The 142,955-nt window shown below is 41.0% G+C and overlaps 5 protein-coding genes and 1 long non-coding RNA gene across 15 annotated transcripts; 2 read left to right on the top strand and 4 right to left on the bottom strand.

The window, feature by feature from the left end:
• Positions 1 to 40,882: 40,882 nt before the first annotated feature.
• Positions 40,883 to 46,526, top strand: LSM8 (LSM8 homolog, U6 small nuclear RNA associated). The gene is made up of 4 exons (XM_014893081.2): positions 40,883 to 41,018; positions 41,871 to 41,911; positions 43,294 to 43,421; positions 45,026 to 46,526. Exons 1-4 carry the CDS (start codon positions 40,988 to 40,990, stop codon positions 45,114 to 45,116), a joined length of 291 nt encoding a protein of 96 aa, XP_014748567.1. The 5' UTR covers positions 40,883 to 40,987; the 3' UTR covers positions 45,117 to 46,526.
• A 9,924-nt stretch (positions 46,527 to 56,450) lies between these two features.
• On the bottom strand, positions 56,451 to 107,841 carry ANKRD26 (ankyrin repeat domain 26). 5 transcript variants are annotated; one of them, XM_088165430.1, is made up of 39 exons: positions 107,394 to 107,841; positions 105,562 to 105,676; positions 105,152 to 105,325; positions 104,926 to 105,032; positions 104,267 to 104,404; positions 103,338 to 103,489; positions 100,348 to 100,398; positions 97,506 to 97,539; positions 97,354 to 97,426; positions 96,060 to 96,120; positions 94,726 to 95,714; positions 94,068 to 94,203; positions 92,467 to 92,528; positions 91,241 to 91,352; positions 88,262 to 88,290; positions 88,099 to 88,165; positions 87,970 to 88,014; positions 85,787 to 85,872; positions 83,085 to 84,062; positions 82,048 to 82,256; positions 81,341 to 81,490; positions 80,358 to 80,391; positions 80,070 to 80,208; positions 79,428 to 79,641; positions 76,562 to 76,745; positions 76,032 to 76,178; positions 73,884 to 74,837; positions 72,204 to 72,356; positions 71,073 to 71,248; positions 70,783 to 70,876; positions 69,637 to 69,711; positions 68,364 to 68,498; positions 67,335 to 67,447; positions 66,775 to 66,916; positions 65,317 to 65,598; positions 64,391 to 64,626; positions 63,411 to 63,657; positions 59,052 to 59,097; positions 56,451 to 57,965 (listed from the first exon to the last, which is right to left on the bottom strand). In XM_088165430.1, exons 1-39 carry the CDS (start codon positions 107,594 to 107,596, stop codon positions 57,844 to 57,846), a joined length of 7,464 nt encoding a protein of 2,487 aa, XP_088021556.1. In that variant the 5' UTR covers positions 107,597 to 107,841; the 3' UTR covers positions 56,451 to 57,843. The 5 variants fall into 5 exon arrangements, with proteins under 5 accessions (XP_088021556.1, XP_088021557.1, XP_088021561.1 ...); XM_088165431.1 differs by having other exon boundaries at positions 97,354 to 97,423; XM_088165435.1 differs by lacking the exon at positions 83,085 to 84,062.
• A 134-nt stretch (positions 107,842 to 107,975) lies between these two features.
• On the top strand, positions 107,976 to 112,588 carry LOC148223662 (uncharacterized). The gene is made up of 2 exons (XR_015803904.1): positions 107,976 to 108,492; positions 109,528 to 112,588. It is a non-coding gene; the product is annotated as an uncharacterized LOC148223662 (long non-coding RNA).
• A 1,435-nt stretch (positions 112,589 to 114,023) lies between these two features.
• LOC148223661 (ankyrin repeat domain-containing protein 26-like) lies at positions 114,024 to 121,146 on the bottom strand. The gene is made up of 6 exons (XM_088165445.1): positions 120,897 to 121,146; positions 119,597 to 119,878; positions 118,666 to 118,901; positions 117,686 to 117,932; positions 114,835 to 114,880; positions 114,024 to 114,238 (listed from the first exon to the last, which is right to left on the bottom strand). The coding sequence occupies exons 2-6, from the start codon at positions 119,849 to 119,851 to the stop codon at positions 114,117 to 114,119; spliced, it is 906 nt and encodes a 301-aa protein (XP_088021571.1). The 5' UTR covers positions 119,852 to 119,878; positions 120,897 to 121,146; the 3' UTR covers positions 114,024 to 114,116.
• Positions 121,147 to 121,778: 632 nt separating this feature from the next.
• LOC148223660 (ankyrin repeat domain-containing protein 26-like) lies at positions 121,779 to 127,654 on the bottom strand. Of its 4 annotated transcripts, XM_088165441.1 has the most exons (9): positions 127,523 to 127,654; positions 126,853 to 127,028; positions 126,574 to 126,667; positions 124,893 to 125,068; positions 124,621 to 124,714; positions 122,917 to 123,083; positions 122,617 to 122,710; positions 122,079 to 122,117; positions 121,779 to 121,964 (listed from the first exon to the last, which is right to left on the bottom strand). In XM_088165441.1, exons 1-9 carry the CDS (start codon positions 127,652 to 127,654, stop codon positions 121,779 to 121,781), a joined length of 1,158 nt encoding a protein of 385 aa, XP_088021567.1. The 4 variants fall into 4 exon arrangements, with proteins under 4 accessions (XP_088021567.1, XP_088021565.1, XP_088021568.1 ...); XM_088165439.1 differs by having other exon boundaries at positions 121,779 to 122,117; XM_088165442.1 differs by lacking the exon at positions 122,079 to 122,117.
• A 1,963-nt stretch (positions 127,655 to 129,617) lies between these two features.
• LOC148223659 (ankyrin repeat domain-containing protein 26-like) lies at positions 129,618 to 142,510 on the bottom strand. 3 transcript variants are annotated; one of them, XM_088165437.1, is made up of 12 exons: positions 142,046 to 142,510; positions 141,376 to 141,551; positions 141,097 to 141,190; positions 139,393 to 139,568; positions 139,121 to 139,214; positions 137,410 to 137,576; positions 137,110 to 137,203; positions 136,575 to 136,613; positions 136,384 to 136,460; positions 135,394 to 135,640; positions 132,549 to 132,594; positions 129,618 to 131,946 (listed from the first exon to the last, which is right to left on the bottom strand). In XM_088165437.1, the coding sequence occupies exons 1-12, from the start codon at positions 142,175 to 142,177 to the stop codon at positions 131,825 to 131,827; spliced, it is 1,464 nt and encodes a 487-aa protein (XP_088021563.1). In that variant the 5' UTR covers positions 142,178 to 142,510; the 3' UTR covers positions 129,618 to 131,824. The 3 variants fall into 3 exon arrangements, with proteins under 3 accessions (XP_088021563.1, XP_088021562.1, XP_088021564.1); XM_088165436.1 differs by having other exon boundaries at positions 136,384 to 136,613; XM_088165438.1 differs by lacking the exon at positions 136,575 to 136,613.
• Positions 142,511 to 142,955: the final 445 nt, after the last annotated feature.

Below are 142,955 nucleotides of genomic sequence, written 5' to 3'. Positions count from 1 at the left end.
GAGGGATTGACCCTAGAGTGAAATAGAGAATAATGAATACGAGGTGCAGGAGCTTTTAAATGCTCCAGCAGCATGAACTGGAAGATATTAAAAATCATTAGAAAGGAAATGCCAGAGCCTCACACAAGATCTACACAAAGTTCAGGCTACACAAGCTAAAACCTAGGTAACACCACCAGCAAGTTCAGTGTATATTTTTTGAATTAAATACAAATAGAGTTAGTTAATTTATTAGTGGAGTCTTTCTTCTTGGTTGAGGTTATGTGGAAAGATTTTGTTTTCTTTTGAAATAGATAAATAAATTACAAACCATCCCCTCCCCTGTTTGCAACAATCCTTTCCTCTTCCCAGAAGCAGCCTGTGAATAAAGATACACTACATCAAGCAGCTCTATAGAAGGTGCCTTTAATACAATAAACCTGTTGTATGGTATTAGCATGGGGCAATAGTGGAAGCTCTGCTAACAATAATTTTTACATTGTCATGAAAGATTGAGTAAAAAGTAAGATCTTAGCCTCCACTGTTTCTGCTTATAGAGTTACAACGCCAGAACTATTTATTTTTCATGCTGCTTCTAATTGAAGCAAGTGGAAAACCAAATCTAAGGGGTTTGGGTGAGCATCAAAACTGAAAAAATAAGTCAGAAAAGGATCTGACTAACTCTCTGCCATTGACCCAGAAGCCCAAAATATTATACAGTCCTTAAAAAAATCTGAAGAAGCAAAGAGAATACCTAATACTTTGTTCGGAAGTTTAATAAATATTTTATCTTCTCTTTAAATACTTCTCCTAAATTGTTAGTCTGACACCTATGAACACAGTTACAGCAGGTTTGAAACAGAGCAGCACTCAGAGGAACAAGAGATTTGTCAAAGTCTCACTAAGCCAAGTGACAGTGATTATGTTATTACTTCATGCCATCATTAAATAATAGACATTGTCATCAGATCACAGTAAACCTCCTAAAAATGTCCAGTTTGTCCTCAGAAATCTGCTCCCTGCATCTAACATGGAAGGATGTACAATGATGTATCTTATATGTAGCAGTTTTCGTTTAAAAAAAAATTCTGTGAAAGCCTGTGTTGTGAGTGGTTTATTCTTGCCCCAGTGATACATCTCTTCCAGTACATGTACTTGCAAATGATGCTCAAGTGAGTCATTGGACACTCAGTTATGTTTAACAGTCACATTAGGGCTGTTGTCATTCTTTCTCAGGAAATTCCTATAAGCCTGTTCTGGCTCATCTCAATCTTTGCCCATTGATCAGACATTATTGATCTGAGTAAGGGTCCCTAAACACCACATGAATGGTAAGTGAACAGCTGAAGTATGAAAATGGGATCTTATCTGTAAAGATCAAAGACCTTGAGTGAAAGTTGCTGAACTACTGTGGAAATAAAAATTTAGTCCCTGATCAAAAGCTGACCAAGGTCAAATCTCAAGCTATAGTGTTCAAAAGAGTTCTAGAATTCCCAAAGTGTTTATTGGACTGGGGAAACTGGGCATACATGCTTGAGGAGCAATGAGCTCCTTCTGCTTACTGGAATCTGTTTGCTTTCAGGAATACTATCAAAAAAGATTTTGTTACAACCTGCCAAGTGCTGCTAACCATGGTCATTGTGGCAAAGCCATCCTGCAGAGATACATATCTACCTGCCTGGGTCCTGTTGAGATTCTGGAACTCTGAGTGTGCACCCTTTGCATTCTTCCTGAAGGAGATTTGTAATCAAAAAATTTCAGATTTTTATTTCCTGAAGGAGATATTTATCAAAACTATGAACCACGCTTTCTCAAGACACTGAAATATTGAGAAAATATTACTGCCAGTTCAGTAATGGGCAAATACGTCTCATTCAGAAACCATATTATTATATCTTTTGTACAGCTCAAGAAGCTACCTTGAGAATTTGCAATTTACTTTGGTAAAAATCTCTATAAACTACTGTCAAGTCTAAGCGGGCAAGTAACCAGACTCTTTGTTCTAGATCTTTTGTTCACTGTTACATGCTATATGCATTGCTTCATTCCTGTGCACCTTAACTACTTGCAGTGAAGACTTTCACTGAAAGACCTCGGCAGGAACTGACTTTTGTTAACTGAAGTGGTCAGTGTTATCACTAGTGTCTGATCACTTTTCAAGCCTGGCTAGCTCAAAAGACCACAAATTAATATTAATCAAGCACATGAAATATTTTCAGTTTCAGATAACCCATGAAAATTCATACTAATCTTTGTGGGATTTGCTGATGTTTTGGTTTGTATTAAGTATATCTGGTGGAGCTCTATCTAACCAGAGATAAATTACTTCACTGAAAATGCAGAAGACAAACAAGACAACAATGACTATTGACCTGGTGTTGTTGACAAATTCTTTGGCTACATTTCTTGTACTGGTTTCATCCCACCTATAGTAGTGATGCCTGTGAACAACAGCTGTAATCAATACCATTACAGACTATAATTTTGATAGACATATTTTTTTAGAAAAGGAAGGAAATCATTGAGACCAAAACAGAAATATGCAAGAACTTCCTGAACTCTGAGCCAGTCAGTCTGCATCATTGACATATACTCATGGACCAGACAGTGAGATGTTCTTTTCTGTGAAGCTGTCGTCTGCTGACTTAGCTGTGTTTACCATAGAAACTTTGGGTTACCACACTTTTCATCAGTCATCTGAGGGGACAATCCAAAGCACTGGGGAGAGACTCAGCAATATATTGAGGCCAGTTCCTTGTCTGAGCTCTGAGGCCAGCTTTTCCTGCAGCATTTCAGTGAAAAAATGCTTGTTTATGCTTTTCCTGTTACAAGATGAACTAAGTGTGATCATTTGGGAGACAGAATCTTGAATTATCATCAAGTTATAGGTAATTAAAGATGTAGATCCTTGAGTGTTGAGTAAGCTAACAAGGAAATATGCTGTAAGGCACACTGCATCAAAGTAACGTCAACTCCTAATCTGAAGAAGGGAGAAGACAGGAGAAGCTGAGAAGACCTATGCTGGTACTTGCCCAAGTTACCTGTACACATTATTTCAGTAAAAAGTCATTTCAGAATACTGCAGAAACCCTGAATTAAAAATCAGAACACTGACAATTCAATATTAGAATGAATCGTGTGTCAAGGAATAATTTTTGTCTTTGGTTAAATAAAATAGCCTGGAAAGGTCATGTTGGGCTGAAGTCTCTTCAAGGTTGATGTGCTCCAGATCCTGTGTCTCCACTAGAGAAAAGGAGAAGACATTTCTTTCAACTTGAGGAATGATCTTGCACCAAATAATTTGCTTTTATCCCTGAGCTCTTATACTGTATACAGAACATAGAATTACGTATTTGGCAAAACAGACATGACAATTAGTTTCATAATTCCTTAAGGACAAGATCCAAAAACCACGTTTGGCCATCTAAAGCATTTCTGCTGAAGCAGAAGATATGAAGGTTCAAGACAGTGATTAAAAAACAAAAAATCCTGACCCCTCCTCTGATGCCTGAAAGTCTATCTGTAACTAAGCCTTATCCAAAGAAAACTTACTGGGGTGCCAAATTTTGTGTTTGCACAAATGGCCAGAGATATTATTTTCTTACTTGACCAGAATATATGATATAATCCCATCTTCCACCTAAGACTCCATCTCCATCCTAACATTCACAAAATAGGTATGCCTCTTAGGAGACCCATCTGGAGGCCTGATCTGCACATACTGTACACACACTGAATGTAATGAAATGGCAGCAGCAACTGCTTTTAATGGCAGTGGCAGCAGTGACTGATCACTGTTTATACAATACCTTAGCTATCAGGGCAGTTGCCAAGCAAAGAGGAGACTGAAGATACTTTTAATCACTCAAATGTTCTCAACGAGATGGAAGACAGCCCAGTTTGTCTTTTCACAGGATTTCACTTGGTATATCAGAAAAGGTGGACAAAAGCACAGTCTGAGCTAAGCACAGGCAGGAATCTCCTCAGTCAATGCCTGGCTACTGTGACTTTTGTTTTGAACTGCCTGGTGGTGCCCAGGCTGCCTCTGGGGTCTCTGATCTCCCCCAGAAGCAGACATTCACTTTAGGTGCTGCAGAGATGAGTGACATAGCTTTCAGCTCCAGTCTGGGAGTTGCCTCCAGGACCTCTGTGTAGAGGAGTTTCTCCATTGCATCCTGCCAGTCAGTTATGGGGGAAAGGCACCCTGAGGCAGAGGTGGCTTGGGCATAAATGTCACTGGTGAAAGCTGAAGACTACAGCATTTTTTTGTCTGTTAAAATGAGACCAATGAGCCATTGAAATAATCTCCCAGGGAAGTGGTGGATGACCCAACACCGAACACTTTTAAGATTCAGCTGACACAGTTATGGGCCATCTTGTCTAGACTTTACATTTGACAAGAAAAGTTGTACCGGACGACTCTTGAGTTCCTTTCAAATATGCTCTTCTATGTTTCTGTGATTCTATGATAATCTCTTATTTTTTTCCTTCTTACAAAGTTGTCTTGTTCATACAAGAAGCTCTGGTTTCCCAGTCTTTTGGGCACTGTGCTGAGAATGACCATGCTTGGGTGCTGCAGTGCCTCAAAGGACAACACTGCATTGGAAGTGGGGGTGAAACAGGCCTTGGGGCTTCCCAAGTTAGCTGAACTGTTCTGCCGCAAACAAGGTGCCTGAAAAATCCCTGGTGGAATTAGTGTGTCAGAAACCATGGCATTCTCAATATTTCTGATAAGAAAGCATATACTTGAAGGAAATAATATAGAAATTGAAATATTTAAGGTCAAGCCATGTTTCCATAAGAGTCAGTGGGATATTTGACACAGACTTTTAAAAAACAAGGATTACATTCTAAATAGTCTATTTATGAGGAACAAGTGATATTTTAATGTACCAGTATTTTTCCAAACTGTTTCAGGAAAATTATTAATAACTGAAGAAATCGGAAAAAAAACAAAATGTTGAAAAATGCTTAATTGCCATAGCAACGCCTGTTTTACCATTGAATATCATAACTCCAGAGAGATGCAGAGCTGCCACGATCAGACAGCATCTTTTAAAATTTCCTGATTATTAAAATCAAAGATTTTTACTTTGATTTTTTTTGCATCATTGTCTTTAAACACAATAACAAAAACAGCTTCCCTCAGCATTAGTGACAGTATGCCAAATAGTATTCCACACCTTCCATACACAAACAGATATCACCTTCACTTAAAGACCATTTTTGCTACAAAACAAAATATAGAACCATGTTAAATAACAAATTGTACTGCAAGATCTGAAAGGAACCTTTTCTTTCATGACTCAATCTCATTGAGGTAGGCAAAGAATCTGAGTTATCTCTATATCCTACACACATGCGTTGCAACATTGACTTATATATGCACAGTAGACAAATACTAGGGGCAGCCCAAAAGCACAAAACAAAATAAATTTGTTGTAGTGTTACTACCAATGAACTTGTCTTGTTATAGATCCAGAAGTTGATGATTTGCCTCTGAAATACACTTAGCAAAATATATGATAATTTTAAGTGCCAAAAATATTACTGATGTGCTGAAAGCCATCATTCTGTCCCTCAAAGGAAATGGACTGCCTCTGACCTCAGCAGACTTTCAATCAGACTTTAGAATTTCTGAGCTGGAGAATCTGTGGCCAATGGGAGCCAGACAGACTGAGAGGAATAATGCTGGGCAGCAAGTCACTGCTCCTGAGAAAGTGTCCTGTTCTCCCACTGGCTCAGTGAGAGCACTGCAGCTGTGAAATGGCAAGGACATGTTTGCCCCACACAGTCTTGTTCAAACCCCATTCTTCCCCATTATTTTTAACTGATGAGGAACAGAGACCTTATTATAACAAAACAATCTCCTGATATGCATGAAGTACCATAGAGAAAAATAATACAACTTTGTGGAGGCAGCAAGCTGTTTTACTTTATTTTTGGCTATTTATAGCTCACTTGAATACTTTGACAATTGCAAACAATTATGTAGATTAACTATTTAGACACCCTGCTGAATGCATCCCAACAGAAATTTGAGGGGTTTATTAATTTTCTAGACAGAGAGAATTAAACTTGTGATTCATTGAAGAATGTTACAAATAAAGTCAGACACTGAATTTTTAAACTTTCACATTTTGTATATTATCTTTTAATTAGACTGTTACCCCAATTTACCCTCCAACCCTCAAGTGCAAGTCAGTTCTTTTGTATGCAAATAAACTTCTCAACATTTCAGAGTAAGTAAGTAAGTACTTCATTGAAAATCTTGAGCACTGGGTTAAAAGGAAAAACTTTTTGCAACGCTGCACCATAGCACCAGCTTTACCATACTGTAGGAAAACCTTCATTCAGCCATTACTGTCACCAAGGAAATTGAAGTTAATTCTAGCTTCCACCTTCTCGGATGCAGACTTCTGATAAAAATGTATCACCTATTTTTGAAACCTTTGTAAATATCTCTAATGACTTTTGTTGCTGCCTAGATCGATTTCCTGACTAGCAGACTCCAAATAGACTGAATTAAAATATGTTTGATATTATGGGTCATTAGTAAGTGAGCACTCTTACCTTTTCAGATAGAAGACATCTTTACAACATTTGCATTTGAAAAGGATGAGTAATTCGCAGCTTTGAGAGAACGTAACTCACTCGTTTTCTGCATAATTTTGCATTCCACTTAAAAATTCTCTCTCTCCTGCCATATCTTTCTTATTCCTTTATGCTTAGGTTTCCCGGTATCTCTTGCCCTGCCAGTTTGTCCATACTCTCATGAGTACTGCTTGGGTACTCCCAGAAGAAAGATGAAAGCTCAGTCTTGCTCTGTTTTTCTTCAAATAATTTCATCAACGTCTGCTGGGGATTATCCACGGAAAATAATTTACAAAAAGAATTTATTTGCTACATAAAAGGCAAAACAAAAATAAGGTTTATCTTCTACCAAATTAAAATTTGTGCAAACTCAGCATCAGACATCTTTCTTTTAAGCAAATACTCATTCTCCATCTTTATCGAGTGCCATACAAGTCTGTTTCTACACAGAGCAAACCAAATTAAAAGTGTCCTGGACCTTCTCCTGCACATTTTAGCTTTTGTTAGTGGAGTCATTGCCTGTTTCTTCTTCACCAGTGGAATTCAACATTAAGAAAACATTGAAGTAAGTAATCTCTTCTGTTTGGGTAAGCAAAAACTACTCTTCAAGAAGGATCACAGATCATCTTACAAACCTTTTAACAGTGGTGCCAATGAAAGGATATTCTCTGTACTATGCACAGGAACTAAAGGATACATTTGCTACTGAAAGTTCTGCCTCATCTCCTTTTAGTCCATATGTAATGACCTATGGCAAAACAAGGCAATGCCCATGATACGATGCTGAGCACCACATCCCTTTGTCATGTTTCACAGCCTAATCATTATAATTATTTGCAATAGCAACTTTTTGCTATTTGTGTAAATTATGTATTTGTCCTTTTTCCCCAAAAATTTTCCAGTTGCAATTCTGACTTCTTGATTTCTCAAACCTTCATCTTAATAGCAATAAAGATCAAGCTTTGAGTAGGAATTCTCAGAAAATGGTTGCAGTGTAGCCTACTGTCTGTGTTTTAGCCAGTCTATAATAACACTAAGCATTGCATATCTGATGTTTGCTATTGTTTTATTCTTACAGGTTGAACTACATTTCTTGCTTTATTTGCCTGAGATGAGTTGAATCAAGTATGAAGAACAAACCCCCTGTTCTAAAGAGATCTGACTCCTATTCTTGCAGACCCCACTGGTAGCTAATATTGCTGCAGCAGAAGCCTAGCCTCCCTTTTATGAAGTCGTACTGTGAAAGGTGCCAACTACATAGACCTGTTCAGCTGTATGTCAAGAGAAGCAACACAAATTATTTATGGAAGTCATACAAACATTCCCAAAAAAATTACTACAGCATTTTTTGTGGGCCACAAATTAAAAGAGACACTGTCCCAAATACTAGACTGGGTAGCTCAGAACCCCATCCAACATGGCCGTGACTTTTCATGATTTCTCTCTGCATTATCTGGTGTCATGAGGAGTCATTCGTTTTGGAACAATACTTGTGCATTTTCACTGCATTGCTCAGTTAGTTGCACTAGAAACAAGGACAAGAGGCTTAGCTGCACTTTAGTTTGTGTTGCAGGAATCACTACTTTCAAGGAATGATATTGAAGTAGAACAACCAGCAGAAGCAAGTCTCTAAAGCTGTTTTTAGCACCTCTACTGAAACTATTTTCTGCTACTTCTATTTTGTTAGACTCAGAACAACCCTGTGATATATAAAACCACTACACGATTCCCCTATCTATCGAGTAGTATCTGTAAAGATGTTTTATTCCAACATTAATTTTCCTTGGTCAAGGTTTGATTTAGTCAAGTTGCCAGTGAAACCATACTGACTCACAAAGATCTAAAATTAGCTTTTATTAAGTCTAGGCATATCTAATAATCTCAACAGGTCTTATAAAATCATTGTCTTCTAAATCTTCTAGAAACTATGCTACCTAATTTAAATTTAAATACTTTACACTAGACAGGGTAGTTTCTTAAAAGTCATGAAGTTGAAGCAGGATGTAAATTCAAACCAAATTTTATGATTTTGATTATAAATTTCCATTAATATTGTTGTGTACTTCCTAATAGAAGGGAGGGGAAAAGGCCTAAATAGAAACAAAAATGACCAGAAATAATCAGAATCACAGAAACATATTACTTTAATTCAGAGGCTTATCTGTTGAGATCTCTGCTTCCCCTTCTGTTTTCAGGTGATATCTTCCCAAGGCATTTGCAAGGCTGTTTCAGGCCTGAAGTCTCTTTTAACTTAAGTGTTCCTTTTGTCAAATAATTATGAAGCATTCAAATAAAAGTCAATCTTACTTAACAAAAGAGAGGGAGCAGGGAGGAAGAAGGAGAAAAAAGAGACATTTGCTCTGCAATTTCATTTAAAGAAAGAAAAAGAGGAGAAAAAACTCAATGTAATTTTGCTTTGCCAGCCATAGAATAAACAAGTGTAGAAGCTTTCCTGCCTCAGTGCCTCAGACGGTCTCAGGTTTTGCTTCTCTGGGTCATATTTATAGGTACTTCCCTGACATTGCCTTCGACTCAACATGCACACAGATGTTGTGTATACACACATAGGCTCCTCTGGACAAGCCATTCTAGTTCCATTAAGTTTACCATCAAGTTTAACCCCAGGTTACCATGAGACCACTACTGCAGGTAATAACATTCACAGTTCTTATCCATCCCCACTGTCTATGAACATCTACTTGCTCTTCTCAATGAGACTAAAGCAAGCTTTAGAGTGAGTCTGGGTATTATTTTTGTATTAAAGTCTCCTGTAATTTAAACTCACATCTCCCAGAATAGAAAAAAACCTTCAAATTAATTCATTTTATAATTGCTTCACTTCCTAAGGTTTAGGCTGCATAAACTAATCCGTGGCCAGACTCATCTCTCAGATCCCCTAAGCCTTTATAAACCAAACTGCATTACCAGACCACTTGATAAGCCAGCATTTGGTTCTGTAACCACAGCTCCTTTTGCCCATTCTGACTGGAAACATCAGCACTCAGAAGGAACAAGATGGGCTGCTCCTGGATTACTACTGCTTTTCAAGAGTATTTTGATTTTATAAAAAATGCTACAATGAAGTCTTTATTTCAATGATCATATACTATTTATTTTCACAGGCATTCTGATACATTCAGTGCACGCAGTCTGTGTTGTCCTATATCAAATGAAGGGTATGAACCAGAGGAAAATACTGCCCCCCTCCAACACCTGTCTCTTTCAATCCAAATCTGAGTATTAAAATCCAGAGCTGGGATTGTGTCCCTGCATCTCTCCTCAAGCTCTGCACGGTGCTGAGAAGGTCATCCAAACCACAGTTTTCAAAAAGCGGCCACAAGTTATGCTTTCTTCATTTTCTGGGTATCTAATATGAAACAGCTGTGGATGAATTTACAGGCACAGTGAATAATCACAACTCCAGGTGAGGGTGGTTCCCACTGCATAAAACTTCATGAAAAGGTCTCTTCACTAAAAAGTCCTCTGAAACATGATTTTCTAGGTGGCTTTCTAAAAGCAGCAGACATCTCTGACAATGGTATTTTAGCAAAAATAATTTCTACAGGAATGTAGTGAAGTTCACGAACAGTTGTTAATCACTGCAAGTCTGCAGAGATTCTGGCAGTGGAACAGATAGGCATCATAGTATATAACGGATCTCTGAGCTAGTAGTCTGCAAGAGATCAAAAGGTTTTGTATAAAAAGCCAGTGCCAAAACTGAACCACATCTTCCCCTACATGTATATAGAGTGTTACATGCACAAGCACACAAGCAAGGAGAGTTGAAGGAAGCAAAAGGAATAAACAAACATTACAGGCTAAACTATTTGTAGACCTTTATAAATTAGAACAGCTGTGGCAACACTGCAAGACAGACCTCTTTCAGAGAGCTAGCTGTTTCTCCAGTTTAAAAAGCTTGTGAAGCTCTGCCTTCCATACAGCATGAGGAAAAAATGCATCTCCCAGAGATTCCAGTATGTCAGGTTATTTAATAACAGCATCCAGAGGTTGTGAAAAGTGACCACTTTCACATTTCTCAGTCTGAGTACATATCTATTCTGCTCAGGTAGGGCTGGGGTCTCAGCTCTCTGCACGCTGTTTCCACAGAAAGAAAGCCCAGCTGTGCATCACAGAGGCTGTCATATTTATTTCATAAATGACCAATATTATTTAAGGGATTATATTACACATAGACACAAGCTAAGCCAAGCTAACCAGAAAGATTCAGCAAAGAAAAGCTTGGATCATAATACCCACCTGTCTCAGGAAGGCTATGGGAGGCTTGGGTTAAATTTCTTTTGCTGCCTGAGGGAATCCGACCTGGTATGTCCCACTTGGAGGTGAATATGCTGATCACAAAAGGTCAGCTATTTTAAGGCACAAGGGTGAGGCATCCCATTATTTCTGTTCAAAATGTTCCACTTTGCATGGAATGAATATTCATCGGAATCCTGAGAGAATGAAAGTGCAGAAATGTGTCTATAACTGGGCTGTTAGGGTGCCTAGTGGGGAAGGTGGGTGAAAGAAACATATTCTTTTGAAATATGCAAGCATACTTAGCTAAGCAGCAGCACAGACACGGTGTTAATGATTTTGGGATTGAAATGTTCATACTGGAGATAAGATGGAATTTGAATGTTCAAATCTATTTGTGGCTAAGCAGCCCTCAGATACACTATTGAAAAGGCTACCTGGAAATTAATAGTTATCTATTTAGTGCTGGATAATGTGAGGAAAATACAGTGTGAAACTACTCACAGAATGATGAAAAGGCTTCTTCTAGAGCTGCAGGAATAAAATTTCTCCTTCTAAACTAGTGTTATATAGAGATCTAGGAGTACAAATGATCCTGGCAGAGAAGTAATTAAGTAGAATGACTGCAAAGACCTGATAATAGAATGTCCTATATTCTGGAAAAAGTCATTCATCTAGATATTCTAAAAAGCAGATTAAATAACTGTTCACATGAACTCTTCTATGAAGGTATTTTCCCCTTTAGACTGTTGCTTTAATGACTGTGTAATTATCGGAATTAAGTTGGTTTGAAGGAATACTAGTATTTTTAACATAGGTTTTATCAGGTAGTGACAGTATTCTTCTCTTATAAGTTTGCATTTTCACTCTCAGATGCCTTACTATTTGGATCAAACTGTCCAACTGTGGAGTTGGTGATAAATTAATCTGTGACAAAAAGGGTGTTCATATAAGTCTGTTTATATTGACTTGGCTGGCATTCCTCAGGAATGAATCTGTCCCACAAAGCTTATTATGAAATTATTTAGAGAGATGTTGATGAAGTTGCACAGTATGGGTAAAGAAATCTCTGTACATTGCCCTGAAATGACTTCACTATAGGGAAAGGCACTTAGGGATGGCTTCTTTTAGGGACAAAATCTATAGAATTTAACAAAAGGGAGCAACATTGTTTTAAGATTTCAGCAACAAAAATGCTTTATGGGATCTGCATGCACTATCTATTAGGCCATTTGAAATTATACTTTAAAAAATTAAGAAAACATTATATTCCTAGATTGTTTTAGTTCTAGTGAGGAATGACACAGCATCCACAAGAACGAGTGGCCAATTCACCCTGACTGAGATCAGTGACTGCTCCAGTAAGGAGAAGGATCTTCCTGCTCTGAATGCAGCCCATCCAACTGGAAAGACAGTAAGGTTTTAGTTAAGGAACACCCAGGGGTGCCTGTGTCTTTTCAGTTTAGTCAAAGTTCATTTCAGAACTTCTGGCTGACAAAAAACAGCAGGTTTGCGTCTGTTTACATGTATGCAGCTGGTTTGGTACTGGAATTGCATTTTCTGTGGGAGAGCAGTAGCAGCCATTGCCTTCACAAGAGCTTTGCTGTGTAATTAAGTTTTACTAATAAAGACTGAATGTACTAGATTAAAAACCTTGTCTTTACTCTGCAGACTGGTAAATTAGAGTTGTATTTCTGTCTCTCTAAGAACTGTTTCTAGATTCAGAACACTGCTTTGATACCTTTAATTACCTAGAAAATTTTTATGCCATTCATCTTCCATAAAGTGCACATTCTAGCCAATGGAGAAACACCGATTAACAGCAGGTCTGGGGTCTGTGTAGGAAAAATTTAGGTTATATTTTTTCAGGACACTTGAGAAAAAAGAGCCGGGGCTTTTATTCCTCCTTATAGGGCCTTATCCTATCTATAACTGTGGTAAATATGAACATTTCCTCTCTAAGGTGTGTTCTTTGTCAGAGCCAGAATTTACATTTGCCTGTTAACTAACTTTGAGGCTCATTGTCCTAAAACCACAGAGATGCAGATGTGGGAAGGACAACAGGATGCTGCCCTATCCCCCCTCTGCACTGTCCCCAACAGGTGCTGGTATGAACTGTTCTTAAACACATACAAAAAACCACACTCACACATATTCTTAAATACTTCAGTATTACATACTTCAACAGTCAAAATACTCCTTCTTAAAAGACTGCACTAATAATGCAATTTAGAAATTACAATATTTAGTTGCAATCGTTTCTTTTTGTCCTGCCTTTCTGGTCTTAAATAACAAGTCACCATTATTCTATTTATAATGACCTTTTTTACATACTAGAAGATTTAAACATCGCCTTTTAATGTTCCCTTTTGTGACCTAAAAGAATAGGATTACCTTTCTTTATGGATTATGTTTGCTAAATCCTTTAGCATTCTTTGCACCATACTGTGGATATTTTCCAAGTCATCTTTTTTAAAATGTGATGTCTCAAAGTGGACACCTGGTCTGAGATCCAGTTGGCTCCTAAGCAGAGCAAAACAGTTGCTTCCCAAGGGTTGCATACAATATTCCAAGAAATGTATTTTTGACCAAGACTTTTTCTTGGAAAAAATAGCGTTGTTACTCATAGTCAATTTATGACTATCCACAACCCTCAGATCCTTCTCTGTGTAAAGTCACTTCTATTACATGTCTATTCTCATGTCTTTGTTGAAGTATATCTGCTTTTAATTTCAGAGGATGTCTTATTTTTTAGACTTACTATTTTCCAGTTTTGATGCTGTCATCAAAGTCAGAGCAACGTCTTCGGTCATATCGACTGTGGATTTTCTAAACATATTAATTCAACTTCATCATTCAATCATTAATAAAACTACTTAGAAGAAATGGGACTCCACATGAGGGTTCACATTCTTAATGTGAATGACTGAAGGTTATTCTTGGCAGTCACTCCATAAGCAAGAAGAGGGGGTTCAGCACTCACTTTACTTGATTATGGGTAAACCATGGCTGTGGCTGTGGAAGTGCCTAGCATTATAGTCTATTATGACACCTTTTCCCAACATCTACCTTTCCAGAAAAGTTATGCACTGGGAGAAAGTAACGAAGATGGATTCAGACCTTTCACAGTTATCTCCAGACAGGCTGAGGTAATGATAACAAGCCAAAATGTAGGAAATTACACTCAAACACACAAGAATTTTATTCTTTTTTCCCGTGAGCATGGCCGAACACTTTAACAAATTTCCCAAAAGAAGTTTGTGAAATCTTCAGCTTGATGACATTCAAAACCTGAATGGGCATGGACCTAAGCAACTTGCTGTAGCTGACTCTGCTTGAGCTGGTGCATGCATTATAGATCACCTGAGGTCTCTTCTAGCCTCAAGCATTCCACAATTCTATGAATTTATAAGATAGTGCTATTTGTTTTGCATGTCCTTCCTTGAATTCAGAGAGTGTTTTTCAAGAAGTTTTAACTTTTCATAACAATAATGTTAAATAATCTGAAGTCATGTTCTGATCTGAAGCTGAAGGTCAGTATGGGAACTGGATTAGGCATTTTGCTAGTCTCTGCAATATGATGTGAATGACATGTAACATTTCAAACAGTATTTGGAACTCTGTAGTGGCCTCCTCTGGATACTGAGAGCACATCTTTTTAACTCTGGATCAAAGTCCTTCTCCCAGTTTGAGCACTGGTATTAAACTATTTCCCTGCTACAGTATCCCTCTTCCCACCAGTCCACCTTTAAAAAGCAGCATGTTATTTTGAAGGAAGTTGAAGCCCAGTGCTGACATTATTAGTAAAGATCTGCATCCAAATTCATGACTCATATGACCCAGGGTAGGCCTCTGGAGTCGAATGGGAGTATTGGCAAGCATCACTTGTGACCTGGACTCCATCCCCTGTGTTCCCAGAACCTCACAGTCACTTCATTAGTGCCCACATGGATGAGTAACATGAATTGCATGAGTCACAGTCAGGGACTGGATATGCCTCAACAGTCTTTCCACTGTGCCTAAGGTTTTTGAATTAGTCAAGAAGCCCATGTCCCAGCAGGATGGTCAGACGGGCAGATGGATGTCTCTGGCCCCAAGACAGAGTCTCTAATCACACTCAGCCACTGAGAAGTTTGTCACTGGAGCAGTACAGCAAATAATAGGATTGTACCTTACTGAAGAGCTGAGCCAAAATGTATTTGTCTTGAAGCAGGAAATTTTCAACATTTATGCCTCGTAAAAGAGTTTACCTTTCTTTTCTGCTGCAATGGGGAATCTCGGCATCTGAATTCACTAGGCATGGGAGCTGACTCTTAAAAGAACCTACAGCTTTTACAAATTACTGACTTGGAAACTGATGGGATGGACAAAATACTCTCAGTTAATCTCCTAACCTGATTTTGATGCTTGGCAGGAATTTTAAAAGTATTCATGCTCCTTTTTCTTCTCTTATTTAACAGATTGTTTTTCAGCACTTTTCTACCTTCATGACAGTTTCTGGTTGTGAAATAATGTAAAATATACTTAAATATAATGGAGGGTTTCAAATTATCTGTTCAGACAAGGTACTAAAACATAGTACAAGCACATGTCCTGAACAAGAGTACAATAGAGTGTGAGAAAAAAAAACCCAAACATTTAACCCAACTGTATCTACGCATATTTCTTAACTATACAGTTGAAATCCACACTATGTCAGGTATAATATAATTCTGTAATAGTGACTCTTCTTTTTCTTATTTATGTTATGAATATCAGTGTTTTTTCAATTATTGGTAAACCTGCTGATAATATATTTAAAAGGCTAAAGAGGAGTATTCTGTTAAATCTTCCCTTGGAATTAGGTGTCCATAAAGGTATCTATTCTACTGACAGACCTTCACATTTCCTTGTTCTAAATGGGTGATTCTCCCCAGAAAATAATTACATATAAAGACATGAGCACTTCTGTCCTATAGGTGAGATACAGACAGGAAAGGCCTCATTTGCAAGTCTTGCCAGAGCAGGAGGTATATGAGGTGAACACTAACTAGTGGAGTAGTTTCTGCAGATATGTAAGAATTTGGGGCAACTTACCACTGGAAACTGAGGTGCCAAGGGGTTGTAGATACAAAGTACATCAAGAGGGGTTTGTGAACCTCTTAATAATATGTGATTTAGGCACTCTGAAAGACAGTTAGGTAACAAGCCCTCCAGCAAATCTGGCCTCTTGACCTGCGTATTTTATCATCTTAGCCAGTCTTTAGCTAGATGGGGAAATGGTGAAGTATTACAGCCTGACTGCTGAGGGGAAGTAATAACCACACAGTATTCAATCCTGCCATTGTTAGTGCCTTCTAAGAATTAATTTTTATACTACGATCTCACACTTCTAAAACTCCTGTGTCCCCTACCAAAGGTTGCACAAATTGGCTGCCTAGAGCTCGTTTTACCAGCAGCATGACTCTCTAGTGAAGAGAATTCACACAATTTTTACCTGACTTGAGGACATACAGATTCACATTATTAATTAATACCATCCACATAGCTAGTTTAGGAGCTTGAAAATTCAAACCCACAAGAGAAGCACAAAAGCATGTGCGTTTTTCCCCCTTTACCTGATAAAGCTCACCGTAACCATGAAGACAGAAGGGTGTGTGTGGACTAGCAAAAAAAATTAAATAAAACTCTAATAAGAGTAACTCCTGTGAATATCTTTTGTTAAGATCCTTCTGTGTTACTGCAATAAGCTCTACAGCTAACTCCTTCCCAGTTCCAAAAAAAAGCAAGCCATCATCCACATTTCTAACTGTAAGTCAAGATTTCCATGAGGCATGTCTTTAAATGCTCATACACCATTGGTTTCTTGTAAGTTATATTGGGCCAAGGCAATTGCGCATTTCTAAGATAAATCTACTGCTATAGCATTGAAGGTACAGTCCCACTACCACATAGACTTTACTTATTTCAGGCATCAAGAGTTTTTAAGAGCTCCCCAAGGTTAAATACAGCATCCTGTGTGCAAGCCAAGTTGCTATGGTGACATTGCTTCATATTTGCATTACTTGTTAATATAGGCCTTTGGCCTTCTGTTTTCTAATTGCTGATGGATGAACTATCAAACTGTCTCACATTAACAGTACAAAGGTTATGTGAATCATATTTCAAAACACCAAACTAAACGTGAGGCAATTAAACCTGAGAAAAATGCATCATCTCAAATAAAATTCTGTTAAGAGAGATTTTAGATTTAAGCATCACTTTTGAATTTGAAGCAGTATTGTTTCAATTTGATTTTATTAGAATCAAAATATGTTCCAGGAGGTAAAGATGGAAGGAGTTACAGTCAGAAAAGCAAGACATTAAATTTCAGGAAAATATATTGCTGTCATGCAAAAACAACAGCAGGAGAAACTAAGTATTTCTGGTCTGGTTCTGGTCTCAGTTCTGTGTGCTGTCTTGGTCTGCACCCACTAGGAGTTGAACCTCACTGCCTAATATTTGTAGGCATAAACAAAAATAGCGTGTTCCACTAGATACATAAAATAAAAATAATATTTTATTATTATTTATTATTTATATTATTATTACTTATTATAATAAAATTTTTAAAAATCGTTTGCACATTGTTTCTTTATGTCTTTATTTACAATTTGAACAGTATGCTGCTGTTGCAGAAAGCTTTCCAAGAATGCAATATATTCCTTGCCTATGGCTCTAATAATGATGTTGTGAGAGACAGCAACCTTCTTTTGGCATTAAATAAGTATAAAACTTCTGGACACAGATCTTAACAGAGATCACAGCTCTTTTCACAGAGGTGGTTTGGAGTTATTCCTACTAGAAACAATCTAAGATATGTGAAAAGTTAATATGTTCAAACACCATTAGGCCTTTTGTTTTAGAATTTGTATATAGGCAGATGGAGCAATTAAGTAGTCCTAGTGCATTGTTAAGAAGCAAAATACAACCAGAGTAGATGTTTCTCAAAGATCCTTTTATCCACAGTGAAGAAAGGCTCTTTTCACAAGCTCGAGAACATGCTGCCAGTGAAGATTTCTCTTCTTCCTCTTTTCAACATTTGGGCTTTTCCCTTAAGATTCTGTGCCACTCAGCATCTTTTGCTAGCCAGTGACTTCTGACTAAATGCACACCAAAACAGAAACTGAGATATATATTCCATTCCCTATAATTTGACAAAAATTATCCTGAGACAACACTTTTTCCCCCTTTTTTCTGACATTCAGCAGGTTGCAGTTGGAAAAAAGGTTCACCATCAGCATGCAAAATCATTTTGTGTACAACTATGTTTCACCTGATTAGGTGTATCCAGGCATATTTTTCATTTGTAACAACATGTATAATGTTTTAAATATTTTCAAAAACTTTATAATTACCTTTCTTCTGAGAAAGCCAGAATTTAGGCCCAGAACAGTAAGTGCTAATCCTTGGAAGAGGAACAAAATGAGTTAATTTAAAAAAAAAACCCTTGACTATATTGCCAAGCTCATTGAGGTGAAAAGTGGCCTTAAATTCTGATGAGGTTAATATATTCTTATACTCAGAATGCTGTTCATTACTTTTGCTGGGAATACTAAGCTGAAGGTAAGTTTTTTCTTAATTTCAAAGTTTCTGTAGTTAATGGTTATAAGATAATAACATAATACTGTCCACTCTGTTGTGCTATTGAAGAAGTCTCTAACACATTTGAAATATTTTGGGTGTTTTTGTTCATGCATTATGTAGGGAGTGGATAGACTGAGATAGCTGATTCACAGTAAATCAAGAGGCACATTTTTAGGAAATGAATCTTTCAAATACTGCAGATTTCAGCTTTCACAAGAACATTTAGTTTCATCCTTTAATATATGTTCCTATGGAGATCTGAGGAATTTGGAGTTCAAAGACCAGTAAAACATTTTCTGTGAAATACGTGAGTACAAAGATCCAAAACAGGAGTAAATATTTCTTACTTGAGAAAAGAAGTAATTATGATAGTTACAATTTTCAGCTGCTATCTTGGGTGATGCTTTTATGTCACGTGCTTCAATCTAACAGCCTTACAGACTTCTGAAAGCTTCATAACCTTGGTTGCATGTACCTGGTAGTAGCAAATTGAAAGGGATGCTTAAAAAAGTTGAGGCTAGTTAAGTAAGAAAAATGCCAGGCAGCAAATGGGCTATTTGCTGGGCAATGAGCATGTGTATGCAGATGCAGTAATATCACTGTACCAGTTTAGGATAAGATTTGGAAATCAGCCATCCCAAACTGATCATCAAACCCTCTAAGAGTCATAGTAATGAGACACCACTTGAATCTCATGTTGATACATGTCCACAGTAAGTTTAAGGTGCCCTGAACAGAATGGCTCCAGGACGAATTCTACAGAATGCCAGGGTAGGAAGAGCATTTTACCTCTCACTATAGTAAAGATTTGCTAGCAGATTAGACAAGCCATGATCAACAAGCTGTGTTTGTATTAAGAGAGGAGATGACAAAGGGGGCATTAACATTTCCATAAAAGGAAAAGCAGTCTATGAGGATCAACTTCCATCTTGAAAAAGTCTAGGATCAGTAGTCACAAAGGAGGTAGAAATCTGAGTGGAAAATGCAGTCCCAGTACCTTCCTGCTCCCTTGTAGGCATCATCAAAAAGATTAAAAAGAAATGCACTCAGTCTTCTACAGTCCAACATTAATATATCATCTCCCAGGAATGCAATATTTGCAGATACTGCATGCAAATTCTACTTCATATGGATCATATGAACTAGGTAATTATTAGTATTTATGGCTTATGAACTAGATGACTTCCATACACAAGCTTAGGATCAATTGATGATTTTCTTTAACATTTGTAGCAAGGCTGTTATTAAATATTTACAATAGTAAATAGTATTCATTTGGGCATTTTTAAATTGAGTACTTTTGTTTTCTTGAAATTTAATCTCTCTTGTATTGCAAACTCAGAATATCTAGGTAAAATTAAAATATATCAGTCCTATAGGAATATGTGACTCAGTATCAGTGTCCTGGGCAATACTCAGCGAAATGCAAATGCAATTGCTCCAGAATATTAAAAAAGTACTGAGGCATTTCTCTGTTGAAGTATTTTGGGAACTGGATATGAAAAAGTGCATTCTCAAGACCAACATTATCCATATAACTTTTATCTTGTACAGTGTTTCCTGGGGAGACAAGTGAAACCTTGTGGGTTAGAATCATAGATACATAGAATCACTTACTTGGAAAAGAACTTTCCAATATTTAAGAATCCAACCATTACTGTAACACTTCAAAGTTCCACTAAACCATGTCCCTAATCACCATATCTGTTTTACAGGAAGGACACAGACGTCTCCAGGTGAGTCTGGAGAAAGGCCACCAAGATGATAGAGGGATAGAGCAGCTCTCCTATGAGGTGAGGCAGAGAAACTTGGAATGGTTCAGCCTGGAGAAGGCTCTGGGGAGACCTTATTGTAGCCTTCCAGTACTTGAAGTGGGCTACAACAAAGGTGGGAACAAACTTTTTAGATTTTCAACTGAAAGAGGGTAGATTTCAATTAGATATAAGGAAGACTTTTTCACAATGAGGTGGTAAAACACTGGTTGCCCAGAGAGGTGGTAGATGCCCCACCCCAGCAAACATTCCAAGTCAAATTGGATGGGGCTCTGGGCAACCTGATCTCCTAAAGATGGCCTGCTCATGCAAGGTGAGTGGACTAAATGACCTCTAAAGGTCATCCCTTCCAAATCAATCTATTCAATGGTTTTAAATACCCCCAGGAATGGTGACTCTACCACTTCCCTGGGCAGCCTGTTCCAGCGCGAACCATGAAATCTATTCATTGCTTCTAGTGACATTTTTTTCCCAGTATCTAATCGAAACCTCCTTTAATTTGAGGCCATTTCCTCTCATTCTATCAATTGTTTCTTGGGAAAAAAGACCAACTCCCATCTCAGTACAACCTCCTTCAAGGTTGTTTAGGAGAACGCCTAAAGGTAATCACTTTCAGGGCTTGTAGGGAGACTGGTGGGTTGAGCTGTAAGTCTGTTGTAGGGATACTCAACCTTTTGCAATTTGATGGTGAGTGTGGAATGACATTAGAGATTTGCTGCTCCTAAACTTAGGCTCCAGCTCTGAATTTTACTTTGGCAGAACTGACCTCTGTATTGACTGTACAAAACTTAGGGAGAAAATATCTTATTTCAGTGGGCTTAATTATTTTCAACTGGTACCAGTCAAGACAGACGTAAACAAACATGATGGTGTCTCATTCCAACAGAAGATTTTAGTATTCAGAATCCTTGCAAAACTGTTACTGTTTTTCAATATGAAGTCATGAAGGTGGTCTCTCTCCGTTTTATGGATGGGCCTTCTACATCTGCCCAGAGTAGATGGCAATAGAACAGTGCAGGACAGCTTGAGCAGCCACTGCCAATGTTGTACCCATTCAACAGATAAAAACAGGATGCCAGTCTCCAGAGTTGTCAGCTTGGTAACTTTCAAAAGCATTTCAACACCTGGCAAAAATAAAACAGCCTTTTTCAGATAGATACCAGAAATCTTGTACAGTGGTGAACAGGTAGCACTAAAATAAAACTTCCTGCTGCCTTCTAATGTAAAAATAACTCAGTATGTCTGAGTATGCTACAGAAGACAAAGCACCCTAACAGTTTTTTGGCGTTAACTAGGCAATTACTGGATGTTAGATAAAGATGTGTTTTTAACAGTGTACTTAGAGGAAAAGTCAAGGGATAGATGCATACCTGTTCTATGTTTTATCTCCCAAAACAACTATTTTTAAAAATTACACGGACTTAATTGATATTCATGTAAGTTCATTCTCAGTCTCATTAACTAAATAGATGCATCTTAAAACAAATGAAAATGTCATTTAAAAGCTACAATTAAATAATCACAATCATATTGCATTAAAATTTTATAGTGGAAAATGTATTACCATGGACTTTGAAAGATTTTTCCATGCTTTCAACTTTCTTACTTGCAAGACCTGAAGTAACAGAGGACCCTTCTAACCTGGTTATGTTAGGAAAAACTCCCAAGATCCATTACTGACTCAAAGGCAACATGACACATATTTGAAGAATACTATCAGGACAGCAGCACTTTGAAGTCACTCACATGTACAGTGATAGTCCTTGATCAAAATATTTCTTCTCTAGATAAAACAGACACAGGAAAAGAAAATAAGAGTATTTACACAGATTTTCTTAAGTCACCAAGGAAGACTGGTAAAGACCTTGGAAAAAGATTTCATTAGTCCTTACCCTATCCTTCCTCTCTGATTACGACTTTCTGCTGATAAAGTCCTGCTCTAAATTGAATTATGAGTTGATTAGCTTTCAGAAGTCTGACTGAGAAGACTCAGAAGCTGCAGCCTACCAATTTGAAACAGAGCTCTTAAACATAGCATATTAATGATAAGAAAGAAAGAAAGAAAGAAAGAAAGAAAGAAAGAAAGAAAGAAAGAAAGAAAGAGAAATTAAAAAAAAAACAACAGCTAAGAGTGTTTTAAATTGGTAATTTTTAAAGAAAAATTACCATTTTATGAATGAAGACATGTAATTAGCTTCCAAAGCAACACGAAATTAAGAGAGACCAGTCATAGTTTTTGTTTGCTGTTTGACAACAGGGTTAATAAAGAGAAGTATGAAATACTTTATCCAAACCCACAGCAGGATTGTCATGATTGATAACTATGAAAGGAATATACTATGAAAGGAATTATACTATGAAAGGAATTGCAAGAATATCATTAACATAAAAAAAAGTTTGATGCAAACCACTGCTCAATTCAAGCAAGTGTTACAAAAGAATTATGTATACTTTGCTGCTGATATAAATGGTGAAGTTGAGGATCAATTATAGTTTAATATTGACTGGAGCATCTTGGTCATGAAGTGCAAACAGCTTCTTATTAATTCAGATCAGGCAAAAGGACAGTTAAGAGCTGGAAGCAGATCTCCCAGGTATTGCCTGAGAGTGAGAGCTTTCAGTGGAGTTCAAGGGACTGATATCTTGCATGAAGACAAACTTCTGGAACCTGACTTGTGTCCTTAGGTTGCATGCAAATGTCTAAGAATCCACACTCACTTTTCCAATTCAGAGCAGAGCACTATATCAGCAGGGGAGCTCATGCTTTTAACAGTTTGATGAAAATATTTCTACTGAAGCAGTATTTTTGCTGAAAATTAGGGCTTTGGTTAATTTTCCAAGGTCTGTTTTTCATGCTCCATTGATTTTTCTATGAAATATGAAAACCTGAAAGACAAAGCATTTTTTCTGAACCTCAAAATTTTATGTTTGGAAATAAAACCAGGTGTCTTGTGATCTCATTATCCCCTGTCTTTTCTTGGAATGCTGTCCTGAGAACACCTCCGCTGGTGCATTGTTGTCAAGAACTCCAGTGATCAGCATTATTTAGCAGTAGATAGATCACCAGATACAGGATAAATGGACTGGACAAAAAAATAATTAAACTGGACAAAAAAAGAGAATTAATTATTATCTGCAAAATTAAATAATAAATCACTGAAATACTCTCACAGATTGTGTGCATGTGTCTGTGTATGCTTCTTTTGAAAAAATGAGACTAGCTGTACTTTACCCAACTAGCTATAAAGATCATCATTAGATAACACTATCCTATGTAGCCACCTAATGTACTGGGCACACAGCTATTCATATATGCGTGATTAACAGTGGCGATGCAAAATTTTATAGAGAATATTTAAATCACAGAAAGTAAAGAAACACCAAATTACTTACGAAATTTCATCCACTGCAGAGTCAAGCCAGATAATTGTGCCATGCCCCACTTATTACAGATCTAGCTCCTTAGAAAAATATTAGCTGTGCAACTATCCATCAAAAAAATTACTCAGTCCTACAGAAGTCTTCCAAAATCAATGAGCTCCTCTGGAGTTTGTGCTAGTTTCTAAGAGCTGTCTGGTCCCCAGTGCACTGCGGACCTGGTCCTCAGGCACTGCAATCACTACTTGCAGGATTCCATCAGCAAATAAGGATCTCAGGATTTCATAAAGAAGAGTCCCTTGAATGGGATCCCCTTTCCCCTCTTGGGTCATGAGGATGATGCTTCCATTTGCATCTCTTGCCTGTGCCTCTGATGGCTCCACTGTTACTAACAGTCAGATTAGCTGAGGGACCAACAGCAAGAGAAAAGACAAACAGGACAAATAACATCTGCACAGCCCATTTTGTCCTAAAACAAAGTGTCTGACTTTTCACCTTCACTTCAACAGTCTATCATTTCATTTTCCCAAACTCCAGGGTTGTCACCTCCATAGGTAAGGGACTTCATGCAACCTTCCTAGGAGGTCTTGTTGCTATGTCTGTGCTGTGCAGGACCTGGCTGGCCCTCAAGGCTCCCATTTGGAGCTCCTCCAATACCTGAGTTGTGCAGGAGAAGGGCAGCCCTCTCAGCTGGATTTGTGGCCAACAGGATCTCCCATGAGGACCTATCAGACACAAAAATCTACTTCTTTTGCACCTGACACACCAGGTTTGGGATTTAAAGGATGTTGGTGTAAGGACAGGCCAGAGTTACAGGTCTGCTCTGTCATGCAAGAAGAGCTCAAAGTTTTAGGGTGTTCCACTAGGAGGAAGCCTCCAAAAGTTTTGTTGAAAGTCTTATTTTTTCCAAGGCTTCATGCATAATTCTTGCTGGAGGAAACTTCTTTACTATATCAGCATGCTTTATACATCATGAAATTTGTTTAGGCACTTGTAAAGCAAAGAATATTGTATAAGTGTAACAAAAAAAAGTGTTATCCAGCTATGCGCACTTGTGGGACAAAATTAAAGGGAAAAGGCTCCAGGCTGAGGGCACAGTAACTTGGTAATTCAGATGTTATCCACAGCATCCTCTAAATAATGAGCCAAGTGCTAAAGACTTTTATTACAAACACCGCCTATTATTTCCTTTGAAGCCTTATGCATGTAGTGTTTAGAACAAAATACCAGCTGGCAATGTAGGATTTTTCTGACTGTATACAATTTTCTTTTTGAAATATAAGGAGAAAAGGAAATAAAGGTTTCATGACGAGAACAAACTGAAATACAAGAATTTCTGTGGGAAACTGGAGGAGTAGCAGGATTAAAAGCAAAAGATACATGCATCCCACAGACTCCTTTCTTGCCTCTGAGGCCTCTCATTCAAGCATTGACCAGGGCCATTGTGGTTTTGTTTATGGCATCTAACAAGCTCTAAGCCTCTGGCTATAGGACTGCATTAGCAACTTTTTAAAGCACTTTTTGAAGCTCTAGGGAACAACAAAACACTATTAGGAATAAAATTCAGTTTTTTCATGTTTGTCAGCACTCCATCTATACTGTTAATGTAGAGGTAAATGTATTTGTAGGCATGGATAGATGTGTGTATATATATATATATGTTGTATATATGTGGAAATACCTTATTTAACTATAACAGAATTGCTAAGATCTGCCATTTATTTACATTAGAGAACTCCAGACAATTTCAGAAGGACATGTGATACTTGTATATTCTTGTTTTATAAAACTGATAAACAAGATACATATAATTTTTAAAATTACATTTAACAGTCATTCATAGTATCTTAGCTTAAACGAAATAGCTTCTTTTCCACATTAAAGGACTTTGGGGAAGTTTTTAAGAATTTGAGGAAGCAAATGGATTTTTAAGGTTTACTTTAGCACCACTGGAGCTAATAATTTCCCAACAACCTCAACATCTAGAGGACTGAAGTCCCAAAATTCAGACGGCTTACAGCTGTTCAGCTTGCCCTCTAGTGGTATTTCCTTAAAGCCACCGCTGATGAAGAAAACAGATGGACAACAGTATTTTAAATTTATGAAAAACATAAATTGACTTATGTTGCTGCTGGAGAAGCAAATAGTTATAAAAATGCTTAACTATTCTAATTTCCCTTAGCACAGCAGGCAAAATAAAGCTGCAACACAAACTCTGAAAACTTCACACGAAAATTTGAAATTGTAGGTTGGGCAACTCAGGTAGCTTGATTTATTTCGTTGTTACACAATACCCCCATTTTTTTCAACTTCTTCTCCAGTATTTCAATATCCTTCATCCCTGATAAGAATATACGACCATTTTATTTCCTGGGCAGGGGCTATGGACTTGTTTGATCACTAAGTATCATGTAGTTTTGCAAGGACTAGGAGCAAAAGTTAAACAAACCATAATAACTGCAGGAATTTCTGCCTTTGATTTTCTGCAGGTAACTCTCTGGCCTGCTTACAGTACACATAGTCAGGCTGAGCTGAATCTGATTCACAGCAAAATAAAGGGATGCTGCACAGATCTAATTTATTTCTTACATCACTTCTGCAGTATGTTATAAGCTTACTATCTCTTTGGTATCTACTTGCACTGTTCTGCAGGTAAAAACAAAACAGGCTGGGGGCAAAATCAAGAGAAAGACAAGTTGTTCTTAGGCACAGAAGCCACTAGAAATGGAGGGTGAAAGCCTATAGCCACCTAGGAATTAAATCCCTTTCTTAAGCCTTTTCGCATATATCTACCTGGTTTTACACTGGAGTAGCATAACCAGGCAGAGGTTTGGAGAGCTGATCTAACTGCAACCCCACCCGGCACAAGAGCAGATGACTTCTTTATAACTAAATCAGGTCTTCATTTCATCAAGTAAGTCACATGACTGGTTTAGGAGAGGGAAGAGCTTCCCTGAAAATCTGGACGTTGAACAGCTTCATCTGCAAAGCTGCTGACTGCAAAATATAGCAGGTCTGTGAGAACTAAATTTGCAAGTGTCTACTGGCATAAGCTATTCTCACTTTTATAGACTGAACTTAAGATAATTAAAGAGTCTGATCTCTACAGTGTACTAAGCATGCATGCCTAGCAGTTCTCAAGGCTGGCAACTTAAATCCATTGAACCATTCCTTAAAATACTTTTACAGTTTTGTCTGGACCAATTGAAGTATGTTACTGTTGGAGGCAATGCCAGTGTATGCACTTTATATATATGTGGATGTACATGCATACCTATTTTATGTATAAGGCATACATATGTGTAGATATCATATATGATACAGCTATATATAGAGATTAGATAGATAGATAGATAGATAGATAGATGAACAATTTGTCACGGTGAAAACATTTCAGTTGTTAGAAAGTTCAAGTTCACCTTTTGTTTCTAAGTAGTGGTAGGATAGTTAAAACATTTCCAAAGACCAGTCCAAATACCAGTCCCACAATAAAGATGGGACTACTAGTATCATTGGAGAAAAATAGTCCCCAGCATAAGCATTTGCCACCCGGCACTCTAGCCACTGATTCGATCACAAAGTTTCTTGCTCAAATTCTGATGGAACCTGAGCAGCACCAGTACTACTTATGCTAAGAGACAGGAAGCTATCATGCAGTTATCTACAGGCTCTAACAAATATTCTTGAACAAACAAATGTGGACATAATCATATATTAATAAAGAGAGAAAAGGAAGGAATGAAAGCATTATGCCTAACATGTGAGAAGCAAAAAGGAGATCAACACAAGTCTGTGGTTATGCATAGCTGACCTTAAGAGGCACCCTACTGATGGATGTCCTCTCTGCAATGAGCTGAATTTCACCAAAGGTGTTTAGTATGTTTCCTTTTACCTGAACTGGTACTGTAGGATTACCTCAATTCCAGTAGGACCCTGGCAAAGTCACTCTGGGCAGATGGAGCTCAAAGCTCCATGAGTTCTATAACTCCGAAGGTGAAAGCCTACATAAAATGGAATAATGGTGTTGCTTGGTCTTTGCTGTAGGACAGAAAGGGCAGCAGACTTTATTACTTACCAGCTAGCCTTTGGCTTGGTTTAAAACTGAGAAGACACCACCAGTATCTCATGTCCTGGCCTAAGAGATGTAGACAAATCTAACTTCTGGCAAAGTGACGCCTTTAGGGACCTTTGTTTCAGTTTTGAGGGCTGTGTTTCTATGAGCAGAAGTAGCCATTATATAGTACAGAAACAGAGAACATGTGATTACTGTGTGCCAGACCTGTGGAGAGAGGGTGGGAAGTGTTCATCTGCATATACTGAAAGAGTTCATTAAACACAGTAAACTGCCTGCAAAAATTTGCATAATGAAAAGTTAATATTTCATTTTCTCCTCTCCATTCAAGAGAGACAGAGAACATCAAATATATCTCAGCAGTCATCATCTTCAAGGATTCTGTTCACTAGAGGGGAAGTACCTGGTAGCACTTCAGTGGGACTAGGCTTTTGCCTTGTGCTCATCAGCTGCACTCAGGTTCTAATTCCAGAAATCAAAAAACATGTGTTCCTAAACTAGAAGAAAATTTCCTTCAAGACTTTACACAACAAATCTTCACCACTACCTTTGTTCTATATAACTTATGCACTTGTAGAGTTGTGTAAGTGCAAGGGAAAATATCAGAACAGCAACCTTCAAAATTGCTGTGAAAAAAAAATCCATTTTCAAAAAGCAGGATTTCATTAACTGCATCATACAATAAAGCTTTGCCATCCAGTTTGGATGATCTCAGTTTACCTGTCATTTAACATTTGAACTATATCAGGAAACTGATAGTAATTCATATTTTCACTAAACTTCTTCCTCCAAGACAAGTCTTTAAGTGATTTGCCTTCTCCTGCAGGTATTTGCAGTATATAATTATATTAAACCAGAAAGAATACAATGGCTTTGTGCATCCAGTCATCTTGGATTTTAGTGAAAATTATTCAGATTGAAAGGGATGTGTTATTGGAACTCACTCCTGTTTATATGCCCCAAAATATCACCCACTGTGGGTGGCGGGGGAACCTCCACCATCATGCTGATTTGTTCTGTTACTACATGTTCTTTGAGATTACCAACAGTCTGCAAAAAATTAATTTGCCATATGTCTATATTCAGCCATTCTCCATTTGGTTGAATGGACAATTCCTATTTTATAGATTTGGATTTTACTCTGTTGAATCATGCTGAATGGAGAGACTTAATACCCAAGTAAATTCCAATGATCTAAAGCCAAGCAGGACAATTACGATCTGACATTCTGCACTACATAAAATTCTATGTAGCCAGTGCTCAGTCAATTTGTGTTTGAGTCAGGCTGTCTATTTTAGGAAGCTATTTGCCCTTTTAGTCAGCTGCAGAGAGCCTGAAAGTAAGGGGCAGAGCATTCAACATTTTTCTAAAGGAAATAGAACAAGCAGAAGACATACCTATGCAGTCTTGCCCATAGAAAATTATACTTTCAGGAATGCTGAGATAAGTCAGAGTTTAAGCAAGAGTGCATCAGGTTTAGAATATATCCTTAGCTACTGTACAATGCTGGTGAAGAATTTCAGGTTCTGTGTATCCTCTTCTCTCTCCTCCAGTCACTTGAAGACATAACATTTTCTATAAACTAAAGGAAATGACGAGTACAAAAAAAGTTTGGCCTGTCAGTTGAGGGCAGTCAGATCAGCTGCCTGCAGGAATACTTCTGGTCTAATTTGTTGGGGAGCAGACTCGCTACAGACACTGTGAATACCTCTTCTAGTCTGACATATTACATCAAAATACAAATACAAATGTGGCTTTATTATCAAAATTACAGGATACACCACATTAATTCTTATTTCCTACCAGATAAGAAAAGCTACAGCCAAATAAGATTGACTAGATCTTTAACACCATCACAGTGGGAAGTCCAGGTTCTGGCACTATTTCTCAGGTTTTTGTGCCAATCTTTGATGACATGAGATGGGAAATCTCCTTTTCCATTGTTTTTTCCTCTTTTCTTGTACCACATCCATCAATACATGTAATGCAGAATTAGTTTCTTCTGTCAAATCAGGACATTATCACAGTCTGCCAAAGGTAACTATTGTTTTGCAATCCCTGCTGGGTACTATGGTGCTCAAACCTGCCACACTCCAGTCAATAGTATCACTAGTCTGTTTTCAAGTAGTATTCTTTTTCACTACATAAGGTTCTCTTTGGTTCCACACTCATGAACTTCCTAAGATGTCAATATTACCTGAATGACAGTGCCTGTCCTTGACCCTATCAACTGCTTTTGTGACTCACAATAAGCTACAAAACCTTTCAGGAACCACCATCCAGAAAAACGACATGTGAACTGCAGGCTGCACCGTGGTATGGGCTATGGCCTATGAGAACAGTGTGAGCTATGTAATGGTGCAAGGCTTACCTTCAGTCTTCTCTCTGCTCACCATACAAGAGTGAGCCAGCTAGAAAAGAAAAGCAGCTACACTAGCAGAGCTTCCTCATGGCTGCTGGGGGGAGCCCGGGGCAGGTGCAGAGAGATTGTATTTCACATGGGGATGCTACATGCACTCCAAGCACAGATGCAAGGATTCACCAGAGAGGTGCAATGGCACCTGGAAGACAGGAAGCTTGTGGGAGGAGGACTGTGGGGGCAAGGAGTTGGTTAAGGAGGGATAATGAGTAAGTGAGGAACCAGGTACAGGGTTCTTGAGCTGAAAAGTAGGACATTCCACATGTGGCTTGACTGGAGTGGAAGTCATTTCGGAGAGGAAGAGGATAGGAAGCATTTTGGCAGAGAGGTGGAAGATGGAGACTGAAGATCTGGCACAGGCCAAAATATATGTCCATCTGAACTATCACAGCAAGCAAACTTGGGAAATGCTAGTTTAGTGAAATGACCAAAGAGTAAAAATGACCTCTAATCTTAGTTTAAATATTGATTCAATGTATTGCCTTGGGCAATGAATTGGTTAGATGGAATTAATTACGTCTATCTACCTATTTTTAAGTGCTGCTGCAAGGATTAATTAGTCATTGTTTGGAGATTTCTTTGAAGATGAAAATTTAGAACTGTATAATTAAATGAAATCATTAGTCATAAGGTTATGTGACTTTGATCCAAAAATACATAAATTAATATCATAACATCTACTTCCATTTCATTCTTAGGCCTATTTGTAATCCTGGATAAGAATGAACAATGCCTATAAAACATTACTACACAGCAGTGACATGAATGAATTCCATTTTAGAAATAAGGCTGCATTAAAATTATAAAGTTTAAAGCCATAAAACCTAGGCTTATATATAAAGTTTCCGGTTGATATTCAAAGACCTAGTGAATCTGCTGTTTTAACCTACTGCTTCATCTATAGAAACCAAATTTCTGGTTGCTTTCCAACAGTCAGGAATTGTAACTGATGTTCCTCAACAGCAGTGAAACTCCACTGAAGAGAAAGGAATTACTGATGTGCATGTGATAAAGATTACAGTCTAGCCTTGGAGTTGTGCCTCCTGGGGTGACATGATAGCCCATGTGCACATATTTCACTGTCTTCTCCAAAACAAGCTTGGGCCATAGCACACAGGAAGGGTGACAGGTCTTCCCCATCAGCCACTTCAAATGAGCTGAAAGACAGTGATACTCTGGCACACAGCTTCAGAAAGCATCAACTATGAAAGACCTACTAAGTCACAAGATGATGCGCAATTTTACCTCATCACCTCAGGCCAGATGGGCTAATACCTCTGACAGAACCATATCTTTGAGGTTCAGTGAGAGTCAGTGAGGCTTTTTTGTCCTGCACACCAATTTACACAAGTGTAACAAAAGTTCCTGTGTGTTTTTTTCAAGATGGTATCACAGTGCTATAGGTATGATATTCCACTAGAGTCACTTTATACCTATGGAAGTCACAGTTTCTGATGATATTTGAATTTGTTAACGTAAATTACTCTGAAACCATCATGGAAAGCTGCTGTACTAACAGCTAGGCTTGTTAACAAAGACTTTTTTACCTTTTTTTTTTTTTTTTTATAATGGAACTCTATGAAAGGATACAACAGCTTCTCCACAGTTTACTTCATTGTAGGTGTTGTTTAGCATTCATATAACTACAAATGACACAAATAAAGGTCTGTTTTGGATTGGCTGTTTTCCAAACAGCTTTTGTGCACTGGTTTATTGAAGTTGCTGGGTAGGGAGAAGTGAAAGGGAGTGTTAAGATTCCTTCAGGGTCCAGTCATCCTACCTAACTCCTCACATCTCCTGATATCCACAATTCCCCCCAGAGGACCCATCTGCTGGTAGGAAATTGTGCCTAGGACACTATGCTTCTCATTTACAGTTGCTGAATAGAAACAGAAGTTACCAAAATTGCTGAAGAGAAACAAAAGATGACTGTTTTTACTTACCTATGTTTAGATCGCATGCAGAGAGCTCCCTTTACTCTCTTACGTCAAACCAGTGCCTTGACCATGGAGCTCAGAATTAGGTCCTTATGCAATTCCATCATATCCTATGGAAGCTAACTAAGGAAGATCCCAGTGAGAGAGCAAGTACTTCCTCCTTGCCTTAGCATCTGTTTGGATTAATTCTCACCTCTACAGCCTTTTTTGTCCTTCTCACCTCCACCTTGACTCTTGCTCTCCATCAAGAAACTTATTGATTCTTAATTTATTCAGGAGATAACATCAATACTCATTCGCCTCAAATCTTCATTGCTTTCACCTCATCAAACACATCATCATAACACAATCATGTCATGTTTGTATTTCAAGATTTTCAGAAAGTCTTGAAATGTGTTTTAAAAATCACTGCCAGGCAAATTCTTTAAAAGGAATTTTCTTAAGCAAAGGCAATGTGCTATTTTACCATACCAAATGCATTTTGGGTATTAACAATATGATGAAGTTTTATAAAAAGATCCTCTTTTTTAATGGAAGTTGCTATTCAAGTGACATTGCTCATTTAATCTAAGTAATCACAGCTCCTAGAGTGAAATTGGACAGTAATATTATATAACATCTGAAATAGATCAGACTATATACATATAAGAACTTAGCAATTTAATAGCATACTTGCATTTCTAACATAGTGATAATGCTTCCTACGTATGGAATAGAAATCGGATTCAAATCATCATGGGTTTTTACATGAACATAATGTACACTGAGTATGTTCTTTGAGAAATAAACATAACATCCTCTTGCCAAAAAACAGCAACGCTTTTAAAAATTATTTCCTCTTTAACACAGCCCCTTTTCCATGTGCAGAACAGATCACCTCCTGTTTAAATACCACAATCGTGACTACAAAATACCAGAGTCAGCCAATACTAAAAACACTTACATGCTGTATATGTTCATAATAAAGAACAAAAATATGAAAGCACTTGCAAAAACAGATTGTGCACATTAGCTTCAGGGCAGCAGAGACTTGCACAGTAACAGCTTTATCTTGATACTGTGATTTAATTTGCAGTGGCCTTTTTTACCTAAGAGTCATACCTGCCCCATCACTTATTGGACATAAAAGAACTGCAAACCATTTTTGAAAGATGTATAAACACCCTAATATGTCACATCAGTATCACCAGGAATGGCAAGGACTATTATTTCCATTCTAATTATTTCTTTCAGATGCTTGTAATTATCTTTTTGTTTGTCTATTTGTTTGTTTAATTATTTAAAGTTAGACAAGTAGGTGAGGCAGATTATAATAGTTACTTACATCACATGTAGCATCCATATTCCACTCCAGAACTTCTCTTTCTGGGGCTGAAAGAGAATGAAAGTGATTAGCAAAGTACAGAAAGGACATGAGAAGGGACAAGTTAGGGAATGATTTTACATATTCTGTGTCAAATTAAATGCTGAGGGGGAAGCAGGGGAGTCTTCCTCAAAGACCAGAAGGGTGATGTAAAATAAATGATTAAAAATTGCCTAGAACCTAGTTCAGAATCTGATTTTTTTTTTCCTACTGGTGGAACACAGCAGCCCTAGACAAATTACTTTTCTTTGCATTCTGTCTCTAAAATACTATAGAATAAAACAGAATAGATTTTCAGGTGGAAGGAAGCTTTAATGATCATGTAGTCAGAAGTCAATCACTTCTGGGCTGAACAAAAGTCAAGGCATGTTATTAAGGGCTTCAAAATGGAGACACTAATACCTTCTTCCTTCTGCACTTTTTCTTGACTATTCACTATGCAAAGTACTTGTAGCCAGAACTTTTTCTCTCTCTTCACATGCCTGCGTAGAGGGTTTACCATAATGAGGTCCTAATATTGACTGATGCCTTCAAGAATAATTGTAATACCAATATTTAAAAATTAGCTAATTTCTACGTATAGTTCCACCACTGAATTCAAAAGAAATCTGCTACTTCAATGAACATCTATGTAGTTCAAATTGCAGATTTAGTACATGATTAGAATAATATTTACTAATCATTCTGAGACATGGTAATGCTTAAATAAATTGAAAGAATACTTTAAGTCTCTACAATAAATGAAGCATGGGACTCTCTAGAACATTCATAGCAACACCATACCCAGCAGAAATTGAGCAAAATATTTTAAAAATAGCATTATATTTGGAAATTTTATGCCTTCAGGATAGGTTCAGAATTCAGTGACACATATATTTTTGTCAATAACTAAAAAGGGAGTGCTTATTAATGGTATTTCACTCAGTCCTCTTGCTATTCAATTAGATGTGGCTAATATATTAAGTGTTTTTCAGTAAGACCCTAACACAACAGCATGGATGGCTTTCAACAGCATTAATCAATAATGCAATAACACAGCAGATGAGAATGAAAAGGCAGAAGTTACCAGTGGTTAGCACTGTTCTCTCTGAGACACTGCTCTTCTCTCATGTGAGATACTGTGCAGGGATAGTAACCCTTCTATATCACAGCCAGGTAAGCAGGTAAGACTCCAACAGAAGGACACTTCTCAAGGCTTTTTATCATTGCCCCCCTCATGTATTACAGCACTATAGAGCTGAACTAGTACTTTCAGATCAGGCATTATATGTACCAATTAAAATAGCCCAGAAACTTCCCGGAGTTTATCTGTGCCATCCATCACTCCAGTCACAATTAGGCCTTGGATGCATGATCATGGTAATCTAAGAACAAATATTTTTTCTGCAATTAAAAGGGGGAAAAACCCTAAGCACTGTGCAACTTTCTATGAAGCTCATCTGCCTCAAACAAAAACCCTGGCTTTTTTGTTTGTTTGTTTGTTTATTTACAAACGTGTTCCCCAATTTAGACCAACTGTACAAAAAGAAAGCCAACCAAAAGGCTTTCTCCTGCTGTCACTTGCTCTTACATCTATTAATTTCTATCATCAGAATTCCTCCTTCCCCTCCAGATACCCCTGTGCTGGCTGCAGCACAGATTCAGGATGCAGCACACAGAGTTATCATCTTCACACCAAAGGCCTCAGTGGTGAGACTGCCATTGGCATCAGCAGCCCACCTGAATCAATCATGAGCTACCACAGCTGGGACAAACAAGGTCCTCAGTAAAGCTCAAAATATCTCACTGAAGCTGTTTTTTCTCCCCATACATTAACCAACCTCAGTATCTGAATAACAGCAGCTAAAAAGACTCATCACTGGAAGGTATCTCAAGTGCCACCAGAAACATGAATCAGAGGACATGAAGAGAGTGCCTAAAAGTACAAGCATGTACTCTGGCAGTGAAGAAGGATGCCAGCTGTGACTACCAAGAAGACTCTGGAAATAATAAGGGAAAATACCCAGTTGAAGCAGCAAAATCCTAGGCTGGAAATAATGACAAAACAGACAGCCTGCTTCAAGGCTCTGAAGAGAGAATAGCATCTGCCATCCTCGTGTGCCACCTCTCTTCATTCTGTTGGTGCAATTCTGTTTCTTGTGCTTCTAGACTTGCTTTACACAGCATAGCCTACTGATAAGAAAAATAGCCTCCCGCTGCCTTTTGGTCTTATGCATTTTATCAGAAAAAACACAGTGCCTATTAAAGTAAAGCAGGTAGTCCTATTTATCTTCTTTTCCTGCTGGTCATTTTTCACTGATATTTCCAACAAGGATTCCAACACCATTTCTGGGCAGGACAAAATCTGCAGTATAGTCTTTCTTCACTTCCATAACTGGTTTAAAGGTCCTGGTGCCAAAAGACTGCTCTGTAGTACAATGGATAACCTACTTAAAAAAATAATGATGCTATATAAATTACAAAGCAGAAATACATTGATTTTTAGTGCAATCTACATTATATCTGGCAGCAGGCAACATGTAAGTCACCTCTGAACAGAGTGCTTTGACCATGTGCTGTTCCTTTTACGTGGTGATTATGTGCCACAGAGCATATGAAACAAGAAGTGGAATGAGGTCAAATGGGCATCTCTGCAGAGTATTAAGATAAAGGAGTTTATAATTAAAACTGGAAGATCTAGTCATCTTAGCACAGACTAAAGATTAGGATCAGTGCTTTTACAGGAAGATGAATTATACCTTGAGAAGCAGGGAATCTATCAGAGGGAAAAGCCTGCTTCATGAAAGCAATTTAGAAAACACAATTTCAGTTAAGACTGTAAAAATGATTCTATGACACACTAGTAAATGTCAGTTACTTGAAGACTATTATTTATTCTATGTTCAACAGAATTGTTTTTATGCTCTGCTTAGAGCAACTGAAAACAAGCATCCATTTGTTCTGTTGTTTTGTATATGACCCATTACTGATGGCATTTTTCCTACCAGTAGGTCTTAACATCCCCTAAAATTAATAGTTAAGAGGATAATGGTACTGAACTTCTACAGCTGTTATCAGTTTCTTCAGTAAAAAAAAATGAGGAAAATGGAAAAGTGTTTGCTTTTCTGCCAACAGAAACATGCAAAGTTATTTTTTATGCTAACACATTAAGTAGGGATATTCTCATTAAGATTGCTATGGTATTTTGCATATTTTAGCAAAAATTGCTGGGGAAAATATGCATTTTCTCATATAAAGAAGCACTTCGAGTATATTTTTTTAAATGTTTCCCATAGCAGCAGTTCCTATCATAACAAAATTTAGATCAGGTGTTTGTTAATGAATTTATAAAGATAAATAAAAAGTACTTTGAGACCTCGTGCTACAGATTTGTTTCTATGCGTTGTAACACATTCACAGTCTACTAACCCTTTCCAGACTGGTAACTTTCTATGATATTTTCCAGTCGTTTCATTGCAAACCCCTGTCATTTGATACAATAATATACATGAAATACATCTCAGCTTCCACTGTAGCTAGTCATTCATGAGATGAGTGAGATCTTGCTACTTTTCTCCAGCTACCAGAAAAAAAATCTATGTCCTTTAATCGCTGATAACGGCCCCTAAAGTCTCTACAGATTCAGAGGAATAAAGCAGAGGTGAAGGGATGTTTCTGCTTTTCCTGAACACATCGTCAATCATGTTTTGCCAGCTTGAGTGTGTATAAACTAAAGACAAGCTAAAGGGCTAAGCTCCTTCTATGAAGAGCTCCTCTATGAAGGGGTATTCTGGGCATGTAGGTGAAAATCTAAGAGATTTAAAACTTTGAGTCCCAGAAAGGATTAGAAAGGCTATCAGATTAAGTAAATTAAACGTGTGGGATTTGGGGATGCTTTGTTTTCTTGTGGAGTACATACTGCCTGATTCTTCTTCAGTATGTACCACTCCATTATTCCCTACCTCAGGTGTTATTTTTGCCTTGAGAAGCAACCAAGGGATGCAATTCTTGTTGAGTGGGCTGACAGATGTTACTAATTTGGGGAGTCTTTTTGTTATATTTTGTTATATTAAATTCTTTAAAGCTCCTGTTCCAACAGTCATCAGGTGATTATACTAGATTTCCAGCTTCCAATGAAGCTAGAGGAGTAAGTCTTGCACCTTTCTCAATCTGATCTCACAGGGACACGGCTTGACACACCATGGCTCAGCAGCAGCGGTGCTCATGAGAGCATCACAAAGCTATTTCACTCTTCAGCATGCTGGCGCTATAAAACCTGGCTCCTTCTCAGTAACTAAGGAAAGCACAGCCACCAGAGCTAGCACAGTTTAGGAGATATAAAACTGATAAGCAATATACAGTGACTAGCAACAAAGCATTTACTCAGCCATTCTACCAGCCTTAGGCTAGATAACAATTTTGCACGCAACTGCTTGCACACACACCTTACAACTACCATTGCAAGGTTTCCTTCCTGCCCTGGCACACTTCAAGGAAGCCGGAAAGTGTGCAGACACTACAGGGCATGATTAGCTGGTCACATATTCTGCAGAAAGCATAACACAGAGCAATCACTTGCCATAGCAACCTTCACGTATGGAGAATCAATTGCAGAAACAAACTGATTTTAATTATAGGAGCAAATGTAATTAGCATGTAAGCTCTATCTAAACAATGTAAGAGAAAAGGAAGCTTTTTTAAAAGGGTCTTTTGTTTCCTCAACTAAGAGCTTAATGGGTACTATTATTACTTATCATGTCCCCAAGGGTAGCTCTGCAGCAACTGAAAGGAAGGAACAGGCAAAGGGTTGCTAGCTACAGTTTTCTGATCCGAAATCTTGCCAATGTTATACCGTCACTAGAAATGTGTCTGGTCTAATGCAAGTGTGAACCTGTGAAATGTCCGTGTCTGTTAGTCACAGCAGGCTCGCTTTGTAAGCAGTGGAGAAACACGGGCATCTTTAGTGGGAAACGCATCTCCTCTGGCAGAAAACCGACTTTCAGTGTGAAGGCGGCCAAGGTGCGCGGCTGAGGCCTCAGAGGGCGGGTTCCGAGGCGCAGGGCCGCTCGCCCCGCCCCCTGCCCGTCCCTCTCCCTCCCCTCACACACGGGCTCGCGGGAGCAGCGCGGGCCGCCCCCTGCTGGCCACGCGGCCCAAACACAGCTCCGGGCCTTCCCTCGGGGATCCTCTCCGCACCGGGCACAACTTCCACAAAATTACACAGACTCTGCCCCCGGCTTGTAACTTAGCCTGCCAAACCTTGCTCCTGAGGGGGAGAGGCCGGCAATATATATATATTTTTCCCCCAAAAAGATACGGGTTGAAATTAAAGTCCTCCATTTCCTCTGTGAGTGTGGGTGTTTAGTAAGAAGAGAATGAGAGCAGTGGTGGCTTCAAACAGAAGACTGAACCTCAGTTAGAGCTGTGAGAAGAGGGGCAGAGCTGCCTGCATTCAGGAGGAACCTAAGAGTAGACGAAGCCAAGGATTCTCTTTTCACAGTTTCTTTATACCGAAGGTGCTAAGTGTTTTTAAGCACCTAGTTTTGCCCAGTCCAAGCCTGGACACTGGACTTCAAGAGTCTGGCCTTACTCTTTGGGTTTTAATTCTCCTTTAGAAAATAAAAATAATTTTTTAAAAAGCCCTTTTCTGGTTTTTAAGGACACGCTTAATATAAACAGATAGATCAGAGACCCTTGGCATCAGGTATTGTGGCAATGTCCTGCAAGTATTTTAAGATTTCATCCTACATCCTTGTATCCCAATGATCTCATGTTCTTAGTCTTTGAGAATGTCTCTTTACAGAGAGAAAGAAGAGTATGAAAAGGAAAATGTCACCCCCCCTCCCCACCCCCAAAAAAACCCTTTAGCCTCTTACATGAAATATGGAATAATTATTGCAGTCCGAGTATAACCATTAGTGACAGTTGTTAAGCTTCTTATAATAAAAGCATAAGAGGATGATAATTATGTAATGCCCAATTCCAAAAGTATTTTGCTCTCTGACATCTCTTGTCATGTTTCTGATAAAGGCTGAGCCATTAGACAAATTCTTCAGAGACTACTTTGGTGTAGGTACCTTCAAAGGTGCCAAAGAACGCTTGATTTTTTTTCTGACTAATTTGCCTTTAAAACTTTAATTTTGCTTTCCCTATGGTTGAGATGGCTATAGTGTGCAAGAAAACAAGTGGCAAGCTAAAAGAATAAACAATAGCATTCTCCTTTCCAGAAATTGTATTCCCTGAAGGAATTAAACCATGGGCTGGACACCACATCCTAGTTAGGACCTCTTGCTTATTTGTCTCTTTCATTGAAATAAAAAGGAAGTTGGACTAGTATTGACAGGGACGATCTAAACTGGGAGGTTGGGAGTAGACACAGCCGGACAGGTGACCCAAACTGACCAAAGGTGTATTCTATACCACATGACATCATGCTCTGTACATGAAGAGGGGGAAGAAGAAGGGAGGGATGTTCAGAGTGATGGCATTTGACATCGTAAGTCACCATTACATGTGATGGGGTTCTGCTTTCCTGGAGATGGCAGAAGACCTGCTTGCCCATAGGAAGCAGGGACTTAATTTCTTGGTTTGCTTTGCTTGTGTGCAAAGCTTTTGCTTCCCCTATTAAACTGTCTTTATCTTAACCCAAGAGTTTTCCAGCTTCTATCCCTCTAATTCCTTCCCCCATTTGACTGACTGGCAAAGGAGCAAGCAGCTGTGTGGGACTTGGTGGCTGTGTGGAAGGGCAGCAGTCAGGCCTCCTTCCTGCCCACCTCACACCAGCAGCCTGCAGGAAACCAAGGGAGAATTACATTGCTCCCATACTAGCAAGACTCATATGAATTTACAGGTTGGAAGGGATCTTAAAAGATCATCTAATCCTAACCTCTCCTGCAATGGGCAGGGATACCTTCCACTAGATGCAGTCCAGGGTATGGTTGGCTTTCTGGGCTGCAAGTGCACGCTGCTGGCTGCCATGCTGAGTTTTTTCATCAACCATCATCCCCTAAGTCTTTCTCTGCGGGGCTGCTCTCAATCACCTGTCCACTCAGCCTGTATTTGTGGTTGGGATTGCTCTGAACCAGGTGTAGGACCTTGCACCTGGTCTTGTTGAACTTCCTAAGATTCACATGGGACCATCTCTCAAGCCTATCCATATCCCTCTGGATGGCATCCCTTCCCTCCAGCCTGTGGATGGCACCATACAGCTTGGTGTCATCAGCAATTTTGATGAGCGTGAACTCAATGCACTGTCCATGTCGTCTATAAAGATGAACAGTGTTGGCCCCAGTACCGGACGCCGGAGGGACACCACTACTGGAGAGACCATCCTTGGTCTCCACGTGGACACTGACCCCTGGACTTCAGCTCTTTGCCTGCGGCCTCTGAGAAGATGAACGCTACAACACCAGGCAGCAAGGCCCCGAAGCCTTCCCTGCGGGCGGCGCCGCGGGCCCCCCGCGCTGCTCCCGCCCATCGCTCCTCTCGCACCTCCTCGCCGCTTCCCGCCCCCAGCGCATGCGCGCTCTCCGCTCTCCCAGCGCTGCCCCGCCCCCGGGCTGTGCGCCTGCGCGCCGGCCCGCACGTCAGCGACGCGCGCCGGCCGTGGCGGCCTCGCGCTGAGACTCGGCCGCCATGACCTCCGCGCTGGAGAACTACATCAACCGTATCCTCCGTCCGTCCTCCGCCGGCATTCGCGGCACGGCGCGGCGGCACCGGCCTCCCCCACTGAGCGCGGCCCTCACGGTGGGCCTGGTCGCGGCAGCGCGGTTCTGGTGCTTTGCCCGTCTCTGTTGTCGGTGTCGGTTTCTCCTTACAGGAGTTTGGCCTGGCAGGCCGGAGGTTACCCTGAGAATAGGGTCCCCTGCAGCACCCAGTGCTGCCGAGCTGAGCTTTGCCTGTGATGAGCCGAGATTCGCGGTGGGCCTGCTCCCTTAAAGGGCTGTTAACATGCGTTTAAATAGCAGCTTTGCATCACTTGCTCAAAACTCGTGAGTTGGGGTTCTTGGAACGCTTTTGTTGCTAGTTTTTTTGTGCTCTTTGTAACCCGTGGACATTTTCAGTTTGGTTCACAAACGGTAACCTAATAATCCAGAATTAGTCAAGATGATGAATGTATCATCATCGAATTGGGTTAATCAGATCTTCAGAAAGAAGGGATCACCACTGCAGAGCTGTTTTTTAAGGACTTGAAGTGTTTTTGAAACTCGTTTAAATTTTGAGGCAGTTCAGTTAGTAATGAGAATAGAGGTGAGCTCAAATCTTTATATTCTGTTCATAAGGCTCTTCTTGTTTGTGTATGACTGTCCGTGGCTGGGTGGAGAGAAGCTTTCAAGGAGATGTTAATGAAAGACACTATATTGTCAAATGTTATTGTCAACCATGCTGTTTTTAAAAAAGTTCTGATAGACTTTTTAGACTCTAAAAGGCTCATAAAACCTGTATTACATATGAACGTTTCAGAAAATGTTAATGTTAATTTCACATATGACTAAATGTTTCCTTAATGAAATATCAGGTACTGTTGCAGTAATTACTTCTGATGGAAGAATGATTGTGGTAAGACTTATATATTTTAACATTTTATTTTCCCCCATAAAGACTTTCCATCGTGGCAGTAAAGAAGCTCTGTTAGGGTAGTCTCAAATATTCACACTACTAAATTATATAATATAGAATACTTGCCATAAAGCTTAAAAAAAGAAGTTTATGAACACTTATTGTTTCTTGCATGTCATGTCAGCTTTTTCAGTTGATAAATTTCTCTGTGCAGATGCTCTCTCCTCTTTCTCAAATGGCTTTTTCTGTGGGAATGCACAAAGAAATGCATTCTGCTTCTGTTCAGTAATTTAGTTTCCATCTAAAATGCCCACTTTGTTCTGTAAGCCCTTCAACTGTCATGCTAAAACCATTTCTTCCCTATGGCTGTAGGAAAACATCAGCTGGAGAATTGTTTTGGGTTTCTGTTAATACCTGAAAACCTGAGGAAAGGCCAACTTTAATGTATTAGACTGTATAATACTTTTTGGTTTTATTGCTTCTATGTTTTGGGGTTTTTTTTCTTGCATTCCTTTCCCCCGTCTTTTATTCTTTATGTTAAGTGTAACTTAATGGTGTGAATGTTGCAGGAGGATTGTATCTTTCTGTCTGTACTTAGCTTTGTGCAGCCTCTGGAAAGAGGAAACAAATCTGTTGGCTTCACCAAATCTGCTTGGCTGAAGTCAGTCTAGTAAACATTGTGTGTGTGCTACAAGGTACTTCCTATCAATAAAGGTTTGAATGGAGTTGGTATATATGACTCATTGTTAAATGATATAAATGCATATTATGACTGTTTGAAGAGCTGTTTTATATGAGTTTGAATTTCTTAACATAAATTTACCATCACTAATTGATTATCAATTTTACAAACATGTATTGAAATGTCACAAAATCCTGTAATTTTAAATTTATTTTTAAAAAATCATTCAGTAAACAAAAATTAATTTTTTTTTCAAAGAGATACCACTTAAAATTGCTTTTTAGGAATGGTTTCAATATTGTTGAGCTCAAGAATCCAACTTTTCCATTCTTTGTCTTATTCAATTATTTATTTAATTTCTGGAAACATCCATACAAAAAAACAGTGTAGAAATAGTAAAATTAATTGTCTAGAGGAACATCGTGAGGAAATAAAAATTTACTTTTTTAATGCTTAGGCTTACTGTGTCTTTTAGCATGAACACACAGTAATATGTGTGTGCTTTTCTTAAATTGGTTATTGCCTTTAAAATTTCCTTCTTTAGCTGTTTGTTTTTAAGCCAAAGAATAAAATCTGAATAGAACATCTGTTCTCTAGTACCTTTATTTGACCACTCTATTTAAGATATCCTTGACAGCAAAGAGAGCAAATTTTAAGGGCAATGGGAGTGTGCTTTTTTTCTGTGTGGTTTTTTTTTCAGGGAACACTCAAAGGTTTTGATCAGACCATAAACTTGATTCTGGATGAAAGCCATGAACGAGTGTTCAGTTCTTCACAAGGGGTTGAGCAAGTAGTACTGGGTTTATACATTGTAAGAGGTGATAATGTGTAAGTATAGCATGCTCTTGTTTAAATCTTCTCATCCAAACTCCGTGTGTATGCACATGGGTTTGTGTGTGTCTCTGTTTATATATCCATAATCTGCATAAATCTTGATAGCCCCAGACATCCTGCACCTTTGTGGGTAACACTGAAAGTATTGTCAAAGCTGAGTCACCATCCCTGACGGTATTAAAAAGATGGGTAGAAGTGACACTTAGGGACATGGTTTAGTGGTGGACTTGGCAGTGTTAGGTTAATGTTTGGACTTAATCTTGCAGGTCTTTCCAAACAAATGACTGTGATTCTGTATTAAATAGCAAACATCCACGCTTCTCTTACAGAAGTGATGGCATTGTAATGTTCGGTGAGATTGAAGATGATCCGAGGGCTGGAGCATCTCTCCTACAAGGAAGGACAGGCTGAGAGATGATGAAGGAAAGGATAGAATAATCACTAAAAATGAGATACAACTTGAGTGCAAAAAGTCAGCCATCTGGTATACAATAGGTTTTTTGGGTTTTTTTTTTGCTTTAGAGCAGATGTTCACAGAGAATACTTTATAGTCTGGAAAATCCTTGAAGATTCTGATTTGACAGCATAGCAAGTGTTGAAGCCAATGTAGGATGGACATGTCAAATGTATGAATTGGTATTTGATGTAAAATTCCCTTACAAAATGAGGGTGAAAGCTCATTGAGTGCAGAGAAAAGTGGCTGGTGTGCCAAACCAATGGGAGGGTTACAAGAGAACTGGAAAGAAGGCCTGGTAAGTGGGCCAGCTAGGAAGATTACCTTTGCAGCAGCATTCTGAAATTGATGGCAAAAGCAAGATTATTTTTTTATCACAGCTGGAAAAAGAGTATGTTGCAGTGACCAATACATGAGCCTGGATAGGAATTTTCATCTTCTAATTCTAATAGATACTTCTGTACAACAAAATGCCAAGGCTTAAACTGATATCTATCTAGGTGCATTGAGAAAGTGGATCATTGTGAATATTTGCATCACTTTCGACTTAAACTTTTTCTTAAAAGTAATTTGACACATGTACAATGGTGGGACTATGTCTGCCACTCTACCAGTAGCTTTTCATTCAAATAGTAAAATGTGTATAAGACAGCAAATAATGGTTTACTACTTCACTGTTTCATTATACAGTTGAAATGTATGATGAAAGACATCATCATACAGCTGCATTACTCAAATATATTCAAAATATGCTCCATGAAATATATTTTTTTTGCAATCTTTACAAGCTCAAACATATTTATTACTAGTAATATTCATGCAACTCTTCAACATGCTGAAATTCAGCAGTCTTGTGGGAAGAAGTAAAAAGAATCAACAGCTAAGTAACAGTAACTTTAAAATAGGGGACTCTCATGAAATAGGCAAGCTATTGAAAAATCAAAGGAAAGAAACAGTCATGGTACAAAGTACTTTGAGCATTCCAGTGTGCATCACTAGAAACTTTCATGGAATAAACAGCATCAATCAGAAGTTGGTATAGTTCAACAGCAAGTAAGGGTTGCTAGAAGATAAAATATAGCTTCTGTTTTAGAACTGTGATTTGATTTCAACAAATAATAACATGATCTTTTTTTTATTGCAGTGCTGTAATTGGTGAAATTGATGAAGAGACAGATTCAGCTCTTGACTTGGGGAATATTCGAGCAGAACCTTTAAACTCAGTTGTGCACTGAAAAGATGAAAATACACAGGGACTTTGTAAATCTTTGGTTGTACAGACCTATTTAGCAATGTGGACAGTTTCTACAAATTGTGTTTAATTTGTTTAGTCACCAGTTTTTTATTATGAATATGGTGTAGTTTTGCATGTAAATTAAAGTTTCTACATTTTGCTAAAGGTATTTCATTGAATTTCTTTTGGGATTTCGTGCTGCATAATTTCACTGGGAAATGCAATCAGTATCAGTGATGGTTCTGATACTGTGTATACCTTGTTCTTAAAATAAGATCTCATTCCTAAAGGTGAGCCAGGATTATTTGAAGGTGGGTGTGTAACAGTCAGTTTAACCATCTCTAAATGTAGTTGTGGCTCTAAGTAGAAAACTGTTCTTTGTATTTTTATTGTGTATGTGTGTAGTGTAGAAAGGAAAAATGAGATAAGGAATTGAAAAGTAAGGAATAGTTTATTAAAAACTAAAACAATGAAGAATGCTTGACATTTATTATGTTTGTAAAAATTGAGAGGAAAGGCAGAATGTTTTGTGAGAAATAGAGCTAAGACTTGTAAACAGGTTGAGAGGTGTAAGGTTATCACTAATAAGTGATACATTTAAAACTTTAAACTAGCAAAAACTAATTTTAAGGTTTAGAATGTGCTTAAAGGACTAAAACACATGCTTTAAAAACAAAGTTAAAAAGTTCAAGTGTTAAAAGCTTTCACAATCAAATTAGTGACTTGTGCACATAATACCTTTTTCTTGTGCTGTCAGACTTTGTTGTTCCCCAAGACTATACTGGAGGTGTAGGGAGTTTCTAATGCCTTAATCCTTGCAGACAAATTGGAGAAATAGATTTTTGAGCAGGAACAAAAAACCCAAATGCATGCATTTATTTGAAGCCCATTAAATTCCAGACCAACTCATTCTCTATCTTCACCTTTCAGCAGCTGTTGTGTTGCTCGGAATTTGGGTAAGACCTACAGAAAGAGAATTGTGTGTTTGCTAATGTGTAACCGTTGGCTTAGAATATAGTTTAGAAGACACATAAGTACTTTAGGTAGAAATTTGCCTTAATATTGAATATAAGGATCCCATGTAAAAATGTTCACATATAGACCTCTTATACATCGGCCACAGCCACGCTAAGTGGGACAAGATCTGTGCAGCATAGTGTGTTTGAGACCACATCAGCATGAAGAAGTCTGTACCCTTGAGCAAAGCTGTTTTTGTTATTCTCCGATATCCCACAGGTCCAGTATTTTCCTCCAGTATATGAATGTGCTGTCAAAGCAAAGCAGGAATTTTAACATGCATATTAGGGCGTTTTATACTGATCTTAATATTAAGTGGGTTTGTTATTTTTCATTGCAAGTTCACTTTTGGAAACCAAATACATTGAAGTGAAAATACTTGTTCTCCATAAAATGTGTGTCTCAATTCTTGTAGCTTCCAGCTTCTTTTCTAAGATTGTTCTTGGTGGAGCACGTGAAGCCCAGCAAACCTTTTTTTGCCTTTACCCATCTTGTGATCTAGTAATGTGTTGCGTTCTGTCCACATTTGTTCTGGGAACTGCTGAGCAGAGACATTGAATAATTCCAGTTAGGATTTTCCTATGATTACCAGAAGTCAGTACTAACTATGGCTATAATTTGTTACGTCAAAAGAATCAGGTTCATTAAACAGTCAACAAAAAAGCTGTTTTGCTACTGAAATGCTGATACCTGCACAAGAGAAAGGAAAGTATAGGAATTGACTTGTATTGATAAAGAAAAATATTATTAAATTGGGTATTTTAGAGCTCAGCAAAAAAGGCAGGAGCAAAGAGTGGAGTCAGGATGAACAGATTTTTAACGCACTACTTATTGTTGGATGTATTGGGAGAGTTATAGTTGAAACACATGGATTGAATACTTCTGGAAGCTCTGGAAAAACTATGGAAATATGATGTCTTATGGCTGAGATGGAATGCTAATGCACATGGAGATCATCTGCCTCAAACACATCATTCACAATGCAGCTCCTTGGTCCTGTGTTTGCTTGAGGATTTAAAATGCAAGCTGCTGATGTGGGTTGAAACTATTTTCTCTGACCTTGAAGTGCTGATCTCAGATGCAAAGCTGTGGAACAATATCAGTGAAATTGATCAGTAAAATCAAGGGACTGACCAGGTGAGAATTCCAGTTGTTGGAGCTGGAAAACTGTGATTTGGAAAGTGGTAGTTGCACAGAGTAAGGTGTTAAAAACACACATTGCTAACACTGTCTTTTTCCCTTCAAGTGGGTGACCTCAGTTGCATTTTCTTTTCTGAGCCTGTGAACCTGTGTGTATAGGGTGATGTATGTGTGTATAGGGAGCTACACCTTGAAGAAAATAAGATGTCTGCACTCAAAGGCTGACTTAAACCTAGGGCGTTCTCCAAGTGATTACTGAGGAAGATAAACTCTCTTTTAGAAAAGGATCCTGATAAAAGCTGACTGAGCAAAGCCCAAATGGGTTGATGACACGCAGTTGATTATAAAATTGACTGTTCTGCAATGAGATAGGCAAAGGATGGCCAGTTCAGCTCTGCTTGGGATTGTCTCCACCTCTGCCAAGATGGAGCCTGCTCAGAAGCAAAGTTCTATCTAAAACCTTAAAACTGACACTGTGGAGGTTGCTTACATTCATGCTTAGCAGCAATGTAAAGCTTTTCAGAGTTGTGATTTTTGGCTTACACTCATGTTTTGTTTCAATTTCTGCTCCAACATTTCTTTCAATTTGATGTCACTGGCTTTGGTCTGGATTTGACCAAAGCCTCTTCCAGATGTAATGGTGAAGGGCTCAAAGCCAGGAGACCTAGTCAGAAGGGATTTCTTGAAATCAAATCTGGGACTTGATCATTCTTTTAAAAATTCTATGATGCAATTAAAGTTTGTGAACTTTCAGGGACTCTAAGCTATAATAGCTAACTAGGTACCTGTAAGTGTATGGTGCAGAGAAATCACTCAGTAAAACAGTATTTAATGCATGAAGTTGAATCATAACCAGTCTGAAAGAGTATTTTCATGAAATCAAGTGTACAGTGCAGTGTAGGCTAAAAAACAGATCACCAATAAGAGTAATTTATGTAATTGTTTTCATCAATGAAGAAAGATGGGAAAAATCAATGGGATTGAAACCACAAAGTAAACATAGAGTGATGGCCTAGTATTAGTGACTGTGAAGAAAGTTAGAGAGTGTTAGTCCCCAGAGGAAGAGTAGGGTGGAAGCTCAGCACATATAAAGCCTGTGTATGTCTTCACACTAGGGGAATTCTGCAGTCAGTGTTTCAAGCACATTGAAGGTAATAAAATGGTACAACAGAACAAATAAAGTACGGCTGAATTTTTGAGCAGAAAACTTAACTCCTCAGCTGCTGAAGAGATATGAAAGAGGACTGGATGGAATGAGAAAAGAGCACCACACATAATAGTTCTGTGTTGAGCAAGGAATGCCTATTGCTGTGTACTGGCTGGTTGGGTTGAAGGTTCTCCTGTTTAATGATGATTGCAGAGATGTAGTAAAGCAAATTTCTCCTGGGAGATAAGTAGTATTGTCTGCAAAATGCCTTTGTTTTATTCTTCTTGGAGAAAAGTACTCTTAACAAAAAAAGAGTAACTCTCTTTCTGGAACTGAAGGGGCTTGCTATGAGTTCTGACTGCTGGTGCCTCATGACTGTCAGCTGGTTCCATGGGGTACATGGAGAACCCTGATGAGATAACAAATACATTTTTCCTGAAACTGTCTTCCTGCAATAAGCCTAGATTAAAGATTCATTAAATAACAGGTGGTACTCAATAAAATCCAGTGACTCCTTGCAGAGTAATAAATATGCTATACAAAAATGAGAAGGGCAAAGAAAGGTGATAATAAGACCAAAAGGAAGTAATGCTGAATTGAAGGTAATTGTCATATGCCATTTCCTGCATTGTCATAGGTTGGTCACTTCGTCCTTTTGTTTGGTTAATAGAGATCTTGGATGAAAGGACAACTCTTGACTAGTAGTGGAAAAGAACTCCTCCAGTGAAATGAATTAGCTGGTTTATAAAGAGATTAAATAAATTAATTTGGTGTGCACGAAGAAACGCAGAAACTACCTTCTGTGGGCCAAGGACAATTTCTCTAACTGCAATCCACTTTAAGTGCCTCCCTTTCACATACTTGCAGTCAAAGTGATTTAAATACTGTGTGGCCTACCAGCGGGTTACTGGCTGTACTGGATTGAAAGAACATGGGTACCGTTTTGAGGATGTAATGCAACAGTGGACAATTCCTGTACAACTTGACCTATAGCCTGTTGTCCTTACCCCTGGAGGTAGTATTTGTTCTTCAATCCATTTTGTAAGTAAACAGCTGAGATACACATCAAACACTCTGTGCTAGAACTGACAATAAAGGGCAGGTTGATGGTATTTATCTCATGGGCATTGCCGTACTACTTTCATAGTAAATGTACCACATCTGTTTGCCTGAGTAGGTGTTTTGTACCCATGGCAACATAATTCCACCAATTAGCCTCTGCTGCATGCTGCTGCACTCTGCTAAGAATTTTATTCTGCAGATTAACAGAGAAATTATCCTTAAATATCAGGGTTATGATCTCCATGCATTGTTATAAAAGGATTTAATTTCTTCTATTGTTAACATGACGAATTCTAGGTCATGTGCTGTTGCTCCTTTAGAAATTAAATTACAATGACCACAAAGGCACTTCTCAAGAAGGAGAAGCCTCAGTTGAAGAGACTTGGAAACTATGAATGTGAGTTATGCCAGTTAAAACACTGGGTTTGCTAGTTATATATGGTCTATGATACATTTGTGGCACCCGTGTATGCTACTCTACTAATTTTTACTAATGGATTTTTATTTCTGCTTTCCAGTTGAGAGAACTGCAGCTCATTGATAAGAATTAAGAAAATAATTTGGTGGATTAAGTGGAACTTGCAGTATCCAGGAAAACTGTGTCATATCAGTTAGTTTTTAGCTTCTTTGTTGCTTGAATAATAAGGCATTATAACTTCAAGTATCTATACCTATACTATAGGTATAGTAATATGTATTCATGGACAAATAATTATGAAACCCAGATGTGCCAGAAGTTTAAGATTCTTGAGGTTTGGGAGGGAAAACTTCTATCATACTTAGGTTTAAAAGACAGAAGATAGTAAAGAGCCAGGGAAATCCTGTTCCTGATAGCCTCTCTCAGCATGCTATATTTTGCCTTAAGGTCCTTTTCAGGGTTTTTTTTTTCTGTAATTTTTACAGTAATGGCAGAAATGCTGATATTTCTTATATCAGTAGCATTTTCCCTGCTCCACTGATGCAGGTGAAAAACAAAGCTGAAAACACAACAGCATTCAGACTTGCCAAAACCTGCTTGCTAGCCCTAAAAGCAGGACTTATCTACTTGTTAATGTTCCTTCCTGGAGCCTTGCAGCAAGTTCCAGGAGCTCTGGAACTTGCTTGGAACAATGTGCTGCTGCTGTTCAGCCTTACATCAGTAGCAGTGCCAAAATATTTCACTCAGCGCTCAACTTCTTTCCTGCTACTTGCACTTTTAGATGAAAGGCTTTCATTTCATTTCATTTCATTCAGGGAGGACAAGCAGATGTGCATGTACTGCTTTTGTCTGCTAAAACCTCTTTAATGGCTTTCTTGCCATCTTGTTTTATGCTCTAGATTTATTATGTCTTTAGAGTCAAATCCAGCAGTGATGATTACCGTGCTCTGCGTAGAAAGGGGAGTGGAAATTATTCAGGTGGAGAAATTGAAGAAGCTGGATCTAAAGTACTCTAATGCTCAAATAATAGAAATAGCTAGGATGGAAACCTGTTGAATGTGAACAAATTGGGCTTTACAGCAGTGGTCATTGTAGCAAAATTCTCTTAAATACAGATACAGTTATTGTATCTGTACAAATCATTCATGTTTTAAGAAATACTGAGAAATTGTAAGAAAACATTTTCGACCCAGAAATATTTTAAGGCACTGGAATTTTATATGGAAGCTTCCTATCCTAAAATGTTATTTTAAAATTATGGTTATTACTTTGTATTTTTGTGCTTAAATTTTTGGTAATTCTCACTTGTGTAATTTTCAGACTTCAACTCTGTTTATGATGCAGATGGAAAACCTGTATGCACATAAATGCTGCCATGTTTCTGCAAACTGACCAGAGCTGCTGCTGGTGTATGGCTGGGATTTGCAGCATTAACATTGATGAACATGTGTGTGATGTTGAGTCCTTGGATATAGGGGACAGTTGTCAAGCTTGTATTCAAAGCAGCATGCATGCAAAAGACCAGGAAAAAACATGCAGCAATAAACTCCCTAACTATCTATAACCATTTCAAATTTGATTTGTAGAATTTCCAATTAAAAAAAGTATTTCTTGCCAACTGCCATGTAAATATCACCTCATCTGTACCATTTCATGCATACAGACCAAATGTACAGGAGTTCTGTTTTGCACTGACTTACAAGCCTGGACAGAAGCCAAGGCAGGAAGTGATTATGGCTAAGGAGCTGATGCTGATTGAAAATGTGTGATCCTGTGGAGGAAATATCAGACAATAGAACCTCAGCCAGTTTGGAAACAGATTTAGAAAACAGCACATTAGGATGTAAACAGTCAATAGGACTGGGGCCAGCCTTTCTCCTAACAATCAGATCATTAGCAGTAGGAGTGTGCAGAATGATGTCCGTGATTAAAGTGCAAGTGCAAAATCCATGAACGTGTGTGCCCATCAGCTCTGAACGGAAACAGCCTTCTTGCTTTTTACCATGTTTCTTCTACAATTTGTCCCAACTCATCCTGGATACAAGAGTCAGGCATTAGTGCAGCTTGAATATAGGAAGCACAAATGGTCAAGGACTTAGAAAGAAAGGCTTAAGATTATTTTGTGTAAGTATAACAAGGTAGGATCACTCTCCGGAATTGCACTTCTGATTTTTAAGACAGCTTCTGTGAAAAGTCATCAGCTCACATGCAATTAAAATTTTCAGGATACAAGTGGAAACAGTCTCCGATAAGAAATGGAACAGAGCAATCGTTATAATTTAAGTGATGATCATTATCTGGGTGAAGGGGACAGCTTCCTGATTTGTCTAGAGACTAGTTTAACTTCTTGCATAATTTGTAACATCCATCAAGCAATTTTGATTTTTATGCTGCAACTTCTGATTTCACCATTTTACAGAAGTCCAGCCAATGCAGAAAGCAGTGAGAAAGGCAAACATTAATAAGTTTGTATGTATCCATTTCATTTATGGATAAGACACGTACAATTTTTATAACTACACTGTATGTGTCAATAATTTTGAGTTTGGTTCTAATTATGCTTTTTCTAAGTTTCAACTGCAAAGTGCAGATGGCAGCAAAATGGGCCTTAGCTAAAAGGGACTTAGGTAACAGGCTACCCTACTGTTCCTGCCACTCTTCAACACACAGATATGCCTGAGCAATGCCCTTCACCATCTTGGGCCTTTAAGCAGCTGAGCATTAGTTATGAAAGTACTGAAAGTACTGAAGTTTCCACGCTCTCTGCCATGGGCCACCTGAGCCTTAGTAACTTAATGAAGTGAGAAATTTCTGAGATGACAAAGCTTCTACTACAGGGCTCAAAAAGGCCTAATCACTGAAGACAATCTAGACATAGAGAAGTACAGCTGAGTTACAAAAGCAATTTCTTTCCCCTGCACTTCTGGTACATATTTTTATCTGTTTTTTTTTTCCTGACTGCATTCCCAGAACATCGACATATCTTGTCTTCTATGTTCAAAATGAAAGTTGTTTTTTTTCACAGTGACTTAGGTCCAGATGGCAAAATGAAGCTGCAGGATTTCATTTAGAAATAAAGTTGGAATGCAATACAGTTATTTAGAAGAGATTAAATTCAGCCCATGTTTAAAGTAACTGCTTCTTTGCCCAAAAAACTGCATCTCTTGAAAATTAGAAGGCAGCATAAAACAATTTGAGTAAATAGACATTTTGTTGAGTAGGTTGGTTGAAGAATTGTATGGAAAAGGGAGCTGAAACATGTCATTCAGAATTTCATGGTAAATAATTTCTGCTGTAGCTACCTAGCAGCTATGAAAGGACTGTTACCTTTGTACTGTTTGCCTTGATGTGCTAAAACTCTGTAAGCCTGATCCCATTTCATGAAAAGCCTGGAGGAAGACCATTTGAGTTGGATGTTAATGGTGTATCCATTCCTGCAAAATGAAAGTGGCAAGAAGGGGACTGACAGCAATGTTCACATAGGCATCACAAGTGTTTATAAATGTAAAGGAGGAATTTTTTGTTTACAAAGATGTCTAGAGCTCCATTTTATATAGAGATGCTGCTATAGATGTCTGGTAACGGGCCTTTGAGGTAGGAGCAGATTTTTTTACTCTTGTTTCTACAGTTAAAAGGAAATTATGAGAAGACAAAAACTGAAAATTGTTCTTGTAATTTGCAATACACAGCTGTGTTCATAAAACCTCATATGGTCCAAATCATCTCAAAGCATGGACTATGCTCCTTGCTCGTGTAAGTAATTGTATTTGTGCCAATAGCAGTGATTACGTAAAAGTAATGATTAATGATCAATAACTCATCATAGGCAGTAAGTAATAGAATGGTCTTAGTATGGTAGTAGCTATTACAGTAACTTCAGCTAAAGTACTGCTTAAGCTTAGGGGACTTTCAGGGTAAAGTGTAACCCTGTGCATTATCACGTAATGTAGCAGCAGCACCACTTTCATGGTATTGTTTTTAACGAACACCAAGAATCAGCCATCCACTTTTGAGGTTTTTCATTGCTGAACAAGAAAACAAAGAAATTGTCTTTCAAGTTAATGAACTGACTAGACTTTCCCTTATTGATACACTAAATGTTAACACTGGCTTTCAGCTTGCTTTGTCCAGCAGTCAATAACCTTCACTTTTCACCAAAAGCCAGCAATAAGGAAGCATTTACCATTGGCTTTTCCAGGCAAAGGGAACTTGTAGCTTGTTTGAGTTTATTAACAGGTGGTTTATCTCTATCTCCAAGTAAGGGTGGTGAGAGGTGCCTCTAAGGTAAAGAGAAGATGAGAACAGTTGGTCAGTACGCTGACAGGATACCAGAATTTTATTCTCTCTGCAAAGCATTAATGAGGCAGCTGGAACTTCAGAGGTCAGTGAATTCTATGCAAATCCTGGATATTTCAGAGGTCAAGGTTCACTGGGTGGATATGTGAGTGTTCTGGTAGCACTATGTAAACTGCCTTTAATCAATTGTTCAAACCACTATTCTGCTAACAAATAACAATGAAAAACTAATTATATTTTGTGGCCACAATTCAGTGCAATCTTTTGAAGACTGGAAAACCCAGAAAACTTCTCACGTAATTTGTTTTGAGGAAAAAGCAACTGGTATAATGAGATTTCCTAAAACAGAATTATATATTCTGTACAAGTGAATTATGAAATCTAGTAATTATCTTGCAGCCAGTGATCTACAAGGGTTTCTAAAATACCCTAGCAAGGAAATTAGGAAACATGGTTGTTTTCCCTGTGGGAAGCAATCAGGAAGCTCCAAAAATTAAATGTCACCTTTACAGTGCAAGCCAAAGAAAGCATTACTGTCCCTCTCTGTCCATGGAATTATTCACACAATCACAGAAGGCTACCAGATAGGCATGGCATTATTGTCCTCTTTACAAACCTGTGCCAACTCTCCCCATCACAGTTTTGTCCCTAACATCTTCAAAAATGGCATTCCAGGAGAATATATTCCATCACCTTCCCAGGCAGTGAGATGAGGCTGACTGGCCTTTAGTTCCCTAGCTCCTCTATCTTACCTTCTTGAAGACCAGGCAGATATTTCCTGTCTCCCGGGCCTCAGCAGCCTCCCCTGACTGCTTTAGCTCCTCTGAGGTCACTATGCGTCCTCACTGGGACACTGGAGATGGACCTTCAAGAGAAGGAGTGGATTTCTCCTTAGCCCTGCACCCCCCCGTCTACAGTGACTTTCTGTTCTGCTGCTCCACCAAGCGACAGCATGTGGCCCACTACAAGCATTTACAAACACTCTTGAAAACCCATCCCTCTTTGTCCCTGTCACAATAGAAATGAAGGCCCAGAGGTTCTGCACTTGCTTTCTGTGTGGAGAGGTGCTACAAAGGCCCCAAAGCAGACTGGAGAAATTTCGAGCATTCTTTTTTTATCCCCTCTCTGTGTGGGCTACAGCTGGGTCAGCTCCCCACAGGCTCCAAACTGGTGGGATTTTCCTGTCTTTCATTGCTGCCAGAAGCTCACCCAGCACCTTTGCCTTCTGCACAGACTCCAAGGATTGCTCTAAAATGCAGGAAGAGTCTGGGAACTGATGATTAGCACTAGCTCTGCTCAAGCCTGCAATTTTGACACAAGTATGCTTCAAGTCCCCTGGAGAAAAGGGACACATTTGCCTGGCCTCTGGCTTTAACATCTGACCAGTTATTAAATTAGAAAGAAGCCTCTGCCCAACTAAAGGTGCGAGATGATATGCCAAAGGCATTAGTACAGATTTTTATTTAACAGTAAATGTGAGGTAGAGAGAGATAGAAAAAAGACAAGTGGAGGGAGGGGGAGAGAGAGAGAAGGGACAAAGAGTGACTGAGAAACACAATAAACATCAGAAATATTACCACCCCACAGGTTCCAATAACAGCCTGTTGGTTCTCGTCGGCAGTTGCAGTCCTGTTAATGTGTATCTATCAAGTGGGGAGGAAAGAGTCCACAAAATACCAAGTCCACAGGGTTTATATTATGCTGAGTCTAGGTGGAAAGGCCCCCTGTAATGGCCTTGGATTATGTATTACTGGATCATGGGACATTCCACGAGTCATTGACATCTTCTAAGATGTTGCAGCTGTCTCCTACCCAGTATAGCTCAATCATAGTCCATCATCCCAGACAAATACCTTCATCCTATGGTACTTCAGAGCTGAGCCACTGTGTAAGGGAAGATACTGGCATAGTAAGAAGGACTATCCCACTTTGCAGGATTTGCACCTTATCAGCCTCTTTTCTTACCTGGAAAGCCAGTTTGTAGCCTCAGGTGTGCACATGCACCTGCACCAGGGAGGCCACTGTGCATCACTAGCACTAGCCAGCCGATTGTTTGAGCCAGTCCAGTCTCTTGCAGCACCTGGGCAGTTACTGCAAATGGCTGAGTGTTTGAGTCATTCATCTGTAGCAGGCCAGTCTCTCACAGGGGAACAGGCAAGGTGCATCTGTGAACACAGGAGAGCTCTGGAGAGTTCTACGAGCAGGGAAGAGGTGGAAAGCAGTGCCAAGAAAGGGAACAATAAAACAAAGCCATGTTCTAGATTGCGAAGTTTATTGAATATCAAGTTCAATTAAATACAGTGTAACAGCTTCACAAAAATTTATTCATATAAAAAGGTAGAGTGTCACAGCAGCATTTAATGCTTTTCTCACTATCTGTCAACTCAAGTCCTTGAAATAGTGGGCAAAACCCAAAAATTCTTTCAGTCTTGATTCATCTCAGTACAATCATTCTTACTTTTCCAGAACTGGGACTTTGTTCTGTACTCTGCTGGTGACTTTTACAAATGGGAAATGACAAATCGTATCTCAACTAAAAACTGGTAATTCCCTGAAATAAGTAGAACTGCTTATATGGTTGCTATCAATTTTCCACCACATCTGGGCTACAGACACATCCTCAGCTGGAAGCAGCAACAAAAAGATTGGGTATCCAATCACACAAGTTCTGGAGACTACTGAGGAAAGTGGGTAATATTAATGTTACTTTTTTCCCCCTCCCACTGGAAGTGTTTATAGGTGTACCTCAAGTATTTAAGCAAGAGCTGCAGAAGCCTGAAGCTGCAGCAATTTTTCATTCAGGAATCAACACCAATAGCATGAGTGGTAATGAGTCTGAATATCTCTCATGATATTCAAGTGTATTGTGACAGTGACTCATCATGAGCCCAGGTTGCCCATGGACACTGTGGAGTTTCCATTTTTGAAGTAATTCAAAAACCAACATAGATGTGGGAAACTAGCTAAAGGTGGTTCTCCTGGAGCAGGAGGGCTAGAACAAATAGCCCCCAGAGGTCCCTTCCAACTTTACTCATTCTAGGATACAAAATAAAAAATACCAAAAAGACCATAAAACAAGTCTTGGCACTACTACTCACTCACAGTCATTTTAAACCTATGTTGCATAAAGTGACAACAATATAAAGTGCCGTTTTCTCCAGCTTGAACACCACTATAAGTTAATCAGCAGAAATTAGTCACTGCATCAGGACTCAAGCACTGGGCTCAAAGCACATCAAATGATGTTCCTAAGCATTGAAATAACACTGGAGAAGTTAAAACACATTGAGTGAAAGGATTAAACAGAACAAAGGGAATGCATTTGTAAAAACACAGAACATGAGCGGATCAACATAATGCAGCTACTGTAAGAGGAAACATTTCTGACAGTTTTGTCAAGCTCAAGAATCCAGATTGGTCAATCTTCTGGTCAGAAAAAACAGACGTAGCTCTTACTGTGAGTACAAAAGAACTTAGGTATGCTGAAAAAACCCAACAGGTGAGTGCACTGTGCTTGACATCCATTTAACAGACTTACATTTTATAGTCAGACTAAAACAAGTTTTCAAATATGAAGTGGGGAGAAAGGAAACCATAGATGCTCTAGAAAAGCAAAAAAATGTCCAGAGCCTTTCCACAGTATTTCATTCAAATCATATAGTTTTTGGTTAAAACATCACGGTACTCCTCTATTGCTCTGCAAAGAGGATCCTGGTCCAAATGAAGTTTTTTTGAAGATCCAGCACATCCAGTTTCAAGTTCAGCAGTAGCTGTGGGGAAATGACACCAGATTCCTTACATTACTTTTACAGCATACTGGCAAAATTAAGGTACTAAAAGAACATTTTACATGACACGCGAGTCTGCAATCCTGAATGAGACTTTAAAATTTCCAAGGACACCAAACAAGGGAAGTGCTGGGCAAAAAGGAAGAAACACATTTTGAGCACATTTACTTATCAGTCAACAGCATTTGGAAAGCCAGTGACAGACATTCTGGAGGCTACACAGTGGACATCTTCCAAGAGTCCACACGACTCCAGTGGCCCCTAAGAGCGCTTCTTAACGTAGCCCCTGCGGAGCTCTTCAACCTGAAGTCTTTGCTTTCCTTCAACGTTCCAAGCCCTGCATTACTGGAACACTACAACTACATAGCTGCAGTCCCTGCAAAGCAGTGACTCTGGAGGAGCAGCTATCATGAAGCAGGTGGATCTCCTCTTTGGACGCCTGGCCTCAAACTGTAGAGAGTGTTTTATGCTGCATGTCACAAGCACTCAACTCGTGTTTGCCTAAACACTACTGAACAATCTCTTCCTGAAGAAATGTTGTCTTTTGTCCCTGATCATGTGCTTCTTACTTATTCAAAACAAGAATGCCAGCACCTAAGCTACAAAGACAAGCCATGAATTGTAGGAAGAAAAAGCAAGATCTAACAGCAGAGAACATGTATGGTGTGCTTTAGTACTGAATGCAATCCAGTACAGGGAGGGAAGGGATGGCTGAAGTCTCTGAAGATCTGTAAAAATTTAAAAAATCTGGGGGCTTCTTTGATGTTTTTGCTGGAAATTCACTCTAGTGAAGGGCAATTTCATCTTAAACTGAGTGCTTCTGTTTGAGCCAGTGGATGAATTTTCTTTTTGTTTTTACTTTTTTTTTCTAGGCAAGTGCATAACATTCTATGCAATATTTTGGGAAGTAGTTTTTCCCATTAAATTTCACATACCAAAGTGGAGAGCTAGCAGAAAATAAAATCTCTACTTCGCAGAGGAAGTTGAAAACAATGGCTTGAAAGCTGTCAAGACTTAGGAACAGTCACCTTTTTAGTTCAAAACACTCCGAATGTAATGACACATTACCTTCTTTGAGTTCCTTCGTGATTTTTTCATCCAGTTCCTGTCGTACCTAGAATTATACATCAAATATACAGTGAAGATATAATATCACCCCAATGTAGCTGCTAAAACTCCTAAAACATTCTTACACCCATCACAGACAAAGCCATGAAACCTAAAAATATCATGCAAACGGAGATTCTTGGCCTGTGATGGCCAAGAAGATGCCAAAGGCCTTGGACCACGTGAGCTATGTGGAAAGGCTGAGAGAGCTGTGAATGTTTCTTTCCTGGAGTAGACAAAGCTCAGGCAACCTTGTCAGTGTGTATTAACTACCAGGAGGGGGGAGTAACAGAGATGGAGCCAAACTCTTCTCAGTGGTGCCAAAAGAACTGAGTTCCCCCAAGCCTCAAGTGTTTTTCAAGCATGGACAAGCAGCAGTAAAATCCTGGGGAAAAGGGATCCCCCTAAAACGTGACATGAGACATGGGGAGCGGAAGGAAGAAGGAAATCTAAGGAAGCTTAGACCAAAAGATGACCTAAAGCAGCACCAATCCTAAGCAAAGCTGCAGTAGTTGAGCTGTTGGAAGAAAACACTTTCCCCGGTTTAGGAAGCTTTCGCAATAAGCAGAAGGTGTACAGGAGCCTCTGCAACATGTGAGGATTTATCACGAGAAGAAAAAGGTCTTGTTTGCCTCTTCTTTCTTTCAGTAACATGTTGTGATTCTCATCCCACCCGAGAAAAGAGAAATAGGTGGAAATGAAACCAACACATGGATTTCTCTGGAAAGGAATGAAAAGGCCTTTGCATGAAAATCCACCTTTGAGGACTCTGACAGTGTCTCCACTGTCCTCCTGCCCCCTCTGGAGAAGGCATCGAGTACCAAGGCCTGAACAACAGGCCCTGACTGAGGCCCAGAGCCAAAGTTGACCTATAGATGGACCTTCCAAGCAAATGTTATCTATAGATATTTGCTCCCTAACAAAGCTTATATGTTATATGTGTGCATTTATTGGCAGAACATGTATTTATCTTTCCGCATCTAGAAACGTGATGAGGCCACATCTGGCCTACCCAGGGGGATATAGGTTCAAAGACAGCTCCCTGGGTTCCTCCGTGAGCCCTGGCCAGGCTCTGGGAGAAAGCCAACAGCAGAATTAAATCACACATTCTGTCAGCTTGTTTGTTTAACAGCATAAAAGCTGGGCTACTGTCACAGCCAAGTTGGGAGAGCCTGGTGGCCTGCAAGGTGGACGCACCGCAGGAGTTCCCGGTTACCCTGGTTCTCCAGTCCTTCACTGTGACACCTTCCCCCTACAGCTGAGGTGTCCCAGACTTGGACAAAGTATTGCAGTAACTGGTGATGCCTCTTTCTTTATCACGCTAGGCATTCTTTTGTAGTAATCATTAGGTGCATTGCTTAGCCTGTCCTTTAGAATTCTTTGCTAATGATGATGTGCTTTGATTAGCTTAGCATATCCTTGCGGAATTCTCTGCAGTTTTACTGCAGAATTTTCCTGAATTCCACTATTCCTCAAGTCGCTGTCTGTGTCCTGAGCAGGTACCTCTCACTGCTTAGCTCTTCAGGCAGTAACATGCTGGGTCACCTGCAGCACTCACCATCTCTGTCATTCTGTTTCACGAAGTGATGTTGACTTACTATTTCCCCACGGAGCTTCTTGCGCACAGAGCACGCTGCATCCTCTAAGACTCCATGAGATGATACTCAGAGTCTAGGAACTCAACTTGAGAGCAGTACTGCTACTGCACACGCAGCTGCTGTTGCTACCCAGAACTTTCTGACTGTCAGGACAGACAAGGGCAGAAAAGAGCCTTCTCCTCTACTTTAACCAAGTTCCATGAGAAGAGATGAAATCCATACATAGGGTGCCATCTTACAGAAGCTGAACTACCACAGCAGCCGTAACTTCACAACGACATCAAGCACAGAACTCCTCAGCAGCAAGTCACTCTTTCACTCCGGGAAAAGGGCAACTTCAAAGCGTTTCCGGCTTTAGGCCAATGTGAATGCATCAGTAAGATTTGGAATCAAATCCTAGCAGCACAAATAGACAAAACATTTCCAGTAGCACTCCAGCTTAAACCCTACAGGCTACAAACCTTGTCACATATCTGGCTGCAGAAAAGAGAGAGAGAAGGATTTTGGTTAAGGAGCTGAAGAAGAAAGAAAAAGAACCTGAAGTTCAAAGGTCTTCAGTGAGACACAAGAACATGGACTGCCTGTACATGAGGCAAGGAAAAAAGCTCACTATAGACAGACCACTAAAATGCAAGAGGGCAGATGGAAAATGAAAGCAGAAGAGGAACAGAAGTTGAGAGAGAGCATAGGCAGCTGACATTCCCCTACTCACAATCTGTAGGGAAACTGGTTTCATAAATCCACCAGTTCACACTGGTTGCAGCTCACAGAGTTCACTATTCTGGTCCACGTCAAAGACACTCACATTCATTTGCACCAGCCTTTGGCACAGCTGTTAGCATTGAAGCTTGACAGTTTGCAAATATAACAAGCGGCCTTGAGTCCCAAAATCTTCTTGCAATACTTGCAGCAGACAGACACTGCCTGCCTTGGGCTATGCAGTAGGTTTCTGGTACACGGACCACCAACAGTACTTCCTATTTATGACTTGGAAAGGGAAGACCAGGTTTTAAGACTTTCCTTAACACATTGAACATTGAGGTACTTGAGGCTAAAGGTGGTGCCGTGGCAGTCTCAGTTGCTCCCTAATTGATGATTTCAGGAAGACTTATCACAATAGAATGAGCAGCTCAATTTACTATGAGCGAGGATAAATTCACAGCAGGAAATCTGAGTCCCAGACAGCAGACTTCTGCTTTGATTGAGAGAAATCTGGCATGCTGAGATTTCCATCTTTCTCTAAGAGGACCTGGTTGAAATGGTAAGAAATAGGCAAGTTTTCTGTGGGTATGGCAGTTGTTTAACTCACCCTTACTCAAGGAATAAAACTTCACAGTTTTATACAGCATTAGAGCTCAAAGGGAATCCTAAGAGGACAAACTGTGTATATGAGAGTGAATTATCCTCAGCTCCTCTGGTGACAACAAACTGAAAGTCTCCATAGGTTGTGATCAAGAAGAGAGAGAACTTCAGGGGACTAGGTCCTACCAACAAAACTGCTCTAGGAAGGAAAGATGTTAGTATAGAAGTCTCCAAATTAAGAAGTAAATCCTCTCTGGACATCAGTAATTGAAGACTGGGAAAATGTCATATATAATTGTTCAATAACTTCCTTGAGAGTATGTTCAAACTTGTGAGACACATATGCTCTGGAAAGAAAGTGTATGGGAGTCAGGACACTGAGAGGGAACAGTATCACTACTCTCAGTTCTAATGCAGACTTGTCTTAGAATCAGCTCAGATGTTTTTCACATCTGAAGTGGATCTGGAAGCATTTTTCACAAAACACTGAAGAGGCCTATATAGCAGTTTGAACTTTGCATGTTATTAGCAGCTGCTAATAAATAAATAAATTAATAAAACAATGAGCCATGAAATAGCCTGGAGAAATATCTAATTTCTGAAATTAAATTTCCCTACTTAAGGGAAGGCAGCAAACCCCTGAAGGTGTCTATCTTGATACTGACAAAACTTTGAGATTCTCAGAGAGTTCCAATGTCTTCTAGAAAATGAAAACGGAAAACACTACCTGGAAACTGTGGCTGTAATTGAGTATCAGGAATCTATCTGTCCTTTCTTTCCCTCTCTTGTTCTGTACTCCCTACTCCTCCTGGTCTCCTCTTTATTTCCCTTTCACAATGGGTCCCTGAATTTTCCTTCATGTTCCGCACTGAAGTGTAAGAGCAAAGTTACACCATCCCATCCATATCATCCTATTTTTGAAGTATCCTTTTGTTGGTATTAACATACTAAATCAAGTTCTGTGAAGAAACCGCTGGACTGAAGACCCAGGAAGAAGAAAAAAGTGTCTCAGAGATGTGTGATGGGTTTTGTCACTCAGCATGATGTTAGCCATTTTAAACAAGTTAGCCAAATCAAACACTGGAATTTCATGTTGACCTTAGCTAGGAACTCCCTATGCCACAGTACTCCTTGTTACACCTTCTCTTGTAAAAGAATGTTATGACACAGTTCACTGCATTAACTTAACTACTTTATGCCCTTTGACCATCTTGAAAATTTTTACAACTCTGATGACCAAAAGTCTTCAGCCTTACAACGTACAGTTGTGCACTGTTCTAAGGATTAGCAGTCGCTTTGGCCTATTAGACAATAGACCATGGAACAAGAAATGGATTTGAACTTCAGGCTAAAAAAGATAACCTTGCCTACACTTGCTTCTCTGCAGCAGCAGTCGACAATGGTCTTTCAAAATGCTTACCTTGGCCACAAAGGCTGCAACTCTGTTTCTTGAGGATAATGTGTTCTCAGTTGGGCTGAGGAAGCTTTCTCCTAGACTGAGACTTCTGTTCAGTCCCAAATGTTGGCCAAGATTTCCCAGTGCAGTTGAATACAGAACTGGAGTCGCAGCCAGACCTCCACTGACAATGCTGCTTGTGATTAATGATTTGCTTTTATGGCGCTCCCGGAGGAGCTTAGCGTTGGCTTCCTCAAGTCTCTCGTTAGCTCTGAAACATTCCGAAGCACACAAACATGGCTAGTAGCACTTTCCCAAAGTTACTCTCCAGGGCCTTGACTATTACTTGACTTCTGAGATGAACAGCCTCCAAAAAATAGCACATCACTTGACCTGAGCTTGTTTGGAGGGCTGGTTTCTAAGACGTTACACTAGGTGCAAGGAGCAGCAAGTGTCACCAGTGCTTAGGACTGCTCAGCATGAGGGCTTCAAAGCCTCCTGTGAAAGCCATGTGTTTCCATAGAGCTGCTTCTGGAAGGCACATCACCTCCGTAACAACTCAGGGCTGGCCCCATTCCCAAAGGAAGCTCAAAGCTCAGAGCCACTGCTTAAACAGAAGCCAAAAAAGACAATTTCTGGTTTTACTTCACAGAACAGAAATCTGTTCTCTGAGAGGCCTACCCTTATTCAAACAATAATGGACATGAAATTCATTTTTTCTGTTGTACAGAGGATGTGATTATAGAGACTGGTAAAAAACGCTGCCCGTTAAAGCAACATCAACTTGGAAAGTATCCTGTTAATGCCATGATCAGCTGTGTTCCTGCTGAAACACTAAAGAGAAATGAAGGCCTTCTGAATGGGAAGGGTCTTACAGTACTTTTCCCACAAACATGCCATCATAGACTTTCAATGTTGACTAGGCACAGAACAGGAATTAACAAGAAACATGCATGAGGAAAAAGGAGTTTCTTATTACCAGTCCAAAGAAAGCACAGACTTACCTTTCCAGCTTCTTTGCTAAGCATCGTCTAGTTTTCACTTCCTCCAGATACAGTTCCTTGTACTTTTCCACTTCTGCCTGTGCACATTCTTTTGGAAAAGTATTGTCTTGTTGAGTATTTTTTATCTTGTCCAATTCACATTCAAGATCTCTAATTCTGTCTTTTAGCTGGTTTCTCAGAGAAGCATGATGACTTGCTCTGATGTGTTCTAGTCTGTCCTGGGAGGCTGCCTGTGCCTGAAAGAGACGGTGCACCTTCAACCACCTCAAAGGAGAATCCTCGCCACCTGTCAATTGCATGTACCCAAGTTCAAGGGCCCAACTTGGCTCAGAGAGGCACCTGTGCCTCCTCACTACCATCAGCAATCAAGGCAGACCCCTGGAGCTATTACTACTAAGTAATTCTTTTCACTCAGAACAAAGCCCAAATCAATACTATTATTCAAAGCTACTAATGAAAGGCCACTATCTCTGTAGGACAGGCATGGAGAACAGGATTCCTCAAAGACCTTACAAGGATGCTTCATCTCCTCCTGATCTCCAAACCTGCAACTTCAGTCACTTACTTTCTGAGCACTATCCCCTGTACAAGGAGAAAATCAGACCTGTAGGCCTGGTTGTGACAGCTGGAATGTGCAAAACCTCTTCGAGGACAATGGGAAGCAGACCTGCAGACAGACACAACCCCAAGCACTGTAGAATGGAAACCTACCTTGGGCAAGCTTTTGATTCAGGGACCTGCTGGCACATTACACACCATAAGAACAGTCCTGCCCAACCGTATGCCCTTCTCCCACCACCCTTCAGCACAGACACAAGTACTACACTAACACACAGAACTGGGCACCCAAAGCAAAACACCAAAAAATGGTGGCCACAACTGAAGTATACAGAGTGCCTAAAGACACACATCAGAAAGTCACTCACTTGCAAAAACAGATTGACTTCTTGTAGTTTTTGTCTTATTTCTTGGCTTGCTCGTTCATCAACCTCTCTTTTATACTGTTCTATTTGGCTGTGATCTATCATGTTAGTCTCCAAGTGACGTTGGAGTTTTGCCACCTCTTCTTTCAGCTGGCATTTGCTCTTCTCCAGTTTTTCACAGTTCCCATGCAAGGTAGATAGCTCTTCTCGCAGATCCCGGTTTTGTGCTTCTAGCTGCATGCTTTTTTTAGACTCCATGTCCAGCTGCTGGGAAAGTTCAGCAACCTGTACACAGAAAAAAAAACCCAACAACTCAGAGGCATCTAAAGGCAGTGAATTCTGCTAAAATCACTAAAGGAGTTGCCCATGGAGACTATTTATCATCTGAACACTCAGTCTTAGAAACTTAATGTAACTGGGCTCTTCTTTTCCAACAAGATCAACCTTCACATCATTTGTGATAGGATGGGAACCCTGAGGAATCCTTTTGCGGTTCTTCATGCAAAAATGCTATTAGCTTCTGGACTAAAAATGAGTCACCACAAAGGCAGGAAATGATTCTACAATGATGCCTTCTAAAGCCGAGCCTAACTATGAAATGTGGCTTCTCTAGCAACAGATCTGAGTAATGACTGAAGAAATATATGAAGTTTACATGCTACCACTGAACAGCCAGAGCAACTTCATCTCTGGCAACAATACTTCTGGGTCCCCATGCCAAGATGGGCTGAGACAGCTACCTGTGACCAATAAGTTACAGCACTTCTCCTATGTCACCTCTCCTCATCGTATCCTGAGTTGCAACAACACTTTTCTGAAAGGGAAAGTACCAAATGCCTCTGGCCGAGCTCGTGCACAAGACAGGGCTCAAGGGTTGCTCTTGCTGTGTGAACAGCAGTGGCATTCCTCCCCTCTCTTCCAGAGAAGGAACTCGTCTGTCAGACCTAGGTGATGCTGCCACAGCCTCACACTTCAGCCAGGCCTGACCCTCACCCTTGGACATGACATCCTGGTAAGACAGCAGAACTGCCCATCCCTAAGGCCTGGCCTGAGGACCTGCACTCTTGGCTGACCCCGCTTGCTATCTCCAGACCTGTTCTGTTCTTCTTGGTGAGTGCCTGTATGGCAGCTCCCTGGCCCATGAGGTCATGGACTCTGCCAGCCTTGCTGCCACTCTTGGCTTGCCCTTCCTCTGCAGTACAGTCTACCCCTCCTGTGCCATTGCAGATGCTGCTTTGCACTTAAGGATTGCATCTTTACCCATAATGACAACGACATCAGTAGTAGTTATAGTCACTTGCTTCTTTAACAGTAGAAAAAGCAGTGAGAGAGATCAATCAAATCTAAAATACAGCCAAGGAAAGAAAATCATCAACATGACAAGAAATAGAGAAAGCTTCACATAGGTTTGAAAAGAATTAACACTACAACCAAACCAACCCCAAATTAAGCAGAGCTCACCTTTGTTCTCAATCTATCAACTTCACTGACCATTTCAGAATATCTGCTCTTCATTTCCCCCTTCAAATTAAGCTGTGACTCCACTTCTCTCTCCTCATACACCCTTATTTTCTTCGTAGCTCTACTGAGAAGTCTCTTCAACCTATACAGCAGATTAGTTCAGAAAACAGCGAAATATAGGAATAAGCAACCTTTCCCCTATGCTCTCAAATAAGGAGTACAGACATAGCTTTCTTCATCTTTAACATACTTGACAGTACCAGGAATTGCTGAGAAAAGATCTGCTCTTTTTGTGCCACAAATCACCTGGTGCATCCAAATTTCAGATGAAAAGAATTGAAGACTTTCTTCCCCACCCCCAGAGAACTGCAGGGCAACCTGGACTGACAATTCCTCTTGCAGATCTAAGTAAGTATAGGCTCGTGCACAGACGTACCTTGCAGGAACTAACATGAGACTTCATTTAGCTCACAGAGTATGTATGCCTATTCTTACATTACAGTTCAATAAAACTGGACTTGAATTCAGGGGTATCTCTTCACCATGTCAAAAAGCCATACCTCTTAAAGTCTTTCTGCAATTCTAAGTTTCTTCTCATTTCTTGGTCCAGACGGAGTTCAACTGGGCGTTTTAACTCTATCAGTTTCTTCACCTTCTTTCTTTCACTCTCACACTTTCAAAACAGAAAAGACACAACACACACAAAATGTAAGAACAATAGCTACGTGCAAATCCTCTAGTATTCTCCACAGAGAAGCTGCAGTCTATCTCCATCTGTTAGCCAAGTTCCACGTTAGGTTTCACAGCAAACTGGCCAATACTGAAGAACAAAAATAGATGCCTCCACGGAAACAAAGGTGGAAAAGATGCTGGACTACTTTCAAGAGTTCTCAACTCATAGCAAGGATTACGTAAGTATGCTTATCATGGAAGAATACAAAAAAATCTAAAGTTTTTACAAGATCTTAATTGATCAGCAAGAAAAGGAATTCGATCTTTGGGAATTTTTTCAATATACTATTTCCTTCCACCTCTTCTTTGTGGCTACTTATGTGCTAGTTGCTTTGTACTTGCTTTATTCCTCTACAGACAAGGAGGGAAAGACTGCCCCTTCAAAACTGTCCGTCATTTCTTGTTTCCCAAGCAGTAGCTCACTTACTCAGAATTCTTTCAGTATGTTTTTCTGCAAGGCTTTTAAGCATCCACTACCCAGAAAACATACTGCTGCTCCTCTATGCACTGCACTGGAAAAATTAAATACTCCAACCCTGCCCAGAAAACAAAGGGGTCAGAAGACGGCCAAGGAAGGAAGGAATCCAAGAAAGAACAGGGGAACTGCAGCCCTGCTTCAAGTGTTCAACTGATGGAAACCATACTGGGAACTCTTTCAAAGAAAATCACTCAAGAACTTACAAAAGATAACCAGATAGCTTTCATTTGCTTCCTGGATGATCCACAAATCACAACATATCCAGACCCTGAATGGTAGGGGTAATAAAAAAATGCTTTTTATGTAAGAACTTGGCCAAAAAAGTTAATGTGGTTCTCTCAGGTACTGGTTAGGTCTCTGGAGAATTTTCTAGATTTACCTGTTCAAAGAGGTCTGCCTTTTCCCTGTCAAGTTGAGCAACACGCTCTTCGAGGTTGGATCTTGACCTAAACTGCTCTTCCCACATGTTCTGCAAGTCCTTTGATGTCAGTGCCAGTATATTCTGCTTTTGCCCCTGTAAAAGCAACAATGGCAGAAGAAGAAACTAAGGTGACCATAAAGAAAACATTGCAACAGTAAGCTGTAACTTAAATTGAAACTCTCTCCTCTCCTCATTCAATGTCTATGGTTAATGTTAATGTGGAATGTAAAACACAGCTTGGGAAACATAACCAAGAAGAGAAATTGAAGATGGTAAAAAGAATGAATGCTATAAGGATGGGGAGATGAGGTAGAACTTTGGGGAATAACAAACACACACACAAAATCACCCTGTGGCTTTCTTCCAAATGTTATCCAGAGTTCATGACATACTTTCTAATGGATTAATTTCTAGTGCCCACCACAGAATACACCCTACCCTTGTTGCTTCTGTATCAGCTGTCCATCTCCTGACAGCAAGAAAATGTTTTGAAATTGACAATGGTATTGATGGTTTATCTAAAGGGACAAAGATTTGCCTAAGAGATGCATTTGAGTTGAACAGAACTTGCTGATTCAGTTCAAGTATAAAGACTGGAAGTTGACTAGATGCTTTTAGCGGCATTTTTTAAAGAAAAAAAAGAAAATTACAAAAGCAAAAAAGGAAAAAACAAGAGATGTTTACTGACTACAGAAAGTGACAAAACACTTGGCACAAAGTCTCAGATACAAAAAACCCCTAGGGTGTATAATCTTTCTCAAGTCCTTACAGAGGAGGTAAAACATTGGGTCTCATGACAAAAATTCACATGGCCTCAAGACAAGCTCTGACAAAACTGAAAAGATAATATGGATCTGTCAAGTCTAGTCCCCTCTTTCAGCTTTCAACCACAGACCTCCATGCTGTCCACAACATCCATTCTATCAGTCATCTCCTATGGCTTAACCTGGTAGGGAACTAAGCATTGCACAGCCACTTGCTCACTCAGGGAAGAAAATTCATCAGATGAATCACACTGATGTCACAACTGTCTTGCACACCACAACACATACAAAACACAGCAGTAGGAAAATGAGGAAATTTGCCTTTTCCCTTGAGGGTACCTTGCCCTAAATCCAGATGGGTATTTAACAGCTGTGTGCTTACACAGCCCGTATCATCTTTTCATCAATTACCTACACACAAAAAATTCAAAGACTAAAACAGTCATTCACAGAAGCCTGTCATGTACCTGCTTGTGGTGGTCTTCTGCAGCTGCCTGTGCTGTCTGTAAGTTCATTATCAAGTCTTCCAGGCGGTTATGAACCTACAGAAACATTACAAGAAGCAAGAAGGTACACTATGACTTTCTAGACTGAAGTTACACCTCACTGATGAAAGTATTACACAACCTCTTCACCTCTTTATTCCTACATTATTTGCACCCAGCAACAATGACCAATACGGCCTTAGTTTGATGCCACTGTAAAACTGTTAGCAATCATCACCTCTGCCATTTGGTGAAGAGAAAAACAGAGAGGAAGAGAGAAAAGACCACTTCAAATGTAAAGACTCTTCAGTGAAAACAGGCAGGAATAGCTCTTCTCATCCCCAGTACACTTGAAAATCATGCCCTATTGTCAAAGTGGAAGGATTTGTGACTGCCTTCCCACTTCCCTTGACAGTATCAGTACATCACAAAATTTGACTATCACATATAGTGATTTTCTAAATACCTTCAGCTGTAATTGACAACAACAGTCATAACAAGAACCCTAGTTCACTGGCTACAATGCAAAAAACAGCAACAACAAAAAATAACTCTTAATTCAGGACATAGATGTGGTCCTTATCTGAGCTAAAATTAACCACGGTGTAGAAGCAGTGGTAAATTCCAAGGCTAACACTGAGTTTTGCAGATACCACAAGCTGCAGATACCACTGTTTCATGAGAACAGACACACAGCAAGTAGCCAAAGGAAAAGCAATTCTGCACAGCAAAAGCTCTGAGGCATGTAATTTTGTTTCAGTCTGATGATGTCAGTCAGGTCTCTGGCATACCGGGCTTGGCATCAATATACCCAGTTAACTTGAATGCCTTAAATGAAACACATCACAGTCCCCAAAGCAGCCATCTGATGTTATGAAGGGTCTAAATCAGACAATAGTTACACTGGCATATTGCTGTCAAATCCTGACCTTTGAGAGTGTTTGCTATAGCATGGGAAAATTTTCAAAACTGGATGGCTGGGATGGCTTTCCGAGCAGCCTCTATTCAGAAAAATGCAGGAACTGAGCCCCCCTTGGCTCTCTAGGAAAACCTCACCATGACATTTCCCCACAGAAATAGGTAACTAGGATCAGAAGTCACCAAAAGGGAAATTTATGAGCAGCTTACTGAGGCAGAGGTTTGCAGGTCTCTCTGCAGGGCTTCAATCCTGTTGCTTTGTTGCTGGACAGTGGCTTCCAATCTGGTGTTTTCAATTTCAAGGCTTAAAAAGAAATAGAGGTCTTATAAAAATCTGCCAGAGTACAAATTCCAAAAGAACAGTGCAAAATAATAAAATACAAGAAAATCCTTCAAAATCTTAAAAATTTGCTGTGATGCAGTAAGACTACCTATCTATGCTATGGTTTCCAGCCAATCCCTGCAAGTGACAGATACCTCGCCCCACTGTGTTCTCTTACTGTTGCACGTGTTCTTCCAGTTGTTTCATAGTAGTATTAGTCTCAGAAGATGCCAACAGCTGGTCCTGCAATTTCTGGGCACAAGCTGTTGCTTCTCTTTCCTTCTCATCCAAGGCAGTCTTCAAGTCACGAACACAACACTCAGACTGAAGATATTTTTCTTCCACATCCAGCAACTGTAAAGTCACAGAAAGAATCCACGGTCGTCACCTGAGCTTTTAGACACAGGAGTCAGCTGCTGCCCAAGGCTTCACGTGCTGCAGATATCTGCCCATACCCTCTGCACAAAGAACTGTAATCATCTCAAGTACCTTCAAAGCTTACTAGCAAATGAACACAAGCTGTGTTGCTTCTTTTACAGTGGCCTCTCTCATCCCTCCATGGATTTCCTAGAGCACGGTTCTAAGCACTGACACTGCTGCTCCAACCCTTCTGGTGACTTTGTATTAGGATGCTCTTTGTATTCACTCGTTTGCTCCTCTGTGCAAACATGAATTAAGAAGTTCATCTGTCTGTAGTGACTTCAAAAGCCCCTCATAAGGATCAAATTTTTAAAATTATTTTCCTTTTAGAACTCCAAGACCTCTATATGTCCATACCTTGGAAAACAATGAAAGATGGTCCCTAACTCAGAAATAGCTTATACTTCCCTTCCAGAAAAACCACTTAAGGATGGCAGATTATAACAGTGCCAAAGAAGGAGGAAATATGCAGAATAAGTAACAAAAACATTCAGAATTTGACATGTTACCTGGTGACAGGTGAGGGTGGGGGGAGTGAGGGGAGGGGGAAAGCAGGACAACACAAACATGTCCAAACACAGCAGTCCAACACTTCTATTGTTCTTCAGAAATCAGACAATCTGCTAGTCTAAACCAAAGGCAACAAGACATAAATACAAACACAAATTTATTGTGAAAAGCACCTTCACAAATAAAACATTTTGTCCAAGTAAGGGCATAACATCCGCACGTCAAAGACAGGACACCAAGTTTATAAAGCAGTGCAATTGATTCCCACATCATTAAATCTATCCTGCTGCATTTTCTTCCTGGGGTTTGAGGACAACATTCAATCCTACTTTTAATAACCACTCTAAGGTTTATTCATATAATTACAGACATTATGTACCTTGGTTTTAGCCTTTTCCAATTCCTTTTGCAAGCGAAGCTTGTCTTCCTCCAGGTCACTGCGGTAGCGCGTAGTAACCTCCAATGAAGCTTCTGACATAGATTGCTTTTTCAGAGCATCAGCAAGCTCCTGTTGCAGCTGTCTGATCATGCCCTAATGAACAATTAAATGAGCATGAATAAAGTTGTAAGAACATGAAAAATGTGTTTACTTTCACTTATTTGATTACAGAGTTAGACTTGTCTTTGGATTGAACTCAAGTGAAATTGTCTGTCACCAGCAGGTACATGCACAGACAATCACCTCTCCATCTTTCTCAGCTGAGCCCCCCCAAACAGTAAGCAGCTGTTCATGAGGATTTCTGTTTCCTAACACATAAAAAAGACACAGACATTGTTCTACTTGAAACCATGCGTAAGCACACACTGCAATCATGGGAATTTTTCTAACAAAATCCAAAGAAATTTGTTATGATGCAAGAGCCATAATCTGACTGCAGATACTACTTTGTTCACCAAAGGCAGGACATGGTACCACATCATTCTTTGTCTTATTCCTACATTTTACAAATATAATTAAATTAATTTCTATATCTAAAAGTTCTTTTTAGATATACTCTAAGAATATGTTGAATCACATCATCTTGCAGCTGTCTTAATGTTTTAGAATAACAACTGCCTTTATACTGACATATTAGGTTTACTAAAATCTGCATAGTTCATACAGTTACATAAATGTACTATTTTCAGAGGGAACCTGCTGTTTTGGTATGAAGAATACACAGCAACTCACAGATTAAAATGACTGTCAGTACTGTTGGGGTTCTCTCCCCATAAACACCTTACAGTAACTGACAAATGAAGAATAAAGCAGTTATGTCACACATGCCTATATTTATGTCACTCCAAGATTCCAGACTTGTTAGGGAGAAGGAAGCGTAATTTAAAATCATTAAAGGAGACAAACTATACAGCAGCGTGTCTAAATACTGACTTTTATTAGTTCCTATTGTCTAAAATGCAAGGGAGATTAAACAAAACGGGTAAGGCAATTTTTAAGTCATTACTCTACCTGAAATTGGCCAGAACAGGCTATCATTACAGAATACCCTACCTACTCCTAGGAACAGAGTTAGTGTTGCATTTGCAGACCCCTTAGAGCCCCAAGAATGTTCATAAATTAACACCTGGCCACTATAATACTCCTCAATTTTTATAGCAGCTTAGGGAGAAGCAATGTTTTTCCTCTGTAAGAACTTAATATGTCCATCTCACACAATTCACTCATCTGCATCTTCATTTCTCAACTGCCACATTCTTCCTTTTACATCATCTCTTGTGTCATCAGTGCAATACTTAAAAAAAATCATCAAATACCTAAACCAATTCTATAGGGCAAAAAATGGACTATGGAAGAGAGATGAAGGATTCTTCTCTTCTAGAGAAGAATTACCTTTCTTGATCAAAGCAGTCTTGGATACCTTCTTTCTGCATTCTGCTCGGATCTGAGCAGTAACATCCCATTTACCAAAACTTTCCACAATTTCAAGAGAAACACAACAAACCAGAAAAAAATCATCATTATCTGGTCCCATGCATATGGCTTATAACTAATCCACTTTAGAAACAAAATAATATCAAGAACTGGAAAACTTTAAATTGCTGCAAGTCTATATCTTACCTCTCTCTCTATTTTGTCAGTCTCATATTTGAAGACTTGTTCTCTTAAATCAATACATTTGGCATTTAATTCCTTGTTTCTCTCTTCCACGAGGTAAACTTGCTTTTCAGTATCAGCTCTGAGTTTGTTGAAAATATCATTAAACCGATCTTGCACATCACTCACTACTTTTTCTTTGATGATCCCCTTGTTCTGCAGATCTTCCAGCTGCTGACGGAGCAAAAGGTTTTCACTCTGGAGCTGGGCTAATCGCTCCTGCATGGATTCCTGCTTTATTATAAGTTTGTTTACTTGGTCTTTCTCAAGCTGTCGAGCATGATCGTATTCCTTTGCCTGACACTGGGCTTGACTTAATTCTTTTTGTGTCATTTCTAAAAACAGCGTTTTTTCTCTGAGTGTTTGTTTTAACTGGTGAAGCTCATTTTCTAGACTATTAGCTTTGCTTTCAGCTTTACTCAGCTGCTGAGACAAGCTCTTGTTGGTTTCTCGCACGTCTGAGAGGTCATGATGGAGCTTGTCTTGCAAGCGAAGCCATTCATCACGTTCTCTCTGAAACGTTCGTTCGACATCACTTTTTGATGACTGGTGACGTTCAAGTTCTTGAACAGCAGTGTTCAAGCGGGAACGAAATGATTCGATTTCTGTCTCTAATCTGTCTTTACTTTCTTTTGTCTGCTCAAGCTTGGAAGTTAGCATTGTGGATTCTGTCTTTAGTAAGTTCAGTTGTCCATTGTACTGAAAAACTGTTTGTGTTAAGGCTTCCTCACTGAGCTTAAGTTCTTTTTTAAGATCTTCATTTTTTTCTTTCAAGGTCTCATTTTCCTCTAAATATTTTCCTTCTTCCTCCTGGTGCCTAAGTCTTATTTGATCAAGTTCTAGTCTTAGCACAGCAATCTCATCTTGCAGTAACTGATTTTTGTACAACAGATCCTTTTCTCGCTCACTGTCAGATTCCTGAATGACAGGAAACATGAGTAAATATCCGGGTGGGAAATAAATCTACAAAACCACTTCAGCATTAAACTGGATTTTAACATTTCTAACATTGCAACATAACTTCAAAGATGAGAGCACAATTTCAGATAAGACATAAGCTACTCTATGAACCAGTTCATGTGTCCCAGGCAGGCACAGAATGAAAGCATAACATATCCATAAATAAACATGCCAAATATATAATGCCTTTTTTCCATAAACTATAAACTAAATAATAAAATTATTTCAAATGTTTCAGGTATAAAGTATTATATTATAAAATGACAATGCTTTCTTTTCTTGTGTGTGCATGCCTTTTAAAAGATTCCCTTTTAGGTTAGTTTAGCTGTGTTACCAATCTGTTAAAATCTCTGTTTATCAGGCTAAAAAGGGTATTTTCCTTTTTAAATGTCTTCTTAACACGTTTTTTTAGCATTACTGAGAGTTTGCTGTACAGGTGAATCACCCCTGGAATGCAAGAGTCTTGTATAGCACCTGTTTAGTACACAAATTTTTTCCCATGTAAACATATTCACCCTATATTTATTGGGCAGCACATCCAAGAACAAATAATTCTTCCAGGAACTTCAGATTCTTAGTAAATTCAGTAAACTTTTCAAGATTTTATTTAATATTTTATTTAATAATTTATGATTGCTTATTCTCCTTCAATTATTCTAATTAGTATCAAGAGTTTAATTCACTGCTGATCTTCCTTCATAAAACTTTAATATGTGGAAGTGGAAAAGAACTTCATACTTTGAGTTTGATAAGGGAATAAATAATTTTAAAAACCCCAAGTAATGGGAACACAGATTGAGTGTCAACTTCCTTCCTGGTCAGTCTGGATGCAGGTGTCTCACTGCGAGAAACCTTAAAAAGTGATGATAAAATGTCAAGGAAATAAAAACAAGACAGTTAAAAAAATGGCATAAATAGTGTTTTCTTTTAGCTTTCTACTCGTACACTTGCAGTCTAAGTACATACAGCACTGATATTGCTTTCCAGAACTTTTAAAGACATAAGGAAAAACAGAAGAGGTAATTGCACAGTAAAACTGCACTGGTAAACTCTAAGTAATCCATCAAGAAGCAGAAAAAATATATACATTTTATTGTAACTTTAGAACAAACATGGTGAAATTTAATAAATTAGAAAAAAAAAACTGCTTACATCTGAACTTTTTCCTGTAGTTCTTCTTGTCTCTTCTTCTAGTTCCTTTTGTCTCCAAAGGTGGTTGTTCAAAATGCCTTCTTGCAGGGCTCTGGCACTCTTTTCCTGAGAGAGCTGTCTCTGTGTTTCATCACGCTCATCTTCAACCTATAATAACACAATTAAATTACCTGCACACCTTCAGAAAAGTCAAAGCAAGCAATATCGTCCCACTCTCCCTTTTATTCTTGTAAATATTTTTGCTTTCCACAGCTACGATAATTCATCTATAAATTTTAATTTTCTTCTGAAAAATTAAGAATACAGAATGTTTTGTAATAATTGAGAAAAATAACTCAAAGTCAGGCTTTGAAATACAAACAGAAAAAAGGGAACAGACTACTTGGACACCAGTTGTTCGAAAAAATCAGGCAATAGTTACCCAATGTCTCTTCCACGAACAAAGTACCTCTTCTTTAGGCATACTGGAATACAACACCAATTAAAAAGAAGCAGAAAATAAGGTAAGTTTAAGTCATTATCTAATATACCTGTTTGAGGAGCTTTCTCAGTGTTACTAACTCCATTTCCAAATTCCTTGATTGTAACTCAAGTTGCTGTTTCTCCTCCATCTCTTTACAATATTGCTCTTCTTTTCTTCTGAGCTTCTCTCTTGTTTTCTCATATAGTGTTTCTACTCTGAGCCTCTTTTCTTCTTCTTGTTTCAAAGTAAACCTGGGATTTAACAGTATAGTTGTGAACTAAAGCACTGATATAAAAATCAGATATTCTACACTCTGAATTTCCAGAAACAACTCAAACCACAAAAACGTTAAATATTTTCAGACTTTTTATTCTAATTTTTAACTTTTTAAGGAATTAGTACATCATTCTATTATCCATGGTATCAGTTTTACAATATATGGAAAAAAAAACATTGACTGTTTTATCCCTTTCAAGTTTATCTTGGTAAATATACTGAACTATGCACATTTCTGTTACTTTTGAAGAAGTCATCTTCATATTACGGACACTTTGATCAAGGAGTTTGTTGTCATAGCAATCAAAGCAACATAAACTTTTGACTAGGATTAATATACATTTTCTTACCACGATGAGCATTGCCTGCATATTATGGATTCAGTGACTGCAAGTAATGCTGATGAAACAGTACATCACTTCTTTCTGACAGACCCACCAATTTTCTAACAAGTGTAAAACTTAAACCATGTCTGACCACAGGAAAAACACACAGTTTGTATTTGCTCAGGAATGAGATCGATTTTCAAAAACTTATTTAGAAATGCAGAGAGTTTAAGTTCAACGTGATTAGAAATAGTTTTAAACCTCTAAGGATCTACATCTGGAAGAAACAACAGCAATTTGATTTTGAAGATAATCTACAGAGATACCCTCGAGGAATATTAACTTCTTTACTAACTGAAACAAATAGCAGTAAGTACCAACATGGTAAGAAGTGGTCCACAGTGTGCCCACGGTACCCAAAGAAAAAAGCAGTTTTGTGTTTCAAAATTATTTGGAGTATTTTTTCTCATATCCTTGCAACAGTCAATAAGAAAAAATTAATATTAACATAAGGACAGAGCTGGCAAGTGCAAATCTACTTTAGAAATTCTGCAAAAACAAGTGGCAGCAGCCACTAATAAATCGTTTGAAAGACTGACAATAAGATTTGTATTTCAATGGTTTATATTGCAAGGGAGAAAGCTTTACATGTAATTTTTAGGGCAATTTAACAACAAAAAATAAAGCTTCTGTAAGTGTAATTGCTTTTATGATTTATTAGGAATTAAAATAATAATTATTATCACTTGTTAGATACTTCAGAATTTTGAAAAATAGAGCTAGGGTAAAGTTAATTTTCTTCACATGGGGCTGTGTTTTGAATTTGCGCTTAAAGAAGTTGATAATATAGATGGTTTTGCTCTTGCTGAGCAACATCTGCACAGCAACTAGGCATTTTCTGCTTCTCTTACTGCCCTACCAGCGAGGGGGCTGTGGGTGCACAAGAAGCTGGGAGGGGAAACAGCTGGGAGTGGTGACCCAGCTGACACAAGAGATTTTCTGAACCATATGATATCGTGCTAAATATATATGGTGGGCAGAAGGGGGAAGGGGGAGGATATTCAGAGCGATGGCATTTGTCTTCCCAAGTAGCTGTTACATGTGATGGAGCCCTGCTCTCCTAGGGATGGATGAACACCTGCCTGCCCACAGGTAGTGGTGAATGTTTTAGCTTTGCTTGCGTGCGTGGCTTTTGATTTCCTTATTACACTGTCTTTATCCCAACCCCCGAGCTTTCTCAGTTTTACCATTCTGATTCTCTTCTTGCCATCCCAGTGGTGGGGAAGTGAGTGAGCAGCTGCATAGGGTATAGCTGCCAGCTGGGTTTAAACCATGATAAACTGCTAGAGTCCAATTCAGGCAAAGGTGAGACTGGCTCTGTCTTCCTCATAATCCTCTTCCACATACCAGGAAAGACAACTCAAAGCTCAGTCCCCTCAGCCTCTCCTCACAGGGCTGGTGTTCCTGCTCCCTGACCAGTTAGCTAGTTCTCTGCTGAACTCACACATATCAATTAAGATGCCCCTGCTACTAGAAGGCCAAAAAATGTACGCAGTGCTCTAGATGACATCCAGTAAGTGTTCATTAGGGGCAAATAATCATTCCTTTCCATCTCCTGATCTGCTTTCATTTGCCTTCTCAACTGCCAGCTCATACTGGTTCATGTTCATCTTCTCTGGCAACACCACCGAGGTCTTCTCAGCAAGCTCACTGGCCAGGCTGTCCCCAGGATATCATCACAAGAAGATATTCCTTCCCAAGAGCAAGGTTCTGCATTTGCTCTTGCTGAATTTCCTATGGTGTGTACCAGCTACTCCTGCCTGAAGTGATGCAACAGTGGTTAAAAACCTCACATCATCCAAGTCTAGCTCAGGATTATAGAGAATGGGGAAACTCCGAGTTTGACTTTTCAAATAAGCAAACATGCAAGCAAATAAGCACTCTATGCTTCTTTAAACACTTCTGAGTTTAGAACTCTGTCAAAGTTACCTGGATTTTTAATATATATCAACAGAAACTGCAAAGACAAAAACACACACATCTCATATATATCACCTCTCTTGTAAATCTCATTTTCAAATACAAATTCTCTTGTTCTCTTCTCTTGCTATTAAAAAAAGTGAAAACATCCAGACGATTTTAGATAGCGCTAATATCCAGGTGTTTTTTCCTGACATTACATCCTTCCTTTGTAGCATAACTTGCCCATGGGATTCAAAATACAGAAAATCAAAAGACTACAATCTCCTCATCCATCACATGTATCATCAGCACCTTCTGGCACATTAACACTGACAAGGTAACATATTATCAGAACACAAGATTACATACTTAAGGCTTTGGATATCACTCTTCCATTCCACTTCTTGATGAGCTAATATGGATTTCAAATCTTGAGTCTCTTCTGCTATTAATTTTGATTCCTCCTTTTCACTTTTCAACTTTCTTACTTCTCTCCAGACTGCTGCATACCGATTTTTTTCATGCTCTATTATTTGTTCATATTTAAGAAGTATGTTTTGAATTTTCAGTAAAATAGCAGAACCTATTTTGAGATAGAAAAGAAAAAGATGCACATATGCATAAATACTTTCTAATGTGTAAATTATTTGATTTGGTGTCGGTGATAAAGTTTAAGTAGTGGGAGCTCTCTGTGAGAAGAGGCCAGGGATTGCACCATGCCAGACAGAGACAATGGACCCAACTGCAGGACACAGCTGAGCCTTTCAGCCATGCTGGTGCACCTCAGAAAAATATATTTAGGAGAAGAGAGACCACCACTCAGGCAAAGGAATAGGAAACAAATAGGAAAAACAGCTGCTCTGTGTACACACAGGTCAGTGACAAAGGGTGAGGTGGGAAGGTGTTACCTTAAATATAAATGAACCAACATACCTAGGAGTGCACACAAAGAAACCATGTTTTAAAAGAGAAACTTGTAACACCTGAGGAAAAAATGACTTTAGAGCATACCTGTATGATCCACAGTAAGCTGTTCTAAGAGCAACACAGCCTCTTTGTAGGTGGATGTTGGTAATTTGACATCCTCTGAAGTTGTGTCAGATGAATGAGTTAAATCAAGGTCATCAGTTACATCCATTTGTATGCTGACCTACAAACAATACAGTATTTTCTGTATACAACTATGTAATATTACAGATGCATAAATGACTCTTTCATTCACAGTCCATATCTGATAGACCCCATCTGAGTGATTAAAAGCTGATAAAACTATTTATCAAGAAACGAATTTTACAGTACCTTATTCTTTTCACTCGCTGTTTTTGCTGCAGGTCTGGAAAACAAAAATGTATTTCAGTTCTGGAATCTTTATCTTGCATTAAGAAAAATATCTAAAGTTGTTTTGAAAATCTAATTTCAGTAGGGAATTAAAAGTAAAATTTAGTACAATAGTATTTTTAGATGTAGGTGAATACTGGAAAAAAATTATCATAATTATTGGAAGATGATTTTTTTCACAAGATATTAAGCAAATAGTTGAAATAACAGTTCACTCAAAGTGATAGGAATGACACAGCTACAGACATAGATATATATATATATACACACACATAGTTATGTGCATTCCCTGTTTAATAGTAGAGGTTTAGTTCTCTTCAGTATTTAGACTCTTTCCCTTACAAGTCAAAGAACCATAATTTTGGATTCCCTAATGTACTTAGGCTGACTAGAATGGAGTTAATTTTCTTCAGAGCAGCCCACAATGCTGTATGTTAGATTTCTGGCCAAAACAGTGTTGACAACACACCAGTGTTTTAGCTATTGTCACAGTGCTTGTTCCCTGCCAACTATTTCTGTTTCTCATTTTAGCCCCTACAGTTAGTTTAAGGTAGTCAAGAAGTCAAGAGGACATACAGCTGAAGAAAAAAAAAAAATAAAGGAAAAAGCTCAAACCCTAAGATGCATATGATGAAATAGCAAGTTTGTTCTTGTATAAGTCTCTCCTCTCCCATTTTCAAAATATAAAATATATGTTTACATATACACAGACCTTCAGGTAATTTTTCAGTACTTGTGCACATTGTCTTTATAATGAACTTGGCTAAGATGTTCAAAGATCATTAAGCAAAAAAGATATGTTTTGGAACAGAAAAGGAATCAGGTCGTTTTGTCACATGAAGGAACCACTGTGCACATCAGGTTTACAAAAACCTAACCCTTAGCTTTAGGTCAATTTTTTTCATTAAGTAAGTTTTAGTTATAATATTCCTTATGTTCAGTACCTTCCGTCCTCTTGAGAGGTTTCACTGAAAGAGCTATCATCTGGTACTCGAAAATTATTCCCACTGGAAGAGCTCATCTGCTGATTAGCCTTCTGCTTTGAAGTTTGTCCTTTATTTTTCTTTGCAACGTCATGATTCAGGGCAAATTCACTACATTAAACAGAAAGAAAAAAAATTACCAATTGGGTAACTTTACAGAAAATATTTTTTTGAAACAGACATACTTAAGATGATGTCCAGAAGTAACTGAGATGAAAAATATTTCTGATAAAACAGACTTAACTCCAAGGACTGTGGAGTATTTGAAAGTATTTTAAAAACCTTGCCCTAGGAATGAGGGGGGAATGTGGAACCTGAACTAGATTCAGGCAGTAACTTATAACCACATTAGAGGAAGTATTACGAGCAGAGATTCCTTTGAAGGACAAACAGAAAAACACACCTGCTTAGGATTTCATAAAAAACATCAATGTCTCCTTCAAACTTTTGAGATTCATTTGGTAATATCTTTTCCCTCTTCTGAAAAAAAAAAATGCGTTTTTCTCAAATGTTTGTGAAGCAGTGGACTGCTCAGTATTGCTTCCAGCATTAAAGAAACTGGTTCAACAATATTAGAAAAACCTAAGATATTTAAGTAATCCTACAAATCAGAATTAGAGATGATGTCTTTAGTTTATACTTTCATTGGCATTTTAATCATTTCTGACCTCTCCTCAGGCGAAAAATTCTTGATAACTTTTTCTTCTGTAGTGTTTTCATCCTCCATTTTCAAACAGTCATTCTGCCTTAGTGTAAGCTTTTCTTTCATTTGCTGATTAGTAATGCTGCCTTGTGATGTATTTAATTTATCAGCATTTTCCTCTTCTGCCACTGTCTGTGTATTGAAACATCTTTCTTTGCTTTTTTCCTTCTCAACCTGAAAATAGAAAGCTTCAAGTATTAATCAGTATTTCCATAAAAGAGAAACACAATATCCAAGACTGAATAATTCAGGGTTTACCTCTGAAAAATTGTAAAATGAAAAAGAATATAGGCAAGTATTATAACAAAAATTACATTACAAAGTGTATTGTCATTGAAAGTACTCCAAATTAATTCATGATTCTGCAATGTAACAGAAGTACAGTTCTTAGAAAGAAAACAACAGAGTATCTTAAAACATGAGCAACAAAAATGTAAAAGCATTACTGATGGATTAGAGTTAGAAGGACTGCACAATGTTAGTTATAAAAATAGAAATTAAAAAATCAAGTGCAAGTGTGATTGTTTACTGCTTACCCCATGGAGGGTAGGTAGGGTAGCAGGGAAGAAGATTCCCAAACTCACAAGTAGAAACAACTCCACTCACAGCAAACAGGAATTCAAGTGAAGGGCAATGAAAACACACCATGCAGAAATCACAGCAAATGGAAAGTTCAGTCAAGACCCTGTTCAAAAGCTATTTTCATTCTTTGTTTCAGAATCAAAACTGATTTAATTGTGTGGTTTTTGTCAATGAAGTGATAACTTCTTACACTGGAACTGAGTGCCGCATACTATTAAACTGGAAAAATAGTGCATTGTGTTTTCTGAAAAAGGGGGAAAAGGCAACTCTCCACTGCTCTCTTTATTCATAAGTATTGTACGTTCATTCAAACAACAACTGATTTGCACAAAGCATCTCCATTTAATGATGAATAGCTGAAGTGAACAGGACCATTGATATGGAGGAAGACTAAAGAATAAGGAGTAGCAGGTGAACTACCTCTTTTTGCAGCTGCACCTTCTCTTTCTCCAAAGCCAGGAATACTGCTTGCAGCATTCCCACCTTACACTTAAATCTTTCCATATCTCGTTTTAGCTCTTCATCAAGACTCCTTTCCATCATGCCACACGATTCCTCAGCACTGGTGAAAAGACTTTCAGTTTCTGTTTCTCCTATATTACTATTGATAAGGCAGTCCTTGGGAACATCATCATTAAATCCAGAGTATTCTTTAAGTTTAATTTCTGTTACAGAATGTGCATTTCCATCAGTTGTACAAAAAGGTGTTATTTTAGGAAGAGTATTAGAAATGTCACCTAAAATACTTGATTTCAAGCTATGTCTCAAGGAGTAAGCAGGACCTTCCTCTGCGTTTTTACTACTTCCATTATCATTCTCTTCTGTTTCCATAGTAGGCTTTTTTTCCTCTTCTTTTGCTAGAGACACCTTGCTGTTATCTACACTGTTAATGCCAACTTCTTCATCTGTATTCCAGATATCTTGTACATTTGTCTTTAAGCTATTATGATCAGGAAGAACTGGAAGTACAATTTCCATTTTGGGTACTTTTCCAACTAGTCTAAGTTTAATATCTCCAAATTCACCTTGGCTTTCTAACTTATTACTTGATTCTATCACAGGAGATGAAATAATGTGAGAACTCTTCAATTCTTCACCAAAGCCATCTTCTGGTATTTCTTTCACAAGGAAAGCAGTTTTCCCAGCTTCATTTTCACCAAACAACTGCTTCAGCTCTGCTGTAATGTTCTTAAAATTTGTTTTCAATTCCCTTTTCTCATTTTCAACCCACAATCTTTCATATCTTTCTTCCCAAGGTTTTAGATTTAATTCCTTGTCAGCACTGTGCGATTCCTCATTTTTTCTTAGGGCTTTCTGATGTGAAACTTCTGCTTTGTCAGTCTGATTTTCATGTGCTGGTTTTTTTTTTAAGTTGGTAGTTTCTAAAATATATTTATCCTTAAGTAAACAGGTACAGACAAAAAGATTACCAAGAAAAAGGAAGTTACAGTTAATCTAGGTAATTTCCATTGCAAACTCATCCTATCACGTAACAGAAATAATAACATCTAGATATTTTGAAAGCAATTTTTATAATACAAATCAAGGGATACTAAATTAAAGGTTCACTGACTCACCTTTTTCTTCAAAATAAAGGAGTTACTAGCTACTAGGCCTTATGAGAGACAATAGTTTTTCTAGGATTGGAGCTGTCTAGACAAGGGTTACTTTTACCTTTAGGCCTGCCTGCTTTCTGCAACCAGTGGCCTTTGTTGGAAAGCAATTTATTTTTTCATGTTTTATTGCTTTAATACAATTTTTCTTTGGAACTGCCAATGTTTCCTCACCTTCCTTCCTCCATTATTTTACTGTCTGTCATTTTACAATTCCCTGCCAGCTAAGCTAATACAGAGTTAATGAACATGACAACCTTTTTACTGTCCACCACATGGAGAACTGGGCCTATTTCTTCACCCAGAGTGCCGAAATGTTAAATTCCATTCCGAGCTCCAAAGAAAAAGCATTTATTAGGGAAACCAGTCCATTCCTTCCCTTATCTCAAAAGTCATGAACCCAAACTTACGTGAAAACCGTACCATGCCTCAACCAACACCCCCCAGTCTCCTCATGTCCATGACCCCACGCCCTGCTCCTCAACAGCTCTGGCTGCTTCCATCATGTGTCACATTTCTCCCAACATGCTCCTTCTCCATATGCCTCCTAGTGCCTTCCATAGAGGCCTGCAGCCTCAGTCCCAACAGGCTAAGACCACCCAGCTCCTCTCTCTCTTCTTGTAAGCCAAGCCCTTCTCTCTCTCTGCAAAAATTCCTGCTTTCAGAACAGGGAAGAAGCACCTCAGCCAGCTACCATCTGTCTTGGCTTCCCCATTCCCCAGGTTCACTGTACAACCACTACCACCTTCCAGCAGGCCTAAGTTCCATGCCCTGTTAATATTAAGCATGCTCCTCTTTCATCATACCTCTTCTATCATTCCTCTTTCATGGGTGTGGGGTAGAAGTAATTTGCTTCACTGCCCCTTGAGGTGATACCCCCTGGATAGAGGGGTCTGGAATCTTCTGTATCTCTCTCTTGCTGTAGGCCCAACACAAACAGGATGCCTGCCTTATTCCTGTCTAAAATGCCCTCTGAAAAAAATCTTTTCAAACACTTATTAACATGGCCAAACAAGCACATATTTTGCAGAGGTGGGGAAAAAGCATTGAGAAGGTAAAAAAATTTAACTTTTTTTTGTTTCATCTTCTCTTACAAAATGGAAGTCCAGGCATACTTCATCAAATAGATCAGCATACTACAGACAAATTTCCTAATTTATTTGAATGTGCATTTTGCATAGGGAAAAAAATGAATTTGACTGCACGGTTTCTCAGCACCATGCAAAAGAAAAGCAATGAACAAAGCCTAAGCAAACCAGCCAGAACCATATTAGTGTAACAGCAAGTATCCAATATAATTATAAGGGTTTTTCCCCACCATAGGAAGTCTGCATCCCATTTCACTTCAGGCTGTTATACAATCTTTATCTACAGGATTCTCCAGAGCTAGTCATTAACTGGTGAGTTTCCTTTACTTTACATGTGTTTAATATATTGTTCTTTGCTTTACCATGTATAAGACAATTTACTGATTCAGAGTCTTAATTCAAAATCTTAGGTGTTACATACCCACACTCCATAGTTTTCAATGGTATCCTTATCATCTTCTTTTTCAGCTGCTGATGACATATGAGAAGTAGATCCTGAGACCTCACCTACAGTGAAAAAACTGTATTTTGATACCAGCATGACCTAATACTACTTATTTAGAGTGCATCTTGAATTGTATTTGTGAGAAAAATTTTAACACAAAATAATGCATCCTAATATGTGAAGTCTTAGATACAAAAATTACCATAAAACAGACTGAAGATGCATCTGTGTACATTGCTTTCCTACAGGGCATTTAAAGGAAATTTGCTGAAAATCGCTGTAAGTGGTCACAAATCAACTAATCCTATTTCTTGAAGGTGCGTTATCTCAATCTCTCTCTTTGAAATGCTGTGTGCCATGCAGTAACTAGTTACATGACTCCAGCAACTGTGACTTCCCTATGTGCATATGTGCAGTGCACAAAAAAGCATGAAAAAAATCACAGCTTTGAAATATTTTAAGACCCCAACTTTACTCTATGCATGAAACAAATCTGTTGCTAGACATGGCTCTGGACTGAGTATTTCCAGCTGCTACCTTATCTGTTGCAGAAGACACAGATGGGAACTGAAAGACAGACTTGTGTAACGCTGAGAAACAATCCACGATCTGAACACTTCACTCATACTGTTGAAAACTGGATTCCACTCTTCCCTCTCTCAGAATTTCTATATAATATGGGCAGGTCACAAACTTCTAAGAAGCTCACTCTGTCTGGCAGCCTACCCTGAATCTCTGTTACATCAGAGAATTGGATCCCAGATAATCAATACAATCTAGAAGCAGCACCTCACCGTCTTCACTACTGCTCTTGTAGAAGGCATGTTGTACACTTTCAAGTGACAAGTTTTCAGAAAGAAACAAGTCTTAGCAACTCAGGTGGGGAATCTAAAAACAAGAGATGGAGGCTTTTCACCCTTATCATGCTGCACCTCCTGTCTTGCTCCATAATGCCACGGATTCTACACAATAGCCTTTCTATACACTAAGTTTCACTGCTGAAGAGGGACACAATATCCTTCCTACAAGAAAAATGAGCAAGACTGAGAAAAATAGTTATGCATCATCATAAAAAGACAAAAGGGCGCAACCTCACTTGGCATTTTCTGCTCTAGGTGAGTACTTTTGCAAGCCTTCATTCCTTGAAGGGTTCTTAACATTTGACACAAACTCAAGAGTTACAACTTTATGTCTGAACTGGAGTCCGAGCTCCTCAGTCAATCATAAAGGTCTCCAGAGGTCAATTCTGCCCCCAAGTTACACAGTGTGAAGTAACAACCTTTTCCTCCCACCTCTCTGCTGGGTAAAATTTCTGAGATTTTTTTGTAGATTTGATTGCTGGGTATTTCAGCACAAGGCATTTCACAACACGCAACAGTAATTTGTGGATTGACTGCACTTTTTTCACAGGGTTGTTATGATGATCTCTTGATAACTCTGATGCATTTCAGATAGTCTGATAAATACTAAATACAATAATAACAGCAATAATTAGGGACTATCTAAGAATAATCTTCTACAAGGAACACAGGCATTTTTCCCTTTTCCTTGCTTTTCAACAAAAGGAGCTTTAGACTTTACACATACTTATAGATATCCCAATACCAAGGCATTTGCTAGTGCACATGAAGGCTCCAGCCAGCAGTAAAAACAAACAGATGTGCTGGTGGTCAAGGAACATTTGTAGGTAGCATCACAGAAATTACTGCAGAGAGTGTACTAAGTTATCACTACCAAGACTGCTGTAATCAAAGCAACTATTTAGTCTTGCCCATCAGAGAAGTTTTCAACAGCAGCTATTCTGAGTTCGAAGATTTAGGATCTTTGGATCCCATAAGATCTATTTCATATAGTGCTTAGTCAATCTTGGCATTCCTGTGTAACTGACAGAGAACAAGGGGAAAGGCAGAAAAGACGCAAGGCAACAATGTTCTTCCATCTTCAGGACTGCCTGAAAAGGGGAGGTGACATGTATGCTGGAGGATGCAAACATCATGGAATAGTAGATGACAGGAGGGAGCAAACATGTACAGGTACATATTTCAGTAGTCCTTCTGTTTCCAGAACACCTTGTTAGAACCAATAATTTAAAATTGGGAAAAAATTTGCAATTACAATGTGTCCATGAAAGAACGGGACAAAGGGACAGTCATGAATACCTTCAATATCCTCAACATCTTCTAAATCAAATTCCTGCAGAAGATCTGCAAAACATAAAACAGATGCCTTATTAAATACTCCTAAAAGGTTATGAAGCTAAAGTCAGAACCTCTTAATGCAAATATTACCTGATTTCTGCTGCCTGTTTTTAGGAGAAGTTTCATTCATTTTCAAAGCAGAAACGGGAGTCTTCAGCTATGAAAGACAATTCAAGGATAAAACACTAAATTCAAAGTAACTGCAAACTAGTTAATGAGCAGAGTAAGTAGTCAGTCTGACACAAACACTTACCTGTGAATTGTTGGGTTTCTCCAAAAAGCCTAAAAGTGAAAAATATTTTGGGAAATGTTATTTTTCAAAATTGTGGGTACCTTTTACTCTATTCAACATGAGTAGTTTCTACAAATAAGTATTCGTCACAAGCATGATTTCATCACGAGTACAACACTGAACATTCCATTTATCTCATCACGTAGCATGTGTCTAAGTATACAAGCAAAGAACAATCCATACTTCCCACCATGCACTTTTAATTAAAAAAAATTATCACATAACTAGGACAATATAGGTGAAGCAGTAAGGTCATGCTTGTTAACAGAAAAAGATTAAAATATTTAGTCCTTTCGAGGCGCTGAATCCTGCTTTCCAAAAGGATTATTTCAAAAGCCAAAGCTGGTCTGCTGTAATGAATGATCATAAAATAGCATTATGACTGGGATTATTCTGCAAGTGCTCAATATTGAGGAGCATTTTCCTTTCCACTGATGGGGCTAAGAAAGCATAGGTGCAGACACAGAAACCTCATATATGTCTAAAAAGGTAAAATCAAGGCAGTCTTCATCAGATTGTTGTAGTTTAGCTTGCAAGGGAACAACAGAAACAAATGTTGTTCAGTTTTAATTACTTTTATAACACAGTTCCAAATATTTTTTATAATTTTGTCCAACACTAAATGATTTCCAAACCCACACACAATCCCACCTACATTTCTCAAATCCTCTGCTTAAGTCATATTACAGTTTACATATTACATTTACAGTTTAGTTTCTCACTAAATAAGTATATGAAAGAATACTTAGAATTATTTAGAATGGCTCCATGGCAAAAACTTTGTATTTGAATACATTTTTTATATTAAAAAAACCCAAACTAACATTAAAAAACAAACAATATTCAATTTCAGTAAATGTGGTGGTTCAGCAGTGTGGAAAGACCTTAGAAATGTTACTATAACCATCTTTTACTATCTTTTCACACTGATCCTAAACTTGTCTTAGTAGAAATCTTGTCTAAGCAGAATTCCATGACAAATGGTTAACAACTACATTTGAAGCTCCTGGAAGCTTGTAAAGTTTTGCTCAAGATGCTCAAGAGAAAGCGTCACAAACTACAGGCAGAAATCCTCAACAAAAATCCCTGTAATTGTAGTCCTATTTTAGCTCCTGAGCAAAGCACAATATAAAGCTATCAAAATGCTATCAAAGGTAAAGCTAGGGGAGACAAAAATGCTAATCGAGATCATAGCTGTCTTCAGCTGCATTATCGTCTAAGAATGTTGTGCTGGTTTCACCTGGGGGAGAAGAAACTCAGAGAGTTCTCTCTATGAGAACTCCCTCTGGGAGCTGATGGGACCAATTAAAGGCTGGTTTGGTTATTGACAGTCTGAGAAACCAATTGGAGAAGTTAGTTCGCTCCGTGAACACACATTTTGAAGGAGGTAACCCGGGAAAAAGCTCTCTTTTATTTCCGGTGGCTGAGCAGGTCACAGCGGCCCGGGCTCCCTCCCTTGGGGGGCTCAGAGGCCGCTGGGCCCCGTTTGCAAACCAGGGGACCCGATGGCCGTGGGGAGGAAAGGCTCAGTGATAAAACCTCAGCCCTGCTCCCTCCCCCGCGGGCCCGCGGCTCTGGGGGCCCCGGCTCCTGCTGCTGCCTCGGAGCAGCTTTGGAGGGGCCGAGCCCGCCCAGCCCCGCACGGCCTGGGGGAGGCAGCCGGGCCTGTGTGGGGAGCAGGGGGGGCCATGGGCAGTGGGGGCTGGAGCTGAGCCCCAGAAAGGCTGATGGAGATCTCAGCCATCCCTCACCCAGCGCGGCCTGGGCCTGGCCCAGCTCCTGTGACTGCTGAGTGAAACTTTAACTCTTTAGTGCTCAGATAAGATTTGCAAAACCTCCAGCCTTTCTTTGAATAGGAGAGGGGAAAAAGGAGATTCTCCAAAGTCAGTGAAGCAAGAGCTAACTTTCTTTAGATGGAAGGAGAATGAGGAGATGCTGTGAAGATGGCTGAAAAAAATCCTTTTGTAAGACTGTAGGGATGAACTGATGTACTGAATATTCCTATAAACCATGGAGAAAGACATCGGTGTTGGAGATGTTCCATTTGATAGACCGTTAATCAAAAAAGCATCTGTGTTGAGAATCCTTCACCCTGAGCAGAAAAGGGGATCTTTTTTTTTTTTCTGGAGATGAAGCATGAACAGAGAGAAAGATAAGAGAAATTTGGTTTGGAACAGCTCATTCTTAAAAGTAAATACCCGATGAGTTTAACATGGCCCATAAGCACAGCTTTGGGAAAGCTGTGAAGATGAGAGGAGCTTCACAACTTTGCAGGGTTTTTTTTTCCCAGGCGGATGCAAATTGTCAAAGTGAAGCCACGAGAGGACTGGTTTTTTTACCCCTTCTTGTGGAGAAGTCCCTATGGCCTGACAACAAGAAACTTCTCTCCCCGAAGTGAACTGAAAAAAGGACTATTTAAATTGGGAACTGACTGAAGGAGATTTTTGTATGTTTGTTTTGTTGTTATGAAGGTTGGGAGAGGGAAGGAGGGAGTGATCTGAAGATCTTATTCTGAATTTGCTTTTCTTTCTCTTTCTTTGTGTAGTTAATAAAGTTTTTTATATCCTTTTAAGTTTTAGGCCTGCCTTTTGCTCCTGGTTGTGTCTCACAACAGAAAATGAGTATATTTAAATATATATGGCAAGTTAAAACTATAAATATTGAGAGAGGTCAGCTCTTACAGACATACACTGTCATTGCTATGAAACAAGAACCTGAATCAAAAAAACTATAGATACTCACCTGAAGAACACAAAAAATGCAAAGAACTTCCTTTACAAACTGGCCAGCAAGTGCTGTGATTACTGGCATTAATTAACAAACAGTAAACACTTCACTGGTATGGTTTGCACTCACATGATGATGGCATTTCTAAGACAGACACTGATAAAAGTTTACTACATATGCTTACTGACAAACATTAGCCCACCAGGAAGTTACCATTGTCACTTTGCCCTGAAACAAACTGGGAGCATGGTCCATGTCTCTCTGCAGCTGACAGCAGCACACCACATGGTATTTTTCCTGGCATTTCAGAATCTGCCTGTGTAACCTAAAACATGAATGAGAATTGGTACAAATGCATTTTCAACTCATTTCTATACAAAAAGTTCCTGCTAAACCAATTCATGTAGCATGGTATCAAGTATAATCTAGACACAAAAATGTTTTTTAAGGCCCTTGACAAGAATCCATCAAAATACAGTATATTGGAAAATCACAGCAATTGTGTTTGTTTTTAGATCTTTAGGCAAAAACTTCACACCACTATTCTGCCACACTGACAAACCTTGACAAACTGGACAACCACTAGCAAGAATTAACATGGTAATTCAAGATACAGGTTGTGAACCAACAGCTGCATGTCTGCAGTGGTCCAATATTTGTACTGAACTTGTATCTGACATTCAAGTTGGTACTGACATTCCCATGGCATATATCCTGCAGTGGTGAATGAACGCACTGCTGCTCCCAATTGCAAAAGCCATTTGGATTGAACAAAGGTTAGTAAGGCAGAGCTTACAACTACCTTAAAACTAATGTTTTAACCTTGTATTTTTAAGAAGGGGATGGGAAGAATTCTTTCTTCTCAAAAGAAGAACCAGAGGGACTCAACTACAGACCTTGCTGACTGCCACAGGCAGAAAGAACGAAAAAGGCAAACAAGGCCAGCACGTGCAGTGCCTCTGCTGAACATGACTTTAAAGAGGGCCAGAGTACACCTACAAAACGTAGAGAGGATCTGTTCAGAAGCAGCTAGATGACATTTAGGTTGTAAACCCCAAGAGCAACAGCTAACCAAGTCACCAGACCAGGTCTATATGGTGAAACAGAAACAATCCTGCCAGCCTCTGTGAAAAGGTCAGAGTATTTTAAGCAGCAAGGAACTTCACCGTTTCAGTACTATACTAGAAACTAAACTCAAAGGCCAACTGCTGAGACCCAAGCCATTAGCTCAGCTTAACTTCATCCCAACCCTAACCAAGCAGTTGGCCTAGAGCAGAAGTATTTCAAGGGCCCCCAATTACAAATATATGGCAAAAGGAAAAAAAAGAAGAAATAAGCCTTATCAACAGTAATGTCCAAATCAAAAACAAGCCGTCAAGTGATTCTGGATCTTACTCCTACTTCCTGCAGTGGAAACTTGTGTCCTTCACAAAAAGTACCTCAGAATCCCAGGGAGATTCATCATCTTCCTCTTGCTCTGCTCCCACTGTTGGAAGAGCACCTACAAATAAGGTAAGAGTGAGATGCTTGAGTTTTTGTACATCCAAAAATGCAGGTTCGATTGATGACGACAAACTAAGACGCAAGTTTTATTCAAGTGTTTCTTCCCACCCAGACACATCATGTTATCTCCTTTACACTTCCAGCTCCTTCTGCTTCCTTTCTAACAGAAGATGTCTATGCACAACAGCTGACAAAGCTAAAGGCAATATCCAACACGCTTGGGTAACATTCAGGAAGATAATCCAGTATCCTGCAGTTCTGTTGTATACAGTTAAGGTCTCTCCAGCCTACAGCTCCAATATTTGGCATTTGCTATCACTTTCCACTATACAGGGGGTACCATAGAACCACTATCCAAAACCTCCTCACTCTAATATCCACAAAGTCACGAAGAAACAATGCTCCCTTTTTTGTATTACTAGGAAAGATCTTCCCTGATGAAGTTGTTAGCCAGCCCCTTTCCAGAAGCTAGACACCTAAGTATTGCCATTTAAAAGCAGAGGCTGCTCACACCTCAAACACTTAACTCAAAAACACAGAAGTCATTTCTGTCCTGGGGGAGGTTAAAACTCAAACCTCTTCTCTACCAGACAATTTTAAGGTTCAGTCTCAGGGGGTTCCTAGCCAGATTTTACTATCATATTTCTATTTTAAGCTACTCCAATAGGAAAAAACTGATTCAGGATTCAATTGTGTGGACACATACACATAAAAGAAGGAGGAAGGAGCTGAATGCCTGTGAGGGTACTCACTCCACAAGAGGCAACTGATGGTTCCAATCTAAACTGTGACTCCTTACACTTTGCCAAATACATACTTATGGTAAAACACATATAGACAGACGAGCAGGTATAGGCACAACACTAGAATATAGCAGGTTCTGCCAGTGCCCCCTGCACAGCATCTGAGCAGCAGCTACACATGCTCTAGTAACATCCACTACAAGCTACTCTCTGGAGACAGACAATGGAAATGGTGCTTTCTTTTCCTACTGTCAGACCTCAGGTAAGTACCAAAGTTCTTTACTTTGACTAGGCTGGTAATGTTTTCAAGCACACACATGTGGTGCTGGAGAGACCACCTACACTTTAAAACCGTACAAGGTGAGGCACTGGAACAGCTTTCTCTCAGCTTGACTCAAATCCTTCCCAGGCTTCAGTCAAGATCAATCACAGCCTTTCAATGTGACAGTACTCATCATAAAAGTTGTTGTCACTCAAGACATTCTAGTCCTCTTTCTCTTTTTCATCTGTGCATTTTGTTCAGATCACTTCAGGGAGAATGCAGCAACATATCAAGAATGGCACTTGCTTCATATTGCATTGCTTGGTATACAATGCTACAATTTCAGTTCCTTTAAGAATGAATGAAAAGCAACACAATCTGCTTTTCTTCTCTATGCCAGTGCCCATTAGGACTCACAGGCAAGAGAAATTTTGTTACCATAGGAATCAATCACCATTTCAGTTCGTTTTCCATGCATTAATATTTGCAGATTAAGAACTTGGGTCAGGATTTACAAAGTCTTTTCTCTCACCGGAGTTGTCCTTTGAAGCTTTGTGGACTTCATGTGTATCATTACAAACAGAATTCCTCACATCCTCAACAACTGTAGTTTGTAGCTTTTTTCCAGGGCCCTCCTTCTCCTCTTCTTTGTGGTCAGATGATTCTTCCTAAAAGAGATCAACCAAAACAGCTGAAAAGAACAGTAAAAAAAATCATCTTTGCTGTTCTTCCATAAGTAATTCCTCATGTCAGTCTAACTCTAGCTTCATTTAAATTACAACATTCCAGAGCATATTTCTTTTTTCCCCTCTACTTTGCTCCACAGAAAATCATCAGTTTCCTGCTCTCCATCTTATGCAAAATTCTTTTTGCTTCATCACTTTCAGCTATCACACCATGAATTTTCCTAAATGGTAGTAAAACTTCACAGATAAGAACTGTAACACAGAACTGATAAAAATCTAACTGGTTCCAGAGTCTACTGCCTGTTCTTTTTCCATACTATATTACCATACCATAGCAAAGAAACGGTTTTGACTCCAAGTAAGATACTAACATCAAAAATGGATGATGAAAAGATGGATATATGTGAAAGATAAGCATTAAAAGAAATCCAGTTTACTATGTGTTTCTTACCTATATGACACTTAGAAAACACCCTTGTGATTGAATCATCTTTATATACTTACTTCAGTGCTTGAATGAAATGCTGCTCTCAAATTTTCTTCTTGCTTATTTAAGTGCAAGTTTTCACTTTCTTGTTTCAGTGGTTTACAGACTTTATTATCTACTCCTTCATATTCCTCTTCAGTATCTTCACCATCCACATGTTCAAGTATGACAGAGGTTGGTCTTTCACTTTCAGATCCTGGGTGTTTTTCTGCTAACCAAGAATTATTGCCACTTTCAAAACCATCAGTGAAGTTTGACTTTTTCTCCTTAACACCACAACTATCTAAGAGAGGCTGAGGTACCTCTTTTTTCCAGTCTGTCATTTCAGAGTCTGCAAAACAGGAGTCAGCCTTTCTGTGAAATGTCTCCTCAATCATGCTTTTCCTGTTCCAGCTTTCTTGCATATCTTGCAGATTATTTAGATTTTGAAAGACAGCTTGTTTTGGTACTGACTTGCAAGATATTTCATTATTCATGATCTTAGGAGACACCACCGTTTTATTTTCTTGAAATTTTTCACAAGACCCAGCTATGAAAGACACAGGAGTATCAACAGATTCCTTCACTTTTTCATCATGTTCATCATCACAGACATCTCCAGTTCCACATCGAGCATCTCCTTCACACTTTGCTTTACTGAAATACTCTAATTTCTGATTAATTTCCCCTTTAGATTCTGTTTTCTCTTCTTCTAGTATTTCATTAGACTGAGTTTCTTCATCTTCCAGGTCTTCCTCCTCCTTTTCATCTTCAGTAAAATCTTCCTCCTCCTCCTCCTCCTCCTCTTCCTCCTCATAATCTTCATCACCATCTCCATTGTAATTTTCATCCTCTTCATCCTCTTCCTCCTCCAATTCTTCTTCATCCTGGTTGCTTGCAGCTGAGACATCTTGATTAAACAATTCCTCACTGTCTCCTTTGTTCACACTTGCACCTGATGGCATTCTTTGTTTGAGACTTTTCTTTGGTGACTTAGGAGTTTCAATTCTAGAACCACCACCATCATCTTAAAGTACAAAAAAAGAAAAATGCATGTGAATATAAGGAATTATGTAAACAGTAAGTGGCATGTTATCAGATTAATGTACAAGAGGAGCCATTTGGGAATCTTTAGAAATGGAGAGGTAAGGCTGGGCACGATGGAGGATGAACTTGATGATGGAAAAGGGCTTAAGCGGGGATTAATATCTTCATTTTAATTACTTATTTTTAATTATTAAGTGCCACATTTACAAAATGCTACTTTTCTCATTTACTATTTAAAAAAAAAACCCAAAACCAACCAAAAAACCTACTTAGCAAGTCTACTTTGTACATCAGTATATCATGCAACCTTTTGCAAATAACTTACTGTTTTTCCTGAACTGCTGTGAAGCATTCATTAACAGTGTCAGGTTTGGCTTCTGCAGCTTCTGTAAATAAAGATTTAAGAATTTTTTTTAAACAGTAACAACAACAAATCCTTTGTTCACATCAAATCTTGAACAGTAAATATAATCAGACTGTCCTTATGATAGTGCTGGCTCCATCCTATACTTCTAACTACACAAACACTCCTCTCATATCCAGTTCAGTAAGTATTTCATACTGTGCAGGCACCCTTCGGCAAATTGTTTCCAAGAATGTTCACGTGCATAGCTGTTCTAAAAATCTGTTTCTAATATTTGTAATACTTAAGTAAAATTCAATTATATTTAGAAGTGCATTTTCAGGATGCTTACTTGCAAACGTGCACAAGGTAAGTAACTATTAAGATCCCCATACTTAATGCATAAATTTAGTCCCTGCAAGTACACTAAAAAAATACCCCTAAATTTCAAAATCATGGCAGAAAAATGCATCATTTATATCTAAATCAGTGCAAGAAAATGAAATCAGGTTATATCTAAACATGCTTGCATCTCCAGCGTTACAGAGTGGGTTGAACTACCACACTCAGGTTCTATATCACTGCACAATGCCAGTGCAACAGAGTTGATGCTCCAGACATCACTGAGAGGTTGATAATTCTAAGGCTCATTAGTAAAAACAGCAGGCATGAGAGTTTGTAACTAACAAAAAGAGTACTACCCGAGCATTGGGGGGAAAAAAAAAAAAAGAGGAAAAACATGCAGTGTGAGATCACATGCAAGTACTGAACGTCATCTTATAGAAGAAAATAGATGACCCATTTGAGTAACTCATCTGTTCATTGAGCACTCTTGAAGAACCTGCTGAGGAAAGGAGAACTAGGTGATGAAGGATTTTTGTAGATCTTGATAAATAAATGTCTCTTATCACTTAGGAATCTATCCCAAAATTTACAGAAAACAGTAACAATGATTGGAGAACAGGATAGGTTATAATAATAACTCACAAATTTTTGAAGTCTGCAAATCAGACTCACATGAACAAGAAAAAATAGAACTATGTGGTTATCTTGTCACCTACTGCTTTTTGGTTCCAAATTACAAATCTACTGCATATTCTGTCACAGCTACATGTCCTTTAGGAAAAACTCACAGCAGAAGGAAGGCTGGTAGGCCAGAGATTGCTTTAAACAGAAAACAATATTGGCTGGAGCTGCAGTTTCTTTCAGTTCCAAAGAAAATTTGCCTTCAAACCCCTTATTTTTACAAGATATTTTTCCTGTAAATGCACCATACCTTGGGGGTAAAATCAAGTTCCTCTTCCTCAGAGGTATGCCAACTGTCATCACTCCCCTCCTTCTCAGAGCTTCTTTAAAAGCAAAGCAAAATGAGTACTGCGTCTCTCAAGTCATTCCTCAGGTAAGTGTTAGGTATTTTTAAAGTCTCACCTTATTGAGTCTCCTTGAGAGAAGTCATCTATTGCTGTTCAAACATTAATTGAAATGTTGAAATTAAATTTAGCATGCTAAAAATTAACCATTTAAAAATTAAACATTGAACATGGACAACTCTACACATCATAACAGAATGATGCTTTGGATAGTAAATTCAGTACAAGGGGTATAAATGAGTGCATTTCCAAAATAAACAACACTGATTTAAAAAAAAAAAAAAAAAAAAGGGAAATAAAAAACCCAGAGCTATATCTCTTTTGGACTCTTATATCTAGAAGTTTAAAAACTACAGAAATGCACCTAACTAAAAAAGAAAAAAAAATTTAAAAAGCATAACATTAATATCCTACATTAGTAAACAAATAACAAAATGGTGGTAGTTTAGCAAGACATTAAGAACTTCCAAAGTACTCATCTTACACACAAGGACACATCACTAGTAGAGATTTATTACTTTATGTAGCATTATGTGTAACACTACACCAGGTATTACACTATCTGCTGGTCTACCCACTTACAGATTATTTTGCAATGGTAATGAAAATCAAAAAGCATAATCAAGCTCTAAAGCTCAAGTAGAAGAATCACCAACAGTTCTGTACATTGCATCAAACAGGGAATTCAGCAGACACAAGTGGCAAACCCAGGACATTCTATAGCACACTCCAAGCTTTCATCAGTGTTACAAACATGACCTGCACGTAGGATAATAGGATAAATCACGTCAGAAGGAACCTCAGGAAGTCTTAGCCAGCCTCCTCAAAGCAGGCTCAGTTATGAGGTCAGATAAGGCTGTTCAGGGCTTTATCCAGTCTGGTCTTAAACACCTCCAAGGAGACAGACTGTACAACCTCTCTGTCTTACTGTTCCCACATTCTATTAGAAACTATTTTGTTGCCATTTATGCCTGTTATATCTCTGCCTCCTGTCACGTACCACTGGGAAGCACCTGGCTTTGTCTTCTCACATGTACTAGAAGCTGCTGCTAGGTCCCCTGCAAATTCACTTCTCTAGGCTGAAAAAATCCTAGTTCCCTCAACCTGTCCTCAAAGGGCAAATATTCCTATCCCTGATGAATCTGATGGCCTTCTACTGAACTTGCTCACTGTTGAAAGACAAATCTCTCTTGCACTGGAGGTTCAAATTACACCCAGGGCACTGGACACAATCCAGAGAGTACCAAGTAGACCTGGATAATCACCTTCCTCAATCTCTTGGATATGCTACTCCTAAAACAACTCAAGACACTGTTGCCAGGGCACCCTGCTGCTGGTTCATTCTCAGCTCACTCTGCCAAGACCCATCAGGCTTTCTCAGCAAGGCATCTCTCCTGCCAGGCAGTGCCAAGCATGCTTTGTAGCAAGGGGTTGTACCTCTGTGGGCAGACTTCGCTTTTGCCCTGGCTGAATTTTGCTAGACAGGCCTGACAGTTCATTTACACAGCCTGTCAGAGTAAATGCCTCTGAAAGACAGCACTGTCCTGAACTGCATCTAATGATCCTCCCAACTTAGGGCTATTTGCAAACATGATGAGAGTTCACTCTAGCACATCACTGATCTACTAAAGAAACCTGAACTCCAGGAATCCAGCTGCAAGAGTGATAGAACCTCTCAATTATCAACAGCTAAGATGAAATAAAATGGCTCTTCAATTCCAAAAACTGAAGGGGAAAACAAACACAACTTCCACATAGTAGCTATTTCAGCATGCCTCAAGTTCTTGATAACTAATTCTTATTAACTATTATAACAACCAATCCAAGGTCTTTAGCAGAATCATTAAAGGGAAAAAAAAACAAAGGCATATCATGCCTGAAGACATCTCCTCTGCTAGCATTAGACACAAAAGAGCATGAAAATTTTGTCTGTTCTAAAGACAGGGTACATATGGGAATTTTGATGAGTACCTCTCCTGACCTGCACTGGGCTTTTGGACAATGAAATACAGGTGTATGTCATGTAGAGAAAAGCAAGAAACTGAAACAAGGACAAGCTAACAGTTAAAATACCAACTCAGTCTCTAATTTCTACTGTCTCCTATTGCAAACACGCAATATTTAAATAACATTAATTAGTTGAACATACCACAGTTTCCTGTAAACTCATTCAGTACCAACAGTCTAACCTACCTGCTGATGTCCCAAGATCAATAAAAATTTCTCCACCCACGTGGAGCAGTCAGTTATCACTCTTGATGGGTGACTTCAGTTATACTTTCAATTATTACAGTTACAAGTAATCAAAAGAGCTCAGTAAATTTTCTGAAATTTTGATTCCAATGAATAGATTAGGTCAGTTGGGTAGAGCATGGTGCTAATAATACCAAGTTTGTGGGTTCAATCCCTGTATGGGCCATTCTCTTAAGAGCTGGACCTGATGATCTTTGTGGGTCCCATCTAACTCCAAGTATTTGGTCATCTGTGAATAGTAACTTTAAGCAATGATCAAGATGAAGTCTTTAGAAGGCAAGAGAGAAAGTTTGAGAGCTACCTTTCAGACAGAACTCTGACTACAATAGATATGGGATCTAGAAAAGCAGTCTCTGGAGATTGCTTGTTTCTACTTTAACTCAAGCCCACTGCCATTTCAGAGTAACAGAAAGGCTTATTTAAAAATTTATTTACTATCACTAATGACACAAAGCAAATTCAATAATAAAAGAACCAAGACAAAACATGCAAACAAAGAAAAATCACACAAAGCCTGACCTCAAATGCAGTTCATAAAGCCATTACCATCAAAATAGGGACCTCCAGGATAATAAACATCATAGATGTGTTGATATTTGTATACTGTACAACATGTTTCATATTTTAAATGCTACTGTATAAAATACCTTTCCTTGATTTTCCTGTTCTTGATGTCTGGTTAGGAGATTGTTGCATTCCTATATCCATTTAGGAAAAGGCATGGAAAGGACAGATGGAACAATGACATCAGAATAAACTGGAATTTCCAGAAACTTGGAAAACATAAGCACTACATCAAAACAGCTACAACAATGGGAGAACATACTGTGACTATCAGCCTATTCTAGTTAGAAGTGGTGGAAACAACACAAACACAATCTACAGAACTCTGCTCTCAAGGGACAGTGACAAACAGTAACTTCATGTACTTGCTCCACATAAAACATCCATATTTCAGTATTTTGAAACACTGAAACATATCATCAGAAATACACTCTCCTGACAATTTCATATTTCCCTCAATTTCACTACTCCTTGTCTAGCAGAGATGCAAATTAAATTCCTTCATGGTTGTAGAGTGCATTACACACACAAAAAATTCCTTATTTTAAGCATCTCAAACTCCGTATATGTCAAACTTGGGAGACTATCCGGAAGTTTCAACGAAGTCTTGGCTTCCTGTACTCAGACCAGCATGCAACTTTGAGACACTATGTTATTTATACACACTCATCTTAAGTAACAGTTTTAGCACAGTTTTTAGTTATCCCTCACTAACAAGGAACCCAGAAACTTGTTGCCTTAAACCAGCTCATCTTAAAAGTTTTGTCAGTTGGTGCCTGTTACAAACACAGGCCAGTTCTACCTCAGTTTGAACAGCCCTGCTTACGTTCATTTGACCATGCTGCACCATTCACATACAAAAGCTATGCCACCAGCCAGGACACAGGCAGGACAAGAAGGCAGCACGTTCCCCCAGGGCTGTAGAGCAGGTCACAACTTGACCAAAATGGGTGTACTGACTGGGGTATCATGCATGTGTTTGTGTGTGTATTTATCTATGTGCTGTGGAATGCAAGTTCAGAATATAAATCACTGTGATTCTGCTCTACCCATTCCACTTAGTAAAATTCTGTATTTTTAATAATTTTCTAAAATTTGTAAGGCAACAAATCATTCTGTTATTACAGCTGACACCAAATTTCTTCACGATGTAACATTTCTCTCTGAGCAGAACAGAGTCCTGCTTACATTGATTTTACCACATGGAATGAATATGGCAAAATTACTTGTAGCAAAACAAAATACATTTAAAGAGTTAATAAAGGACCTCATGATGGTTTCTCACCCCTTCTACATTTCTGAGTTTTCTGAAGAGATAATACAGGACAGCTTTTTACTGACCTTGGGAGATAGAAACCACTGAAGCACTTGATTCTTTTCTAAGAACTCGATGATGGAAACCCAACAGTTTCCATAGGGACCCAGGAACACGAAAGGAACAATACACTGCACAGTAAATATTTAAATAAACAAAAGCCAACTTTTGAAGTAGGCTGAATTGCTTACTAGAATAGAGTATTTTGAAAAATATTCAACAACTGCAAAAGCAGCAAAAGGAACAAGGACAACACTAAAGATCCCAGAAGAGCAACAGAAATGAAAAAAATTCCAAAATGGGTTTCTCTGTTCTCCTGAGATCATTCCAAATTCTCCTGTAACAGAGGCTTCAAAGTCCGTTACTGCAGCATATCAGAAGGACTCTCACGATACAGGACCTGTACTTCCTGTGTGCAAGCTAGAGACTGCAGAATTAATGCAGGTAAATATTCTCCATATGTTAGTAATCTCACAGAGACAGTAACAGTGTGCATTGTTTGGGCAAAATCAACATTTTCCTGATTAAACCACCTGTACCAAAACCTTTAAAAAACAAAAAATTCCTGCCATCTATCAAGAAACTTTCCAAATCACTGACTAGGTCAAATCAAGCGTTCCTAAATCAAAGGAAAAAAGTCTGACTCTAAATTAAATTCCTGTATCTATGAAGAGTCAGCAAGGAAAAATATCCCATATTTTGCTCATTTTTCTTGACATGTTTAAAAATGGAGTAAGGAACAGTATTTAAAGGAATAATGAACTGTGTTGAACACTGTCTTCTGCCCATTTGCCACACAGTTCCAAAGTATCACCCTTAAAAATTTGTAAGGAATAAATTCTTCTACGTGTAGGGCTTGAGATGCAAAGTACAAGGCAAACTATTTCATTTATACTAAGGTATTCATTTTCTAAGATTCCTCAAGGACTCTGAGCTCATAACCATAGACTGGATTTTTAAAACTCACTGAAGGAGCTAACTTTTTGATCACACGGCAATTTAATTGTTTTTCTGGATTATAAGGTAATAATTATTTTTAAAAAAAATCATAAAAACTACTGGAAGTGGAAGAAAAGCATTATCTTTATTGTAAATCAAACTATGTTCTAGCAAATACAGCATACACAGACACTGCAATGTTATTGCCAACAAAGTTACTTTTCCAATATAATACTTGCTAAGTATGTCTCTACATGGAAACAGTTATAACTGATTTTGAGAAATAGGACATGCAAAAAGGACCCTAGTACAAATGGAACTATTAATATTAAAAGGAAAACACAAACTCCATGAAAATCAACAAGACACGTACCTTTCTGCTCATTTCTCTGTTGCTTCCCAACTACAGAAAGAGGAACAACTACTCAGGTGGAACCCACTGCTTTTGTAATTGGATTTTCACAATCTGAGTTGCCATCTCTAGGTAAAAGTACACACTTGAAAAGTAAAAACAATTTTGCCTAGTTCCTTCCCTATCTTCCTTCTCTCTCAAGGAAAACCCATATAGATGTGCAGTCTGACAGACAGAAAGTAACAACTCTAAAAAGCGAACACAGAATGCAAAACAAATGCTTTCACAGGCTGACAAGCAACACTTCTAACTATCATCAAATAATCACATTCACAAAGTTGGTGCTACTCCATCTGATGCCTCCACTAAAACCAACAATGAACACAGTAAGCACTAACAACACAAACCCACTAAGAAAAGGCCACACTGATTCTCCTCATGAGCTACTCCATGGTGAAGGGTCTTACCTCCTCTGTCCACAGCAGGTGCACCCAATGTAAAGCCAGCAGCTGCTGCCCGATGTGGAGTGCCAAGTGCTGCGATGCCTCGTGCACCTCCACCTGTAGAAGCTTCTCCTGTGTTTTCCCAGTCTGCATATTCTGCCAGTTGTTTACTAAGACTATACAGAGAAAAAGAGGAAATACGTTAGGTAAAAAATAATCACATACCTCCATTAATTATTTAATAGAAGAGTTAACAGCCACTTCTTATCCAACTTATTCTTATCCTATCCTTAGCCATATATATTTATATACTCATATGCCCTTACAGCATGACTATTACACACTTCAATATTCACTACAGTCAAGTTCACTCTGTAGTCATATTCAAACCTACAAAGGTATTAACTCCTGCTTGGTATCTCCAAGAAGTTTCACCTCTAGATAACTGGATATGGACATATTTGAGAGTTTATATTGAGCAAATGTGAGCTTAGAAATAAAATTTGAACTCTAACAGAGAACTTTGGGTAGAAATTTTCCTCAACTTCCAAGTTAACACTAGACAGTGGAATGATACATATCAGAAGACAAGAGCAAATGGCCACAAGTTGTGCCAGGGAATATTAAACTGGATATTAGGAAAAATTACTTCAGTGAAAGGGTTGTCAAGTATTAGAACAGACTGACCAGTGAAGCTGTTGAGTCACCAGCCCTGGAGGTATTTGAAAGATGTTGCAGATTGGCACTTAGGGATGTGGCTTAGTGGTGGGCTTGCAGTGCTAGGTTGATTCTTAGAAGCCTTTTCCAATCTAAATGATTCTATGAAGACATGACTGAGCACACTTTCAACACAAGTCTCAGCACACTATTAAACCTTGGTGCTGTTACCAAAAATTATCAAAACCCACACTGATAACTGACAACTTACTCTAATGATACAGTTTAAAATTTACCTAGAATATCCATGAATAACAGCATAATCCTCAGCTGTCCATCCGTTAGTGTCTTTATGGGACACATCAGCCCCATACCGCAGAAGAACCTTTATCAGACTAAGCTCTCCACCAGAAGCAGCAGTCATAAGTGGGGTTCTGAAGGAGCCAAGAGATATTATATGAACAGACTGTTTCACACAGTCACTGTAATTATTTTTGTTTCTGTTTACCCTCAAAAATTTTTTCTCTCCATTACTTTGATATGAACAAAAGAAAAAGTATTTTTCATAAAAAGAAACAATAAAATGGGAGAGGGTCTCAAAACAACTAAATGTTTCATCTTAAAACAAAACTTCGACACAAACAACACTTACAAACTCTACTACTATGCAGAAGATGACTTTTCAATTTGAGGGAATGCCACTGAGCTAGTGACAGGCTTCCTGCCAGAAAGGCCATCATAGACAACAACATTTTGCAATCCCCAATGTAGAAAGCATCAAACAAGATATGACAGCAAGCCACTGAGGTATGATCATCTTTCACAAATCACACAGAAGTAACTGCTTCTGTGTGGCTCCTTGTTTTGTATATTTTCAGACCTCATTCCCATGCCTCTCTCAAGCCAAACTGAAGACTATTAAAGAGACCCACGTAAAGTTTTGACAGACCCTCACCTTTCACATAGATCTCGAGCATGCACATCAGCTCCTTTTTTAAGGAGTAACTCCATTATTTCTTCATGATGTTCAGAAACAGCAAGAATAAGAGGCGTATATCCCTCCTAAAAGGGCAGATAAAGTTAAAAATTAAAGTTAAAAAAAACCCCAAACAAACAGAACTTCAAGAAAAATATGAATGCAACTTTTGGAAAGCACGTCATTAACAGATATAAAAAATTACCTTATTTTGGGCCTCAATACTGGCATTATGCTCAAGTAACAGCCCTGCTACAGTAGTATTACCAGACAGGACAGCCAGGTGAAGGGCAGTGTTGCCGTCAGCATCTGCCAGATTTGGGTCGGCACCATGTTCTAGCAGAACAGCCACACATTTTTCTTGCTGGCACTGTACTGCCTGGAAACAAAACACAAAAACCTTCCAGCATTTACATTTCACTTTGTTGCAATTCTGCCATCTTCCTAATACTGGGAATTACGAGCACCTCCAGAGATTAGCTAACATATGCCCATTCCACACCAATCACAACATGCATAATTTTACAAAGGTCCACATAAAGAATACTGAAAAATACATCATTTAGTTCAATATCAGTAAGTCTCACTTACAAGAATATACCATAATCCACGTACCTTCATCAGTGGCGATCTGTTATCACTGTCAAGAAGATTTAGCTTACACTTGTTTTCTATGAGACACATAACTACCTCCACATGGCCATTTGCACAAGCAAGATGCAGAGCTGTCCTAAAAATTAAATAAATTGAATTAGCACAGATAGGGATAATTTCAGGCTTTTTTGATAAACGTATGACCACAAGTTTCACTTTGCAAATCTCAAGCTTAAGAACCCACTCCATTGACAGTAGTTGCACATCAAATGCTTGGGACTCGCCAGCAAAAACCCTCCATAGCATCTGCTTAGTAAGGGGACATTTCCTTCACCATAGAACTGAATCTGGAGAGATTCCTGTGCCCAGGTGTTGGGTACTGCCCTCAGTGGGACTACACATATGGCACAAAAACAGAGACCAAAGGTACAGAACCTGAGGACTATGGCAATTTAACTTCTAAGCTTTTCTTTGATCATTCGTGGGTAAGAAGTGTATTGGAGATGTATTTAAGTGCAAGAATATTAGTGCTTCCCTGCACTTTGAGCATTTCTCCTTTTTCTCTAGCTTTTTTACTACTGAAGCAAAATCAAGAACACATTTGCACCAAAGATCCTCCAACAACATGTAGCAAATCAGAGAGCAGAACACTCTGATCATGACTACAGGAAAAGTAGTTTTTGACTTTCCTGTAATGTTAAACTATCGCAGTCATAAAAAGCTTACTATAGAGGAAGTCCTCTCCAAGGGGGTAATACTGTCTTTCCACAATATATAATCAGCACAAGAAAACTTTTTTCTTCATTTTAAAGATGTGCCAGAAAGAAAAGCAGTCCTTCAAACCACAACATCTTCTGATGTCAATTACAGTTTACTTGTACACAAAGACACTGTCACTGAGGAAGTCCTTGCATGTGTTTCCTCCTATAAAGCTAGGTGTTTTTAGGGCAGCAGAAGTAGATGAGTTTTATTGCTGCCAGAAGTCCAGCCTTCAGGATAGCCAGCCTAGGAAGCTGAGTTACTCTGCAAAAACCAGTATCTGTTCAGAATATCACAAAGGATTTGACTCTGAGCCTTTTCAGAAAAGGTGATTCCCTTTTGCTTATGACAGATAACTAGCAACTCTGCTGCAGCCCAGGGCTTCTCCTTAAGGCAGAACTGTTCAAGTGCTTGCTGTGCTTGACTCATCTGTCAGAAGAAACACTGACTTCTCCTGCAAGCCACTGACCAGATCTTCTAGTCCAAGGTACTGATACCAAAGTCTCAGAGCAAAAAACTAACTTCCACCTAAAACCACACTGTGTCTTAGGCCGCCACATTACACTTACAAAAGTCAACTATGCACGCAGCATTAATAAACAGCATGTTTATTTTGTACTATAGATCCCTCCTAACTGCAATGTCCACCTTTAAGTTGCTCCCACAGCTGAGGCAGTGCATCCTTCGGGCTCAACTACTGAACCTTCAAGCTGAGCCCTCAGAGGTGAAGAGAGATACGTGTGATTACACTCAACTTCAAACCCTGGCTGGAGAATGGCCATATGGCTTCTCTTGCAACTCCCCTTTGTCAAGCTAAGAGCTCGCTTCCACCCCTGCGCCCCTGGGCAAGGACGTACGACTCCAGGAATGAGGGCACTGAGGAGGACGGGTCAAAAATGGTAAGGCGACAGCTGGCCGAATTCAAGGGTTTTTTGGCAGCACGAGCCTGATTCTCACAGCCAGCCAAGGGCTGCGGCGCTCGCACTCCCACTCCTCACAGCGGCGCTGCCGGTCCGCTCCTGAGCCGGGGAGCTCCGGGGCTGCTACAGCTGCACCTGGGGCTCCCGAGACCGGCCCGCGGCTCCCGCCCTTACCGCTCCGCCTTGTCCCGCCCGTCGATGCTGTATTTCCTCAGTCCCTGCCGCACCTGGGCCAGGTCGCCGCTGGCGGCCGCGCGGTGTAGCTTGCCCAGGTCCTTCTGCCGAAGCTCGTAGGCACCAGCGGGGCAGGGAAGGGAGGCGCTGCCGGGCGGCGGCTGCCCCTTCCTCTTCCTCCCGAACCCGAAGATCCTCTTCATCCTGCAGCAGGAACGCAGGCACAGTCCCGTCTAAGGAGAGCAACAGCGGGAAACGATGGCGGGCTGTACCGTGCCTCAACAGGGACAGGGGAGGGGAGCTCTGCAGCGATCTCGACTCGATGCGGCTCTTGAGGAGCGCACCTCAGGCGCGGCAGCAGCTCCAGGGCAGGGCAGGGCAGAGCCCGGGCCCGCGCCCGCTGCCCGCGGCAGCAGCGACCCTCACCCCGCGCAGGCGCGGGAGAGCAGCAGCGGGCGGGCCCGCGCAGGCGCGGGGCAGTTAGGGACGGAATAACTCTCGGATGGAATTAGTGCCCCGGAGCATTTAGTGCTGCGTGGGTGCTGCTGTTGGGCTTGGGTGAATGGGTAACAACAACACATAGCAAGGATTAATACAGAAGGAAAGGGGATGGAGCGGAGCTTCAGATATCATCTGGTTACGTGCCTGACCAGATACTGAGGAATACGTCTGGTATTCCAGGTAACTGGGTTCGCAAACTGCCGACTGAGACGCAGGTTAAGCTTTGGGTGAGAGCCCGAGACAAGAGGCCGTGAACTGCCAGCCTTCGGGATATCCAAGGACGCGAAAATGAATGACGCTAGTCCGGTGAACAGACTGAGAGACACAGCAGGAGCCTGGAATTGCCGACCTTTCGGGTTACAAAGGAGATGAAGACCGGTGACACCGGTGCAGTCGTTGGACATGGAGAGGGCGGGGCGCGGAAGAGCCGAAGACGGGCGGAAGAGCGAGACTGGCTCAGGGTGCGCCGTGAGGCGAGAGGTTCTTCGCATAGGTGCTCTCCCCAGAGGCAGCAGCTCGAGCTGTTTCTGTGTTAGTGCACAGGGATTATGGAACGAGATCTCTGAGACTCTGCTCTGGGAAGGGTGGGGTCGGAGCGGTAAGGAAACCTGGTCAGACTGTGTGAGAGTAGGGGGTGTGGGGGGATGTGTCTAGCGAGGCGCCCCTCACCTCGCTGGAGGTGCCGTGCAGGGGCTGCTCTTCCAGCAGGGAAAGCCTTTGGCCCTGGGTGTGTGACTGTCAGAGTTCTGTCAATGGTCAGACTGGGAAGTTTCCCTAACACCCATTACAGACTCAGGAACTTCATTTCCATTCTAGTAAATGGGGCTAAGTTGGCAGCGATGCAGAGGAATACATGCATATGGACGGCCTATATCAAAACGTAGTATAGAAAGCAAAATATTTGGTAAGTTTGGAATAATTCTCAATATTTTACTGCTACAGTGGTGCCACTGGGTAGTTCAGATACCATATAATTTGGAGGTGATGCCATGGTACAGTATAACCTAGGGTATTTGGCTAATGGAACACTTTGCCAGAACACTTCTTACTGTCTTTAGGAACTACTTGTTGCATATCCATTTCTGAAAAAGAGATGGGAAACAAAACCTAATTCAAACAGAGGAATGCATTTCACTATGACTAGCAGTAAAAACATTTATTGCAACGGGACAGGAATATAGTACCACTTTTTAGGGAGGTGATTCAGCCCTTTGAAATATTTTCTTTTCCTTCATCACTAAGAATGGTACATATAATAAAATTTTTATTTTCCTGTCCAGAATAAATCTTCATAGCTTTCTGAAATGTTTGGTTCTGGCAGCATTCTCTTGATGTACAGTCACTTTCATTAGTTGATTCTCAGTGTATTAGCAGTGTTCTGTTTTTTTAGACCTGATCCCTAGACGCCAAAAGAAGAGCCAAAATAATAACAGTCATTTTAAAAGATGGAAAAATACTCTTTTGCTGAAACCGCAGCTAAGTAGGTTCAGGTTGCAAAACCTAAATTTCTGTGAGTATTAGGAAATTACTGTTAGTAACCATTTTGATAGTGTCTCTGTAGTCAGTCTGACCATTTAATGGAAAAATGGTGAGCAAAATGCATTTTTAACTGGATATATTGGTTTTCTTGCAGCCATCGTAGAAGAAAGGCAAGTTTTTATTTACAACATGGCAACATGGGGTAAACATGAGTCATGTCTGTGCTCTTCAGGAGGAAGTATTTAATCTCAATTTTTCAAGTGGACACATGCTCAGCCACAAATAGTTTTGTTTTTACAGATTACTCCCCACCTAAGACCAGGAGACCCTAAGTCCATGTCAAATATTTCAGAATGGTATCAGTAAAAAGCCCTGTAATTAAAATGTCAACTTTAGTTAGTGAGTTTGATAGCTGAATGGGCTAAAATTCAATTTCATGCTTCTAAAGATAAGGGGATGGATGGGGTCACAGTCATATGGGTACAACAGGAACTGTTCATTCCTTACCAGCCAAAAAAGATGCAAAAGAAGTAGCTAGTCTCTGTCACTAAAGAAACTGTCAGCTGTTTTTATCAATCTTTGTTCCTACTGTTAGTTTGTGTTGGCTCAGAGTGCTGTTGAAGACATAAAAGTGTTTGTTTTTAGTTTTGATCCATTTCTATTTTTAATTTAATTTTTATACTTCCTTTTTGAATTTAGTTGTTTTTTTTTAATTTTCGTGTTTCCTATTCTGTTGCTTTTTCTCTTCAGTTTTCGCAGTATCATCTAATAGCAGATTTTTTTTCCTGTCTGCATGAAATGTTTCACTCCTGTTCCTGAATTCCTGTTTCATTACAAGACTTGTGTACCACAAGAAGATTTCCAAATAGGGCCTAATCGTGCCTTAAGTGTTGCATAACCACTGGTATTTGGATTAATCTGCTATAGGTACACGTTTCCTTCAACATGATGCACTATAGCTGGATAACGTAGGTCACAATCTTTATATATCTGGGGTATAAAATGGCAGTCTGAAATTCCCCTTTGACAATATGGCAGATTCCCCTATTAGACCACCGGGTGTATTTTCTCAAGCAGGAAGGAAGTGCCAGTAAAGACTTGGGCTGATAACAATATACTACTAAGTATCTGCTTTGGTAAAGCTGCTTTGCAACTACTACATTTATAGGAGTGGTACAACTTAGAAAAGCTGCCTGTGAGAATTGCGTGTCTCAGTAGTGTCGACTCTGAGGCTTTGAAGGGGACTGGGAAGTTAGCGTGCATGCTGCAGACAGTGACTTCAGCAGCTTTTGCTGTAAGTGGAGAGCTGCAGCTGTGGGGGTGCTTCTGCTGTGCTGCCTCTGGAGCCTTCCACAGCCATTGGGTACTTGCTGAGTCAAGTGGGGGCAGTTTTACCGGCTCCCTGTGCAGCCTGACACACCATATGCCATGCACACAGTAGGATTAACAGCTAGCTTTCCATTCAGAATGTACAAGGGATTTCTTTTGGCTTCCTCCTCTAAGTCATGAGCAAGAAATGTCATTTTCTTTTCAATACAGTAAAAGAGTTACTGTATGAGATTAGCACTGTTCTCTGACCAACTGAGCCAACAGCACCAAGGTTACGGCTTCAGTCCCTTCATGGGCCATTCACTTAAGAGCTGGACTTGATCCATCCTTGTGGGTCCCTTCCAACGCAGAATCTTCTGCGATACTCTGATTCCGAGGAGGCTTACTAGCATATTCAGAACCGCACACACTTTCTGGGCTACCAATATACAGCTACCATGGAAATAAACTCTCTGTTATTGTGGAGTTAGATAGGTTGCAATTGAGTTAGTTAGGTTTGGTTCATTTGAGTTGAGAAAAATGCAAAATAAGACCTCTGTCTTTCTTCTGTTTTGTTTTGGGGTTTTTTTTAACTACTTGGAAATGATAAACCATAAGGAAGGGAGCAATGTCTGCTGACAGTAGGACTGCAACTGCAGTGCATTGAGAAATTATTTCAGTTCCCAGATGCTGTGCCTTAACCGCAGACACAAACTGAGGTAGTGCACAGCTGTGTGATCACTACCCCCTGCATACACACCACCATGTCCCCCACCCCAGTGGCATGGGAAAGAGAATTAGAAATAAGTAACAAAACCCCCCTGACTTGTGGATTCAGATAAGAAGAGTTTCATAATTGATACGAACAGAAAGGTAAGAATTGTAATATTTAAAAAAGAAAAAAAATTAAACCCAGAAGAACCAAGTGATCCACAACACAGTTGTTCACCACCCACTGACTGATGCCCATCCTGACTGACTGACTCGACCCAGTTTCTGTGGTGTGGAATATCCCTTTGGCCAGTTTGGCTCAGCTGTCCCAGCTATGCCTCCTTCCAGCTTTTTGTGCATCTCCCCACTGGCTGACACATGAGACGTTTGAAACTCCCTGACTTCTGATAAGCACTGCACAGCAACAGCCAAAGTGTGTTATTGTGCTGGTTTGGGCTGTGCTAGAGTTAATTTTCTTCACAGTGTCTGGTATGGGGCTGTGTTTTGGATTTGTTCTGAGCACAGTGATGATAGTATAGAGGTGGGTTTGCTATTCTTAAGCAGTGCTGCTGTTGAGTCTCAAGAGTGCAGTCCTGGGCCACCTGCTCTGGGGCAGCCACAAAATGTCAGGTCCCGAGAGCACAGTCCTGGACTGCCGACTCAGTTAGACGGTATTTGGGATACTGTAAGGGTCGGTCGGAAGTTTCCCTCGTTTTTTGCCTCCCGACCGTCGCAAGGAGACCTCGAGGACCCCCATCCAGGCTGACACTGGACAATGGTTTCCTGGCCTGGCCGGGGTGGCTGCTTGTCAAGTGACTGTGAGCAGGTGTTTTAAGTTTACTCACCAACCGGAGATTGTGTTGGACCAACTGGAGACTGCACGTACTGCACGACCGCACCTGTCTCGCGCAGCACCACACAAGGGTCCATAAATCTTCCCACTTTTTGGCCAGAAGCCACTCGCTTTGGAAAAGGACTCTGGAGTAGAGCCTTGAGATTTCCCCATGGATGAAGACCCGTCTTATTGGCTGGCCCATGAGGACGTCCGTCTCATCTTGCTGGTAGCTATTTCCCCATCCCTCTCTTTTTCTCTCTGTACTTTGTTTCCTGTATCTCTCCCCTCTATCGCAACTGAATTGTTGGCATTTAATAGAAATGCATTGCTGTTGTTGAATAAACTGATTTTGTCCCCTGCATTTTGCCTGTTTCCAGCTCTGAGATCAAAGGAACCATCACGACCCCCGCTCTGTATTAATAGCGGATCGTGACAGATACCCATGGGCTAAATTAGGCCAGAACAATGCCAAACAATCAAGTAGAAAGTTTTACTTCTGGCAGCAATGATGGCAGAACTCACCTTTATTCCAATCTTATTCATTCTGAAAAGTGCTGAATGTTCAGAATCCAACTGCCTTAAGGCTATGCATTCTTCTTCAATGGAGAGTCTATCAGTGATTCCAGTAGTGGTAGTGAAATAATGAGCTCAAATGCTTTGTAGGGTTAGACCTATGGCTGGGTTTGATGCACCCGTACAGTGAACTTAACACATCATTTATTCTGAGTCTACAGCGCACAGATCAGCCCTGCCAGGAGGTGTGCTTGAGTACAGAGAATGTGTGAGAGATATTCTGAGGAGAGGTACAGGAGCCTTCATCATCCTTCCAGCAGTGAACAACTATACAAATGAGAGAGGAGGCAGAAAGTTAATGATGGCATTATTCACTTTGTTGTCTGATGAAATAATTTTGTTGGGCTCACAGTTTTTGCCAGCTGTGTTTCAGATACTGATAAATTTGACTTTGGAATAGGCTGAGATGTGGTTTTCTACAGACACTGAGGGAGAGAACCAGGATTGCTCCCAGAAAAGTCCCCTGAAAGCTTCCATCGGTAACCGGTTTTTCTGTGACCCTCACACACGGATTGTTAGCCTTTTTTCAAGTTCAAGCTAGTTTCAATTTCTTGAAAGACTGAGACTTTCTGAAATAATTATGCAGACTTGACGTTTAAAATCAAGCCAGCACCAGATAAAAAAGAATCAGTGCTAAATCAAAATACAAATGCAAGTGACCTGCTCATATTGCAGTCTTTGATCAAACTGTTAAGCAGCCAGGTTTCATTGGCTTACATGGCATCACAGAGTTTACTGCTGCTTCTTACATCATTTGCTTTACTTCGACTTTACAGTACTGTTGCTCCTTAGCTGAGCTCTCATTCTCAATTATGTGAAGAACTTGTGCAATGCACTGCTGAATTACACTTGTTAGCTTCCAGAGGGCATTTGGGATTGACAATCCATGCATTCGCTAATATATGGAACTCTGAAGGCGACCACCTGGAGACGAGGTGGAACATGATTGTAACGCGCTCTTTGCCAACTCTACTTCGCTGTATGCGCAGAGAGTGAAGTGTCAAAGTTCTAATGCCTGCCTTCATGCATTTGAGGAGATGAGGACTGGTTAGATGGACTTGCATAGATATCTGCTTCCCAGCAAGACCTGGGAATGGTGTTTCTTCTTGACTTCCAGGTCTCAAACATCTCGAAGCATGAAAATAACACTGGGAACGTTCCAAACACCTTGAGTGGAAGGGTGAGAAAGAACAAAGGGAACACTTTTGTAAAAAACACAGAACATGAGGGATGCAAGATAATGAAGCGGGGAGAAGGGAAACCATAGATGCTCTATAGAAGCCAAAAACGTCCAGAGCCTTTCCACAGTATTTCATTCAAAACATGTAATTTTTGGTTAAAACGTCAGGGTACTTGTTTGTTGCTCTGCAAAGAGGATTCTGGTCCAAATGAAACTTTTTTGAAGATGCAGAAAATCCAGTTTCAAGTTCAGCAGTGGCTGTGGGAAAAACAGACAAGATGCCTTATGTTACTTTTACAGCATAGAGGAAGAAATAAAGCACTGTAAGATTTTACGTAACTCGAGAGTCTCTAAACCCAAACAAGACTTTTAAATTTCCAAGGACACCAAACAAGGGAAGTGCTGGGCAAAAAGGAAGAAACACATTTTGAGCACATTTACTTATCAGTCAACAGCATTTTTAAAGCTAGTGACAGACATTCTGGAAGCTACACAGTGGACATCTTCCAAGAGTCCACACGACTCCAGTGGCCCCTAAGAGCGCTTCTTAACGTAGCCCCTGCGGAGCTCTTCAACCTGAAGTCTTTGCTTTCCTTCAACGTTCCAAGCCCTGCTTTACTGGAACACTACAACTACATAGCTGCAGTCCCTGCAAAGCAGTGACTCTGGAGGAGCAGCTATCATGAAGCAGGTGGATCTCCTCTTTGGACGCCTGGCCTCAAACTGTAGAGAGTGTTTTATGCTGCATGTCGCAAGCAGAAATTAATCTCCATGCTTTGCAGAGGAAAAGAAGTCAAGACTTAGGAACAGTCACCTTTTTAGTTCAAAACGCTCCGAATGTAATGACACATTACCTTTTTCCAGTTCCTTCATGATTTTTTCCTCCTGTTCCTGTTGTACCTAGAATTATACATCAAATATACAGTGAAGATATAATATCACCCCAATGTAGCTGCTAAAACTCCTAAAACATTCTTACACCCATCACAGACAAAGCCATGAAACCTAAAAATATCATGCAAACGGAGATTCTTGGCCTGTGATGGCCAAGAAGATGCCAAAGGCCTTGGACCACGTGAGCTATGTGGAAAGGCTGAGAGAGCTGTGAATGTTTCTTTCCTGGAGTAGACAAAGCTCAGGCAACCTTGTCAGTGTGTATTAACTACCAGGAGGGGGGAGTAACAGAGATGGAGCCAAACTCTTCTCAGTGGTGCCAAAAGAACTGAGTTCCCCCAAGCCTCAAGTGTTTTTCAAGCGTGGACAAGCAGCAGTAAAATCCTGGGGAAAAGGGATCCCCCTAAAACGTGACATGAGACATGGGGAGCGGAAGGAAGAAGGAAATCTAAGGAAGCTTAGACCAAAAGATGACTTAAAGCAGCACCAATCCTAAGCAAAGCTGCAGTAGTTGAGCTGTTGGAAGAAAACACTTTCCCCGGTTTAGGAAGCTTTCACAATAAGCAGAAGGTGTACAGGAGCCTCTGCAACATGTGAGGATTTATCACGAGAAGAAAAAGGTCTTGTTTGCCTCTTCTTTCTTTCAGTAACATGTTGTGATTCTCATCCCGCCCGAGAAAAGAGAAATAGGTGGAAATGAAACCAACACATGGATTTCTCTGGAAAGGAATGAAAAGGCCTTTGCATGAAAATCCACCTTTGAGGACTCTGACAGTGTCTCCACTGTCCTCCTGCCCCCTCTGGAGAAGGCATCGAGTACCAAGGCCTGAACAATAGGCCCTGACTGAGGCCCGGAGCCAAAGCTGACCTACAGATGGACCTTCCAAGCAAATGTTATCTATAGATATTTGCTCCCTAACAAAGCTTATATGTTATATGTGTGCATTTATTGGCAGAACATGTATTTATCTTTCCACATCTAGAAACGTGATGATGCCACATCTGGCCTACCCAGGGGGATATAGGTTCAAAGACAGCTCCCTGGGTTCCTCTGTGAGCCCTGGCCAGGCTCTGGGAGAAAGCCAACAGCAGAATTAAATCCCACATTCTGTCAGCTTGTTTGTTTACCAGCATAAAAGCTGGGCTACTGTCACAGCCAAGTTGGGAGAGCCTGGTGGCCTGCAAGGTGGACGCACCGCAGGAGTTCCCGGTTACCCTGGTTCTCCAGTCCTTCACTGTGACACCTTCCCCCTACAGCTGAGGTGTCCCAGACTTGGACAAAGTATTGCAGTAACTGGTGATGCCTCTTTCTTTATCACGCTAGGCATTCTTTTGTAGTAATCATTAGGTGCATTGCTTAGCCTGTCCTTTAGAATTCTTTGCTAATGATGATGTGCTTTGATTAGCTTAGCATATCCTTGCGGAATTCTCTGCAGTTTTACTGCAGAATTTTCCTGAATTCCACTATTCCTCAAGTCGCTGTCTGTCCTGAGCAGGTACCTCTCACTGCTTAGCTCTTCAGGCAGTAACATGCTGGGTCACTTGCAGCACTCACCATCTCTGTCATTCTGTTTCACGAAGTGATGTTGACTTACTACTTCCCCACGGAGCTTCTTGCGCACAGAGTACGCTGCATCCTCTAAGACTCCATGAGATGATACTCAGAGTCTAGGAACTCAACTTGAGAGCAGTACTGCTACTGCACACGCAGCTGCTGTTGCTACCCAGAACTTTCTGACTGTCAGGACAGGCAAGGGCAGAAAAGAGCCTTCTCCTCTACTTTAACCAAGTTCCATGAGAAGAGATGAAATCCATACATAGGGTGCCATCTTACAGAAGCTGAACTACCACAGCAGCCGTAACTTCACAACGACATCAAGCACAGAACTCCTCAGCAGCAAGTCACTCTTTCACTCCGGGAAAAGGGCAACTTCAAAGCGTTTCCGGCTTTAGGCCAATGTGAATGCATCAGTAAGATTTGGAATCAAATCCTAGCAGCACAAATAGACAAAACATTTCCAGTAGCACTCCAGCTTAAACCCTACAGGCTACAAACCTTGTCACATATCTGGCTGCAGAAAAGAGAGAGAGAAGAATTTTGGTTAAGGAGCTGAAGAAGAAAGAAAAAGAGCCTGAAGTTCAAAGGTCTTCAGTGAGACACAAGAACATGGCCTGCCTGTACATGAGGCAAGGAAAAAAGCTCACTATAGACAGACCACTAAAATGCAAGAGGGCAGATGGAAAATGAAAGCAGAAGAGGAACAGAAGTTGAGAGAGCACTAGGCAGCTGACATTCCCCTACTCACAATCTGTAGGGAAACTGGTTTCATAAATCCACCAGTTCACACTGGTTGCAGCTCACAGAGTTCACTATTCTGGTCCACATCAGAGACACTCACATTCATTTGCACCAGCCTTTGGCACAGCTGTTAGCATTGAAGCTTGACAGTTTGCAAATATAACAAGCGGCCTTGAGTCCCAAAATCTTCTTGCAATACTTGCAGCAGACAGACATTGCCTGCCTTGGGCCATGCACCACAGACTCACCTTTCAAATTCTGGTACACAGACCACTAACGGTTATTCCTATGTATGACTCAGACTTTCACATTTTTACAACCCTGATGACCAAAGGTCTTCAGCCTTACAACGTACAGTTGTGCACTGTTCTAAGGATTAGCAGTCGCTATGGCCTATTAGACAATCGAGCATGGAACAAGAAATGGATTTGAACTTCAGGCTAAGAGGGAGAACCTTGCCTACTCTTGCTACTCTTCAGCAGCAGTCAAGAATAGTCTTTCAAAATGCTTACCTTGGCCACAGAGGCTGCAACTCTGTTTCTTGAGGATAATGTGTTCGCAGTTTGGCTGAGGAAGCTTTCTCCTAGACTGAGATTTCTGTTCAGTCCCAAATGTTGGCCAAGATGTCCCAGTGCAGTTGAATACAGAACTGGAGTCGCAGCCAGACCTCCGCTGACAATGCTGCTTGTGATTAATGATTTGCTTTTATGGCGCTTCTGGAGGAGCTTAGTGTTGGCTTCCTCAAGTCTCTCGTTAGCTCTGAAACATTCCGAAGCACACAAACATGGCTAGTAGCACTTTCCCAGAGTTACTCTCCAGGGCCTTGACTATTACTTGACTCCTGAGATGAAGAGCCTCCAAAAAATAGCACATCACTTGACCTGAGCTTGTTTGGAGGGCCTGTTTCTAAGACGTTACACTAGGTGCAAGGAGCAGCAAGTGTCACCAATGCTTAGGACTGCTCAGCATGAGGGCTTCAAAGCCTTCTGTGAAAGCCATGTGTTTACATAGAGCTGCTTCTGGAAGGCACATCACCTCCGTAACAACTCAGGGCTGGCCCCCTTTCCAGGGGAAGCTCAAAGCTCAGAGCCACTGCTTAAACAGAAGCCAAAAAAGACAATTTCTGGTTTTACTTCACAGAACAGAAATCTGTTCTCTGAGATGCCTACCCTTATTCAAACAATAATGGACATGAAATTCATTTTTTCTGTTGTACAGAGGATGTGATTATAGAGACTGGTAAAAAACGCTGCCCGTTAAAGCAACATCAACTTGGAAAGTATCCTGTTAATGCCATGATCAGCTGTGTTCCTGCTGAAACACTAAAGAGAAATGAAGGCCTTCTGAATGGGAAGGATCTTACAGTACTTTTCCCACAAACATGCCATCATAGACTTTCAATGTTGGCTAGGCACAGAACAGGAATTAACAAGAAATATGCATGAGGAAAAAGGAGTTTCTTATTACCAGTCCAAAGAAAGCACAGACTTACCTTTCCAGCTTCTTTGCTAAGCATTGTCTAGTTTTTACTTCCTCCAGATACAGCTCCTTGTACATTTCCACTTCTGCCTGTGCACATTCTTTTGGAAAAGTATTGTATTGTTGAGTATTTTTTATCTTGTCCAATTCACATTCAAGATCTCTAATTCTGTCTTTGAGCTGGTTTCTCAGAGAAGCATGATGACTTGCTCTGATGTATTCTAGTCTGTCCTGGGAGGCTGCCTGTGCCTGAAAGAGACGGTGCACCTTCAACCACCTCAAAGAAAAGGAGAATCCTCGCCACCTGTCAATTGCATGTACCCAAGTTCAAGGGCCCAACTTGGCTCAGAGAGGCACCTGTGCCTCCTCCCTACCATCAGCAATCAAGGCAGACCCCTGGAGCTATTACTACTAAATAATTCTTTTCACTCAGAACAAAGCCCAAATCAATACTATTATTCAAAGCTACTAATGAAAGGCCACTATCTCTGTAGGACAGGCATGGAGAACAGGATTCCTCAAAGACCTTACAAGGATGCTTCATCTCCTCCTGATCTCCAAACCTGCAACTTCAGTCACTTACTTTCTGAGCACTATCCCCTGTACAAGGAGAAAATCAGACCTGTAGGCCTGGTTGTGACAGCTGGAATGTGCAAAACCTCTTCGAGTACAATGGGAAGCAGACCAGCAGACAGAGACAGCCCCAAGCACTGTAGAATGGAAACCTACCTTGGGCAAGCTTTTGATTCAGGGACCTGCTGGCACATTACACACCATAAGAACAGTCCTGCCCAACCGTATGCCCTTCTCCCACCACCCTTCAGCACAGACACAAGTACTACACTAACACACAGAACTGGGCACCCAAAGCAAAACACCAAAAAATGGTGGCCACAACTGAAGTATACAGAGTGCCTAAAGACACACATCAGAAAGTCACTCACTTGCAAAAACAGATTGACTTCTTGTAGTTTTTGTCTTATTTCTTGGCTTGCTCGTTCATCAACCTCTCTTTTATACTGTTCTATTTGGCTGTGATCTACCATGTTAGTCTCCAAGTGACGTTGGAGTTTTGCCACCTCTTCTTTCAGCTGGCATTTGCTCTTCTCCAGTTTTTCACAGTTCCCATGCAAGGTAGATAGCTCTTCTCGCAGATCCCGGTTTTGTGCTTCTAGCTGCATGCTTTTTTTAGACTCCATGTCCAGCTGCTGGGAAAGTTCAGCAACCTGTACACAGAAAAAAAACCCAACAACTCAGAGGCATCTAAAGGCAGTGAATTCTGCTAAAATCACTAAAGGGGTTGCCCATGGAGACTATTTATCATCTGCACACTCAGTCTTAGAAACTTAATGTAACTGGGCTCTTCTTTTCCAACAAGATCAACCTTCACATCATTTGTGATAGGATGGGAACCCTGAGGAATCCTTTTGCGGTTCTTCATGCAAAAATGCTATTAGCTTCTGGACTAAAAATGAGTCACCACAAAGGCAGGAAATGATTCTACAATGATGCCTTCTAAAGCCGAGCCTAACTATGAAATGTGGCTTCTCTAGCAACAGATCTGAGTAATGACTGAAGAAATATATGAAGTTTACATGCTACCACTGAACAGCCAGAGCAACTTCAAAAGCATCTCTGGCAACAATACTTCTGGGTCCCCATGCCAAGATGGGCTGAGGCAGCTACCTGTGACCAATAAGTTACAGCACTTCTCCTATGTCACCTCTCCTCATCGTATCCTGAGTTGCAACAACACTTTTCTGAAAGGGAAAGTACCAAATACCTCTGGCCGAGCTCGTGCACAAGACAGGGCTCAAGGGTTGCTCTTGCTGTGTGAACAGCAGTGACATTCCTCCCCTCTCTTCCAGAGAAGGAACTCGTCTATCAGACCTGGGTGATACTGCCACAGCCTCACACTTCAGCCAGGCCTGACCCTGACCCTTGGACATGACATCCTGGTAAGACAGCAGAACTGCCCATCCCTCAAATTCTGGTACACAGACCACTAACGGTTATTCCTATGTATGACTCAGACTTTCACATTTTTACAACCCTGATGACCAAAGGTCTTCAGCCTTGCAACGTACAGTTGTGCACTGTTCTAAGGATTAGCAGTCGCTATGGCCTATTAGACAATCGAGCATGGAACAAGAAATGGATTTGAACTTCAGGCTAAGAGGGAGAACCTTGCCTACTCTTGCTACTCTTCAGCAGCAGTCAAGAATGGTCTTTCAAAATGCTTACCTTGGCCACAGAGGCTGCAAGCCTCTTTCTCGATGATAAGATCTTCTCACATTGGCTTAGGAAGCTTCCTCCTAGACTGACACTTCTATCCACTCCTGAACTGTTGCCACAATGTCCCAGTGCAGTTGAACACAGAACTGGAGTCGCAGCCAGACCTCCGCTGACAACGCTGCTGCTGATGAACGATTTGCTTCGATGGCACTTCTGGAGGAGCTTAGCGTTGGCTTCCTCAAGTCTCTCGTTAGCTCTGAAACATTCCGAAGCACACAAACATGGCTAGTAGCACTTTCCCAAAGTTACTCTCCAGGGCCTTGACTATTACTTGACTCCTGAGATGAAGAGCCTCCAAAAAATAGCACATCACTTGACCTGAGCTTGTTTGGAGGGCCTGTTTCTAAGACGTTACACTAGGTGCAAGGAGCAGCAAGTGTCACCAATGCTTAGGACTGCTCAGCATGAGGGCTTCAAAGCCTTCTGTGAAAGCCATGTGTTTACATAGAGCTGCTTCTGGAAGGCACATCACCTCCGTAACAACTCGGGGCTGGCCCCATTCCCAAAGGAAGCTCAAAGCTCAGAGCCACTGCTTAAACAGAAGCCAAAAAAAGATAATTTCTATTTTTCCTTCACAGAATCCAGTTCTGTTCTATGAGGGGCCTATTCATACTCAAAGAGTAACGGACATGAAATCAATCTTTTGTGTGGTACGCAGGATGAAGAGATTACAGAGACTGGTAAAAAAGCTACCCGTTAAAACAACATCAACTTGAAAAGTATGCTCTTCACGCAGTAATAGTGCTGCTGTGGTGTTCCTGCTGAAACACTAAAGAGAAATGAAGAGAAGGCTGATGAAGGGGAAGGGTCTTGCAGCAGACTTATGGCATCTCATGCATCCACACATGACGCTGAGCAGGTGGAGAAGAGTGGTTTGGAAGGAAGACGAATGAGGAAACACGAGTCACTCTCATTACCACTCCAAAAGATATGGACTTGCCTTTCCAGTTCCTTGGCTTGGCACTTGCGAATTTTCACTTCCTTCAGATACAGCTCCTTGTACTTTTCCACTTCTCCCTGCGCACATTGAAAAGTACTGTCTTGTTGGGTGTGTTTTATCCTGTACAATTCACATTCAAGAGCTCCAATTCTGTCATTTAGCTGGTTTCTCAGAGAAGCAAGATGACTTACTCTGATGTGTTCTAGTCTGTCCTGGGAGGCTGCCTGTGCCTGAAAGAGACAGTGCACCTTCAACGACCACCAAGAAAAAGAGAACTCTCGCCACCTGTCAGTTGCACGTACCCAAGTTCAAGGGCCCAACTTGGCTCAGAGAGGCACCTGTGCCTCCTCCCTACCATCAGTAATCAAGGCACTACTACTACTACTACTACTACTACTACTACTACTACTACTACTACTACTACTACTACTACAAGGATTTACTACTGTAGTTCTTTTCACTGAGGATGAAGCCCAAATCAATACTAGTATACAAAGCTACTAAAGCAAGGGCACTATCTCTGTAGGGCACGGCATAGAAAACACCCAAAGGCCACTTGCTATGAAAGCCAGGTAGGTCCTCAGCTGCTTTCTGAGCAGCCTCTATTCAGCAGAATAGAGCAGGAACTGATGTCCCCTAGTTCTCTGGGAAAACCACACCATAATATTTCCCTATAGAAATAGGCAACTATGCTCAGGAGTCACAAAAAGAAATTTATGAGCAGCTTACTGAAGTAGTGGCTTGCAGGTCTCTCTGCAGGGCTTCAATCCTGTAGCTTTGTTGCTGGACAGTTGCTTCTAAACTGCTCTTTTCAAATGCAAGGCTTAAGAAGAAAGAGAGGTCTTATTATAAAAATCTACCAGGGCACCAATTCCAAAAGAACAGAGGAAAACATTCAAAATCAAAAGCATCGTTCAACACCATATTGATTGGCTGTGATATAATAAGGCTAGCTAGCTATCTATGGTGTGGTTCCCAACAAACTTCTGCAAGCAACAGACACTTGGTCCCACTGTGTTGTTCTCTGACCGTTGCACGTGTTCTTCCAGTCGTTTCACAGTCTCCAAATATTCTGACAGCTGGTCCTGCAATTTCAGGGCACAAGCTGTTGTTTCTCTTTCCTTCTCATCCAAGGCAGATGTCAAGTTCTGAATGCAACGCTCAGAATTTCGGTGTTTTTCTTCCACATCCAGCAACTGTAAAGTCACAGAAAGAATCCACGGTCATCACCTGAGCTTTTAGACACAGGAGTCAGCTGCTGCCCAAGGATTCACGTGCTGCAGATATCTGCCCATACCCTCTGCACAAAGAACTGTAATCATCTCAAGCACCTTCAAAGCTTACTAGCAAATGAACACAAGCTGTGTTACTTCCTATTCTTCTACAGCAGCCTCTCCCATCCCTCCACAGATTTTCTAGAGCACAGTTCTAAGCACTGACACTGCTGCTCCAAGCCTTTTGGGGACCTGTGATGCTGCTCGCTGTGTTCACTTGATTTGCTACTGCATGAAATCATGAACTAACATGCGTTTATTCCTAATGAAGGAAGGAATCTTGGATGTGTCAGAGGAAAACTGCACCAGTGGACCTGCTCTGGAGCACAGCACGCTGCCAGAGGAGCCTGGGGAGTTTTCTCAAGTGGCAGAGAAGTCAAATGCAGCACTGAGAGAGGTGCCCAGCTCCCGATGACTGGGAAGCATTGGATCCCTGGGGAATGGCAGCTTTGCCTCAGTGTGGTGGGGCCAGGAGGGACTGCAGCAGTTGTGTCCCAGTGAGCAGCATTTCAGCAAAGGCTCCCAGGTGAACTGCGCCGTCAGACCTGCTCTGGAGTTGGGAATCAGGCCGGGCTGCTTGGGGAGTGTTCTGAAACCAGGAAGACCTCAAATGTAGAGCAGAGAGAGGAATGCCATGTCCCTGACCATGAAACAGGGAAACCCTGAGGAGAGGCAGCTCGACCTCAGCATGGTGGGGAAGGGGGGGAGTGTAGGGGCAGGAGGGACAGAGGCAAATCAAAGCCCAGTATAATCACTACTTTCCTAGGTCTCTTTCCTTCTGCTTCCTGGGATAATGTCTCATCCTTTTTCAGGATGTATTGGAAGAAATAGGCATCCACAACTTGATTCAAAAGGCACAGGCTTTCCCTAACTCTGCTCAAACCCTAGCCAATTCCTCATGCAACTACAGGTTGCCTTTCTCAAGGATAGCTTTGTGGCTCGTAGTACGTGCCAGTGAAGCTTTGGATGTGCATTACTCTAGAACCGCACTGCAACCGTCTGCTGCAGCTGTGGCATTGAGTCCTAGGGAAATGGGGTTCCTCAGGCATGATGTTTTTCTCCGAGCCTATTATGGGTGCTTCTACTTCTTCAGTTGCAGAATTATGCCTGTCTTCAGAATGAATTCAAACTAAGAAATGCTGCTGGCCACCAACAGGTAGCCAACAAAACAATGAACTTTCTCTCCTCCTTTTCCAGCTAAGTAGTTCCATGCTGCCAGGGGGAAGCAGGGAAAACTTCACTGCTTCTATTCAAGACTAGAAATGCTGCTCAAATACCACTTGCTGTGAAAACCAGGCATGCCCTCATCCTCAGCTAATTTCTGAGCAGTCTTTATTGAGGAGAATGCAGGAACCAAGCTCTCCTTGGCTCTCCAGGAAAACCTCACCATTGAATGTGCCCACACAAATAGGTAACTAGGCTCAGGAGTCATTAAAAGAGAAATTAATGAGCAGCTTACTGAGGCAGAGGCTTGCAGTTCTCTCAGCAGGGCTTCCATCCTGTTGCTCTGTTCGTGGACAGTGGCTTCCAATCTGGTATTTTCAATTTCAAGGCTTAAAAAAATCACACGTCTTATTGCCTCACCACAACAAGCACCAATCCCAGATAAACAGCATGAAGTTACAGAACCAAAAGAAAAGAGTAGCACTCAAAATCAGAGTATCTATCCTGTGGTTTCCACCCAACCTCTGCAAACAACAGACAATGCATCTCACTGTGTTCCTCCCTCACCATTTCACGTGTTCTTCCAGTTGTTTCACAGTAGTTTGGTTCTCACAAGATGCTGACAGCTGGTCCTGAAGTTCCTGGGCAGCAGCTAGCCCTTGTCTTTCCTTCTCATCCAAGGCAGCCATCAAGTTCTGAATACAACACTCAGAATTTAGGTATTTCTCTTCCACCTCCCGCAACTGTAAAGTCACAGAAAGAATCCACGGTAGTCACCTGAGCTTTTCGACACAGGAGTCAGCTGCTGCCCAAGGATTCACGTGCTGCAGGTATCTGCCCATACCCTCTGCACAAAGAACTGTAATCATCTCAAGCGCCTTCAAAGCTTACTAGCAAATGAACACAAGCTGTGTTACTTCCTATTCTTCTACAGCAGCCTCTCCCATCCCTCCACAGATTTCCTAGAGCACGGTTCTAAGCACTGACACTGCTGCTCCAAGCCTTTTGGGGACCTGTGATGCTGCTCGCTGTGTTCACTTGATTTGCTACTGCATGAAAGCATGAACTAACATGCGTTTATTCCTAAAGAAGGAAGGAGTCTTGGATGTGTCAGAGGAAAACTGCACCAGTGGACCTGCTCTGGAGCACAGCACGCTGCCAGAGGAGCCTGGGGAGTTTTCTCAAGTGGCAGAGAAGTCAAATGCAGCACTGAGAGAAGTGCCCAGCTCGTGCTGCGTGGGAAGCGTTGGATCCCTGAGGAATGGCAGCTTTGCCTCAGTGTGGTGGGGCCAGGAGGGACTGCAGCAGTTGTGTCCCAGTGAGCAGCATTTCAGCAAAGGCTCCCAGGTGAACTGTGCCGTCAGACCTACTCTGGAGTTGAGAATCAGGCCGGGCTGCTTGGGGAGTGTTCTGAAACCAGGAAGACCTCAAATGTAGAGAAGAGAGAGGAATGCCATGTCCCTGACCATGAAACAGGGAACCCCTGAGGAGAGGCAGCTCGACCTCAGCATGGTGTGGAAGGGGGGGAGTGTAGGGGCAGGAGGGACAGAGGCAAATCAAAGCCCAGTATAATCACTACTTCCTTAGGTCTCTTTCCTTCTGCTTCCTGGGATACTGTCTTGTTCTTTTTCAGGATGTATTGGAAGAAATAGGCACCCACAACTTGATTCAAAAGGCACAGGCTTTCCCTAACTCTGCTCAAACCCTAGCCAATTCCTCATGCAACTGCAGGTTGCTTTTCTCAAGGTTAGCTTTGCGGCTCATAGTAAGTATACCAGTGAAGCTTTGGATGTGCATTGCTCTAGAACTGCAGCTGTGGCATTGAGTCCTAGGGAAATGGGGTTCCTCAGGCATGATGTTTTTCTCCGAGCCTATTATGGGTGCTTCTACTTCTTCAGTTGCAGAATTATGCCTGTCTTCAGAGTGAATTCAAACTAAGAAATGCTGCTGGCCACCAACAGGTAGCCAACAAACCAATGAACTCTCTCTCCTCCTTTTCCAGCTAAGTAGTTCCATGCTGCCAGGGGGAAGCAGGGAAAACTTCACTGCTTCTATTCAAGACTAGAAATGCCGCTCAAATACCACTTGCTATGAATGCCAAATCCTCGGCTACTTTCTGAGAAGCCTCTTTTCAGGAGAATGCAGAGCTCCCCTTAAGTCTTCAGCGAAAGTCCACATTCAAATTTCCTCAGAAAAATAGGTAACTAGGCTCAGGAGTCATGAAAAGGGAAATTAATGAGCAGCTTACTGAGGCAGAGGCTTGCATTTCTCTCAGCAGGGCTTCAATCCTGCCGCTTTGTTGGTGCACTGTGGCTTCCAAGCTGGTGTTTTGAATTTCAAGGCTTAAAGAGAAATACAAGTCTTATTAAAGAAAATTCTCTAAGGAGAGCATCAATTCCAGATGTACAGTGTGAGCAAACAGAATCAAAACCAAGAGAGTCCTTCAAAATCAGAGCATGTGTCCTGTTGTTTCCTCCCAATTCCTTCAAGCAACAAGACCCCTCGGCTGACTCTGTTCCTCCCTCACCGTTTCACGTGTTCTTCCAGTTGTTTCACAGTAGTCTGGTTCTCAAAATATGCTGACAGCTGGTCCTGCAGTTCCTGGGCAGCAGCTAGCTCTTCTCTTTCCTTCTCATCCACGGAAGCCATCAAGTTCTGAATACAACACTCAGAATTTTGGTATTTTTCTTCCACCTCTCGCAACTGAAAGTCACAGAAAGAATGCACAATCATCAGGTGACCTTTTATACACAGAATTCAACTGCTGCCCAAGGATTCACGTGCTGCAGATATCTGCCCATACTGCAGCAGTTGTATCCCAGTGAGCAGCATTTCAGCAAAGGCTCCCAGGTGAACTGCACCGTCAGACCTGCTCTGGAGTTGGGAATCAGGCCCGGCTGCTGGGGGAGTGTTCTGAAACCGGGAAGATCTCAAATGTAGAGCAGAGAGAGGAATGCCATGCCCCTGACTGTGATGTAGGGAACCCCTGAGGAGAGGCAGCTCTACCTCAACATGGTGGGGAAGGGGGGGAGCGTAGGGGCAGGAGGGACAGAGTCAGAACAAAGCCCAGTATAATCACTACTTCCTTAGATCTCTCTCCTTCTTGCTCTCAGGATACTCTTTTTTCCATTTTCACGATCAACAGGAAAGGGTCAACCACCCCACGATTTATTCCTGTACGGATAAGCTTTCCATACCTCCGCTTTAACCTTCTCCAACTCCTCCTGCAGGCGCAGATTGTCTTCCTCCACATCAGCCTCATGGCTTGTAGTAACCACAAGAGCAGTCCTAAAGCATCCAGAATTTGATAAACACATCCATTTCAGCATAGTTTTTCCCTGATTGCTCCCAAATCAACTCTTTCCCCTTTTCCAATAAGCACAATGAAAGGAAAGCCAAGTACATGGAAGCTTGGAGAATTCAGCTCACAAGAGACCTCAGGACGTCTCCAGTCCCACTGCCTCCCCAGTGCAGCCTTGACTACGACATAAGGTCACGCCACTTAGGGCTCCTTCTGCTGCTCTTCAAAATCCCCCTGCATGCACCTGCACAAACTCCTGGGCCAAGCTATTCATCTTTTGTCTTTTTATGTGGTTGGAACCCATCATTTCTCCTTGGACAAGCTTCTTCTCTTACTCCCAGTGCTCCCATTCATACCACTTAAGGCACCAACTGTTCCTTTGCTTAAAAACCCCTCTCCTGCAGAGTAACCTTGCTGCTGAGCTAATGACCCTGCCCGACCTCTCTTCCTCCCATTTACTGCTGCTGCAATCCTGTGCTGATCAGGCACAGGGCACAGGAGAATGGCTGAGGTCTGAGCAGCTGCCAAACAGCCCTGCAGAGAGACCACGGCTAAGTGGAAGGCCGGCAGCACACACTTCCAACAGCTCTCGAGCCACCCAGGCAGCTCCAAGCCGTGAAAAGCTCTGGAGTTCACTCTCCCAGTTGACAGGACAAATCTCGCTGTTCAAGCCATTAGCTTGAACGCCATCCCACACAAGCCCTTAAGAGCGGTGCGGTGCTTCCACATGGCATGCAAAGCTGCCCCGGGGGGCCTTGGTCGCACCATGCCGATGCTCTCCTTCTGCCTTTTCCTTACGAGAAGCCTGCCGAGGCCTAGCGGCGTTTGGCTCAGAAAATGCCACGGCTGCGCCTGCCAGAAGCAGCCAAGGTGTCCCCTCAGTGGCCCACAGAACTGACCGCCTCTGCTGCTCTGGCGGGTCGATGCCGACTCTCTTGAAACACCAGCGCCACCGTCTCAGCCAGGCCAGGTGGCCGCGGGCAGCCGCGCGGTGCAGCCTGCCCTGGACCTCGCCATTGAGCTCGGGGGCACCGGTGGCGGCGGCACAGGGCTGCCCAGACGGGCTATTGGATGGCGACTGCTGTCGCCTGCTGCTGAAGAGCCCCCCGACTCTCTTCTTCAGGGCGTGCCACGACATGGCCCTGCGGGGGGGATCCAGCAGCCGGAAGCACCCGGCGGGCTGGTGCCTCCAGGTGTGGCTGGGAACACGGGACGGGGAAAACGAAGGGGACGAGGACAGGCACTAGGCGCAAGGCAGACGAAGTCGCCCCGCGCAGTGGCTGCGGCCACGAGCCTCCGAGACGGCGGCAGGGACGCGCAGTGCTCCCAGAGCGGGACGGGCCGCTGCTCCCGGAGAGGGTTGGGCAGCTCTGAGCGCCGGCTCCGGGCAACAAGAGAACCGCGGCCCCTGCGCGTCTGCGGCGTCACAACGGCCGGCAGCAGGCGGGGGATTGACCGGTGGTGTAAAAATACGGCACGGGCACGGCACAGGCACAGACAAAAACACAGACATGGCACAGGCACCGGCCGGCTGTGAGGGCGGGGCTGCCCGCGGCCCGTGAGGCGGCCGGCGGCACTGTGCTCTGCCTCGCTTCGGGCTGCCCTGGGGCACGGCCCGGGCTGCTCCGGCCGGGCCCGAGGCTGCGGCAGGCGCTCGAGCAGCTCTCGCCTCACCCCCTCTGGGTTCTTCCCACAGCGCATGGCCAGGGTGCTGCTGGGCACACGTCCTCGAAATGAAGCTGTGGGAATGTGTGATTTGTGTCACGAGGCGATAGTAGAAATAGAACCGTGCGACTGCTGTATGCTAAGTGGAAAAAGTGTCTGGGATGATCATAAGAGTCACTTTTAAGAAAGCCAAAGAAAGCATGGAACAATGTCTGCTTGCATCGAAATAAGGAACTCGTGCTTTGATTTGCTAGCATAGAACAAAGAATAAGCACATTGTGAAAACTGTATTCAGCAAATAAGTGTAGTTATATAAACAGCTGAGACCTATGCACGCGGAGAGAAAAGGTCCCGAGAAAGACATTGAGGAAAACGACCAGCCTTCACCCAAAAGACCACCGAAAGAGGGCAAGCGACCCCCTAGCAACAGCCAGCGCCTGCACAGAAGATGACTATCAACGTGAAATCAAGAATTTGCAGAAACCAAAAGCCATATCTGTAACCCGTGTTGGAGGATTGCGTGTCTCAGTAGTGTCGACTCTGAGGCTTTGAAGGGGACTGGGAAGTTAGCGTGCATGCTGCAGACAGTGACTTCAGCAGCTTTTGCTGTAAGTGGAGAGCTGCAGCTGTGGGGGTGCTTCTGCTGTGCTGCCTCTGGAGCCTTCCACAGCCATTGGGTACTTGCTGAGTCAAGTGGGGGCAGTTTTACCGGCTCCCTGTGCAGCCTGACACACCATATGCCATGCACACAGTAGGATTAACAGCCAGCTTTCCATTCAGAACGTACAAGGGATTTCTTTTGGCTTCCTCCTCTAAGTCATGAGCAAGAAATGTCCTTTTCTTTTCAATACAGTGAAAGAGTTACTGTGTGAGATTGGCTCAGTTGGTCAGAGAAGGGTGCTAACAGCACCAAGGTTACGGCTTCAGTCCCTTCACGGGCCATTCACTTAAGAGCTGGACTTGATCCATCCTTGTGGGTCCCTTCCAACTCAGAATCTTCTGCGATACTCTGATTCCGAGGAGGCTTACTAGCATATTCAGAACCGCTCACACTTTCTGGGCTACCAATATACAGCTACCATGGAAATAAACTCTCTGTTATTGTGGAGTTATGTAGGTTGCAATTGGGTAAGTTACTTCTGGCAGCAATGATGGCAGAACTCATCTTTATTCCAATCTTATTCATTCTGAAAAGTGCTGAATGTTCAGAATCCAACTGCCTTAAGGCTATGCATTCTTCTTCAATGGAGAGTCTATCAGTGATTCCAGTAGTGGTAGTGAAATAATGAGCTCAAATGCTTTGTAGGGTTAGACCTATGGCTGGGTTTGATGCACCCGTACAGTGAACTTAACACATCATTTATTCTGAGTCTACAGTGCACAGATCAGCCCTGCCAGGAGGTGTGCTTGAGTACAGAGAATGTGTGAGAGATATTCTGATGGAGAGGTACAGGAGCCTTCATCATCCTTCCAGCAGTGAACAACTATACAAATGAGAGAGGAGGCAGAAAGTTAATGATGGCATTATTCACTTTGTTGTCTGATGAAATAATTTTGTTGGGCTCACAGTTTTTGCCAGCTGTGTTTCAGATACTGATAAATTTGACTTTGGAATAGGCTGAGATGTGGTTTTCTACAGACACTGAGGGAGAGAACCAGGATTGCTCCCAGAAAAGTCCCCTGAAAGCTTCCATCGGTAACCGGTTTTTCTGTGACCCTCACACACGGATTGTTAGCCTTTTTTCAAGTTCAAGCTAGTTTCAATTTCTTGAAAGACTGAGACTTTCTGAAATAATTATGCAGACTTGACGTTTAAAATCAAGCCAGCACCAGATAAAAAAGAATCAGTGCTAAATCAAAATACAAATGCAAGTGACCTGCTCATATTGCAGTCTTTGATCAAACTGTTAAGCAGCCAGGTTTCATTGGCTTACATGGCATCACAGAGTTTACTGCTGCTTCTTACATCATTTGCCTTTACTTCGACTTTACAGTACTGTTGCTCCTTAGCTGAGCTCTCATTCTCAATTATGTGAAGAACTCGTGCAATGCACTGCTGAATTACACTTGTTAGCTTCCAGAGGGCATTTGGGATTGACAATCCATGCATTCGCTAATATATGGAACTCTGAAGGCGACCACCTGGAGACGAGGTGGAACATGATTGTAACGCGCTCTTTGCCAACTCTACTTCGCTGTATGCGCAGAGAGTGAAGTGTCAAAGTTCTAATGCCTGCCTTCATGCATTTGAGGAGATGAGGACTGGTTAGATGGACTTGCATAGATATCTGCTTCCCAGCAAGACCTGGGAATGGTGTTTCTTCTTGACTTCCAGGTCTCAAACATCTCGAAGCATGAAAATAACACTGGGAACGTTCCAAACACCTTGAGTGGAAGGGTGAGAAAGAACAAAGGGAACACTTTTGTAAAAACACAGAACATGAGGGACGCAAGATAATGAAGCGGGGAGAAGGGAAACCATAGATGCTCTATAGAAGCCAAAAACGTCCGGAGCCTTTCCACAGTGTTTCATTCAAAACATGTAATTTTTGGTTAAAACGTCAGGGTACTTGTTTGTTGCTCTGCAAAGAGGATTCTGGTCCAAATGAAACTTTTTTGAAGATGCAGAAAATCCAGTTTCAAGTTCAGCAGTGGCTGTGGGAAAAACAGACAAGATGCCTTATGTTACTTTTACAGCATAGAGGAAGAAATAAAGCACTGTAAGATTTTACGTAACTTGAGAGTCTCTAAACCCAAACAAGACTTTTAAATTTCCAAGGACACCAAACAAGGGAAGTGCTGGGCAAAAAGGAAGAAACACATTTTGAGCACATTTAAGTATCAGTCAACAGCATTTTTAAAGCTAGTGACAGACATTCTGGAGGCTACACAGTGGACATCTTCCAAGAGTCCACACGACTCCAGTGGCCCCTAAGAGCGCTTCTTAACGTAGCCCCTGCGGAGCTCTTCAACCTGAAGTCTTTGCTTTCCTTCAACGTTCCAAGCCCTGCTTTACTGGAACACTACAACTACATAGCTGCAGTCCCTGCAAAGCAGTGACTCTGGAGGAGCAGCTATCATGAAGCAGGTGGATCTCCTCTTTGGACGCCTGGCCTCAAACTGTAGAGAGTGTTTTATGCTGCATGTCGCAAGCAGAAATTAATCTCCATGCTTTGCAGAGGAAGTTGAAAAGAAGTCAAGACTTAGGAACAGTCACCTTTTTAGTTCAAAACGCTCCGAATGTAATGACACATTACCTTTTTCCAGTTCCTTCATGATTTTTTCCTCCTGTTCCTGTTGTACCTAGAATTATACATCAAATATACAGTGAAGATATAATATCACCCCAATGTAGCAGCTAAAATTCCTAAAACATTCTTACACCCATCACAGACAACGCAATGAAACCTAAAAATATCATGCAAACGGAGATTCTTGGCCTGTGATGGCCAAGAAGATGCCAAAGGCCTTGGACCACGTGAGCTATGTGGAAAGGCTGAGAGAGCTGTGAATGTTTCTTTCCTGGAGTAGACAAAGCTCAGGCAACCTTGTCAGTGTGTATTAACTACCAGGAGGGGGGAGTAACAGAGATGGAGCCAAACTCTTCTCAGTGGTGCCAAAAGAACTGAGTTCCCCCAAGCCTCAAGTGTTTTTCAAGCGTGGACAAGCAGCAGTAAAATCCTGGGGAAAAGGGATCCCCCTAAAACGTGACATGAGACATGGGGAGCGGAAGGAAGAAGGAAATCTAAGGAAGCTTAGACCAAAAGATGACTTAAAGCAGCACCAATCCTAAGCAAAGCTGCAGTAGTTGAGCTGTTGGAAGAAAACACTTTCCCCGGTTTAGGAAGCTTTCACAATAAGCAGAAGGTGTACAGGAGCCTCTGCAACATGTGAGGATTTATCACGAGAAGAAAAAGGTCTTGTTTGCCTCTTCTTTCTTTCGGTAACATGTTGTGATTCTCATCCCGCCCGAGAAAAGAGAAATAGGTGGAAATGAAACCAACACATGGATTTCTCTGGAAAGGAATGAAAAGGCCTTTGCATGAAAATCCACCTTTGAGGACTCTGACAGTGTCTCCACTGTCCTCCTGCCCCCTCTGGAGAAGGCATCGAGTACCAAGGCCTGAACAACAGGCCCTGACTGAGGCCCGGAGCCAAAGCTGACCTACAGATGGACCTTCCAAGCAAATGTTATCTATAGATATTTGCTCCCTAACAAAGCTTATATGTGTGCATTTATTGGCAGAACATGTATTTATCTTTCCGCATCTAGAAACGTGATGAGGCCACATCTGGCCTACCCAGGGGGATATAGGTTCAAAGACAGCTCCCTGGGTTCCTCTGTGAGCCCTGGCCAGGCTCTGGGAGAAAGCCAACAGCAGAATTAAATCCCACATTCTGTCAGCTTGTTTGTTTAACAGCATAAAAGCTGGGCTACTGTCACAGCCAAGTTGGGAGAGCCTGGTGGCCTGCAAGGTGGACGCACCGCAGGAGTTCCCGGTTACCCTGGTTCTCCAGTCCTTCACTGTGACACCTTCCCCCTACAGCTGAGGTGTCCCAGACTTGGACAAAGTATTGCAGTAACTGGTGATGCCTCTTTCTTTATCACGCTAGGCATTCTTTTGTAGTAATCATTAGGTGCATTGCTTAGCCTGTCCTTTAGAATTCTTTGCTAATGATGATGTGCTTTGATTAGCTTAGCATATCCTTGCGGAATTCTCTGCAGTTTTACTGCAGAATTTTCCTGAATTCCACTATTCCTCAAGTCGCTGTCTGTCCTGAGCAGGTACCTCTCACTGCTTAGCTCTTCAGGCAGTAACATGCTGGGTCACTTGCAGCACTCACCATCTCTGTCATTCTGTTTCACGAAGTGATGTTGACTTACTACTTCCCCACGGAGCTTCTTGCGCACAGAGTACGCTGCATCCTCTAAGACTCCATGAGATGATACTCAGAGTCTAGGAACTCAACTTGAGAGCAGTACTGCTACTGCACACGCAGCTGCTGTTGCTACCCAGAACTTTCTGACTGTCAGGACAGGCAAGGGCAGAAAAGAGCCTTCTCCTCTACTTTAACCAAGTTCCATGAGAAGAGATGAAATCCATACATAGGGTGCCATCTTACAGAAGCTGAACTACCACAGCAGCCGTAACTTCACAACGACATCAAGCACAGAACTCCTCAGCAGCAAGTCACTCTTTCACTCCGGGAAAAGGGCAACTTCAAAGCGTTTCCGGCTTTAGGCCAATGTGAATGCATCAGTAAGATTTGGAATCAAATCCTAGCAGCACAAATAGACAAAACATTTCCAGTAGCACTCCAGCTTAAACCCTACAGGCTACAAACCTTGTCACATACCTGGCTGCAGAAAAGAGAGAGAGAAGAATTTTGGTTAAGGAGCTGAAGAAGAAAGAAAAAGAGCCTGAAGTTCAAAGGTCTTCAGTGAGACACAAGAACATGGCCTGCCTGTACATGAGGCAAGGAAAAAAGCTCACTATAGACAGACCACTAAAATGCAAGAGGGCAGATGGAAAATGAAAGCAGAAGAGGAACAGAAGTTGAGAGAGAGCGTAGGCAGCTGACATTCCCCTACTCACAATCTGTAGGGAAACTGGTTTCATAAATCCACCAGTTCACACTGGTTGCAGCTCGCAGAGTTCACTATTCTGGTCCACGTCAAAGAAACTCACATTCATTTGCACCAGCCTTTGGCACAGCTGTTAGCATTGAAGCTTGACAGTTTGAAAATATAACAAGCGGCCTTGAGTCCCAAAATCTTCTTGCAATACTTGCAGCAGACAGACATTGCCTGCCTTGGGCCATGCACCACAGACTCACCTTTCAAATTCTGGTACACAGACCACTAACGGTTATTCCTATGTATGACTCAGACTTTCACATTTTTACAACCCTGATGACCAAAGGTCTTCAGCCTTGCAACGTACAGTTGTGCACTGTTCTAAGGATTAGCAGTTGCTTTGGCCTATTAGACAATCGAGCATGGAACAAGAAATGGATTTGAACTTCAGGCTAAGAGGGAGAACCTTGCCTACTCTTGCTACTCTTCAGCAGCAGTCGAGAATGGTCTTTCAAAATGCTTACCTTGGCCACAGAGGCTGCAAGCCTCTTTCTCGATGATAAGATCTTCTCACATTGGCTTAGGAAGCTTCCTCCTAGACTGACACTTCTATCCACTCCTGAACTGTTGCCACAATGTCCCAGTGCAGTTGAACACAGAACTGGAGTCGCAGCCAGACCTCCGCTGACAACGCTGCTGCTGATGAACGATTTGCTTCGATGGCGCTTCTGGAGGAGCTTAGCGTTGGCTTCCTCAAGTCTCTCGTTAGCTCTGAAACATTCCGAAGCACACAAACATGGCTAGTAGCACTTTCCCAGAATTACTCTCCAGGGCCTTGACTATTACTTGACTCCTGAGATGAAGAGCCTCCAAAAAATAGCACATCACTTGACCTGAGCTTGTTTGGAGGGCCTGTTTCTAAGACGTTACACTAGGTGCAAGGAGCAGCAAGTGTCACCAATGCTTAGGACTGCTCAGCATGAGGGCTTCAAAGCCTTCTGTGAAAGCCATGTGTTTACATAGAGCTGCTTCTGGAAGGCACATCACCTCCGTAACAACTCGGGGCTGGCCCCATTCCCAAAGGAAGCTCAAAGCTCAGAGCCACTGCTTAAACAGAAGCCAAAAATGATAATTTCTATTTTTCCTTCACAGAATCCAGTTCTGTTCTATGAGGGGCCTATTCATACTCAAAGAGTAACGGACATGAAATCAATCTTTTGTGTGGTACGCAGGATGAAGAGATTACAGAGACTGGTAAAAAAGCTACCCGTTAAAACAACATCAACTTGAAAAGTATGCTCTTCACGCAGTAATAGTGCTGCTGTGGTGTTCCTGCTGAAACACTAAAGAGAAATGAAGAGAAGGCTGATGAAGGGGAAGGGTCTTGCAGCAGACTTATGGCATCTCATGCATCCACACATGATGCTGAGCAGGTGGAGCAGAGTGGTTTGGAAGGAAGACGAATGAGGAAACACGAGTCACTCTTATTACCACTCCAAAAGATATGGACTTGCCTTTCCAGTTCCTTGGCTTGGCACTTGCGAATTTTCACTTCCTTCAGATACAGCTCCTTGTACTTTTCCACTTCTCCCTGCGCACATTGAAAAGTACTGTCTTGTTGGGTGTGTTTTATCCTGTACAATTCACATTCAAGAGCTCCAATTCTGTCATTTAGCTGGTTTCTCAGAGAAGCAAGATGACTTACTCTGATGTGTTCTAGTCTGTCCTGGGAGGCTGCCTGTGCCTGAAAGAGACAGTGCACCTTCAACCACCACCAAGAAAAAGAGAACTCTCGCCACCTGTCAATTGCATGTACCCAAGTTCAAGGGCCCAACTTGGCTCAGAGAGGCACCTGTGCCTCCTCCCTACCATCAGTAATCAAGGCACTACTACTACTACTACTACTACTACTACTACTACTACTACTACTACTACTACTACTACAAGGATTTACTACTGTAGTTCTTTTCACTGAGGATGAAGCCCAAATCAATACTAGTATACAAAGCTACTAAAGCAAGGGCACTATCTCTGTAGGGCACGGCATAGAAAACACCCAAAGGCCACTTGCTATGAAAGCCAGGTAGGTCCTCAGCTGCTTTCTGAGCAGCCTCTATTCAGCAGAATAGAGCAGGAACTGATGTCCCCTAGTTCTCTGGGAAAACAACACCATAACATTTCCCTATAGAAATAGGCAACTACGCTCAGGAGTCACAAAAAGAAATTTATGAGCAGCTTACTGAAGTAGTGGCTTGCAGGTCTCTCTGCAGGGCTTCAATCCTGTAGCTTTGTTGCTGGACAGTTGCTTCTAAACTGCTCTTTTCAAATGCAAGGCTTAAGAAGAAAGAGAGGTCTTATTATAAAAATCTACCAGGGCACCAATTCCAAAAGAACAGAGGAAAACATTCAAAATCAAAAGCATCGTTCAACACCATATTGATTGGCTGTGATATAATAAGGCTAGCTAGCTATCTATGGTGTGGTTCCCAACAAACTTCTGCAAGCAACAGACACTTGGTCCCACTGTGTTGTTCTCTGACCGTTGCACGTGTTCTTCCAGTCGTTTCACAGTCTCCAAATATTCTGACAGCTGGTCCTGCAATTTCAGGGCACAAGCTGTTGTTTCTCTTTCCTTCTCATCCAAGGCAGATGTCAAGTTCTGAATGCAACGCTCAGAATTTCGGTGTTTTTCTTCCACATCCAGCAACTGTAAAGTCACAGAAAGAATCCACGGTCATCACCTGAGCTTTTAGACACAGGAGTCAGCTGCTGCCCAAGGATTCACGTGCTGCAGATATCTGCCCATACCCTCTGCACAAAGAACTGTAATCATCTCAAGCACCTTCAAAGCTTTGCTTCTACTAGCAAATGAATATAAGCTGTGCTACTTCCTATTCTTCTACAGCAGCCTCTCCCATCCCTCCACAGATTTCCTAGAGCACAGTTCTAAGCACTGACACTGCTGCTCCAAGCCTTTTGGGGACCTGTGATGCTGCTCGCTGTGTTCACTTGATTTGCTACTGCATGAAATCATGAACTAACATGCGTTTATTCCTAAAGAAGGAAGGAGTCTTGGATGTGTCAGAGGAAAACTGCACTAGTGGACCTGCTCTGGAGCACAGCACGCTGCCAGAGGAGCCTGGGGAGTTTTCTCAAGTGGCAGAGAAGTCAAATGCAGCACTGAGAGAGGTGCCCAGCTCCCGATGACTGGGAAGCATTGGATCCCTGGGGAATGGCAGCTTTGCCTCAGTGTGGTGGGGCCAGGAGGGACTGCAGCAGTTGTGTCCCAGTGAGCAGCATTTCAGCAAAGGCTCCCAGGTGAACTGCACCATCAGACCTACTCTGGAGTTGAGAATCAGGCCGGGCTGCTTGGGGAGTGTTCTGAAACCAGGAAGACCTCAAATGTAGAGCAGAGAGAGGAATGCCATGTCCCTGACCGTGAAGCAGGGAACCCCTGAGGAGAGGCAGCTCGACCTCAGCATGGTGGGGAAGGGGGGGAGTGTAGGGGCAGGAGGGACAGAGGCAAATCAAAGCCCAGTATAATCACTACTTCCTTAGGTCTCTTTCCTTCTGCTTCCTGGGATACTGTCTTGTTCTTTTTCAGGATGTATTGGAAGAGATAGGCACCCACAACTTGATTCAAAAGGCACAGGCATTCCCTAACTCTGCTCAAACCCTAGCCAATTCCTCATGCAACTACAGGTTGCCTTTCTCAAGGATAGCTTTGTGGCTCGTAGTACGTGCTAGTGAAGCTTTGGATGTGCATTACTCTAGAACCACACTGCAACCGTCTGCTGCAGCTGTGGCATTGAGTCCTAGGGAAATGGGGTTCCACAGGCATGATGTTTTTCTCCGAGCCTATTATGGGTGCTTCTACTTCTTCAGTTGCAGAATTATGCCTGTCTTCAGAGTGAATTCAAACTAAGAAATGCTGCTGGCCACCAACAGGTAGCCAACAAACCAATGAACTCTCTCTCCTCCTTTTCCAGCTAAGCAGTCCCATGCTGCCAGGGGGAAGCAGGGAAAACTTCACTGCTTCTATTCAAGACTAGAAATGCCGCTCAAATACCACTTGCTGTGAAAACCAGGCATGCCCTCGTCCTCAGCTAATTTCTGAGCAGTCTTTATTGAGGAAAATGCAGGAACCAAGCTCTCCTTGGCTCTCCAGGAAAACCTCACCATTGAATGTGCCCACACAAATAGGTAACTAAGCTCAGGAGTCATTAAAAGAGAAATTAATGAGCAGCTTACTGAGGCAGAGGCTTGCAGTTCTCTCAGCAGGGCTTCCATCCTGTTGTTCTGTTCGTGGACAGTGGCTTCCAGTCTGGTATTTTCAATTTCAAGGCTTAAAAAAATCACACGTCTTATTGCCTCACCACAACAAGCACCAATCCCAGATAAACAGCATGAAGTTACAGAACCAAAAGAAAAGAGTAGCACTCAAAATCAGAGTATCTATCCTGTGGTTTCCACCCAACCTCTGCAAACAACAGACAATGCATCTCACTGTGTTCCTCCCTCACCATTTCACGTGTTCTTCCAGTTGTTTCACAGTAGTTTGGTTCTCACAAGATGCTGACAGCTGGTCCTGAAGCTCCTGGGCAGCAGCTCGCCCTTCTCTTTCCTTCTCATCCAAGGCAGCCATCAAGTTCTGAATACAACACTCAGAATTTAGGTATTTCTCTTCCACCTCCCGCAACTGTAAAGTCACAGAAAGAATCCACAGTTGTCACCTGAGCTTTTCGACACAGGAGTCAGCTGCTGCCCAAGGATTCACGTGCTGCAGATATCTGCCCATACCCTCTGCACAAAGAACTGTAATCATCTCAAGCACCTTCAAAGCTTTGCTTCTACTAGCAAATGAATATAAGCTGTGCTACTTCCTATTCTTCTACAGCAGCCTCTCCCATCCCTCCACAGATTTCCTAGAGCACAGTTCTAAGCACTGACACTGCTGCTCCAAGCCTTTTGGGGACCTGTGATGCTGCTCGCTGTGTTCACTTGATTTGCTACTGCATGAAATCATGAACTAACATGCGTTTATTCCTAAAGAAGGAAGGAGTCTTGGATGTGTCAGAGGAAAACTGCACTAGTGGACCTGCTCTGGAGCACAGCACGCTGCCAGAGGAGCCTGGGGAGTTTTCTCAAGTGGCAGAGAAGTCAAATGCAGCACTGAGAGAGGTGCCCAGCTCCCGATGACTGGGAAGCATTGGATCCCTGGGGAATGGCAGCTTTGCCTCAGTGTGGTGGGGCCAGGAGGGACTGCAGCAGTTGTGTCCCAGTGAGCAGCATTTCAGCAAAGGCTCCCAGGTGAACTGCACCATCAGACCTACTCTGGAGTTGAGAATCAGGCCGGGCTGCTTGGGGAGTGTTCTGAAACCAGGAAGACCTCAAATGTAGAGCAGAGAGAGGAATGCCATGTCCCTGACCGTGAAGCAGGGAACCCCTGAGGAGAGGCAGCTCGACCTCAGCATGGTGGGGAAGGGGGGGAGTGTAGGGGCAGGAGGGACAGAGGCAAATCAAAGCCCAGTATAATCACTACTTCCTTAGGTCTCTTTCCTTCTGCTTCCTGGGATACTGTCTTGTTCTTTTTCAGGATGTATTGGAAGAGATAGGCACCCACAACTTGATTCAAAAGGCACAGGCATTCCCTAACTCTGCTCAAACCCTAGCCAATTCCTCATGCAACTACAGGTTGCCTTTCTCAAGGATAGCTTTGTGGCTCGTAGTACGTGCTAGTGAAGCTTTGGATGTGCATTACTCTAGAACCACACTGCAACCGTCTGCTGCAGCTGTGGCATTGAGTCCTAGGGAAATGGGGTTCCACAGGCATGATGTTTTTCTCCGAGCCTATTATGGGTGCTTCTACTTCTTCAGTTGCAGAATTATGCCTGTCTTCAGAGTGAATTCAAACTAAGAAATGCTGCTGGCCACCAACAGGTAGCCAACAAACCAATGAACTCTCTCTCCTCCTTTTCCAGCTAAGCAGTCCCATGCTGCCAGGGGGAAGCAGGGAAAACTTCACTGCTTCTATTCAAGACTAGAAATGCCGCTCAAATACCACTTGCTATGAATGCCAAATCCTCGGCTACTTTCTGAGAAGCCTCTTTTCAGGAGAATGCAGAGCTCCCCTTAAGTCTTCAGCGAAAGTCCACATTCAAATTTCCTCAGAAAAATAGGTAACTAGGCTCAGGAGTCATGAAAAGGGAAATTAATGAGCAGCTTACTGAGGCAGAGGCTTGCATTTCTCTCAGCAGGGCTTCAATCCTGCCGCTTTGTTGGTGCACTGTGGCTTCCAAGCTGGTGTTTTGAATTTCAAGGCTTAAAGAGAAATACAAGTCTTATTAAAGAAAATTCTCTAAGGAGAGCATCAATTCCAGATGTACAGTGTGAGCAAACAGAATCAAAACCAAGAGAGTCCTTCAAAATCAGAGCATGTGTCCTGTTGTTTCCTCCCAATTCCTTCAAGCAACAAGACCCCTCGGCTGACTCTGTTCCTCCCTCACCGTTTCACGTGTTCTTCCAGTTGTTTCACAGTAGTCTGGTTCTCAAAATATGCTGACAGCTGGTCCTGCAGTTCCTGGGCAGCAGCTAGCTCTTCTCTTTCCTTCTCATCCACGGAAGCCATCAAGTTCTGAATAGAACGCTCGGAATTTTGGTATTTTTCTTCCACCTCTCGCAACTGAAAGTCACAGAAAGAATGCACAATCATCAGGTGACCTTTTATACACAGCATTCAACTGCTGCCCAAGGATTCACGTGCTGCAGATATCTGCCCATACTGCAGCAGTTGTATCCCAGTGAGCAGCATTTCAGCAAAGGCTCCCAGGTGAACTGCACTGTCAGACCTGCTCTGGAGTTGGGAATCAGGCCCGGCTGCTGGGGGAGTGTTCTGAAACCGGGAAGATCTCGAATGTAGAGCAGAGAGAGGAATGCCATGCCCCTGACTGTGATGTAGGGAACCCCTGAGGAGAGGCAGCTCTACCTCAACATGGTGGGGAAGGGGGGGAGCGTAGGGGCAGGAGGGACAGAGTCAGATCAAAGCCCAATATAATCACTACTTCCTTAGATCTCTCTCCTTCTTGCTCTTAGGATACTCTTTTTTCCATTTTCACGATCAACAGGAAAGTGCCAACCACCCCACGATTTATTCCTGTACGGATAGGCTTTCCATACCTCTGCTTTAACCTTCTCCAACTCCTCCTGCAGGCGCAGATTGTCTTCCTCCACATCAGCCTCATGGCTTGTAGTAACCACAAGAGCAGTCCTAAAGCATCCAGAATTTGATAAACACATCCATTTCAGCATAGTTTTTCCCTGATTGCTCCCAAATCAACTCTTTCCCCTTTTCCAATAAGCACAATGAAAGGAAAGCCAAGTACATGGAAGCTTGGAGAATTCAGCTCACAAGAGACCTCAGGACGTCTCCAGTCCCACTGCCTCCCCAGTGCAGCCTTGACTACGACATAAGGTCACGCCACTTAGGGCTCCTTCTGCTGCTCTTCAAAATCCCCCTGCATGCACCTGCACAAACTCCTGGGCCAAGCTATTCATCTTTTGTCTTTTTATGTGGTTGGAACCCATCATTTCTCCTTGGACAAGCTTCTTCTCTTACTCCCAGTGCTCCCATTCATACCACTTAAGGCACCAACTGTTCCTTTGCTTAAAAACCCCTCTCCTGCAGAGTAACCTTGCTGCTGAGCTAATGACCCTGCCCGACCTCTCTTCCTCCCATTTACTGCTGCTGCAATCCTGTGCTGATCAGGCACAGGGCACAGGAGAATGGCTGAGGTCTGAGCAGCTGCCAAACAGCCCTGCAGAGAGACCACGGCTAAGTGGAAGGCCGGCAGCACACACTTCCAACAGCTCTCGAGCCACCCAGGCAGCTCCAAGCCGTGAAAAGCTCTGGCGTTCACTCTCCCAGTTGACAGGATAAATCTCGCTGTTCAAGCCATTAGCTTGAACGCCATCCCACACAAGCCCTTAAGAGCGGTGCGGTGCTTCCACATGGCATGCAAAGCTGCCCCGGGGGGCCTTGGTCGCACCATGCCGATGCTCTCCTTCCGCCTTTTCCTTACGAGAAGCC

This window comes from Sturnus vulgaris, chromosome 5 (genome assembly GCF_052056855.1).
Source record: "Sturnus vulgaris isolate bStuVul1 chromosome 5, bStuVul1.hap1, whole genome shotgun sequence".
Classification (NCBI taxonomy): Eukaryota; Metazoa; Chordata; class Aves; order Passeriformes; family Sturnidae; genus Sturnus; species Sturnus vulgaris.
The sequence above is the reverse complement of the archived record's forward strand: the minus strand, read 5'-3'. Positions and strand labels throughout refer to the sequence as shown.

What these genes read in the sequence shown, in the direction of transcription:
- LSM8 (XM_014893081.2), top strand. Translation starts at nt 40,988, where the DNA reads ATGACCTCCGCGCTGGAGAACTACATCAACC. An exon ending in GCTGGAGAACTACATCAACC is followed by an intron (nt 41,019 to 41,870) that starts GTATCCTCCGTC and finishes ATGAAATATCAG; the next exon opens with GTACTGTTGCAGTAATTACT. An exon ending in CTGATGGAAGAATGATTGTG is followed by an intron (nt 41,912 to 43,293) that starts GTAAGACTTATA and finishes TTTTTTTTTCAG; the next exon opens with GGAACACTCAAAGGTTTTGA.
- LOC148223659 (XM_088165436.1), bottom strand. Translation starts at nt 142,177, where the DNA reads ATGCTGAAATGGATGTGTTTATCAAATTCTGGATGCTTTAGGACTGCT. An exon ending in AAATGCAAGCCTCTGCCTCA is followed by an intron (nt 139,569 to 141,096) that starts GTAAGCTGCTCA and finishes GTGACTTTACAG; the next exon opens with TTGCGGGAGGTGGAAGAGAA. An exon ending in TTGCAGCCTCTGTGGCCAAG is followed by an intron (nt 132,595 to 135,393) that starts GTAAGCATTTTG and finishes GTATAATTCTAG; the next exon opens with GTACAACAGGAACAGGAGGA.
- ANKRD26 (XM_088165430.1), bottom strand. Translation starts at nt 107,596, where the DNA reads ATGAAGAGGATCTTCGGGTTCGGGAGGAAGAGGAAGGGGCAGCCGCCG. An exon ending in TGGAAAAGGCTAAAACCAAG is followed by an intron (nt 71,249 to 72,203) that starts GTACATAATGTC and finishes GTGACTTTACAG; the next exon opens with TTGCTGGATGTGGAAGAAAA. An exon ending in TTGATAGATTGAGAACAAAG is followed by an intron (nt 65,599 to 66,774) that starts GTGAGCTCTGCT and finishes TTCTGTGTACAG; the next exon opens with GTTGCTGAACTTTCCCAGCA.
- LOC148223661 (XM_088165445.1), bottom strand. Translation starts at nt 119,851, where the DNA reads ATGGAGTCTAAAAAAAGCATGCAGCTAGAAGCACAAAACCGGGATCTG. An exon ending in AAGTCAATCTGTTTTTGCAA is followed by an intron (nt 118,902 to 119,596) that starts GTGAGTGACTTT and finishes CGTCTCTTTCAG; the next exon opens with GCACAGGCAGCCTCCCAGGA. An exon ending in TTAGCAAAGAAGCTGGAAAG is followed by an intron (nt 117,933 to 118,665) that starts GTAAGTCTGTGC and finishes GGAATGTTTCAG; the next exon opens with AGCTAACGAGAGACTTGAGG.
- LOC148223660 (XM_088165439.1), bottom strand. Translation starts at nt 127,654, where the DNA reads ATGCTGAAATGGATGTGTTTATCAAATTCTGGATGCTTTAGGACTGCT. An exon ending in CTGGAAGAACACGTGAAATG is followed by an intron (nt 124,715 to 124,892) that starts GTGAGGGAGGAA and finishes GATTTTTTTAAG; the next exon opens with CCTTGAAATTGAAAATACCA. An exon ending in AACTGCAAGCCTCTGCCTCA is followed by an intron (nt 123,084 to 124,620) that starts GTAAGCTGCTCA and finishes GTGACTTTACAG; the next exon opens with TTGCTGGATGTGGAAGAAAA.